At 37.9% G+C, this 144,179-nt stretch overlaps 1 protein-coding gene across 1 annotated transcript; it reads left to right on the plus strand.

Moving 5' to 3' along the window:
• Nucleotides 1-9,148: 9,148 nt before the first annotated feature.
• Nucleotides 9,149-101,133, plus strand: MUSK (muscle associated receptor tyrosine kinase). The gene is made up of 17 exons (XM_059926537.1): nt 9,149-9,329; nt 20,840-20,966; nt 33,160-33,311; nt 37,420-37,547; nt 38,893-39,034; nt 48,914-48,943; nt 57,992-58,021; nt 65,765-65,889; nt 72,341-72,500; nt 82,349-82,355; nt 88,205-88,468; nt 92,418-92,593; nt 93,266-93,289; nt 96,924-97,125; nt 97,636-97,827; nt 98,996-99,144; nt 100,351-101,133. The coding sequence occupies exons 1-17, from the start codon at nt 9,251-9,253 to the stop codon at nt 101,031-101,033; spliced, it is 2,670 nt and encodes an 889-aa protein (XP_059782520.1). The 5' UTR covers nt 9,149-9,250; the 3' UTR covers nt 101,034-101,133.
• Nucleotides 101,134-144,179: the final 43,046 nt, after the last annotated feature.

A 144,179-nucleotide genomic window follows, 5' to 3' on the forward strand; every position in this document is an offset into this window, starting at 1 on the left:
CATGTACTTACCTGCCTCCCAAGTTTATTGGCTAAGTCCCACCAAAAACCTGACTGATCTCATCTGTAGTCATGTATACATCTTGGGTCACCTTCTAAGCCAGCCTGCTTACTATGACTGTTCACACCAATTGGTAAAGAACCCCAGATGACTCACCTCCTTACAGCAGGACATGTCCAATGTGATCTTGGGACAGCATTTGCCATCCCCATCCTTCTTCCAGAGTTACTGTATAACCATGTTTGCTATTTCCCTGATTTCTCAGTTTGTATTCATCAGAGGAGATAAAATCACCACTTACCTTGACTAGTTCAACCTCTACGCTTGTTTGGCCATGAAAACACCCACCTATCATATGAAGCGTATACTGTATCTGCATTGTAGATGCAGTGGTTTGGGGGCTGGGATGGGCGGGAATCATATTTAGAAGCCAGACAGGCCTGTATTAGAATTCTGCCTCCATCATTTACTAGTTATAAAACTTTGGACAGGGCTTCCCTGGTGGCGCAGTGGTTGAGAATCTGCCTGCTAATGCAGGGGACACAGGTTCGAGCCCTGGTCTGGGAAGATCCCACATGCTGTGGAGCAACTAGGCCCATGAGCCACAACTACTGAGCCTGCGCATCTAGAGCCTGTGCTCCACAACAAGAGAGGCTGCGATAGTGAGAGGCCCGCGCACCGCGATGAAGAGTGGCCCCCGCTTGCCGCAACTAGAGAAAGCCCCTCGCACAGAAACGAAGACCCAACACAGCCAAAAATAAATAAGTAAATAAATAAATAAATAATTAAAAAAAAAAAAAACAAAAGAAACTTTGGACACATTTTCAACCTTTCAAAGCTTTAATTTTCTTTTCTGCAAAATAGACATTTATTGTTGAAATCAACAACAAATGACTGGTTTATTTAGGAGAAAGGGAACTTGGGGGAAGGATATTGGGTAGCTTATGGAATCCTGGGGAACACTGAAGAGCCAGGCAGGAACCTAAGGCAGTCAGGTGGCAAGCATTGGGCCACGATCTCAGCAGAGGAACAGCCAGGTCAGGATGACACAGCTCTGCAGCTGAACGCTGGGCACTGGCACCGCCATCGCTAGACACTGGATACTGCTAAGGCACTGCTATGGGCTCATGCTGCCCTTGGCACCACTGCCACTGAACACTTGATGCCACCACCACTGGCATGAATTCTAACTACCTCTTTCTTTGTGACACTTGCTCCAGATTCACAGTCCCGGCAAAGGCAACTGATTGTCTGAGCTTAGGTCACTTACCATACCCAGCTAGCAGGTTCACAAGAGTAAGTGTTCACTTTTCTTAGCTTTTGTAGGGACAGCATAGACTTTCCTCCTACCAAAACTCACACAACCATAGGAGGAATTTCAAATACTGAATTAAAACAAAACAAAACAAAACAACTTCACTATAGAGTATAATGCCTTCCTTGCAAAGATGTTTTTATGACTAGTTCTTGGTCATAAAAGGACACCTGTAGTTGTCATAATTTTTCAATATTTATAATAAAACTTTTATAAAAGCATGAATACTATCATTGTACTTGACTCTTTACATAAATTCTTTTTTAAAAAAGACTTTATATTTTTAAAGCAGTTTTAGGTTTACAACAAAATTGAGAAGGAGGTCCAGAGATTTCCCATACACCCCCTGCCCCACACATGCATACCTGTCTCATTATCAACATCACTCACCAGAATGGTATGTTTTTTAGCAAGGATGCTTACACTGACACATCATGATGATCCGAAGTTCATAGTTTACCTTAGGGTTCAATCTTGGTGTCATACATTATATGGGTTTGGACAGATGTATAATGACATATATCCATCATGATTATATCATACAGAGTATTTTCACTGCCCTAAAATTCCTCTGTGCTCTGCCTACTCATCTTTTCCCTCCTTTCCCTGCCCCTCAAAACCACTGATCTTTTTACCATCTCTATAGCTGTGCCTTTTCTAGAATGTCATATAGTTGGATCATACAATATGTAGCCATTTCAGATTGACTTCTTTCTCTTAGTAATATGCATTTATGTTTCCTCCATGTCTTTTCATGACTTGATAGCTCATTTCTTTTTAGCACTGAATAATATTCCATCATTTGGATGTACCACAGTTTATCCACTCACCTACTGAAGAACAACTTGGTTGCTTCCGAGTTTTGACAATTATGAATAGAGCTGCTATAAACATCTGTGTGCAAATTTTTGTGTGGACATAAGTTTTCAACTCCTTTGGGTAAATACCAGGGAGTGCCATTGCTGGATCAGATGGTAAGAGTATGTTTAGTTTTGTAAGAAACCACAAACTGTCTTCTGAAATGGCTGTACCATTTTGCATTCCCATCAACAATGGATGTGAGTTCCTGTTGCTCCACATCCTCCCGAGCATTTGGTGTTGTCAGTGCTCCAGATTTTGGCCATTCTAATAGGCATGTAGTGGACAATTTTTTTAATTACTTGAAAATCCCACTGGCAGCAGCATTAAGGGGCTGAACAGCCTGTGGCAGAAGATTGAGGCAAGGTTGATGAAACCTGGAGAGTAATGGCAGCTCCAAACATTTCTCTAGCAGCTGGCTGATGAAATTGGCATTCCCAGTAGGCAGGGTGGAGGACTTCTTCCCTCAGTGCTATTTAAGCCAGATGTAGGAACTTCAGAGTCTTTGAACTGTAACCATATTAGAATTTTGCATTGGATTTTCAGACTGATCTCTTGATGCTGCCAGAGGGGTTCGATGAACCAGGAAGAAGTGCTAAATTCAGGGATATGAACAGGTTAGAGGCCTCAGAGAATACTTTTGTTCCATAGTCTAGAAAAGCCAGAGAAGTAGACCCATAGTCTGGAAAAGCCCCTGTAACACACTGTAGTATCGAAGATGTATTTCAAAGGGGCAAATAGTGGTTGATATAGAAGCAGTGTAATCAATCTTTGGGAACAATTAGAGAGGTGGGTGAAGTATGACATAATGATTGAATGATTCAAAAAGAAATTGCTACAACGAATGGGAATACTGGCACGCCTTTCTTATCTGTTATCTCATTTGTGCTCCAGGTGAAGCTGGAATTCCTAAAGAGGCCTCCTGGGGTGTCCTTCCATTTGTTCTCCAGACCAATTTCTCCCCTTTTCTGTGGCTGTGGAAACTGACTTCTTTGAATTCTACTAATGGACTTTCTTGCCCTCTTGTTTCCTGTTGGGTTTGGCTAATGGTGAGAATCTGCAGAAATCAAAGGCACTCTCACGAGCTGGCGGAATCCCTCAACCAAAGGTCTTCGCTCCTATTAGGAAGCTCTCTCTCAACAGAGTCATCTCTGCCTCTAGGTTCCAGTAAATGTTTTTCTGCCCTTTAAACCCTTAGGCCTAGAAATGGCAAAGGGCGACTGTTAGTGGTTTACAGTTTCCACACTAATTCTTGTAGTTTCCCAATACCTTACACCTTTGTACATCTTCCTTTAGTCTGTTTGATTTGGCCATCTATTTTGTTTTGGGACCCAAACAGCATCCTGAGATATATAAGATATACATATACCTGTTGGAAATTCCTGCTAGCATACAATACTCCATTTTCTATATTCACTCAGTTTTTCCAGTTGGAAATCTGTCTTTATGAACAAATCCTTCTGATTCACCTTTCCATACTTGTCCTAAATCTGTCCTTTTCTCTCCATCTACACTGTTACAATCTCATTGCCCCTCGTGTGAATAGCAACAGCTACAGAGCTGGTCTCCACTCTGAGAAATGAGCTTAACTACACATAAGCAAAATGGCCCTGGGTCATGGGCTGTGTTCCCAATATGAACTCCTAAACTGGTTTAAACCTACCCCCATCCCTGAATTCACCCTTTTCATTGCTTGCTCCCATTGTCCATTTCCTACCTTCTTTGTCCTGCCAGTATCATCACTGGTTTATTGACTATCTCTAACTCAATACATCCACTTTGCTTCCTATCATTACACTTCATTCTCTCTTCTGGAATGCTGTTTCCTTGGGTTAATGTATCACTGACAAATACCCTTTCCTTCCCCCATCCCCCAAATAAACCTAACAATTCAACATCTGTTATGTGGAAAGCTGAGAATTGGTAGAGAAAGAAAATTACACCAGGGTATATGAGAATCAGTATGACTCTATACTGAACAATCTCAGCAGTGTGTTCTCTTCTTCTCCAGAGTAACTGTTTTAAATCTTCTCCAACCTCATCTTCTACTTTATAGAGATGATAGAAGTCATCAGATGAGGGCTCAGTAAACTCTTTGCCATTCCTTCCAAAAATTTCCCTACTTATCTCTTCCTCATCATCTTCTACTACAAGATCCTATCCACCTGGTTTCCTTGAGACCGTGAATTGTCTATTATCTCTTTTCTCTCCTGTGTCTTTAACCTCTTTCTTTCTACAGGATCCTTCACAGCACACCTTCAAAGTAAATGAAAAATCAATTCTGTCTTCATCCAACCTCTCCCTCCAGCTGCTTAACTTTCTCTATCCCTTCATAGTCACTCTTCTTGAGAGAATCATATTTCCATACTGTCTCCATTTTCACACCTCTTATTCACTCTTCCATCTCTCTATACCACTCTGATTTCTCACCTCATTCTCCACTGTTTCCTGAGACTGCCCTTTACCAACGTCATTAATTACTTCTATGTTGCTAAATTCAATGGAAACCTTTCCGTTCCTTCTTACTCGACCTCTCGGTAGCATTCAGAACAGTCCTGGAAAGTAGGCTCTCCTTCTGGAAACGCTCCCTTCCCTTCCCTTCCCTTTTGTGACACTCTATCAGTTTTTTTTCTATCTCGCTAGCTGCTCCTTGTCAATCTCTTTCTCTGGCTCTTTATCTTCTACTGAATTTTAAAGGGTGGGATGTTTCATGGCTCAGTTCTAGGGCTTCCTGTCCTTCTACACTCTCCCCTTAGCATAGCTGATTCACTTTTATAGCTTTATTTGTGATCTACATTCCCATGAGTTATTCCTGCTCTTAGAATGAAGTGCTTACTGAAATATACAAGATCCTGAATGACCTCCTCTACCTGCCTCTGTAGGTTTTACCCTCACTTTCTATACTCCAAACACACTGACCCGCTTTCTTTCCATCACATCACATCCTTCATGTTCTGGGTCATTTCCACGTTCTTCTCCCACTACCTGTTATGGTCCACTCCCAGACCTCCCGAGTTTAGTTGTCTGGATTTACTTATCCTGCAGGGTTTAAGCCTCACTAGCGTCTTCTCAGAGACACATTTCTTGAGCCCTCAGACTAGGTCAGGCTCAGTTCTTATATAATTTCACAGTACAATGTATCTCTCCAGATTATAATTTAGTTAATTATTAATGTTATTGTATAATATTCACTCTATCACCAGACATTGTTTCTTGCTCCATTGATCCCTGCTGAATGTTCAGCAAACAGTAGGTAGTTAATATAATTCATTCATTCATTGAATAAACATTTTAAGAGTCCCTCCCAATTTTACAAGGTATATGTTCCCAGAATATTGATGCATCTCTAATTGCCATCCTAATATTTAATCAGACATTAAATCCATTTGTAAAAATAGAACTCCAGAATATCCCTTTGACTTCCCAGGAATTTTCTGGAGAGGGCAATCCATGTGGCATTTCTGAACCACTGTCTGCTGACCGGTGAGGCAGAGAACCAGGTCATTGCCCTTCGTGATAATTAGAAGGGGCTCCTTGCCAAGCCTCAGCAGATGTATGAGAGCAGGGTACAGACCAGCAGCACTAACTGGGGGATGTGCTGACTCCAGCAGGAATGGGGCTGGTCTCATCAGCCGCTGTAGGGTCGAATTCTGGCATCAAGTTCAAGATATAGCTCAGCATGGTGCTACTTGCTCTTGTGGCCAGCTCTTGAGATGAAGAAGCAGAGATACCAGAGGTGGCAGGACAAGCTTCCCTGGTGACTGAGTGCATTTTACGGAAGGGAAGACTGGCCATCAGCCCTATTTACTCTCCACATGCCCAAGAAAGAAGCCAAATAACTGGCTGGCACCCAGTCTCCACTCTCTGTGGCTGAATGAGCCTGCTTTATAAGGAATAGGTTTGCTTGTATTGTAGGATGGAAGGCCATTTTGTATCCAGGTTCCAAGAAACTGCTGCAAGGACCATAATTGGCTGACAACCTCCAGCTGCTACACTTTGGGAGCTGCTGCAGCGTCCATGCCTAAGCCACACTCGCCAGGGTCTTCTCTTAGCCAACAGTTGATTCACTTTATTTATTTATTTATTTATTTATTTATTTATTTATTTCAATTGAAGTATAATTGATTTACAATGTTGTGTTAGTTTCAGATATACAGAAAAGTGATTCAGTTATACATACATATATATATATATTTTTTCAGATTCTTTTTCCTTATAGGTTATTACAAAATATTGAGTATATTTCCCTGTGCTATACAGTAGGTCCTTGTTGTTTATCCATTGTATATATAATAGTTTGCATCTGTTAATCCCAAACTCCTATATTTATTCCTCCCCCACTTCCCCTTTGGTAACCATAAGTTTGTTTTCTGTGTCTGTGGGTCTATTTCTGTTTTGCATGTGAGTTCATTTGTATCATTTTTTAAATGTGGTTTGTTTATACAATGGACTATTACTCAGCCATCAAAGAGAATGAAATAATGCCATTTGCAGCAACATGGATGGACCTAGAGATTATCATACTAAGTGAAGTAAGCCAGACAAAGACAAATATCATAGGATATCGCTTATATGTGGAATCTAAAAAAAAATGATACAAATGAACTTATATGCAAAACAGAAATAGAGTGATTCATTTTAAACCAGCCCTCAGCCACACATTCTGGCTTTCCCTCCACAGAGTTTTGTCTCCCCTTAGCTTCGCACAGTACTGTTGTCACCTTCAGGCTCAGGGTGTGGTGGAATTTGAAGTAGGGGATAATTTCCTGGGGTCACTGGTCTAGAGGGTACAATTCCTGTTGGATTCAAAATGGGCACCATCAGTGCTTGTTCTATACTTTAGGGGAAAGGGAAAGAGGACGGAGAGTGCTCACTCCCAAATCCTCCTCCTGGACATTTGAATAGAGGCCCCTTGAATCACTCACCTTGGACTTCCCTTTATTAACAGCTGGTGGTGATCCTGAGCTTAATTTTAGCTCATAAATCTATAGTCACCCAAATCTCTGGAACCCTGTGCTTTCCCTAGTGCTGCTTATGGGAACCACAGCCACTCTGTTCATCCTGCTGATTCCTAAATTTCACATAAAAAAAAAGTGCTTATCCTGCTAATGTCAAAGTTTCCCACGAAGTATGTAGCATTCGCAGGATATTCTCAGAGCAGAAACCACACCAAATTTATATCTCTTTTATTAAAATTACATCAGGATTATTTTGATTGCAATTTAAGGAATCAAATTCATATTAGCCAAGCAAAAAAAAATAAAAAGGAATTTATTAATTTCAAAAACAAGGAAATCCGATGGATCGTTCTGGCTTTGCACACTATTTCTCGTTAATGAAGCATGAAGCCTCCAGCAACCTTGGCTTTCCTGGTCCTCACAGGTGGTGATCTAAGAAAGAGGAGCTTATTTTGTATTAGGTCCAGTAAAATACCATGGAGACCTTGAGCCGTAAACCAGCTTGAGCCCTAAGCCCATTTCTGAAGCAATCACTATGGCTAGGTAGTAGAGCTATTCTACACAGAAAATATTTGCAAAATATACAATGGACCAATGATATAAATTATTTACATCCAGAGTAGTTTTTAAAACTCCTATAAATTAATAAGAAAAAGAAAAATGACCTAAGAGGAAAATAGACAAAAGCCACAGAAGAGGAAAATGAATAACAAACAGATGAAAAATTCTCATTACCAATAGTAAGAGTGGAATACATGTAAATTAAAACAATGACATACCCTTTTTATTCTACTTAAATGTAAAAATTCAAAGGTAAGTGTCGATGAGAGTATGGGGAAATGGATTCTCTCATACATTGTTGGGGCATGGTTAAATATACCATCATACATCCACGATTTAGAAATCTGTGTAGACAATAGAAATAATGAGGTAGTGCTGTACATTAACATGGAAAAGTCTCCAAGACACATTGTTCCAGTGGGAAAAGGCAATTCGCATAGGAGAACATTTTGGAAGAATCTGCTGCAATTGACAGTCCATGGCTGCTGACCCTGTGGACTCATGAAGCCAAAGAATGAGGGAGACACCAACACAAGCGGAAAAAAGTCTTAAAACCATGTGGTAAGTCCAATGACAGAGAAGCCCAGAGGAGGTAAACCTCATGCAACTTTGGGAAGATGTGGGAGTTTTGGTCAAGGATGGCTCCCAGGAGGAGATGATGATCAAGCTGAGATAGGTATTAACTGGGTGGAGAGGAGGGGGAAGCATTCCAAGATGGGAGAACAGTAGGAACAATTCATGGAGGCAGGAAGGCTGTAAACAGGGAACCAGGTTGCTAAATACTAAACTAGAGGCATGGATTGTAGCAGATGGGGCTAAACAGGTAGGCAGAGTCCAGCGAGGCTTCCTACGTCATATTAGATTTGAATATTTTTTTCTATGTGATGAAGAGCCACCGAAGACTTTTGAGTAGAGCAGGTGATCTGAAAAGAGATTAGAGGACAGTAGGACACAAGGCACAGAGAACAGACAGGAGGTTACCACTGTCATTCCAAGAAGATGAATGTCTGAAAGGGAGGTTGGGATAGGGTGAGACTAGCTGGAATCAAAGGAGGGGAGGAAATCAAGGAATATCGAGTTGGTGCAATCTGTAGGAATTGTTAACGGGATGGATGTGGGAGGGGGAAGTGAGAAATGGGGAGGAGTCATGATTAGATATGCCCAGGGTTCTGGGGTGAGTGCGGGAGGGATGGTGAGCTGACTCAGAAGACCAGGATAACTATACCTCGGGGAATCCAGTGATGGTTGCAAAAGGCATCTGGTATTGTCCTTCTACCACTGTCTTAAAAGGGATTCTAAAGGGATTTTCTTTCCCTTGTTCCTCCAGCCCTACACTTGCATTACTGGCCTAAGTGGATACTCACCAGCTGGCCGTGTCCATCATTACAGCCAAGTCTGAGAATTCCTGATTATACTTAGAGTCAGTGGAGCTGCTGACACAAACAGTCATTAGCAGACGACCCTTTTGGAACAAACTATGCTTTAAAATGTAAACTGGAGGGGCATTTTCCTTGCGTTGTCCAGAAAGAACTTTCTGCTGCCTGAGCCTGGATTAATCATGAGAGAGCTTGTCAACATTCCACTGGTACATATTCTTACTTTGGTTGCCTTCAGCGGGACTGAGAAACTTCCAAAAGGTTGGTTTGAGCAATCTTGTCTTCTCTTGCCTTATCATAGTTCTGAGGTGCATGCGTGTGTTCCGATCATGACTGATTGATATTATGGCACGCTTGGGTTTTACTTGGTGAAGTAGGGGTGCAGTATATGGAGAGGGAGAAAACTGTATAAATAAGCAATTGATTGATGGTCTCCATTCTACTGCTATCCCTCCCCTGCTTAAGTTCTGCAATAAAAAGTTCAGCCATTCAGTGCATGTGGAGGCCTCACTTATAGGGGAAGCATTAGCAGGTAGACTGCAAGTTATCGAGGTCAGTTTGTTTATGTGTATGTCAAACTTCAGGGTGGTCTAAATGGATGATGAAAACCTTTTCACATCAGGTTTGCCAGGAATATAATCAACCGTACTCCCAGACATCCAGAGTGTTTGCTTCTGAACAAAAATCATTTCCATTTTCAGTTTCAGCTTTGCAAAACTCTTAATCAATATTTTAGTTCCTCCCACATTGGAATTAGAGAAAGACGCACACAAGTGCCTATAAGATAAAAGCCTGAAGAACAATGGGTTCTCAATAACTTAGAGGCTGGAGCCATGATTTGGTTTGGCAAGAGACTGTGAAAGGTTTTTTTCAGAGCCTTTGGAATGTACCGGAAATAACACCACCTCAGGGGAAAGGAAAGCAACTTAAGAAACTGACAAACACCTGTTGCAGTAGCAAGAATGTCCACAGTTTCTGGCCAGCGTGTTATGAAACTGAGACTAGGGTATTTCAAATCAGGAAGAAAGATAGGAAAATAGGTGACTTGTGAAGTGACTGGGGGCTTCATTGAAATCTTTTTACAAAGACACGAGAAAGCAGATTGAATGATATTACAGAATTTTCAAATTAAATGTATTACAGTAGAGTAAAAAAAGGTTCTGTGATTTATGACACACTCAAAAGAATTATTTTCCCTTCATATTACTTTACCAAAGAACTGAACAGGCTTGTATTGTATAGATAAGTGAAGGTAATATATTGTATGTAGATGGGAAACATAGCTTAGATTTTGTGGTTCATTAGAATCTCTGGAAGCACAAGGTCAAAATTCACATGCTAACAAGATACAGCTTTCTTCACAAACAGATTTCATAGACTTATGTTGTTTTGTTGCTTTCTTTTTCTATTTTACGTGAGTAGGACGGTATCTTCAAATGTATTTAAATGTCTGATTGTCAACTAATACTTTAAGGTAGCCCCAGATAAAAGAGAATCTAGATCTTTCCAAATAGCTAATAATAGCCAGAAAGACTGAACATTGGCTTCAGATTATTTTAATACTTCCTGATCATACAACGGATGTCCGGAAAGGCAGCACCTGGATGTTTGGACTTATGGATTGTTATAAATTTATTTGTGCTATTCTAAGCCATGAAGTTACATAAAAATGACATGGTTAAATGCTAAAATTTACTGAAATCCAGTCTTACAAGGAGCAGGACAATTGATTTTCTGGTTCAAATTAGAATCTCGTGCACGAAGAAAAACCAAACCCAACCTCCTAATTTATATTCTAGAAAGAGAAGATTTGTAGCTTCCAAACTTTACAGGTGAAGCACACTATGTTTATTTTGAAAACTTCAAAAACGGTGGCATGAATGTAACAAAGCCAAAAGCCCGACTTCTAAATAAAATAGCCAGATTGTTACCCCAACCTTGTTTATTTGTTCATAATTTATTTACTGCTTTAATTAGACTGTAAAATCAAAAAATTAAAACAATATTTTTGCCTAGCCTACTCAAAGAGAGTATTTGAGTATTATTGTAAAATCTAAATTAATATGGGTTTAACACCAGCCTTAGCCAAAACACCAGGCCTGGAAGAGCAAACATTCATTAACTACACTTACCAGTTCTGAGAATAAACATTATCATGAAAACACAATCCTTAAAATTTTAAATGTTGAAGTACATGGAATATATTGGTACAAAAAAACACATTAATATGCGATTATTTTAATACTATTGAAAGTAATGAAATTGTTCTACACAAAATATCTCTAGTTGTTTTCTCTATTCTTGGCAGAAGGCAATAATGGGAAGAGGCTTTTTAGATGGTATACCTTTTTCCTAAGTCCTTTATCGTGAATGAATCAAGGTGTCTGCAGCATAATATATCACAAAATAAACTGACACAATTAAAATACTGCAAGAGTATTCCGTGGGTTCTTTTCCAACCATCAGCATGGGATTTCCTCAATAAAATTAATAACCAACTTTGTAGAATTAATAGTGTATTGTTATAGTTTTAATTTAATTGATATTCCTAATATTCAAAGACAAAGGGAAAAGTCACTATCTTTCTGAATCATTTCAACTAGTAATACTTTCAATCATGAGCTCAGTATCAAACCATAAGGAGGAAAATTTTATAAACTGTCATGTATGAAAATAGTCAACATTTCATTGAACATTCGCCTTAACCACGTTCTTCAATAATATTTAACGCTTTATCAGGGAGTATTAAGTGTATAGTGGGATTTTCTGGAGGAGTATAGGAGTTCATGTAAGCAGCCCTGAATTTGTTAACATGCTACGCACAAAGAACTCCCGTCCAAATTCCAGTTTTAAAATTACCCCATAACTACCATACCTAGAAGTTCTTGAGTCTCAAGTGATTTAACCTGAGGCATATTTTAGTAACTTCTTCTTCTAAATCATATGTCTACAGGGATAGAATTCACAAATTCGACACATGACTAAGTCAGATCAGGCACAGCTGTCATTGAAATCCAGGACACCAAGTCCTGGATGAATGTTTTATACTAACGTATATTGAAAGAGTAACTCATTCCACGTTTGCGGAAACACAGTTGCTTTAAATATTATTGACCTTAAAGAACAGAAAAAGAGCAGAAATGGCAAGATTTCTACCATATTTCGAAAGGTGAAGTAGGCAACTTCTCAGTGAAATAGGACGTGAGATTATTGGGGGAAAGTGACAAGTAAGGGATGACTAGAGGACCTGAAGGAAATGGTTCCATTCTGGAAGATGAGAGAAGTGGATCCGAGAATGTAGAAGGACCATATGTCCTTGCTGAGGACCCGCTGGGGCTGGAGACTGCATGCCCATCATGGTCCTGATCCACTGTTGTTTCACTTTATCCAACAATACTTTATGAACATATGAGCAGTGAAGACAGCTGGTTGGATTAGTTCAAGATTGGTACTTTCCAGGGTCAGTGCAGCTAAAGGACTAGAGAGTAAGGGAGCTGAGATTATATGGCAACATACCATGTCGTCTAGGTCAAATAATGAAGAAAGTGAAACAAGAATATTGCAGGCCTGGAAGAGAATGCTACAATCGAGTTCCTTTTCTAGTCCCCAGTGCCTTTCTGTGTGTCTTTAGGGAAAGCATGTAGTCACTGTAAGCCTCAGTTTTCTCCTAAAATGAAGGACCTACCAGTGCTCAACTTATAACGTTATGTACTATGCTAAGGATTGTCAATGATTGGTGGCATGATCACTTCTGGGGAACGAGCATATTTTAGATGAGTCCCTATGAAATCATCTCTTAATCCCAAAGGAATGCCCCCCAGGAGAGGTCATTTCAGAAATTCTAACAGGCTGACCCAGAATTCCTACCTGCCTGTCCCCAGTGTCATTCCCAAAGGCAAGGACCAAGAGTGTGTTCTGTGACAAAGAATTAATGATACAGTATTAATAAGTGAGATAACAATAATTATTGAGATGATCAATGAACCTTACAAGTTCCAAAAACATCATAAGAAAAAATAACTTATGTTTGATTACATCACCAGCAGAATAAATGTGTCAGTTTCTAAGATATGAACATCCTCTTTCTTTGGGGAATTTGAAAAATTTCCGAAACCAAAGTGTTTTGTCATACTGAAAAAACAATACTGTATTCATGATGTTAGAAAAGCATGAATATGTTCCAAGTCTGAGCCCTAATTTTACTAGAACAGAAAGGAGCAAATACACCTGACTTCTTTGTTTATTCGGTCATTTGGTTATGTCAGTCAGCAGCTGGTCACTCAGAAGTTGGTATGTCAATGGCCATGTGCTAGAGCCCATAAAAGGGTAATATCATATCCTTCTCAGCAGCTAGTATTCAAGTTAAGTTACTCTTTGGGTACAGAAAAGCATTGTGTTTATTTTCATGTATTTGTTGTTCATGTGGTCCTTGGATTGAGGGAAGAAATAGTGTCCTAGTTTAAACAGGCCCTGGCTGAGATGAAAGCTGGATAGTAGAATGAAAGCAAACAGGAGACGGTCTGCTGAGTCAACAAATATCATTAAATACAACTATGTGATTGTGCCAGTAAAAATCTGAAAGCAGATTTGTTTGGATAATTTTGGAATATGGGCAAAGTGGACTTAACTGACTATACTCTGCCTATAGATATTGATATTGATATTGATGTCAATCATGTTTTTTCCCTTTCTGTGAGTAAGTAGTACCACACTGAAGACATGGTATAGCTTACAGTTAAAAGATAGGTACTTTCAATCAAATTTAACTTTGAAGTTCAGTTCTATCACTTCCTGCTTTTGTTTTGTTTAGACAAGTTTTTGAACAATTCGTCGCCTTCATTCCTCATCTGCCAGTGGGAATAATAAAAGTATCTGCTTTTTCGTTTGTTGTGATAAATAAATGAGATCATGAATGAAAAGTATAATGCATGGCTGATAGCAGGTTTTTAATCAGTTTTAGATGCTAAAATTATTAAAAACAGAGTCAAATCTCACATAAAACTGTCATGCCACTGAACATTAAGGGAAGCTGTTCTCAGTAAGAGCTCATGTATTTCTCCATGTCTAAGTTTATCAAGACATTCTAAGATTTACTTCTTTGATCTTAACTGATCTCAACAGAGTTTGTGTTGCCTCGTTGGGAAGATAATATTATGTCTGTTAACTCTGTCACTTCTGCATCTGTATGTTGAATGAGAAGAAACTGATGAATAAAGTTTGGGGTTTTGGGTAAAAATAATTCACGGCCATTAAGAATGATATTGAAAACACAAAATATACAAAAGTGTAAAAGAGAAAATCACCCACACTTCCAGGACTGTTAACATATTGATATATTTTCTTCCATTTTTTTCTACATATCCTAAAAAAAGATATCATAATAAAATTGTTTATGCAATTCTGCTCCCTGCCACTAAAGTATGAGCATATTTTATATTATCAATATCTTCAAACTACCATTTGCAGTGACTGTGTAAATAGTATCCTGTTTAGATAACAGTTGCTAATATATATTGAACATTTGCCTCTCTGAGGAAAAAAGGCCCTGATATGTTACATTTGTTGACTGCTGTAGTATAAATGCTCCAGTCACAGCCAATACCCAGGTACCAACAAACACTGAGTTGGGAGGAGATGTATAGTAGCACACCTACAATTTCTACAGACATTAGATGTAAATAACCGCAAGAACATAGATAATAGTAAAATATAGAAAAATAATTAGAAAGTGATAAATGTTGAGTATTATTACTTTGTTTTTAACATAATTTATCTAATCAAATTTATATAACTTAGTTTTTAATAATGGCTCTATTCCGTTATCTTGTTAAATTTCTGAAAAATTAACACTTGACTCTTGCAAGCCAGTACAAGCCAGCTCCAGCAGACCACAGCTAGAAGACAAAGCTGTGTGCCTAACTCTTCTTCCACTTTCATACAATTAGTACAATTTAGTACAATTAATCTATTTTTGTGCAGTGAAATTCATCTATATGCCTTTCCATTTGGGGATTATTTCCTTGGGATAGACTCCTAGAAGTATTATTGGTAATTTGCAGGTAATACAGAAACCGGGAGAACAGCTGAACAGTTCAGGTTTCTGTCTCTAAATTATAGAATCAAATAACACGGAGTGTTCCATATGGACCATGGACAATGTTAAATGCATTATGTATATTCACTTACTTAATCCTCATGGCAAGCCTATGCGGTGGTTTTATTATCTCCGTCTACAGCTGAAGATGTCAAGGCAACTAGTTAAGTGAGTCAGTGGAGCTGAGAAGGAAGTGATAGAGCAGGGATTTGAACTCAAGTCCTGTGCTAGAGCCTCTTACCGTCTAGTTCCTCAACAGGCAATGAAAGCATTCAATACTATCAGTTAACCTTTGGGCCCATCATTACCTGCAACCTATGACCTTACTATAATATTTTTTGTTTTTTAATCTCTCAATATCTATGTGATTATGCAATTGATTGCTTACTTCATTCATTAGTTGTTTAGAAAAATCTGCTTTTTTTCTTAAGAGATTGACTTTCTCAAACTTTGTTATCAATTACAAATTTGCTTCCACTGCATTGGAAAATTAACATTTCTGTGGCCTGATTTATGTCCTATAATTTTTTTATTACAAAGATAATATATATTAATTTTACATATTTTTAAATATCATATAGTATTTTCCTGTAATACTTTGCTGTAAGGTATGGCAAAGCAAAAATACAAAATTACACATAATGCTCACAACTAGGAGGTAAATGATTATAACATTTTGCTACTCATTCATTTTTCCACTCTCGTGTGTGTGTGTGTGTGTGTGTGTGTGTGTGTAATTTTCTTTAAAAATTTAGTAGCCTATTACTTCATTGTTATATCTTCTGGAAATATTAATTTTAGTTTGGGCTTTGTTTGAGTCTATATTTTTAAATAATTAAGCTTCATGATTGTTGTATCTTCCTGATGGATTCTTCCTTTTATCATTAAGAAGTATTTCTCTTCATTCTTTAAAGGCTTACTTATCACCTTATATTCCATTTTTTCTTAGTACTTAGTAGTACTTAGTACTACTTTATTGCTTTATCACTTTGTTTTGAGTAGTGTTTACTTCATATGTATTTTCCATTCTCTTTATATCCAATGTTTCTGTTTTAATTTATTTAGGCATGTCTTTTGTGTTTTTTAATCCTGTATGATAGTGTCTGTCTTTCCATAGATCAGTTTATACCATGGGTGTTTATTGTGATTTCTGATATATTTGGCCATATTTCTTCCACATTAATTTGTGTCTTCTGTTAACTATACCTTTTCTTGGCTTATTTATCCTCCTTTTCTGCTTCTTCATCATTTTTTTTTTAATTGATACAGTTCTAGTCTCTTTTTCTTCTGCTGGTCTGGAGGTTTTGGTTTTTAATCTATTATTTTAGTGGTAAGCATTAATGAAATTTTAACAATATGTCTCTAACCATATATTTTCTCCCCATGTTTACAGTTATTCAGTGTTTCTGTCATCTTCCTGCTTACAGTAAAGAACTTAGAATGTTTTAACAATCTGCTGAACTTCTTCCCTAAACTTTCATCTTATAATTGTTTGTCTAGAATTCTAGTTCCACTGTTTTTTTAAACACAAAAATTATTGAGTTTAAAAAATATATATTCCACAGTGTCTAAAATTGCAATTATATTTTACCACCATCTATGCTAACTACAGTTTCTCTTCACTGGCCCCTTTCTTTTGGGTACAAGTTATTTCTTATGGAGTTTATATACTTTTAGTAACTGTTTCAGAGAAGGTCTCAGTGGTAAATACTCTCAGTATTTGTCTGTGTACTTACTTTGTCTTCATTTTTTTAAAACATGATTATCTTGGGGCTTCCCTGGTGGCGCAGTGGTTGAGAATCTGCCTGCCGATGCAGGGGACACGGGTTCGAGCCCTGGTCTGGGAAGATCCCACATGCCGCGGAGCAACTGGGCCCGTGAGCCACAACTACTGAGCCTGCGCGTCTGGAGCCTGTGCTCCGCAACAAGAGAGGCCGCGATAGTGAGAGGCCCGCGCACCGCGATGAAGAGTGGCCCCCACTCGCCGCAACTGGAGAAAGCCCTCGCACAGAAACGAAGACCCAACACAGCCAAAAATAAATAATAAATAAAAATAAATAAATAATTAAAAAAAAAGACACTTAAAAACATGATTATCTAAGCTGGCTATAGATATCCAGACTAACAGTTATTTTTTTCTCAGCCTTTTAAAAATACTGGTCCATTGCTTTTGGTATCAATTGTTGCCAAATAATATCAGGTTAGCCTAATTGGCATTCTTCTTAAGGTGATTGATCTTTTCTTTCTAGTAAGGTTTAAGATTTTCTTTATCTTAAATTTTCTAAAGTTTTAATCCAGTGTATCTAAGGATGAATTTATTTTTCTTTATCTGGCTTGATGCTTAGTGGAAACTTTCAATGTGAATACTTCTGCTTTTTTTTCACTTTTGAAAAATGAACAGTGATTTATCCCTTTACATATTACTTCTATGCCATTTCTTCTATTTTATTTTTTTTGGAACTTCTGTTAGAAGTTTATTAGTGCCTGTCTGTCTTTATGTCTCGTAACTATTCTTTTTTTTTTTTTTTTAATAATGTGAGTTGTTTTTTCTTTTAAATTATTATTTATTTATTTATTTATTTTTGGCTGTGTTGGGTCTTCGTTTCTGTGCGAGGGCTTTCTCCAGTTGCGGCAAGCGGGGGCCACTCTTCATCGCAGTGTGCGGGCCTCTCACTATCGTGGCCTCTCTTGTTGTGGAGCACAGGCTCCAGACGCGCAGGCTCAGTAGTTGTGCCTCACGGGCCTAGTTGCTCCGCAGCATGTGGGATCTTCCCAGACCAGGGCTCGAACCCATGTCCCCTGCATTGGCAGGCAGATTCTCAACCACTGCGCCACCAAGGAAGCCCTTCACTATTCTTTAATACTTTTAATTTCTTTATTTCTTTGTACAGCATTCTGTATATTTTTATGGTCATTTTAGTGCAAAGTTGGGAAAAGGGGGGCCTTGCTGCCTAGATATAAAATATAAAAGACATCATTTCACCTAAAAATTCTGCCCTCTTCTTTCACCTACTCTCTCTCAACCTTTTAAAAAACTTGTGCCTTTTATAAAGGCCTCAGTAATAGAGTTTGGTTCATTTAAACAATACATTAGTCAGTGTGCTAGCCCTCCAGATAGAGAGAGGTCTGAGACATGGTCCCTGACCCAAAGCTTAAGGTTTTTATAACTGAGTGTGGGACAAAGACATAAACAAATCATTCTAATAGCATCTGTGTGGCAAGCGCTATGAGTGACATATATAGGATGACCCAAGGTTAAAGAAAAGGGCATTTGGTTCTAAGGTTAAAGAAAAGGGCATTTGGTTCTATCTAGCAAGTCAGGGAGATTGGGAGGAGATGATGCTTAAACTGGACCTTAAGAAAATAATAACACTTACGAAAGAGATATGGGCTAAGTGGACACTCCCAACCACCATTTCCCTTACTCTCAGCCAATAAGTTTGCCTCTGAGTTTACTGAAAAAACAAGTTTAATTTAGATACTGGATGCATTTTTTAATGGCCAATGTGCCAGTTTTTTCTTCTTGTTTTATGGGGCTGTCACCCCCTACCCTACATCTAAAATATTGCTCACACTACTTACTTGGCTTTCCTAGGCACCTTGCATTTTAACTAAAATGACCATATAATTTACTGTCCAAACTCAGGTATTTTTGGAGTATGGGGGTACTATTAACAATTATGCCAGGATAGCAGGCATAACTGATTATTATAGCTGATCATTTTATGTATCTATCCTACCTTATCATCTAGATTGTGGACTCTTACCAGGCAGAGATGTGCTTTACACATCTTTTTGCTTCTAGTCAACCCAGTGCCTGCTCCATGAAAAATCATAAATAAATCTTTGATAAATAATAATAACAAAGCGGTGATGATGATAATTATTTTATATCAGATTATGCAATGGGGTAGATTTTCAGACTCACCCAAATACAGGTGCCGGCACTTTCTCACACCATCAAACCCTTGAGGTGACCAGGACCTCACCCCTTTGTTTTGGTGGGATTCACAGATTTGTAAATTGAAGTGGGGTGCATCCCTTTACCAACACATTCTCATCCTTCTTAACTTCTCTTTCCTCCCCAATTCTTCTAAGCCAGGTGACCCTCATTTCATGGAGGTGGGAGGAGAGAGGGACCATGTTAATAGCCTCTTTTCCTTTTGTCTTTCTTTTTGTAACACACATACACACAAACACACATCAAGCAAAAACAAACAAAACCCCCAGCTTTATTGAGATATAATTTACATACCAGTCTCTTTGGGTAAAGTATACAGTTCACAGAGCTGTGCATTCATCATCATAATCGATTTTAGAACATTCTCATTACACCTATTTGAAATCCTGCATTCCGTAGCCATAGATTACTCCCTAATCCCTCCATCCTCTTCCCAATTCCTAGACACTCATGTATTTTCTGTCTCTACAGATAATGACTATTCTGGATATTTTATATAAATGAAATTGTACAGTATGTCATTCTTGTGACTGGCTTCTTTCACTTAGTTTATTGTTTCCAAGTTTCATCCATGTTGTAGCATGTATCAATACTTTGTTTCTTCTTATTGTCAAATAATATTTCGTTGAATGGATATACCACATTTTGTTTATCCATTAATCTGTTGGCAGACACTTGGGTTGCTCCACCTTTTGGCTACTATGAGTAATGTTGCTTTGAACGTGGGTGTACAAATATCTATCTGAGTCTCTGCTTTCAGTTCTTTTGGGCATATATCCAGAAGTGGAATTGCTGGATCATATGTTAATTCTATGCTTATTTGAGGAACCACGATCCTGTTTTCCACAGTGACTGTGCCATTTTACATTCCCACCAACAATGCACAAAGGTTCTAATTTTTCCACATCCTTGCCAGTATTTGTTGTTATATTTCTTTTTTATTATAACCATTCTAGTGTGTGTAAACTAGTATCTTACTGAGGTTTTGATTTGCATTTCCTTAATAGCTAATGATGTTGAGCATCTTTTTACATGCTTGCTGTCCATCTGTATACAGTCTTTGGAGACAGGTCAGTTCAGATCCTTTGCTCATTTGTTGTTTGGGTTGTCTTTTTAGTATTGAGTCTTTTTCTAATCTACTCATAATGCACATGTGAATTCTTTATAAGTCTGATGAATCTTCACCTTCAAAGCCTCTCATTTACAGGAGTCCCCTTCTAAGACCTCCAGTGGTTTCTAGCAATGTGTTCATATAAACATATGTTTTAACAAAATTTGGGAAAAATTGTTTTTAAACAGGAATTGTTAAGATTGCTTTCTCTTTTCACTTTGACTTCCCTTCAGTGACACTTCCCTTCAAGCTGATTGGTGTTAGGGAGGCAACAGACATTTTATATTAATAATTTTATGTATTTTTTCTTAAAAAGAACACCTAAATTATATAACTTTGGACTTCACAAAACCTGGATCTGCCTCTACCCATATATAATAAATCTAAGTCCGACTCTCCTGAGAGCCTTCTCTTTTGATTCTCAAATGCCTACTTTAGAAGTAGCAACAAAATCCTCTGCACAAAATTTTTCCTTCCTTTTGGAAAATTTCTACTATGGGGAAATGTCATTCTCATTCAGGTATGTGGTGGCCTCTGATTACTTACAGAAGAGTTAGTAAACAGTATTGTAGAATGCTCTCGTTTGATTTCTCCTCTCCTTTCAGCCCCTGTCATCACCACTCCTCTTGAGACAGTGGATGCCTTAGTTGAAGAAGTGGCTACTTTCATGTGTGCAGTGGAATCCTATCCTCAGCCTGAAATTTCCTGGACCAGAAATAAAATTCTCATTAAGTAAGTATTCTGCCTTTTTCCAGCAAGAATGCCCAAGGCTGCCTTGTGATTTATCTTTGTCATAAATGTAATCACAGCTCTGGCAGTACTAAAGTTCACCTTCTAGACTATGTAAAATGCAAATTTCCTCATTTTATAAATGTAAGATCTGAACTTCAGTGAGGTTAAGAGAATTGCCCACCATAAAGTGATTTAACTGATATGGGGAAGTCAGGGTTATTTCATGGATCCCAGGTTAGGACCTAGAAGAAGTTTCACAGTAATTAGGAAACACCATGATATCCTAATTCTGGGGGTACATGTTCCAGGACACTCTGGGGAGTTAATAGGGAGCAGCCTCATTTCCTATACTTCTAATATCCCGATCAAGTGATGCATGTGGTCTAGGAATCTGACCTCTAGGTGACCATGACTTTTTCTTTTGAAAGTCAGAAAGGACTCTTGATGTATATAGTGAGGTAGCCTCTCAAACAGATAAACTGTCTACTTGGCACATAAAGGTTAGGCTATCCTTTCCCCAGTACAGTAGCTATTGATCAAAAATACTCTAAAAATCTGTAACAAAGGGAACCACTGGCTTTCTAGCAGGCCACATAGCTTGCATTAGGACTAGAGCATTTAACTCTTCCACACACTGGAACTTGAACTCCACATCCATGAACTTGGATGGGGAAAAATTACATCTTTGTTTTCACTAAGCTCCAATTGAAACTTATCATTTCCTTCTATTATATATGTTGTAATGTGGGAAACTACCCTGGGCTGCAGAAGCCTTCAGGTACTCTACCAGGCAAGCTATCCCAGAAGTCCTGGAATAGGAAGGCTCACAGAACAAATTAAGGTGCTTGAAATACAGTTTATTAAATCAATTTAAAATACATAGATAGAGAAAGGAATGCAAACTACCAGAGGGTTTCTATAGGTGTGCTCTCTGTTCACGATGTTTGTGTTTGGCTGAAGGCTTCCCTAAGCCCTGTGGCTGACAGGGTCTTGGTGCTCTGGCCTGCTGTGCTGAGTTCAGGATATTGGACCACCAGAGACCTCCAGGCCCCATGTAATATCAATCGGCAAGAGGTCTCCCAGAGATCTCTGTCTCAATGCTAAGACCCAGCTCCACCCAACGGCCAGCAAACTCCAGTCTGGATACCCCATGCCAAACAACTAGCAAGACAGGAACACAAGCACACCCATCAGCAGGGAGGGTGCCTAATATCACACTAAGTTAATGACACCCCAAAACACACCATCAGACGCAGCCCTGCCCACCAGAAAGACAAGATCGAGCCCCACCCACCAGAACACAGGTACCAGTCCCCTCCACCAGGAAGCCTACACAAGCCACTGAACCAACCTTAACGACTGGGGGCAGACACCAAAAACAACGGGAGCTACGAACCTGCAGGCTGTGAAAAGGAAACCCCAAACACAGTAAGTTAAGCAAAATGAGAAGACAGAGAAATATGCAGCAGATGAAGGAGCAAGGTAAAAACCCACCAGACCAAACAAATGAAGAGGAAATAGGCAGTCTACCTGAAAAAGAATTCAGAGTAATAACACTAAAGATGATCCAAAATCTTGGAAATAGAATGGAGAAAATACAAGAAACGTTTAACAGGGACCTAGAAGAACTAAAGAGCAAATAAACAGTGATGAACAACACAATAAATGAAATTAAAAATTCTCTAGAAGGAATCAATAGCAGAATAACTGAAGCAGAAGAACAGATAAGTGACCTGGAAGATAAAATAGTGGAAGTAACTACTGCAGAGCAAAATAAAGAAAAAAAGAATAAAAAGAACTGAGGACAGTCACAGAGACCTCTGGGACAACATTAAATGCTCCAACATTCAAATGATAGGGTCCCAGAAGAAGAAGAGAAAAAGAAAGGGTCTGAGAAAATATTTGAAGAAACTGTAGTTGAAAACTTCCCTAACATGGGAAAGGAAATAGTCAATCAAGTCCAGGAAGCACAGAGAGTCCCATACAGGATAAATCCAAGGAGAAACACGCCAAGACACATATTAATCAAACTATCAAAAAGTAAATACAAATAAAAAATATTAAAAGCAGCAAGGGAAAAGCAACAAATAACATAAAGGGAATACACATAACGTTAACAGCTGACCTTTCAGCAGAAACTCTGCAAGCCAGAAGGGAGTGGCAGGACATATTTAAAGTGATGAAAGGGCAAAACCTACAACCAAGATTACTCTAACCATCAAGGATCTCATTCAGATTTGACGGAGAAATTAAAACTTTTACAGACAAGTAAAAGCTAAGAGAATTCAGGACCAGCAAACCAGCTTTACAACACATGCTAAAGGAACTTCTCTAGGCAGGAAACACAAGAGAAGGAAAAGACCTAGAAAAACAAACCCAAAACAGTTAAGAAAATGGTAATAGGAACACATATATTGATAATTACCTTAAATGTAAATGGATTAAATGCTCCAACCAAAAGACAAAGACTGGTTGAATGGATACAAAAACAAGACCTGTTATATGCTGTCTACAAGAGACCCACTTCAGACCTAGGGGCACATACAGGCTGAAAGTGAGGGGATGGAAAAAGATATTCCATGCAAATGCCAATCAAAAGAAAGCTGGAGTAGCAATTCTCATATCACACAATATAGACTTTAAGGGCTTCCCTGGTGGTGCAGTGGTTGGGAATCTGCCTGCCAGTGCAGGGGACACGGGTTCGAGCCCTGGTCTGGGAGGATCCCGCATGCCGCGGAGCAGCTGGGCCCGTGAGCCACAACTGCTGAGCCTGCGTGTCTGGAGCCTGTGCTCCGCAACGGGAGAGGCCGCGATGGTGAGAGGCCCGTGCACTGCGATGAAGAGTGGCCCCCGCTTGCCGCAACTGGAGAAAGCCCTTGCACAGAAACGAAGACCCAACACAGCCATAAATAAATAAATAAATAAATAAATAAACAAACCCAAAGTTTAAAAAAAAAAAAAAAGACAGAACTTTCTACCTAAAATTTGCTTTAAAAAAACAAAAAATAGACTTTAAAATAAAGACTTTTACAAGAGACAAAGAAGGACACTACAGAACGATCAAGGCATCAATCCAAGAAGAAGATATAACAATTGCAAACATTTATGCACCCAACATAGGAGCACCTCAATACATAAGGCAAATGCTAACAGCCATAAAAGGGGAAATCAACAGTAACACAATCATCGTAGGGGACTTTAACACTCCACTTTCACCAATGGACAGATCATCCAAAATGAAAATGAATAAGGAAACACAAGCATTAAATGACACATTAAATAAGATGGACTTAATTGATTTTTATAGGACATTCCATCCAAAAACAACAGAATACACTTTCTTCTCACGTGTTCATGGAACATTCTCCAGGATAGACCATATCTTGGGTCACAAATCAAGCCTTGGTAAATTTAAGAAAATTGAAATCATATCAAGTATCTTTTCCGAAGACAATGCTGTGAGACTAGATATCATTCACAGGAAAAAAACTGTAAAAAATACAAACACATGGAGGCTAAACAATACACTACTAAATAACCAAGAGATCACTGAAGAAATCAAAGAGGAAATAAAGAAATACCTAGAAACAAATGACAATGAAAACACGACGATCCAAAACCTATGGGATGCAGCAAAAGCAGTGCTAAGAGGGAAGTTTATAGCAATAAAATCCTCCCTCAAGAAACTAGAAACATCTCAAATAAACAACCTCACCTTACACCTAAAGCAATTAGAGAAAGAAGAACAAAAAAACCCCTAAGTTAGCAGAAGGAAAGAAATCATAAAGATGAGATCAGAAACACATGAAAAAGAAATGAAAGAACCAATAGCAAAGATCAATAAAACTAAAAGCTGGTTCTTTGAGAAGATAAACAAAACTGATAAATCACTAGCCAGATTCATCAAGAAAAAAAAGGGAGAAGACTCAAATCAACAGAATTAGAAATGAAAAAGGAGAAGTAACAACTGACACTGCAGAAATACAAAGGATCATGAGAGATTACTACAAGCAACTATATGCCAATAAAATGGAAAACCTAGAAGAAATGGACAAATTCTTAGCAAAGCACAACCTTCCAATACTGAACTAGGAAGAAATAGAAAATATAAACAGACCAATCACAAGCACTGAAATTGAAACTGTGATTAAAAATCTTCCAACACACAAAAGCCCAGGACCAGATGGCTTCAGAGGCGAATTCTATCAAACATTTAGAGAAGAGCTAACACCTATCCTTCTCAAACTCTTCCAAAATATAGCAGAGGGAGGAACACTCCCAAACTCATTCTACAAGGCCACCATCACCCTATTACCAAAACCAGACAAAGCTGTCACAAAAAAAGAAAACTACAGGCCAATATCACTGATGAACATAGATGCAAAAATCCTCAACAAAATACTAGCAAACAGAATCCAACAGCACATTAAAAGGATCATACACATGATCAAGTGGGGTTTATCCCAGGAATGCAAGGATTCTTCAATATACACAAATCAATCAATGTGATACACCATATTAACAAACTGAAGGATAAAAACCATATGATCATCTCAATAGATGCAGAAGAAGCTTTTGACAAAACTCAACACCTATTTATGACAAAAAACTCTCCAGAACGTAGGCATAGAGGGAACTTACCTCAACCTAATAAAGGCCATATATGACAAGCCCACAGCCAACATCATTCTCAGTGGTGAAAAACTGAAACCATTTCCTCTAAGATCAGGAACAAGACAAGGTTGCCCACTCTCACCTCTATTATTCAACATAGTTTTGGAAGTTTTAGCCACAGCAATCAGAAGAAAAAGAAATAAAAGGAATCCACATCGGAAAAGAAGTAGAGCTGTCACTGTTTACAGATGACATGATACTATACATAGAGAATCCTAAAGATGCTACCAGAAAACTGCTAGAGCTAATCAATGAATTTGGTAAAGTAGCAGTATACAAAATTAATGCACAGAAATCTCTTGCTTTCCTATACACTAATGATGAAAATTATGAAAGAGAAATTAAAGAAACACTCCCATTTACCATTGCAGCAAAAAGAATAAAATACCTAGGAATAAACCTACCTAAGGAGACAAAAGACCTGTATGCAGAAAATTATAAAACACCGATGAAAGAAATTAAAGATGATACAAACAGATGGAGAGATATACCATGTTCTTGGATTGGAGGAATCAGCATTGTGAAAATGACTATGCTACCCAAAGCAATCTACAGATCCAATGCAATCTCTGTCAAACTACCAATGGCATTTTTCACAGAACTAGAACAAAAAATTTCACAATTTGTATGGAAACACAAAAGACCCCGAATAGCCAAAGCAATCTTGACAAAGAAAAATGGAGCTGGAGGAATCAGGCTCCCTGACTTCAGACTATACTACAGAGCTACAGTAATCAAGACAGTATGGTACTGGCACAAAAAGAGAAATATAGATCAATGGAACAGGATAGAAAGCCCAGAGATAAACCCACGCACATATGGTCACCTTATCTTTGATAAAGGAGGCAAGAATATACAGTGGAGAAAAGACAGCCTCTTCAATAAGTGGTGCTGGGGAAACTGGACAGCTACATGTAAAAGAATGAAATTAGAACACTCCCTAACACCATGCACAAAAATAAACTCAAAATGGATTGAAGACCTAAATGTAAGTCCAGACACTGTAAAACTCTTAGAGGAAAACATAGGAAGAACACTTTTTGACATAAATCACAGCAAGAACATTTTTACCCACCTCCTAGAGAAATGGAAATAAAAACAAAAATAAACAAATGGAACCTAATGAAACTTGAAAGATTTTGCACAGCAAAGGAAACCATAAACAAGATGAAAAGACAACCTTCAGAATGGTAGAAAATATTTGCAAATGAAGCAACTAACAAAGGATTAATCTCCAAAATATACAAGCAGCTCATGCAGTTCAGTATCAATAAAACAAACAACCCAATCCAAAAATGGGCAGAAGACCTAAATAGACATTTCTCCAAAGAAGATACACAGCTTGCCAACAAACACATGAAAGGATGCTCAACATCACTAATCATTAGAGAAATGCAAATCAAAACTACAATGAGGTATCACCTCACACCAGAATGGCCATCATCAAAAAATCTACAAACAATAAATGCTGGAGAGGGTGTGGAGAAAAGGGAACCTTCTTGCACTGTTGGTGGGAATGTAAATTGATACAGACACTATGGAGAACAGTATGGAGGTTCCTTAAAAAACTAAAAATAGAACTACCATATGACCCAGCAATACCACTTCTGGGCATATACCCTGAGAAAACCATAATTCAAAAAGAGTCATGTACCAATGTTCATTGCAGCACTATTTATAATAGCTAGGACATGGAAGCAACCTAAGTGTCCATGGACAGATGAATGGATAAAGAAGATGTGGCACATATATACAATGGAATATTACTCAGCCATAAAAAGAAATGAAATTGAGTTATTTGTACTGAGGTGGATGGACCTAGTGTCTGTCATACAGAGTGAAGTAAGTCAGAAAGAGAAAAACAAATACCATGTGCTAACACATATATATGGAATCTAAAAAAAAAAAGAAAAGAAAAATGGTTCTGATGAACCTAGGGAAAGGACAGGAATAAAGACACAGATGTAGAGAATGGACTTGAGGACACGGGGAGGGGGGAGGGTAAGCTGGGACGAAGTGAGAGAGTAGCATTGACATATATACACCACCAAATGTAAAATAGGTAGCTAGTGGGAAGCAACTGTATCACACGGGGAGATCAGCTCGCTGCTTTGTGTCCACCTAGAGGGGTGGGATAGGGAGGGTGGGACGGAGATGCAAGAGGGAGGGGATATGGGGATATATGTATACATATAGCTGATTCACTTTGTTATACAGCAGAAACTAAGAAAACATTGGAAAGCAATTATACTCCAATAAAGATGTTAAAAAAAATAAAATACATAGATAGAAACAAGGGGAAAGAAATAGGGCAAGTTAATATACTTAGGAATCTTGGTTTACTTAATGTTTATATGTCTAGTCACTCTTGCCTGTGCCTCAGATGTCCCCACTGTGGTGTTCTTACAAGAAACAGAGTTGAGGTTGAGCAAGGGCCCACAGGTGGAGGGTTCCTGAAGCCAATGATATATATTTGCCCTGTTGGAGGGATGCAGGGATAAATATACCTGGCCGGAGCTTGCCAATTAGCCTGCTCAACAGCCATGGATTTTAACTGTGTTTTCTGGATACAGCTCATGGGACCATAATGGGGCCATACTGCATATCACCAGTGGGTGGTTGTTTTCAAGGTGACAAACTTGTCAGTCTAGAGGTGGCAGAATTATGAACTTGTCTTTCCATCTCTTCCTGCCATAAATAATGCTCTTCTTTGTTCTATCATATTTTTAATTTATTCCATCTATCTTTAGTAGGTTGCAATTTTATTTACTACCTATATTCAACACAATTTATCAATTCTGCCTATATTTCATAAGTCAGTAGCTTACTTTTTATCTCTACTTACAAGTCATTTTACCAATATCGCATAAGTTATTAGCTTTACAATTTATAGGCGTAACACTTTTTATGAGTTTTATCCATCTTATGTCTTTGTCTTCTATAATAAAATTGACTATTCCTAAACAATACAGGAAAACCTCATTTAATATACATCATGAATAACAGTGGTAATAAAGTACCTGTGACACTATTACAGTAGAAGTTATAAATAGTTTTATATTACATTACAACATGATGTAATATATTATTGTTGCTTATATACTGAGATATTATTTATATTCTTCTCTACTTTGAAATTATAATAGTTGTTAGATAGCATTCAGTATTCAAAAGTCAATAGTCAAAGACTACTCTCCCCATCATCATCTTTTTTTTTTTTTTTTTTTAATTTTTATTTATTTATTCATTTATTTATTTATGGCTATGTTGGGTCTTCGTTTCTGTGCGAAGGCTTTCTCTAGTTGCGGCAAGTGGGGGCCACTCTTCATCGCGGTGCGCGGGCCTCTCGCTATCACAGCCTCTCTTGTTGCGGAGCACAGGCTCCAGACGCGCAGGCTCAGTAGTTGTGGCTCACGGGCCCAGTTGCTCCGCGGCATGTGGGATCTTCCCAGACCAGGGCTCGAACCCGTGTCCCCTGCATTGGCAGGCAGATTCTCAACCACTGCGCCATCAGGAAAGCCCCATCATCATCTTTTAACTTGTCCAAGAAGGAAGTTTGTTGCCTACATTGTCAAATAGCTTTGAAAAATATTGCCCTATAATCCTCTCATGTGTTTATCTCCCAGTATTATAAGTAGATGAAGAAATGGACAACCAATGAGTTTTTTTCAAATCATGCAAAGAAAATCAACATTATAAGTCTGGTTCAGGAAACCATAAATATTCTAACTTGGCTTATAATACTATGAATAAAATTACTTTTAATAAATTTAAATCTTCCCTTTATTGTATGGCAAAAATATGTTATAAATAAATAAGAAATAAATGGAGCAACAGGTTCAGATAGTTGTTAGTCAAAGGATATGTGAAATAGGAGGAAATTATGTTTTGAAAATACAACTGAGTGCTTCTTGAGGAATAATGAATAACTTCACACAGGAGATACTTGACAAGCACTACCTCAGCTAGGTGATAAAGGTCAGTATCAATAGTGAGAAATTATATTGATAGTAGTACCCTTGTTATGATGTGATGAAATGGCACTCTACCTTTGTGATCTTCCTCCCAAAAGCTATAAACCCAATTTAATCATGATAAAAGCATATGACAAATTCCAATAGAGGAGCATCCTACAAAATATTTGACCAGTACTCTTCAAAACTGCCAAGTCATCAAAAGCAAGGAAAGTCATAGAAAATGTCAAAGCTAGAAGGAGCCTAAGGAAATGAGACAAATAAATTAAATGTAGTATCCTGGAAGAGATTATGCAACAGAAAAAGACATTAGGTAAAACCAAAACAAATCTGAATAAACTATGACTTTAGTTAATAATGTATCAATGGTGATTCATTACCTGTAACAAATGTACCATACTTATCTAAGATGTGGGAAACTGGATGTAGGGGGTATGTGTGAATTCTCTATACTACCTTTCCAATTTTTCTATAAATCTAAAACAGTTCTGAAAAATTTCTCTTTGACATAAATCATAGCAATATGTTTTTGAATCTGTCTCCTAAGGCAAAAGAAATAAAAGCAAAAATAAACAAATAGGACCTAATTAAACTTGAAAGCTTTTGCACAGCAAGGGAAAACACCAACGAAACAAAAAGACAACTTACAGAATGGGAGAAAATATTTGCGAATGATATGACCAGTAAGGGGTTAATATCTAAAATATATAAACAGCTCATACAACTCAGTATCAAAAAAACACAAACAACCCAATCAAAAAATGGGTAAAAGGCCTGAATAGACATCCTTCCAAAGAAGACATACAGATGACCAACAGGCACATAAAAAGATGCTCAACATCACTAATTATTAGAGGAAAACAACAATAAGATATCACCTTACACCAGTCGGCTATCATCAAAAAGTCTACAAATAACAAATATTGGAGAGGATGTGCAGAAAATGAAACCCTTGTACACTACTGGTGGGAATGTAAGTGGTGTGGCCTCTATGTAAAACAGTACGGAGGCTCCTCAAAAAGCTAAAAATAGAAGTATTATATGATCCAGCAATTCCACTCTGGGGTATATATCCAGAAAAAATGACAACACTAATTTGAAAAGATATATGCATCCCAAATTCATAGCAGTACTATTTACAATAGCCAAGATATGGAAGCAACCCATGTGTCCATAACAGATGAATGGGTAAAGAAGATGTGGTATATATTTAGAATGGAATCTTAGCCATAAAAAAGAATGAAATTCTGCCATTTGCAGCAGCATGTATGGACTTAGAGAATATTATGCTTAGTGAAATAAGTCAGATGGGGAACAACAAATACTGTATGATACCACCTACATATGGAATCTAAAAATTAATACAAACGAATGTATATGCAAAACAGAAACAGATTCACATAGAAAACAAACTAGTGGTTACCAAAGGGGAGAGGGATGGGGGAGGGGCAAATTAGGCTTATGGGATTAAGAGATACATACTACTATGTAGAAAATAGATGAGCAACAAGAATATATTGTATAGCACAGGGAATCATAGCCATTATCTTGTAATAACTTTTAAGGGAGTATAATCTGTAAAAATACTGAATCACTATGCTATGTACACCTGAAACTAATATAATATTGTAAATCAAGTATACTTCAATAAAAAAGAAGAACAATTTATATTTTGAAAGTTATAAATACTTGTGTCCCTCACAATCCAAAAGCAATTTATGTACTTGAATTAAGCAGCAGTGATACAACAGATTATAAATCTTGGAAGTTTATATTTCACAGAGTGGCTGGACTCTTGGTCCACAAGCACATCTGTAAGATATTCCAATATTCATATTTTCCATGAAACCTTATACATAGCAAAAAACAAAAACAAAGCAAAAATTACATGAGAGTGAATATCATGGCTATCCTCAGTTATTTTGTGATTTAATGAACTACCCAATGATTATATTATCCTTAGTCACATTAGACCAAAAATTACTACATCCCTTTTTTCCTCTTTAAGATCAGTGTGTGATGGGAGCCACCCATTGAATTAGAAAAATCAAAAATCCATTCCCTTTACAGTTTTTGTTTTCATGTCGTGTTAGTTTTTTCCATTTCTACTGTAACAAATTACCGCACACTTCGTGGCTTGAAACAACACAAATTTATTGCGCACTTCGTGGCTTGAAACAACACAAATTTATTATCTCTCAGTTTCAGAGTTCAGAAGTCTGAAATAGGGCTCTTTGGGCGAAAATCCAGGTGTTGGCGGGGCTGCATGCTTTCTGGAGGCTCCAGAGGAAAGTCTGATTTCTTGCCTTCCCTAGCTTCTCGGAGCTGCCTGTGCTCCTTGGCCCCTTCCTGCATTTTGAAAGCCAGCAGCTGTGTCACCCCATACTCGGCCTCCACCGTCACATCTCATCCTCTGATCCTCCTGCTTTCCTCTTCCATCTTTTAAGGACCCTAATGATTACACTGGGTCCCTCTGGATAATCCAGGATACTCTATTTTAAGATCCTTGACATCTGCAAAATCCCTTTTGCCATGTAAGGTAACATATTCATCACAGGTTCTGGGGATTCAGACATGGATCTTTGCTGGGGGTGGGATGCCTTACTCTGCCTCATATACAGATTTAGCATAAAGAATATTTGGTCATAAAACTCACTTTTAGGTTGACGCTTCCTCTCAGATTTCTTTCTTTTGTCCTAATTCCCTTCTCAACATTCACGTTGCATGTCATTTAGTGAGATAATATATGTAAAACCTGTATTTTTACAGTTTGAACCTTTTTTGCTTCCTTATGTATCCCGAGGAACTAGAACTGTGCCTGGCACTTGTTAGGCTCTCAACAAACATTTGATTAATGAATGAACAAATAGTTAAGTGGTAGTTACTTCTATAAATATTTAACTCTTTCTCTTTTTTTCCATTTTTTAAAACTGAGGTATAGTTGATTTACAATGTATTAGTTTCAGGTGTACACCAAAGAGATTCGGTTCATATATACATACGCACACACACACACACATACACACACACGCTCTTTTTCTGATTCTTTTCCCTTATAGGTTATTATAAGATATTGAATATATTTCCCTGTGCTATACAGCAGGTCCTTGCTGTTTATCTGTTTTATATACAGTAGTGAGTATCTGTTTATCCCTTTCTGCTAGTCACACTTATGTGTGTGTGTGTGTGTGCTTTCATTATCTAGCTGCTACTTCCCAGTAAATATGGGACAGAACTCATATCTTGGGTAATGATATACTTTCCTAAATAAATTTTATGTTTGGGCTCATCAATAGACATCACCTTTTGAAGTTATTTTTGCAGGACTCAGCACTGCTTTGATTATTGGAGCCTAGGAAAGATTAGAATATAATGTTAGCTTTCAATTCCCAAATAAGCTTATTCTATTATTCAGAACTCAATCGAATTTCCTCTTACCTTTAGTCTACTTCCTCCATTGGTAAGTCATCTGTTTGATCATTTAATCATAGCCAAAAAAATCACAGATGGGGCCCTAACCTGCCATAATCCTCTGCAACCTACAGGCTCTTTGACACCCGGTACAGTATTCGGGAGAACGGTCAGCTCCTCACCATCCTGAGCGTGGAAGATAGCGATGACGGCATTTACTGCTGCATAGCCAACAATGGCGTGGGAGGAGCTGCCGAGAGTTGTGGAGCTCTGCAAGTGAAGATGAGTGAGTAGGAAAGAGAATCATCCATTGATTTCAAAGCTGACTTGGTACATTTTGAAGCAGGCAGTAAATAGAGCCTCCCGCATACCTGTATGTTCAGGCAGCCAGATAAGTTCAAGCTCAAATCACAACCTTGAGACAGTTCCACACCTCTTATTCCTGCCATCAACCACCATCCTACAGGCAAGCCTCATTGTTCTCTACCGTCTCCCACTTTCATGCCTTTATATGTCTCTTTATTTGCGCCACCCTAACATCTTTCACCAGGAACTTCCCTTTAGAATCTTTACCCCATACCTTCAAAACAGTTTCATTACAACCAAACACCCTTTTAATCTAAAACCTCTTTGCAGACACTTCTTCTACCCTTTTGCCTTGTTTCAAACTTGATTTTCTTGAGCGACTTTTCAAACTTGAGTGACTTTTCTGCTGAAAGGGAGGCTATTTCTTCCCCACTTCATGTCAACAAGGCTAGCATGTACTGATGTTTCATTGTGGCTTTTAAGCCATATTTTGTATTCCTGTGCAAAATCTTTCCTCTCATGAGGGCTTTTGCCATTTTGACATTCTCTCTAACTCTATTCATCAAGTCAGCTACTCACTTCTAGGTCCTCTCCCATATTTCTCAAAGATTTTGATTCCAGATTTATTAAATTTCTATCCATTCCTACTCCTGCCATTATCCTAAGGGATTTCAACAGCCATGATTCAGAGCCACTGTTCACTTCATCCTATAGCTCCTTGACCTTCACAAGTCCAGTGATGTTTGCCTTAACTCTGTATCAGTCTACCCAATCTATGACCTTGTCACCCCCAGGAAATGGACTGTATTTCAAATCTTAAACCCCAGTAGGTCACATCCTGAACATGGACATTTCTATTTCCAGCTCTGTCCGATGAGGAAAGTAGTTTCCCACACTCATGATTTGCCTCCAAACAGAAGGCATAAACTCCATCTGTCTCTTTCTCAGCTAAGAACAGAGTCTAGCTCTCTCACACCCTTCCTCCCACTCCATACCGTCACCATCATGGTCATGTTCTCCTGCCCTTAACTCCATTGGGGGGGGTCTCTGTTCCATCGACCCCCAATGAGCACTTCATTCAATTCTCTCTTCACTTAGTTCTCTCTCCTACCTAGCGTGGCATCATCACGCAGCCCTTACCAGCATCCTCAAATCTCATGACCCCCTGTGCTATAGCACCTACCGCTTGCAAACTCTCAACCTTGTAATGAAGTAACCTTTATTTTCTCCTCTCTGACGTCACACTACTGATGGGAAAAATCACAGAAACATGCATATTGGCACCATACAAAGCACGGTGGAATCCAGTTCCACCCGGAATGTTTATTATGAGTTTTTGTTGTTGATTTTATCACTATTTCTTACATCTTTTATCTTTCTGTTTTACTGTTATTGTTTTGCTGGAGGAAGTTGTTTGCTTATTCTTTTCAGTGTGAGCACGTGAGATGTATTTTCTGAATGTTTGTGTGGCTGAAAGTCTTTATTTTGCACTCCAATTTTTTCTCCTCATATTTCCTGCATATCTGTCTTGATATTCTACTTTCTAGGAGATTTATTTGGCTTTTCCTTCTATATCATGAACTTGGTCTTCAGTATGACCATTCTGCTATTCTGACCTTATATTCTGTACTTTGATCTTAAAAACCCGTATTTTTAATTTCTAGGTACTATTTTTTCCCTGACTGCTCCTTTTTTTCATAGCCAACTGTATGTGTATGATGCAATATTCACTCATCTAAGGATACTATTAATGCATTTTTTTAAAAGCATTTTCTTCTTTCACCTGCTTTATTTCTGTTTTCTTCAGGCTAAGTTTTGATTTTATTTTGATTCTCTTTCTTCATGTTCATGGTTATTCTCACATGTCTGTTAATCTTTTATGTTTGATCACACCTATAAATGCTGTCCGAGATTAATTATAATAGGTATGTAGTGGGGCTAGTGGGACATCGTGGGAAAGCTGATCTGGGGGTTCTGAGGGTAAATAGGTTGGGATGTACCCACAAGCAGGCTTTCTTTCAGCATGTGGGGCAGTAAGAACACCAAGTAAGGAAGTTGGGATGTTCTCTTTTGCTGAAGAATGAAGGTGTGATTCCAAAGACAGAGTACATTTAAGTACTTCACTACTTTGTGGTACTACTTTTCCTTTGAATACTGCTCATACTTTTCTGGCACTAAATGTTCTTGATTTTGGTTCTATCCTAAATCTTCTTTTTTTCTTCTCTCCTCTTCTTTTCTCCACTCTCTCCTTAGGAAAGCTCACCCATTCAGGTGGGTATACACTGGTGTGGCCATCCCAACTGTTAAAATTTTGGAATGCTTCCACACTGCTTGCTAAAGAGCTGTTTCATGAGACCCTCAAGGTCCCCACCCCCATCGCTACTCCAACTACCCTCAGATCTCCTTCGGGAGTTCCCTCCCCCAGATTCCTTATGGTCCAACAACTAAGGGTTCAGTCTTGGCATAGCAGGACACTTCCAGCATCCCACTTCAAGAAGATGACCAGTTCTGATTAGTCAGTGCTATGGCTCCACCTGAATCATGCTCCCTTAGGGTGGGGAATCCATGACTCCATGTCAATACTCAGTTCATTCCTAGTTTTCTTTATATTCAATTGCCCGCAAAGGTTCTCCTGACCTCTCACCAACAGATGACAAAGACATCTATTTCACTGAGAAGACAGGAGTTATTTGCTTTAAGCAAAGGTTTTCTGCCTAAGACATTATCTGTGACAAACTCAGGTTTGCCATAGGGATCAGTTCAGGGGGCCCAATGGAAGGAACGAATAATACTCTCTTTGACTATATCACAGGTGTATCAACTCCTAAGCTAAGCTTTTGCCAATAGCTGTATGACAACTCAACTCACAATTGAGGTGCCTAGTCATTATCTAAATGTAGGTATTCACTGTCATTGATGAGAATGAGCATTGTATGCTTTAGATCGCAAAGTGACAACGTTGATATTTTCCTATAACATGTTTAAAGCCTGTCGTGTATCTTTGCCACACTGCAGGATCATATCACCTCTAAATGGCAATAAATGGCTAGATTAAAAATCAATAGACCATGCAGTCTTTGCAAATATCACTTATAACCACCACCAAACCATGTCCCTCCAACACACACACACACACACACACACACACACACACACAATTGAAGTAGAAGGGCAAAAATCCTTATTTCCTGCTCTTCTATGTCGAAGTAACAAATTGATTATGGCACATGACCTGAAAGAAATAAAATGCATCTATTTCTCAGTAGTCTCTCCTGCAAAGACAGTCTTCTGTTTTGTATCTGTAACATAAGATTCCTTAGGAAATAAATGTAGTTTTCATTATTTTATGAATGTTTCAAATAGTAAAATAATTGGCATCCTGAACTTGTCAATACTTCTATGCATTAGATTTAATAATGTCTTCCTCTGAAAGCTCAATATTGGAGAATAAAAATTAACTGACATAAACTATTTCTTCTGAAAAAATTAATTTAGGAGTGTTTCACAGAACAGTATACACAAGTTGGCTTTGCAGAGTAGAGTTACTCTGAATTGTATTACAGAATTTCTCTGATTACAAATATAGTAACATTTGATTTATTTTCTAGAGGATAAATGTATCTAATTTTTAATCATCAAACTTAATAGTCAAATTAAGATGGAAACCAAAGGGAAAGTAGGTCATAACTCAGAATTATACAAATAAAACTTGTATCAAAACTTTACTTTCATATGTTTTCATGTCTGTTGCTATGAATTATGTAATGTTGAATTGTTATGGTATCAGTTTATTTTAATCAACTTTTTATTAACTATTTTTAAAGTGAAGAATACTATGATAATTTTAAACTCCTAATATGTTTTATGAACTGATTTTTCAAATAAGATAAAACAGAGATAACCTAAATTTTCAAAAATGATTTCTGTTTGATAGCCACTAAAAACATGTCTTAGCATTTGGCGAATTCTGTATTATAATAAGCCTAAGAATATTTTTAATGTATATTTATAATTAAACATAAACTGAGAAACTCTAAGTTTAATAAAGCCATATTGCTTTTTAATTTTTAACCTTCATTTCCCTTTAGAACCTAAAATAACTCGCCCTCCCATAAACGTAAAAATAATAGAAGGATTAAAGGCAGTTCTACCATGTACTACAATGGGCAATCCCAAACCATCAGTGTCATGGATCAAGGGGGACAGTGCTCTCAGGGTAAGTGATTGTTATGTTAAAACATGTATATACAACACATTTTCAAATACAACAATCCTTTGCAAACTCAGTCGCACACTTATAAACTTAGGATAAACTTTTTTCCACGTACAACATTTAACCAAACTTTAATATTTCTGTTCCCATATATGCAAATTGTAAGGCATTCCAGTTGGGGCTGAGTAGGGGAAAAAAGAGATAGGAACCAGTAGCGTTAAGGATGATAAAGGAGGCAAAGCAGAGCAAAGCTATAGTCTTTTTGTTGGTTGGTATTTGAATCATTTATTTTTCAACATTGAATCTTTGAGACTCAAGAGATTTAAAAAATGGAACTAAGCTCCAAGCTTTAGACCTGACAAATAGTTTCTGGGAGGAGAGAGAGAAATAAGGTTTGGAAGAAAAGGAATGAGAACATTCTGGAGTGAAGTTAGAGCATCAAGACTCAAGACTGGTGAACAAACCACCTTGACAACAACCTTAATCACATAGTCAAACTTGAAATGCATTATTCACATGCTTATTTTGTACTGCTTTGTATCTTATACCTACATTTATTGATAAATTACTATACTGCATCACCATCGTCTCTTTCCATCCTTGTATAAGCTACTAACTGTGAACTCAGTAAGGTCAAAGACATTATGTTTTTCATATTACTGTACTCAGAGTATTCCATGGGGAATACATAGGTGTTGATATATGTCAATTAATTGAAATAAAACATAATATCAATTAGCTTTGTTTTATTTAAAATAAAACAAATAATTTTCATTTTTTTATGGTAATCTATATAATTCTCTGGCTTTCCTTTTGTTATAAATATTTTCTACAATAAAAGCAGGGGTGGCTCTATATATACTACTGAATTTAGAGTCCCCAGAGAGAAGATAGATGTAACATTTTAACGATAAAGACCAATTTTTGTATTATCTGTAGAATTTTCCAACTTTTCAAAGGACATATATTCCCCTAAGGATACCATATAGGCAGTAAGCATGGCTGTTAAAAGCAATGCCTTTAATCAAACAGACCTGGATGTGACTTTTTTACATATCAAATAAACTCCTAAAATAAGGCTTGTTGATGTAGGACATCCGATAAGCCTTGGGGTCCTCATATAATGAAAGAAAATAAAAATAACTATATCTTATGGCATTGTTATTAAAATTAATTTTGGTAATCTTATACTATCTCATTTATTATTGTATGTTACCCATAATAAATGCCAAATAAATGTTAAAATAATATTTTTGATAAGATTGATAGTGATGACTAGATGAAATATAGCAAATGTGTCCTTGACAGACCCATGGCCATTTTTAAGTCATGTCCCTATCCCTGGCAGGAAAACTCCCGCACTGCGGTTCTTGAATCCGGGAGTTTAAGGATTCATAATGTGCAAAAGGAAGATGCCGGAAATTATCGATGTGTGGCAAAAAACAGCCTCGGGACGGCATATTCCAAGTTGGCGAAGCTGGAAGTTGAGGGTAAGGAGCTGCATTCCTTCCCATTACAGTGCTAGCAGAGGGCCTCACGCTCTACTGTGAAGGCTGTATTTCAGCCTGCAAAACAGAGAGGCAGTAGGTAGTTCATTTCCCTCATTTATTCCAGATATTAGACCATGAGGTCAACACTCAAAAAATTGAGAAGAGAAAAAAAAAGTTCCTTTGTATAACAGGTCATATTCCATCTATAGCCCATCAATTAACCAAAACCGACTAAAGTCGCTATAATACTAAAACAATAGGATACCATTTTAGAACGTCTTCTTGGATTGGACAATTCTCCCTTGTTTATAAATTTGAAGATATTCATTTTATCTTTTTTCAGCATAAAAGACGTGTCTTAAAAATGTATCAAAAAGAAAAGAAAAAAAGTAACCTCTTTCCAATTGTATTGCCACAAAGGGTTGAGAACAATATAATACTGGCTCAAAATGTATAACCCCAAATGGTCCTACTTCTATGAGTTACATTGTCAAAATATTTTCCGTTTTTTAAAGTGTTCCTTTAAAGGCAATTAATCCAACAACTGGTTGTGAAATATCTTCACTGAGAAATCAGAATCCAGATTGAGCTAGGGATTCTATCCATTTGGTCCTCAGCTCCTTCTTGACCTAAAATTATAACATATTTTGCTTAAAAATAGAAACTACCAGCATGCCTATACGAGGTGAGTAAACTGAGTGCAAAACTCTTCCCAGCTCCTCCTGTTACAGGCCTTAGAATTAACCTCTCTGGCTCTCAGTTTTCTTATCTGCAAAGTGGGGTTTGTTGTGAGTATTCAATGAGATAAGTTACTGGTAGTATTTAGCAGAGTGTCTGACCCTTTGTAAAACTCAGCAAATGTTGACTATAAGAATTATCATTTCCTTTTCTGCTTTTCTGTTATCTGATTGATAAAGTGATTATCACACACTGGCACAAATTATAGTTCAGCTGGGGAAGACTTCACAGTTTCCCCATAGCTTACTTTGATATCACCATTCTCTTAGGCCAAAATCGACCCTTTCCTACATTTCTTCCTTCTCAATCATACAGTTTTCTATTAGCTCCTTTAAGATTATCTTTATTTCCTAGCTAGACCTTCTTCTCACAGCTTTAATGATCTCATTTCAATTAACTGTTCATGGAAAGGAATAAGGTTGGAGGGAATAGTGGTTGTCAGATGTAAAAAGAATATATTTTTAGTACAGCTGCTAGAATTTAATATTTTTTAAATTATCAATGCTATTTAAAGCTCAGAATGCAACAACCACCTGATGTAACTTATTGAGTGAAAATTAACTAAACATACAAACACACTCAGTCCCACTTTCAGACACAATGAATGTCTGCCTAGATCCAGTGTTTCCTTGAACTATATGTGGAGGGATACAGAACCAATGTTATCCATTTGTGTACAATATCATAAATATTTTCCTCTTCAAGGTATGAAATACGAGCCCACTGAATTATAACATCAAATACTGATTGTTTAGGTTACTGTCTTCAAAGATATTGAAACCATTTACTTTAGCTTTGGCCTAGAGAAAATTATCACAGATCTCATTAGTTGGAGTTCAATTACACAGTTTGGTCTTGCCTTGCCATTTAGTTTTGTATCATGCCTATCAGTAAAACTGAACACTCTCCTTTCTTCCAAACACTGAAACGATCATGTTCATTGTGTTAATAATTAATATATGCTAGAGATTTTATTAAACTTGCTAGTACTGAGAGCTCATAATATCATTTAAAGTTACTCTACCAGTAGGTAAGATGCTCATTTTAGCACGCATGTCTATTCCTACTCCATTCTAATCCTTATTAGTCAATATACACGAAAATATGTGACATGCTTAGCACAGCTGCTGGTATATAATATGCATTTAGTAAATGGTATCAACTATAATTATTGCTATTAGAACATAAATTTTTCAGCATATCTGCTTTGGTTATTGAAGCTCTGAAAAATTGGCTTCCACCTAAAGAAATAGTTGAGGCATGTCCACAGGACATAATGCAAACATGACCTATTTTAAAGGAAGGGCCAATTCAACCAACAACTCAGAGCAGCTGAAAAAGCAACTAAGAAGTCACTGGAAGAATCCCAATGTGCCTTCAAATGCCTGCTGTCTTGGCAATGGTGAGGGCTAAAGATGAAGCTGGCCATGGTCAGTTAGGACAGATGAGCATTTGCTATGTATTATATCGGTAACTCTGCAGATTAGTTTGAGCAAATCAGAATAAAAGCCCTGTAAGTGCTATTTGATGTGGGGCTACACTGAGGGCAAATAGGTATGTCAGGGAAAGGTACGGTTTGTCTGCCACTGTGAGCTTCTAATGAGGTTAAGCATGCCAGGTTATGGATTTAGTACAGTGTGTTTGCTAAATCTTAGCAGCCATAACAAACATGAAAGAAACACCCTTGGACACAGAAGTAAAGATAACTCTCTTTCTAGATTGCCATCCTCAGGCCGCCGGGTCTCTGGAATGGCAATGTAAAGATATTCTACCCTGCCGCCTTGCCTTAAAAGATTCAAACAGTGGCATGCAAAATTACTGATGGAACCATCTAACTCAACCATGACCAAACATGGATGTTTTTCGAAAAGGATGAGCAATGGGATGGCTAACATTTTAAAATCCTAAATGCTTTACATGTATTATTTTATTTTAATTTTCACTAACAGTCACTGAGGAAGGGCCTATAATTGTACCATTTTAGGAAACGGAGGAACACAGAAGATAACTAATTCACTCAAGGCTGCACAGATAGAGGCACTTAAGAAATGGGGTAACACTGAATACTGTCTGTTCTATTAAAAAACGAGAGAATCATGTGTGACATTGTCAAGAGTAGTGTCAGAATGGGGATGGGGAAGAAGCCAGAATTCTGTGAATGAAGGAGAACAGGAACTGAAAGAAAGAGAGACAGTGTATGTGGACAATTTTTTCCGATAAATTTGGCAGAGAAAAGAGATGAGTCAAAAAAGTTAGCAGTAGTTGGAGGCATCTTTGGCACATAGGAAGTGTGGTTTTGCACGATTTCTCTTTTTAAAAGATTGAAATGTTTAAGAAAAAACATGGACAGTGTTAAAATATTAATGAGAAGGAACCCAGAGAGAAGGAAAATTTGAATATACAGGAGAAAGGTGGAATATTCAAGGGACTGTGGTGCTTGGGAAGGCAAAAGAGATGTATTCAGCAATAAACTTTATATAGGGGGTGACCGCATGTCCCAGTTTGCCCAGGACAGTTCTGGTTTACACCTGTTGTCCTGGAATAATTATTAATAGAGTCCTTCTTTTACTTTCAAAAATATCCCAGCTTCAGTGGTCAATTATATGATTACTTAGACAGGAAGAAGAAACTTCCTTCCTTGTAATAGGAAGAAGGAGAAAAGAGGTGTATGCCAGTATAAATGAGTTCATAAGTTGGGCAGATGGAATTTGAGAAAGCTCTGTTCTGATGGGCTCTATTTCCTCCAGGAAGTAGGAAGTAAGGTTATCTTCTGAAAATATGTCTGTAAAGGGGGGCAGAGGGGTGAAGAGAGTGGAAAGGTTTTAAAATAGCTGTGGGGAATGGGGGAGATGACTCACAGGGAAACTAGGCTTGCTGGGTAACATTCAGATTTTAGCAGAGAAGAGTACTATGAATACAGAGTGGCATCAATTTGCTTCATTGCAGGTTTTCCCACAGGGTTGCTCAGCAGTACAGGTATAAGTTGGAATAAGTAGAAAGCCAAATCCAAAGGCAAGATATAAGCATTGGAGTTTTGCCAGGAAAGAAAAGAGGGCAAAGGATTTGTGAATATTGTAAGAGAATGCTTGAAATGATGACTCATGGAATCTTTATGTACTAAATACACAAACCTGGGATTAAACACTTAGAACTCCAGCAACACGGCCAACAAGATAATATGAAAATCTTCCTACTACAAACAGCCAGAAATGCCGGGTTAGTTGTATAACTCATAAGGAAAAAAATGTAAATATTCAGAAGTCAGGAATGAATAGAAATTGGAAAAGCAGAGTAGTAAGATCATGAGCTGGTTGGGAATTGTCCTCCACGTAATGAGACAAGTGCCCATTTCTATAATGTAGAAGATTGGTTTTAAGACTCTTAAAGGGAAAAAGTCAAGGTCTTGGGTCCCTGTGAAGTGGAAGTTAGCGCTGATACCCTGTATAAAGCTGAGAACCACTGAAGTGAAAAGATAGGCCAGAAAAATTCTACCCGTTGGCATAGAAAGACAACACAGAGGCTTGTCTTTCTCTTCATAAGAAGAAAAAACAAGTGTTCTTATGAATGAATAGCCAACACTCAGGACTGTATCTCAATTAGATTTGGTTTTGAATTCATGCTACCAGCACAGCCAGTCTGGGAACCCCCAGTTGGAGAAATTAACATAAAATTTAGTCCCAGGTCTTCCAAAAAAGACATAGAGATGGCCAACAGGCGCATGAAAAGATGCTCAATATTGCTAATTAATAGAGAAATGCAAATCAAAACCAAAATGAGGTATCACTTCATACTGGTCAGAATGTCTATTATCAGAAAGTCTACAAATAATAAATTAGAGAGGGTGTGGAGAAAAGGGAACCCACCTACACTGTTGGTGGGAATGTAAATTGATACAGCCACTATGGAAGACAGTATGAAGGTTCCTTAAAAAACTAAAAATAGGGCTTCCCTGGTGGCGCAGTGGTTGAGAATCTGCCTGCTAGTGCAGGGGACACGGGTTCGAGCCCTGGTCTGGGAGGATCCCACATGCCGCGGAGCAACTGGGCCCGTGAGCCACAACTACTGAGCCTGCGCGTCTGGAGCCTGTGCTCCGCAACAAGAGAGGCCACGATAGTGAGAGGCCCGCGCACCGCGATGAAGGGTGGCCCCCGCTCGCCGCAACTAGAGAAAGCCCTCACACAGAAATGAAGACCCAACACAGCCAAAAGTAAATAAATAAATACATTAATTAATTAAAAAAAAAAAAAAAACTAAAAATAGAGCTACCATATGATCTAGCAATCCCATTCCTGGGCATATATCCAGAAAAAATGAAAACTCTAATTCAAAAAGACACATGCACCCCAATGCAGCACTATTTACAATAGCCAAGACATGGAAACAACCCAAGTGCCCATAAACAAATGACTGGCTTAAGAAGATGTGGTATATATAAAACGGAACATTACCTGGCTATAAAAAAAGTGAAATATTGTCATTTGCAGCAACATGCATGGGCCTAGATGATATCGTACTTAGTGAAGTAAATCATTCAGAAAAAGACAAATATGTGGAAAGACATGTGGAATCTAAAAAATAATACAAATCAGTCTACATACACAACAGAAACAGATTCACAGACACAGAAAATGAACTTCTGGTTACCAAAAAGGAGAGGGAGAGAGGGAGGGACAAATTAGGAATATGGGATTAACAGATACAAAAAAATACATAAAATAGATAAGCAACAAGGATTCACTGTATAGCACAGGGAATTATATTCAATATCTTGTAATAACCTGTAATGAAATATAATCTGAAAAAAAACTGAATCACTTTGCTGTACACCTGAAACTAATACAATATTGTAAATAAACCATACTTTAAAAGAAAAATTTTTTAAATTAGTCCCTGGTCAAAAATTTAACAACAAAAAAGCTGAAAAAAGAAACACCTTACACAGGTTACATAGGGTTTTCATAGGTAAAGCCACACTGAGGATGAGTTCACAATACAAAATTATTGCATCCACAGGAAACAACCTGCCTTGAGTGAGAATTAGCTGACACAATATACAAAGTGATTTAAACCCCAGGAAATTCGATTAACAACACAATATAATAGATACTCTAAAATAAATATGTTTAAACTAAAGACACAAAAGGAGGAACAACAAAAAAGTAAAATACATTAGGAAGAAGAAAGGCAGTTCCGATAAAGAATTAAATATAATTTTAACAAATGAAAAATATAATGGTTAAAATTAAAATTCAGTTGTTGAATAATGGTATATTAGAGATAAAGAGATAATTCACACATTAGAAGTCAGCTCTTCAGAATTAAGAATTCAGTGCAGAGAGATGGGAAAGATGAAATTGAATTTAAGAAATAATTAAGGATAAAAAAAGAAATAATTAAGGATGTAAATTATAGAAAGAGAGAATAGAGAAATGTAAAAGAAGCTATACTCAAAAGCATGATGCCTGAGAACTTGCCAAAATTGATGAAAACTTAAATCTTCAAGTATGAGATGTACACCAAGTCCCAACAGTAAAAATAAAGAGCAGATATAGAAATACTTGCACACCCAGACACAGTATAATGAACCAAATACATAATGAACCAAACACAAAAAGGTGATGTTAATTATTAAAGAAAAGACAGATTACTTACAAAGAACATCAATTAGAATAACAACAATAGACAGGGTGTGGGAAACCAGCACTTACAATTATTCTTATAATTTGGTGTAGCCTAGTGGATATGTTTTTGGTTTTTTGTTTTTAATAACCATCAAACTTTAAAATGTGCATAGATTTGTCTCAATAATTTAACTTCTAAAAATTTATCTAAGGGAATTATTTACAGAAGTATATACTCAAGATTATCACAAAGTTGTTTATAATAGTAAATTTTTTTTAATAATTTAAATTTGCATCAATAGGAGACTGACATAATATGTGATGAAATTCCGTGTGACCATTAAAAAGGATGAGATTGATCTATATGTATTAATTTCTAAGACTTTCCACCATATATGTGACTTGGGTCTGTTTCCTGTCTCTGAATCTCATTTTCCTCATCTCTAAAACAGGGGTAAAAATAGGACCTACCTCTTAGGTTTTTGCAATGATTACATGAATTAATACTGGCACACAGTAAGCACGATATAATTATTTGCTGTTTTTATTAGTAGTAATTTAATTAATACTTACATAGTGCTTAACATGTACAAGGCACTATCCTATTTCTTTAGAAATATTAACCCATTAGAAATATTAATGTGTTCATAAGTGAAAAAGTAAGTTAAAGAACAGTATGTTATATATTATACACTGGAGTATAAATGCCAAATTGTTAATAGTCATCATCTCTGCATATAGAATTACATGTGGGGGTTGGTAACCTTCCATCATATACTTTATATAGCTTTATACTTTCTGAACTTTTATAAAGAGACCTTTATAATGAGGAGGAATTAATGCTTGTATTTATGCTTTGGAAAAAATGACTTCTTCTAAATATTATACTATTTTAATCAAGTGACATCAACCTTTCTGTTCATTGGTTTTACATATTATTTTTGTAGTTCTGTTGCTCCATTCTGCTCTAGAACAAACTCAGGGATGGGAAGAGTTTTGTCAAAGGCAATCTATCCCTATGTTGATTAGATATACACAACTCTTGCCTATTGGCTGAAGAACGTTCAGGGTGGGATCATGATAAACAGAACACGGAAGCTGCCATTTCCTTAGGGAGGGAATTAACCCATAAAGACAGTAAGTTGAGGAAGTAAGGGAGCCACTTAGATGGAGTGGGAAGTGAAAAGGTTCAGAGAGTGGCAGCTACTGGTGAATTCTCTTCTCGTTTGACTCTTCTTTCTTGATTATGGGCAGAAACCTGGAATTTATGATTCTGTAGTGGCTTGGAGGATCCAAACTAAAATTCCATATGGGTTCTGATTTCTCAGTGACTATTTTCTACACTTGGTTAGGTGTTATTGACTCATAAAGTAACATAACAGTAAGTTCACATAGAAAAGTGAAGCACTTCTGGGTGAGAACTATATAGCTATACTGATTTGCCATTGGCAGGGAAATCTCTGGTTTCCCAAATTCCATAGTCACCTGGAATGCAGAAAAGAGCTGTCAATCTCACAACTGTGGAGGCTCTCCCTCTGGAAATGTTAACCCCTGTCTCAGGTACCTCTGTGACAGTGGGCTTTAGGATAGGCCTCATGGCAGGATAAATGAGGGCCAGAGAAATCTGTATGTCATCTTTCATAGAAAATTTCATTTTCTAAATGTTCATTTTTAAATATTTTACCATATTTGGAGTGAATCTCACAGTCATTGGTTTCTTACAACAAGCATTGGCTAATATTTTGTTTCTTTATTATGCATTTTAATATATCTGAAATTGAGATTTGTCTTACCCAGCTTCTGCCCTCTAGCTAAGATGGTTCCTTAGCTGTCTCCAGATATGAGAATGAATATACAATTATAAAACAAAGATAAATCAATCATATTGGCTCAGAAAGATTTCCTTATATTTAACTAGAAATGTTCCTTCTGTTTGAGATCATTTCTTTTAATTAGTTCCTCACAGAGGTAAAAACATCATTTTCAGCAGCATAATTCTATGTAGTCTCCCCTCCCCACTCTGGTCCTGAACAATGATACTTGCTGCATTAGTTTTGTTTGGTTGAAAAGAGACAAAGTGACTTCTCAGGGACCTATGGAAGGAATTCTCTTCTACGTCAAGGGACAGCGTTGTCTCTTTCTCCAATCTACTTCATGTTCTACCTTAGGCATGTATGCATCCAAAGAATGATCCCTACTGTTTCTCCTATGTGTCTTTAACTGAAACAGTTTTCTCCTGAGTACTCCGAAGTACTCAGTACTCCAGAGTACTCAGTGGCAGGGCGATACCACCATGGAGTGTGATGATCTGAGTGGTAGAGCTGAAGTTTTCAAGGAGAGGCTGCCATCAGGGGAGGCTTTGAATGACCTCTGAAGTACCAGATTCTTATTTTACTTTTCCAATTTTGACGAGAGGGATATTCTCCCTTAAAAAATGTTTCATAAACACTACACCACAGAAATTAAACACTTCTAATACGATAATGTAATTATTCTTTTTATAGCCAGAAAGAACATTGTTCTGAGTTTTTTAATCGTTGGAAAGGATCCATTAAAAAAAACTACAAATATCTAATTTTCTTATATTTCCCTTATATTCTTACATATTTCCCTTATACTTCCCTTATATCCTTTGCCTTAATTATTAATGAAATGATTTATTTATTTGGAGCTGAGGGTGGATCTTATACATTCTGTGAATATCACATTCAGAGGAATCCTGCTTTGTGTATAGAAACTGGTTGAGTGTAGAATCCTTGAGACCCAAATTAAAATAGATGGATGTTGGAATGGATTGGGCTCCCTGCTAATTGCATTTTCTATTATTGCCTTGTTTCCTCTTGGAGCTTTAAGCCATTAAGGAAAAGATTAGGCAGAAGAGAGGCTAGAACCAAGGGTTCTCAGTCAGCGATCACCAGTGGGAAGAGGTGGCTTGGCATCAGTATAAAGCTGCAAATGAGAGCCCTAGAAGCAGACCAAGAGGAGAACAGAACCCTTCTACATAGAGGGTTATAGTAGGCTCCTCTAATGTTTAAACAACTCCTTATTTGCAGGGGGCCTCAAAAATAGACCCATGCCTCCACACTTGGGAGAGGCATTTTGGGGAGTGAGGAGGAGGGAAGGTGAGCCATTTGGCAAACTTAATCGGCTCCAGAGCAAGAGTTTCCCAACACTGAACAGGGCACTTTATTGCTGTCAGTCCCTTTCTCTGCAATCTGAAAAGCTTCACCATGTATCCTTAGGGATGACCTGGTCTATTGGAGGCTTTTGTTGCTGTTGTTGAAGATTTTTGGCAAACATATGCAGTATATAAGATAAGTAGAATTCTAAAAGACCAAAACAAATACACACATAGGATGTCCCAGAGGCAAATGGCAAGAGATCTCACTCTAAGAGATCAGGACTGTTTTCAAAAATGTTAGACTTCTGGCTGTCTTCCTTCCTAGAGATCAGACTTCCTTACTGCATCTAGAAATGTTTACATACATTTGATTTGCTTTTTCCTTTGTTTATGCTGCAGCTCTTAATATGACAAATGCCACAGAGAGAGGTATTTAAACCCCCAACGTGTGCTGTGCTCTCAGTGATTGCAGACTTAATAAAATTTGCAGTGGCCCTGTTCCCGGCATCAATTCTACCTGTTTGATGCCACTAACAGCTTTGATTTGCTGTCATGAGTACACTGTGTATTTAAAAACCAAAGAAAAGAAACAGGCATAAACCTTTGATAACCCGGGGGGCTATCATGGGGAAAATTAAATCTGCATGATTCATAGGGTGCATGCTCTAAAAGAAGGGTTTGACCCATTGATTTCAACTTTAGGGGAGATTATGCTGCATTCTCATCTAGAAAGTTCTGTAGTGCTTTTGAGAAACAATGGTAAAGTGGTCCTTTAGTTGAAGAGTTGTCAGTAAAGTTCTCTAAGGACAAAAAAAAGTTATATAATGATTATGCACTGAACATATAATACTTCAAGGTGAAGAACAGTTAGGCCCTCTTTAATAGCTTTTAAGAAAAGAAAATGTGCTTCAAAGATTTGTCTTCAATTATTTAAGATAATCAAATTGATATGATGTTGACATTATATCGTTTGAAATGAAAAGTTATTGGGACCTAAAATATGCACCCTCTAATTGGAGTAAGCTTTTATTTTCATTGTTTAGGTATTAAAATGAGATGTACAAGTTCAAACATACATTCACCAAAAAAAGGAAAAATTCTTTCTCTTTAATGCATTAATTCATCCAACAAAGATTCCTTGAGCAATACACCAGGTGCTGTATGAGACAGAGAAGACCATGTCATCACGGCTTAATTTCAAAATGTAGCTGTTTTGAATCATGCAAAGGTATCACAGAAAGCTATCAGGACTCTATGGCAATATGGAATTCAAATAGTACATTCACCTGTTTCCTTCAGAGATCAAATATGTGACTTTCAAATTTTAATTAGCATATTTATTTCCACCAATGATAAACTATACAAGGCATGATTTTTGGAAGGAACTTAATGTACTGGCTAATAACATGGCTTCTAGATTTTTGAGAAAACTGCCTGGGCTCCAGAGACTAGAGTCAACTGCTTAAGTTCAAACCGTGGCTCCACCACTTACTACTTATGTTAACTTCAGGTGGGTTACTTCGTTTCTTAGTGCCTCAGTTTCCCTACCTGTAAAATAAGGTGAATAATACTTTCTATCTCATAAGTTGTAAAAGGATAAACCTCAATACCATGTTTAAAGCTCTTAGAAGAGTGCTTGGAACAGAGAAATCACTCAAATAATAGTTATCAATGTTAGTTCTAGGACTAAAGTAACTTCGATACAACGAAAGCAACGACTTAAGCAACTGGAAAGACGTTTACAGCTCTTTACTCCACGTGTCATCTTTATCCTTGAGGTAGAAGCAATAAAGTTCAATGAAAAAACTAAATTTTTATTTAGAATAGAGTTGATGTTTTATTAACTTTGGTTCTATCAGAAGAGTAACCATCGACTTTAAAATCTGAAATGAGCCCTAGAAGTTATAGCTCAATCCCTTAGTCTTCAGATAAGGAAACTTGAGACCAGGAAAATGATTACTTTGCCTAAGTTATCCAAGAGCTTGGATGTCTTAACCCCTAGACCAGGACATCTTTCATTCCCCCATTCTTGAGTCTTTTCTTTTTCTATGTTTATGTTACATAGATCAGTACTCTGCCACTTACTAGTTACGTGAGGTTGGATAATTTACTTAATCTCTGCAAGTCTATTTCCCCTTTGTGAAATGGGGGCAATATGACTTGGAACATAGAGTTCTTAAAAGGGGCTGAGATAGCATATATACGGTGTCTACATGGTAGCTCTTCGATAAATACTGGCTGTTGTTGGTATTGTTGTCTGTTTTTTACATTGTTATGAAGCTCGATGACTTCTATCCAGAGAATATTGCTGGTTAGGCTTCTCAAATTTCATAAATAGAATGTCAGCATTACCAACTGCTCCTCTTGCTTCCAAAGAACATAAATCTACCCTCAATCAGCAATGCTTCGTCCCTGCATTCTTGGTACTTGTTAGAGATTATAACTTTGGTTTGGCCCCATTGTGACAAGTGATATAAGGATGCTTATCTAAGGAGCTGTATGAAGATGTGCCTTTACCGGCAAACTAGAAATGGGCTGTTTAGAATCAAACTGTCCCCCCCAAAAAAGTATAAAAACAGGAAAGTCGAGGCAACCTTAGTGCATACCCCAAGCTTACATCATATTTTATTCACTACAGAAATAGCTGTTTGCCAAAAATCTTGTTGAAAATATTGATCATTCCATCACTCACTGCTCTGCAAAACATCTTAAGTGAGAAATTGCTTTAAAAATTTAGTGCCTGGGAAGAAAACAATGGTCTCTCTTGAGACCATTTTGCTCTCCTTCCTGTAGTGAGAACTGCGTACTTTATTTTCTTTTACTTAATTTTTTGCCCTAGCTTGCATGTATCTCAGAATTCAGTTTGAAGCTTAGTCATAGTATCCATTACACTAAACCAACAAGAGGTCTCCTTTTCTTAAAACTAATATGTTGTTATTTCATTTAATTTACTGTCACATCATGGATTATACTCACTTCAAAATTCTCTATGAAAAGAGATGGAAATAACAAAGCTGATAGACGAATGGAACTCTTCCTCCAAGGTAGTGGTTTCCAAGCATCAGTGCACATCAGATCTTATTTAAAGGCATAGCTCTAGGTTGCATTCCCCAGGGATTCAGATCTGATGCGTCTCTGTTAAGGCCTTTTAACAATCTCCCAAATGATCCTTACATAGGTAGTCTATGAACTACACTTTGAGAAACATTGATTTAAGGATTTCTACCTGGAATGTCTTTATTCCAGATGAAGCTTAAAAATTTAAGAAGAAACTTAGCTTATTCACCATTAGTATTAGGATAGCTTCAAATTTATTCATTTGTTGAGTGCCTACTATATTCCAAGTAGTGAGGTAAGTCCAAGGTTACAGAGATATATAAGACATGGTTCATTTCTTGAAAAGTTTTCAAATTTAGTGAGGAAGGTGAACATGCAAACAAGTAATTACAGTAATTAAAGTTCAATATATTTGCAATGATAGAAGTTTGGGCAGGATACATGCACAGGACAGGGGAGACAGTGAAAGGTCAGGGAAAGCTTCAGAGAGGTGAGGTCCCACAGGGCTTTGATGGATGAATGGCAGCTCATGGTACAGATCATATCTCAGTGAGGGAGGGGAAAAGGCAGATTTATCATGCTAGCACAGGCACACTGACCCCTAACCAGGGAGTCAAAGATGGACTAAAGAGTTTGGGATAGTATCTATTGCAGGTGCCATGAAGACCAGAAGGAGCTGCAATTTGACTCACAAGCTATTTGAGTTTATAGTCTATGCTATCTTTCTTGGGCATAATTTTAAAATGGGTGTATATCTACCATCTCATCAGCATGGGACCCTACAGTTTGGAGGCCTATCTATGGTCCTATTGGAACATCCAGAATCCCATCTCAAAGGCTACAGAAATGTTCCCAAGCCAAGCCACTTTAGACAACCAGGATATTACAGTGTCACTTAAGATTAAGGTTGTAACTCCTGTTTCTTTTCCCAGCTAAAATTTCTGGTCAGCTAAAAAATAAATAAATAATTTGAAAATGCTGGTTGTTATTAAACTTCAGCTTCTTTGACTACTGTCAGAGCTCAAGTATCTTCCTTTTCACGCGATTAGGTCAAAATGTCATTTAAAAGTAAACGAAGATTTTGATAAATATACTGTAGTTATATACAGTGTTAACATCGGAGGAAACTGAGTGAAGTGTACCTGGGAACTTTTGTATGCTTCCTTTACAGCTCTTCTGTAAATCTAAAATTATTCCCAAATAAAAACCTTTTGAAAGGGTAAACTAATAACGACTTCCGTCCTCATCATCAAGCTGTTTAGCATCTCCTCCCATTAAAACCAGAAGATAATTTTTTTAAGAATGAAAAAAGTGAATCAGAACCGAAATTCAACTTTTGTCTTACAGTTAAACTTGTAATGTATTTTCAGAACCATTTTAACAAAAATATTCCTAATAGTTGCTGTAGCTACATCGAGGACTGAAGTCAAAACAAGTTAACTTTGTGTGGCTTTTGTCTGATTTCCTTGGTAAACATGTCTTACTCACAGTCATTATTCACCATCCATATTTACAAGCTAGGAAAATGTTATTATCTCAAAGGCCACAGAAATGTTCCCAACCCAAGCCACTTTAGAGAATTGAGATGTCACAGAGGCAGGCCAGCCTGACTTGGAGGAGAGAGTCACAGTTTGTGAGGGTACCATGTATGTTTTTCTAAAGGAACTTGCGCTCCCATCCCTTCAGAGATGGAGCCACAGTGGATAAACCTCTTTATGCATTGCTCTGCTTCAAAGGGGACAGAAATGTAAACAGTGGCAGCACACCAGGATCGGGTTTCTTTGCTTTAGCCACCAAGAAGTCAGGAAAGGAAAACCAGGTATTTACTTAGGTTTATCATTACTATTGTCAGGTTTTCTTTTAATGATTGGAAAACAAAAGAAGAATCTGTTCAGAAACAAAGTACCACAGAGCCTCACTGTGATTTCTTTTCAACCACTCCTGAGCCATTTTTTTAAGTATAAAATTAAAAATTAAAATGACCTTTTTTGTTCTTTGTGGTGGTTGTCTACTAACAGGAATCTCTGACTCAATAATTCTTAAAATACAATGCTATATGAGACACATGTAGCCTATTTAAGAATGGAGTCAAATCATCTAAAATTGATTAGCATCTATGTTTTAATAATAGGGCCTGAAGAATGGATTTCTCTTTCTAGAGTGATTCTTCTCGGATAATTGAGGAATGGATTTAAGCACAGGCTTTTAACACCTACAGAAAGGCTATTCAACATGATCAATATCTGGGATGCAGCCAGCTAAGGCAGACTGAAATTTAAAAACAAGATAAAATAAAATAACCTTCTACCTCTGAAGTCAGTTGGAAGAACAGCTTTCATCAGTCAGGGAGATACCAGAGAGATAGAAATAGCAAGCAAGCAAGCAAGAAAGAGCTAGAAGACATGGCTTCAAAATTAGCCTTCAGTACCTTCTAGCTGTGTCTTAGTTGCTGTATTAACTGCTTTGTACAAATCATTTCACTTCATCTTCTTCATAATTCTATGAGTTGGGAGTCAATACCTACATTTTCTGCGTGAAGAGGCTGAAGTTCAAAGAAGTTGAGCAATACCACAGATCAAACAGCTAATAAGCAGTAGAGTGAGGACTCAAACCCAGATCCACTTGCCTGGTTTGTTTTAAGGGTATTATATATAACTGTAAGGAAACAATTCTAGTAATATGATTTTGATTTCCCAATTTCTGAGTATGTCCTTAGAAAAAGCCCTAGAATGGTATTCTTAGAGTACCAGAGATTTCCTTAAGATATTGCCTAAGAAGAAAATTATAAATGATGCCATCCTACAAAGAGCAAAGAATGTGCTATTTCAGCCTCCATTGAGACTTCAACTCTAGATAGCCAAATTCCTATTATCTTCTTGGCTTTCCTCACTTTTACAGTCAAAAGAATGGAAACCATCTCACAGGTCTGCCTGTTCTCTCTTCTGGTTTCATTTCTTTCTTTCTACAAGATCTACATGACCTGTATTGTTTTACTAAATATATTCCTTTTATTTCTGCCAGCCAGAGAACCTTGATGGCTTTCCCTCCTTCCATATAACAATACATTTCTCCTCCAAACTTCTTCTCCCATCAACTAATACGGTGAACTGAGTAGGAAAAACTTAATTGACCTTAGAATCAAATCATATTTACTCACTCTCACACACACACACACATATTCAAATTGGGGAGATAGACCTTAATAAAAGCAAATATAGAAATGAGTATTGGGTATTCAGGACTTTCAGTGGAACCAATGACCTGTTTTATTATATGAATGCAAATAAAAACTTATGCAAATTTAGATTCATAGAGGTAGAGTATTTAGAAAGAGTCTTGCTATTCCTTGAATTTGTGAGACTCTAGGTATATGTTAGTTTTAGTTCCTGGTACCACAAGATAAGAGGATAAATTATGAAAAGAGGGAAAGATAAGAGGTGGTTCAAAAGTGAGCAGTCAGGATGGTAAACTGGGGCTAGCAAGCTTGGAAAAATGAAAATATTTGATGGATTTTTTTTTTTTTTTCATTTTTGTCCAGTGGCTAGAAGTAGGAACTAGGTCTTGGCGGGGGGGTGATTATAAGGAGACTGATTTTAGTTTGATTTAGAATATATGTGTATACATTTTAAAAACATAGTTGTTTAAAATGGGTTGATATGATAATGCTGAGTTCCTCATAAACCAAAGTATTCAAGAAAATGATGGATATCCTCTTTAACTTGGATGTTGATTTTATCTCAGATTATTCCAATATGAGAAGTCTCAGATTCTCTGTTCTAAATGTCCTACTGAACAATCCCAAGAAAGCAGAGATGGAAAATGAATCACTATCCAACTCTTTTTTAAAGAATTTCCTTTTTCTACAAGAGACTGTGCTGGACTTTAGGGGAAAAAAGATGGCAAAAGCAAAGTATGCTATGCTATTCCCTCCTCTACCCCCTACTCCCCACCCCCCAAAGATTACAAATCACATTGGAAGACAAGACTGATGCAGTACACATAAGGCAATTAAACGAAAATTTAACAATTAAGTGGGAATAAAGACCATGAAACAGAATATGTAAAAATTGATGAGGTAAAGCAATCAGTTTAGAAGACAAGAGGGATCGTGGTAGGCTAGGCAAGCAGGATACACGGAAAAACTAGGACTACAGTTTGGCCTTGAAATAACAATCTCATACACTGAATGCGTGTACTCAACCTTAAATAGTTTGCAGGTATTCTTGCATATTTGTCTCTAATTTAAAGTAACCTCAATTGTATGTGCATGTGTGTGAATGTGTATATTAACACATAAGCATATGTAAATATGTATATATAAAGATGCATATTTGCATTTGTGTGTAGAAAAAAATTTTGAGAGTCTATTATATGAAAGTATAATTTCTGGTGGAACTTCCAGACCTCCTCCTAGGAAAATGGCAAATCTTAGACATTCTTTCATCTTCCGAGTTGGTTCTACATATCTGCAGTGGAGGAAATGGGTGCATTAGTTCAAAACTGCTTCCAATTCCAAACAAATCAAGTAAAATGAACAATAATAACAATAGTAACAACACGGTGAAAGATGGCAAAGGAAAATCAGCATTGCCCTCAGAGTCTACTTTAAAATACAGCCCAGTAAAAGATCACTGGTGTAAAATTAAAAGGAGACTGAGGATTTACCTGTACTTGCTCTAGAATCCTAGTGAGAGTAGTGTAAGAGATGAGTAAATAAAGTTCTCAAAACTTACTAAGACCCTTCAACTTTAGTGGAACAAAATTTTGGAGGTATAGCAGCCAGGTAATAAAGACACTTAATATTCCCAGAGAAGTCCCTTGCCCATCTCAGGCACTCATAAATAGTTATTTGGCTGGTGAAAAAAAAGAAAAAAGGTTTTTTTCTAAGCTTAGAAATAAGCACAATTGTGCTGACGAACTAGAAAGACATGCCCAGCCCAAAGGCATTCAAATATAATTTTTCAGGTCCAATCTGGTCCAACTATGGACCTTTATTTATTTCTTCTGATTAAGGTCTGTGTGGCAAACAGGGAATCTCTGCAGTTTTCAAGTGTCCAGATGACCAGTTTTTAGCATGGGAAAAAACTCATTTTTAGCCAACATGACCTTGATACTTAAAAAAATAAAATAAGAATGTGCCACGGACTTGATTGGTGGAGGTAGGGAAAGTTCAGAGTAAAATCTAACTGGGAAATTATATGTTCACTTAAATTTAAGAGTATTGGGTATTAAGTACCAAAATGAGGCCTTCTCACTGTGATGCTAGGTTAGAACAGAAGATTTGGTGTCTGAAAGTTGGAGTGGCATTTCTGGCTCTGCATCTGCAGCAAATCTGTGAGTCTCAGATTCCTTGTCTGGAAAATGGGCTGAATAATATCAATCATGTACAACCACAGAGATATGGTGAGGGTTAAGTGAGATAATGTACAATGTGTGTGAAAGTCTCCATAATCTGTAAAGAATTATACCAATGTATTCTTATCATTAAAAGTAGTTAACAATAGCATTGCCATTTTATACTAAAAACAAATATTGTACTTGGCTTATCACTAATTCAAAGAAAGGTCTATTCTAACTATACTCCAATAAAATTAAAATATTTTTTAAAAAACAAAGAAAGGTCTAAATTGACATGAAAAAATAAATCTTCATGATAGAAAAATAGAGCTTCATGTGGGCTCTACATCTGATATGGTTGTATTAAACATTTTGGAACAATTAATTTGGTGGTTGTCTCTTTTCTAGGATTTTTAAAATTCTAAAAATTCTCAATTCTGTATACCCAATTTAGATATTTTTATATTTTTCTTTGTAGCTTGCTTTACTGTTTTTTTCCTGAAAGAGAATGACTTGCTCCTCTCTGCTCTCTGAGCAGCCTCTGGGAATTGATACAGAGGAGAGAATCTCTGTTGGTTGTAGGCTCTGTTCTGCAGACACCCCCTAATCCTCTGTTTACCACAACATGAGTCTATTACCATAGAAATGATAGCTGAGATCCCAGATTCAACATCACTGACTTCACAGCAGGGCCTCGTAAGCGGAGAAGCCCCGCTGACAAGGAGAAGCACAATCACTACTACTATTATCAGAAGAGTAGACAGTCTGTGGCCTTGAAAGAAAGGGTAATTGTCAACATCGCAATAAAAATGCATGAATGAGCTGTGTTGTTGGGATATGCTGTAGCTCATTTTCTGTGTAACACTGCCTGACTAAAAGTAATGATTTGAAATTTTATGTCATTTAATAGTTTGCTTTTAAAAGGTCAGCAGTTTCACTTGATTGCATTTGTCTCTCATTGAGATAAGAAACAAGCAGATTCTAATTCATCTTTACAGTGCTGTTTCTGTGCTCAAAGATTTCCCTTTTCATGATGTGTTGTTTTTCTTTGTGTTTGTTTGTTTGTCTTGTTTCTATTAATAGAAGAGAGTGAACCTGAGCAAGATACTAAAGGTATTTTTTTTGCTTTCTGCACTGCTTCTTTTTAAATGTATGGTTCGATTCCATTGTTTATTTCTCTGACCTTGTAAACAACTCTGAGTGCCATGATTTTGTAAGGAAATAACAAACGATGTACGGGGACTATTAATTCAGCATTTAACAGTGTTATTAGATGGGCTGCCTTATTACATAATATAGTTATTGAGCATTTACTTTTATTAAGAAAAGTTTGAATCAACAGAAATGTTTAAACTTTGTACCCCAAACTCTGAAAATGCAAACAAAATGAAATGACGTAAATCAGCATGAGAATATAAATTTCACATAGATTGGAATAGAAAGATCCTCTGACCAAAAGCCTTGGGGGGACAGGAGGTGAGGGTGTCGCAATCTTTGGAGACTTGTAAAAATGTCAAGGTGCCAGCTTAGGTTTTTACTATCATTACTTGAAGTGGACAAGTATTATGCAACTGCTCCAAACCAAACCAAATCAATCAAACTGTTCTAATCTAACTTTTGTATATTTTGGACAAAATTCACAAGTTCTCATATAATACAGTTTGGCTCTAGGAATAAACCCTAGGGTGGTATTCTTTGAAACAGCACCTCCTTATCTTAGTATTTCAAATAAGGTATCCGAGATGTCTTCCTATTTCTAAATATCAGGCTGCTTATAACTAAATTTAGATAAAATTATTTCACCTGCTCCTGTGTGGTTTTGGGGGGGTTTGTTTATTTGTTTTTTAGTTTTTGTTTTTGCTTGTTTTCAATTTACTCCTGTTAGTGCTGGTTTGAATCAAGTAGCCTCCAAGACCTCTTTAAGAGAAGCTAGAAAATTAGAAAGAAGGAAAAGAACGAAAGAAAACATTCATGCAAACTTATTGTGTCCTTTGAAATAATTGCTCAGAAATAGAATTTATAAGGGACTTCAGTATTCTTCTGGTCCTACTCGCTTACCAAGAAAAGAGAGGCAATTCATCTCAAGCCAAACTGCTTATTAATTTCAGGATTTAACTTGGGCCCCCCACCTGTTAGGCTTTCCATTACCCCACCAGGGAAATTTCAGAGTGTATAATGGCCCTACTTCCTTATTACAAATTCAGATTACCCCTTAAAATGACAACCAATAATAAACTTTATCATATATCTGAAAGTGCTTTGAAAAATGGAACGAGATAGATGGGGCGGTGTGGGGGGGGGGAAGGAGGGAGGGAAGGAAGGAAAAGAAAAGAAACAGAGAGAGAAAGGAAATGAGAATACAATACGGTTATATTATACAGAACTTTGGAATCACTGGCTGCTTAAGCCCAATTTTGGATACAGGATTCTCAACCTGCAGTTAGTATTGTAAACTTACCCCAGAGAAAGTAAAGCCCAAAACTCAGGACTAGATACCATGAGAGAAAACCCAGGGATAAATAGATTGCCCGTGTCTATTTTACATGTTGCAGATGAACAATAACGTGCTTGCCCATAGGAAAGCAAGTCAGAAACAGCTCACAGTGAATTGAAGAATGATGGATAAAACTATTTGTAGAAAGAAGAGTTGGATAATTTTTTTCTTTAAAAATCCACATCAAAACAATTGTAAACATTTTCCAAATTACTCAGTAATGTCATGCCCCTTCTATTAAACAGCTTGTTTATGCAACAAAAACACTTTTATATTGTCTTTCATGCAAATAAAAGGTAAAATAGGGATATTCAAGGGACATTTATTTGAAATGAAACCTATCACATTACTTTTAAAATGGATGACTTAGAACGAATTTTCAGTTTGTGGCTACCGCTAAAACAATGGGAGTTTATTATTGAACTATGTTTAAGTTTATTATTACAAGTATACTGTTATCCATGGGGCAGTCTGGCATTTATTTTTAATGGCAACTGGCTTTATTGTTTTTAATGTTTGATAAATGTGGTGAAATTTCCTTCTCCATCCCTTCACCTTTTATGCTTGGAACTGGTAACAAATACTGATGGGTATAAAAATATTAGCTTTATTGCTGATAAAGCTGGATTGAAAAATAAAGCTTCCTCTCCCTTCACCCAAGAATTAGAGTCAAGTGATCTACTGATTCCTCCCCACACCTCCACCTTTCACCTGGAGTCGTAGGATGGAGAAGTCCTGACCTGGAGAACGTACCTACTGCATATTACCCCATACCCTTCTTGTTTGCTGGGTAGCTGGCAGAAAGATGGCCCAGAGAGGATTGAGATACTCATCATATATACAAGCACTTTTCCCCAATCTCACCAATCAGAGGAGTCACTCATTCACTCATTCAACAAATATCTATTGAGTGCCTACCATGTACCATGCAGGGCTCTGGATCGATTGATCAATGAACCGACCAATGATCTGTCTATCTATCAATCAGCTTGTGTTAATGAACAAAGCAAGCTTTGCCCTTCTGATGCTTACATTCCAGGAGAAGAGACAGCCAACAAACAAACAAACAAATCAATACTTATGACATGGTGTGAGGGGGATGTGTCGAGAAAGCATTATGAGAAGACATCTGAGTCAAAACCCAAAAGACATTTGTAACCTTCTTTGAGGGAAGGAAACCGGCAGGAAAGGTGTAAGCTATCTTTCAATACTGAAAAAAGAGTCAAGTTTCTATTTTATCTTTTGGCAAGAATGTGGGAGGGCAGGAGAGACCAGCTTCCCTTTATTTCCTGGCCTTTTTTTTTCTCTTAACCCATCAGACTTAACAATGAAACCCATGATCAGCCAAGGGTATATCTGCCCCCTTGGAGCAGGAGACCAGCAGGTTGTCAGCACGACCCTACATTCATGAAGCCACCTGCAATGCCAATGGTGCTCCTTTCTGTACCCTCCTGTGCCCCACTGGACCTCCCAGAAGGTTCTGATATGGGACAGAGCAGCACATTAATTAACTCCAAGGCTACGTTGACCTCTAGAACAATGATGGACTCTGTTTTAGTTACCATCGCACATAATTCTTAACTGTGTTGTGCAATGTGGATCATCAGAGGTTTTGCAATGAGCCCAAATGATATTCCAAATAATGTAACGCCAGCCAAAAGAAGAGAAAAAGCCATAAATTACAAAATAAATAAATAAATAAACAAACCCTCCCTTATTATTAAATTCCAGGAAGAACTGAAAGTCCCCAAATGAAAATTCTTGCCTTTGTAAATTAAAGCAGAAAAAAACAATCTAGATTTCATAGTTTCTTATGCTTCTCATCTTCAGCCAGAAGGCTCTCATTCAGGTTTAAGGGCACACTGACTATTGTCATCTTCAGCAGCTGCTGTCTACACTTTTCCAGCATTCATGGAATTGAATTAAACCCACTCTCAATCTTTCAAGGATCCTGCTTTTTTTCCCAGATTCTCGAAGGCAGTGGGACCCATAAAATGATCATTGCAGTAGACTCAAATTCAAAAAATTCTGGACACACAAGTATAGCCCCAACTCCTACAAGAGTTATTTCAGCCAAATGATGAATGTGGACTCAATTATGTTGTGCAATCTAGGTCTCCATTATTGTTGCCAGAAAACATCAGAAGGAAAAGAATCCCTGGGTGTACCCTCGCTCGGATGCCAGTCGCTCTGTGTTAGTTGTCAAGGGTCCACAACCTGTGAACTTAGACTAAGTTGGGAGAAATCTCCTATCAGGTGTTCAGATGGGGTACCATGTTTGTCGCTCTGGAAGAAATGTACACTGCCTCCTAGCTGGCTTGTCTTCTTGAGAAATTTAGACTTTCCAATGGGGACAGCCTCTGTCTTCTAGTCTTGATTGACACTTCCTTCGGACCCATCCAGCATTTTGCAACTTTTTAATTTTCCATTTCACCTTGGAGCCTTGTTTTTCTGGAACTCCAACAGAGGTGCAGCCTTCACCCCTATTTTAAGAAGGCAGTTTTATCTCTCACCGCCAGGCTCTCAGAACTGGCTCCAAAATTTGTGGACCAGGTGCAAATGACAGTGAGGGCCCCTAGTTCAAAAATCACTTATAATTTCAAGACACAGGCAGCAGAAAAATAAACGAAGTATGGGGCCCTCTAAGCATGGTGCCCTGGGGAACTACACAGGTCACTCGCTCTTGGAGCTGACCCTGCTGACCACCATAATGACTGCTATTCCTCTTGCTATGGAGTTTTTCAGGTTATAACTATTGCCTGCTAGGGAAAATTTTCCCTGAGTCCCACATTTTGTTTCGATTTGGAATCATCCCCCACAGAGCTCTGATCTAAAACTGTTGTGGTTATTTCTGAACTCTTAGGACTGACATCTCTGACAAATGTTTTTCCTCAGAACCTTACCCTTCTTCAGGTTTTAGGTTTTCTAGTACCTTATTCTATTTCAATGGCAAAAGAGGAACGTGTCCCATTGCATGTTTCTCTGGAGCTGTAGAGTAGGCTCTACTGCAATTTTTAAACTTTTTAATGTTAAAACTTTTCAATCTTACAAAAAAGTAGGTACAGTAATATATTAATAGTAAACTCCCATGTTCCCATCACCCAACAGCAACAATGATCAATAGTCTACCATTTTTGTTTTATCTAACCCAGTACCATTTTATTGCTGCTGGTTTATTTTAAAGCAAATCCCAGACATGAATTCAATCAGTCCATGTGTACTTTAAGGCTTTTTAACGCAGTCACATTACCATTTTCATTACCCCATCCATCCCCAGTTAGCACTAATTTCTTAATACCATTTACTACCAGGACAGTGCAATTTTTATTTGATTGTCTCAAAAAACTTCTTTTTACATCTGATTTGTTGCATAAGAATCCAAATGAGAATTCACACATTACATTTAGAGCTATGCCTCTTAAGTCTTTCTCAATCTATAATAGTTCCCTCTTTTTCTTTTTTCCCCCCAATGTTATTTATTTGGTGAGGAAACAAAATAACTTGCCCTGTTCAATTGTCTATATTTGGGATACGATTGAATTGTATCCTTATAATGTTGTTTAACATGTTCCTCAATCCTCTATTCTTTTGTATATTGGTAATTAGACCCCAGGACTTACTTCAAATCAGGCTCAATTTTGTGTTTATTTGGGGCAGGGGGGAAAATTCAGCTTCCTTTTAAACATTAAATCCACTTTTTTTTTTTTTTTTTCACACTTTTGCCTTGAAGTTGGCACCTTCCTTCCTTTTTCTTTCTCCTGGCTTTAGGGTCCAACATGTGTATTTCTAGCATGCTCTTCTAGATTCCACCTCTTAGAGTCCTCAATATCAAAAGATAGAAAGGTGAGTTCAGTGATGTTGAGCATTCTTTCATGTGTTTGTTGGCAATCTGTATATCTTTAGAGAAATGTATATTTAGGTCAGAAATGCAAATGAAAACCACAATGAGGTATCACCTCATACTAGTCAGGATGGCCATCATCAAAAAATCTACAAACAATAAATGCTGGAGAGAGTGTGGAGAAAAGGGAACCCTCTTGCACTGTTGGTGGGAATGTAAATTAATACAGCCACTATAGAGAACAGTATGGAGGTTCCTTAAAAAACTAAAAATAGAACTACCATATGGCCCAGCAATACCACTACTGGGCATATACCCTGAGAAAACCATAATTCAAAAAGAGTCATGTACCACAATGGTCATTGCAGCACTATTTACAATAGCCAGGACATGGAAGCACCCTAAGTGTCCATCGACAGATGAATGGATAAAAGAAGATGTGGCACATATATACAATGGAATATTACTCAGCCATAAAAGGAAACGAAATTGAGCTATTTGTAGTGAGGTGGATGGACCCAGAGTCTGTCATACAGAGTGAAGTAAGTCAGGAAGAGAAAAACAAATACCGTATGCTAACACATATATATGGAATCTAAAAAAACAAATGATTCTGATGAACCTAGGGGCAGGACAGGAATAAAGACACAGATGTAGAAAATGGACTTGAGGACAGGGGGAGGGGAAAGGGTAAGCTGGGACGAAGTGAGAGAGTAGCATCGACATATATACACCACCAAATGTAAAATAGATAGCTAGTGGGAAGCAGCCGCATAGCACAGGGAGATCAGCTTGGTGCTCTGTGACCACCTAGAGGGGTGGGAGAGGGAGGGTGGGAGGGAGTCTTAAGAGGGAGGGGATATGGGGATATATGTATACGTATAGCTGATTCACTTTGTTATACAGCAGAAACTAACACAACAGTGTAAAGCAATTATACTCCAATAAAGATGTTTAAAAAAAAGAAGATGATCAATAGATCATGGGCGTTCGATTCTTGTGGTTAAGGACAAAATTTATATTTTCCTCAAATTTATTATGTTCTAAAATATGATCAGAAAATACAAGGTCCAATTACCATCTCTCTCTAAAAAAAAAGAAAGGTGAGTTCATCTGAACCTGCAAATCTGGAATTAGAACTTGCAAAAAGCAAACAACTGTCAAACAAATCATATCCTCCTATATCTCCTTGAATTATGTAACCCTTTTAAAAAGGTATTCAGAAATCAGACTAACTTCTAATACAGCTGAATTTGATCTAGCCTTGGCCTGTACATCTCCTGTCTACTATATACTATCTCTTCTGTACTTTCCTTTCGAATACAGACTCCACAAATTTCACAGTTTTAGAAGAACTAAGCATCAAAGCCTGGTGTTAATTGGAATTTCATAGTCTAATATTATGTTCTGTGTTTAAGTCCCAGAAAACAAAAGGCGAGAGCAAAAAAAAAAAAAAATCATGTTTGCAGTGAATGGGCAATTAAAAGGATTCCATAATGGTCTAAAGAACACTGGATTTGAAGTCAGAGGACTTGAACTCAGGTTTCTCACCCATCAGTTTTATTACTTTGGGGAAGAAACTTAAATTACCTGGGATTTGGTTTCTACATCTATTTAATAAGAGGAGAAATCTAGTTGATCTCTGAAGTCTCTTCCAAGATTAGTGATTCTGTGATTCTAAGTACCCTTCAATTTATTGTACATTCTAAACCTCATCTCCACTCTTCAATTAAAGGTAAAATTTCTTTTCACACCAGAAGAACTTCCTCTTATCTAGTTAGTGGGGATTCAGCCTCAGAAAAGAATATAAATTACCCATTCTCCTGCCCACTTTTGTCTAAAATATTCCTTTTCTTTTTGACCCTGTATGCTCATCTCACTCTCTGAAAAGTTGGACAGATTTTGTCTGTCTTCCCACTATGATACAGTTGAAGATGTAAAGCATTAATTAATTAGTTCATTAATTCAATTAAATATTATTACTTTGGTAAGCACTCTCCTAGGTACTGAACAAAGCAGGCAAGGGTTTTGGTTGCTGAGGACTCACGGTCTACTGAGGGGAGACAGACAATAGACAAAAAAATAAATAACTTCAGATAGGGGTAAGGTCTATAAAGACAATGAAACAGGATGATGAAAAAGCGAATGGGGGGAAGGTTAGACTTTACGTTGGGTGGTCAAGGAGGCCCTTTCTGAGAAAGTGTCACTTAAACAGAGACTTAGATGATACAAGGAAACCACCACATGAAGATCTATGGGATGAGTGCTCTAGGCTGAAGGATGGCATGGGCATCTCTTAAGTTGGGAACAAGCTTGGTGTATTCTGGAGCGGTGAGAAGCATAGGGTCATAGCATAAATGGCTTAGAAGCCAGGGCATAGCATTTGATATTATCCTTAAGACAGAGGGAACATGGAGGATCCTTCACAGGAGAACATGATCTGATTTGCATTTCTTAAAGACCACTCCAGCTTGACTATTCCCTGTAGGAGAGTCACTCACCACTTCTGTTTTCCTAACAGTTTTTGCCAGAATCCTGCGGCCTCCTGAATCCCACAATGTCACCTTTGGCTCCTTTGTGACCCTGCGCTGTATAGCAACAGGCATCCCTGTCCCCACCATCACCTGGATTGAAAATGGAAACGCTGTGAGTGCCAACTACATGGAAACTTGTCTGGGGAAGACACACTGGTGGTGAATTTCAGGGCAGACCACTTATTTATAGAGTTACCTTGACCTCTGTCATTGGTCCCACCTGCATCTCCATTTTTCAAAGCCTTCCAATATTTTCATCCTAGAAGTCACTGCCTTAGAGACTGAACTCCATAGGTTTACTTCTTTCCTTGTATCATGGGGATAGTAGAAAGTCAAATTCATTCTTTATGCTTTTGTGTAAAAGGAAAGTGGTATTAATTCCTTCCCACACAAAACTCATCAGTTTAAGAATTAGTTCACTGTTGGAGCCTACTTTGATGAAAAGTAATCCAGAATAATTCTGTTAGTGCAACAGAATTTTCTTTTCATTTCTAATACTGGTAATAATAACTAATATATAGTATGTGGTTGCTATGACCAGGCCCTGTTCTAAGCACTTTACATAAAAACATTCATTTATTCATCCTACAAATATTATTGAGCATCTCCTGGGCATCAGGCATTATTCTAGACATTGTGGATACAGGCATAACCAAAACAGGTAAAGTTTCCTGCCCTCAAGTTGCTTACATTGTGATGGGGAAAAACAAACAATAAAATAAGCAGATGGGAGAATCTATAGTCTATGTGCATAGTGTCAAATGCCATGGAGAAAAATAAAGCAGGAAAATGAGAAAATACAATCTCAGGGGAAAGATTCCATTTTCAATAAAGTGGTCAGAGAAGCCTTATTAAGATGGAGATACTTGAGCAAAAATCTGAAAGAGCTGAAGGAGGAGGCTATGTAGATAATGGGGGGTGATAACCAAGCAAAGTCACTGAGATAAAGGTGCACCTGGTATGTCAGAGGAACAGCCAGTAGGTCAGTGTGGCTAGAGGTGAGTGAGCAAAGAGGAAAGAGGTAAGGGGTGTGCATAGGGGTTGTAGGTCCTATAGGCTTATATAGGTCAATTGATACAATTTGGCTTTATTTGAGTGAGACAGGATGCCATTGTAGGTCTGTTTCTGTCGTCTGTTTTCCTGCTGACTCTTTCATTGTGTTTTGTTTCCTTGTTTGCCTAGTTATCTTTGACTACCTGCTGTTCATTGTTTTGAGAAAAAAAAAAATGTCAGAGATTAATTTGAGGTCTAGATAAAGGTTCTTTCCTCCAGAGAATTTTTGTTTGTTTCTGCTAGGGACCAGGGGCTACTACTAATCTTAGACTGCCTTAAACTTGTTATAGTAAAGTAACTTGTAGTCTTGTTCTTCTTTAGCTCTCGAATTAAATTTTAGGTGCCATTTAAAATTCACATCTTATTTGGCAGTATGTTTTGTGGCTTTTCCGCGAAGCTGTAGGAGTTGTCTTAAGCCTCTCAAAGTAGTGTAAAGAGATGCCCTAAGAAAACTGGGGAACTGACAATATGATTTTATTAATTTGTCTTAAACTCTGTGAAAACAGTTAATACAGAAAATGGAAAGACATAGGCTTTTAAAAAATTCAGTGTTTTCAAAAGGCTCCTATGAGTTTAGAACTGGAACATATATGATTATTCTCTGTTGGAGTTGAGGAGTAATAAAAAAAAGCCAATGGTTAGAGTTAGTTTTGGTCTTATTGAGACTCCAACTTCATCTTTCAAGATGTGATTCACAAAAAAACAGAAAGCAAACTGGATTCTTCGCCAGAGATTCTAAAACAGGAATGACATAAACGAATGGTAACTTTCTTCCAGGAAGAAAGCAAAAGGCCATCTGCAGTTCTCACGGTCAGAGAAAGTGTTACTCTTACAGCCAAGTCTTGTTCTTGGTGCTACTATCCAAGTCCAAATAGAAATCGAGATGACTGCCCCGTGCTGATGCAAATCACAGGAACTGGAGGAAACTGCAGGCGTTTAATGTTGGACGAGTAGCCAACCAGAAAAGTCTATTGAGGAGAACAGGGAAGGGCCAAAGCCCTGGTATCATTCTGGGTGGGCGGGATTAAGACAAATGCAGAGTTGGGAGCTATTTGACACAGAATAAAACAGAATTTCACCTGTGGCTTTTCACTAATTATAAGCCAGTGAACTAACTTCATAACACACTACCAAGTACAACGAATACTTTAAAAGATATGAATGCTCCTTTTCTCCTCCTCCATGAACATGCCAATAAACTAAAACCCTGAATGATTACAGCCAAAGAACAAGAGAAAAGCAAGCAACTTACCCCAAAGCCATCAAGAATTCTTTTGCTTTTATCCTATGGAAATATCATTCATTTTTCATGAAAATTTGTAGTCTTAGATGAACTCAGAGTGAGCAGTAATATCACTTTTGTTTTACAACGTTGGAAATAATAGTTTGGTGTGGCTACAGCAGAGTTTACTTTTCTAAAAGAAAATATCCTTATATTTTGATAACCAGATTTATTTAAAGTTATACCCATCTCTCTATTTATTATTTTGGCATTCAAATAAAAAATGTAGAAAATTTGCACATCTCTCTTGCTTTGTCCAATCAATATAGTTCCTAAAATATGTTAAAAGTTGAATCATTTTAACTTATTAGAAGAATTTTATAAAATAAATAGCCAAATCATCTGTGTTGAAGATTGTGGTTTTTGAATTCCCTTAAAGGGAGGCTCACCTATATATTATACGTATTTTAAAAAATTTATATGTTTATTTATTTTTGGCTGCGTTGGGTCTTTGTTGCTGCACGCGGGCTTTCTCTAGTTGCGGCGAGCAGGGGCTACTCTTCGTTGTGGTGCACGGGCTGCTCATTGCGGTGGCTTCTCTTGTTGCGGAGCACGGGCTCTAGGTGCGTGGGCTCCAGTAGTTGTGGCACGAGGGCTCAGTAGTTGTGGCTCGTGGGCTCTAGAGCGCAGGATCAGTAGTTGTGGTGCACGGGCTTAGTTGCTCCACGGCACGTGGGATCTTCCCAGACCAGGGCTCGAACCCATGTCCCCTGCATTGGCAGGCAGACTCCCAACCACGGCACCACCAGGGATGTCCCTATACATATTTTTAAGAGGCAGTTTTTTGGTTTAAAGGACACGAGCTTTGGAAACATCTTCTCTCACTAACTGGGTAAACCAAGATAATTACATATATCAAGTGGAATATATTAAGTTGAATATTTCAGCAGCCAGATCGAAAGAGGTCAATATTCATAGCTATGTTGATCAAAAACAGCATGGGAAATTTTCTCAATTGTTCCTTTTTCTATGATGCATAGACAGACACTATTACAACTCCCTAAACATGGACCGTATTGGGCCACATCCTAAAGGTCCCTGAGACAATCCTAGCCAGCTGGGACTATTTGCAAGACAAGGTCATAGAAGCCAGAATACCATTCAGAGGTTTCTCTATGTTGAGGTCAAATCATGATGAAGTTGTGGGATCATCCATAACTCGGGATAGATTCTCTCCAAACAGCATTATTAATATATTAACGATATGTAAAATATATTCCACCTATATTGCCTCGCTCAGAAGGCTTTTACTTACGATAAATCAGGTGTGAACTAATATGCCTATTTAATAGAGTTCCTGTTCGATGGCCTCATTTGAGGTCACTGTCCCAACACCACACACAGAGCAGAGAGCTGTTTATCCAGCTCCTTCAGGTCAGTATGCCTGGGTGACTTGGAGAAATACCATATTTACTCTAATACCAGATAGAGTCACCTCAATTAAGTCCTCAGCTTCGCCTCAGCATACCTTGGTCAAAGCGCCCAGGAATAATCTGAACTCATCATTTTGAGCTTTTAAACCTGAAGAGCAAAACGATCAAAACGCGGGGCAAAGGGCTGTTTTGAATTTTAGGTCATCAAAAATACTAAACTGTTGGTCAGGCTGCTCCATGAAGAAAGAAAAACAAATTCAAACGATGACTAACAAGGCCTGCTGTGCGTGAGTCACAAACTGAATCAAGCCAGGCCTCTGGAAACAGGAGGAAAAGCTCATAGGAATCACATAATAATCAGGCAATGAGCCTCAGAACTTGCTGGTCTACTCGCTGAACTATGTCAGCACCTGGATGACGTCCAGGAGAAGAGAGGTCAGGCGGTTTAAAACTCACTTCTCTTTCCTCCCAAGAATGTTTTCAGTGACCTTGAGGAGTGACTTTCTTAGGTGTGAACATGAAAATCGTGGGAGTTTAGTCAGCATTTGGGGGATTACTCGTTTCTGAGTTGTCTCCCAGGCACTGACGGTACAGACCCGCTTCTTGAAAGAGGGAACGAACTTTGCAAAGGAGGAAGGTAATTGTTCTACGGATTTCACATATATAAACTGGAAAGGGATTATATTTATAAACAAAATATCCTGAGAGCATAAGGCATACTGACTGACAGAGGTTTGAGGTCTTTAGCTTTTTTCTCATTGTTGCTTTGTATTAAAATTCAGGGAGAGTCCAAAATTGTATTTCACCAAAAAGCACCTACTATATAGCACAGGGAACTCTAATCAATATTCTGTAAGAATCTATATGGGAAAAGAATCTGAAAAAGAATGAATATATGTATAACTGAATCACTTTGCTATACACCTGAAACTAAAAGAACATTGTAAATCAACTATACTCCAATAAATTTTTTTAAAATTATATTTCAAATTGTTCAATCCTTTCCATCTAACTTGGACACTCAAATCCATAAGAACTTGCACCTCTGATAAATATGATAATGATGAATTCGGTTTGAATTCCCAACTGCATGTATGTCTCTTAAAGATACTTTTCTCTCTGCCTTGTCAATTTCTCAGAGTCCAGGCTGCTTATCTGGGGAAAGTGCCACAATACTTGATCTGACCTGGGATGTTTCCCCAGTTAAGGTAAATTGATGCTCACATAAACCAGTGTTTCTCATAAGGAGACTAATAGCGCAGGTAAAGAATAAAACGACGAAGAAGCTAATTGAACAAACTTTCACTGCTTAGTTGCTACAGAGTGCTGGGTTCCGGGGCCAGCCAGCCTCCTAGCAGCAGAAGGATGGAAAGTTGGTCTCACCTCAGGGCTTCCCTCCCCCTTGCTGGTCTAACTGTGAAATCTTCCCTCATGTGAAACAGTAAAATAACTGGCTCCAAGTTTTTCATTCTCTACTAGACAGAAAGATCTCTTTCAAGACCACCATGGTACTCATCCCTACTCCTCCAAGATAAGGTCAAGGTAAACCATCAGCTAATTCCTTGATTGTCATTCCATTCACACGTCCCTCAAACCAGCATTTTCCCCTCATATAAGCAATGATAATTAAACAATAATTATTGAAAAGACGGTAGAGTGCTTAAGAAAACAGTGAAGAAAGAATCACCAGTTTAAGAAATGCCACCACTTTAACAATGACATTTAAGTCAGATATTTGTTTTGTTCATGGTTGATTTGAGGTTGTTATTACTGTTCTTGTTTTCTAATAACTCTATTCTGTTTTCTAGGACTAGGGAAGGCACTAAAGCATAATGATTAAAAGCACAGGCTTTGGGGTCAGACAAGCTAGGGTGTAAATTGGATCTCTGCAACGCAACAGAATGTGCTAGGCAGCTGTCTTTCTCACAGAGTTGAATGCTGACAGCTAATAAGCATTTACATAAATTAACCTGTCAATTATGTGCTAATATGGCATTGATAGCCTGGCTCTTTCAGGACATTTGATTTTCTGATTTAAGTAATGAGGCAGAAACAGAATTGGCTTTACAACCATTTTTTCCTCATAACCATTCACCATTTGATGTGCATTTATGGGGAACTGAACAGGAATTATGAAAATAAGCCCGAAACTCTATAACCTCTCATAATTGACTCAATCTTCAAGACAGAGAGACATATCTTGGAGGATCCACACAGTATATCCTTTCCTACCTTGCATTAGTTATCTATTGTTGTATCACAGACATCCCAAAGCCTAATGGCTTAAAACAATAACCATTTATTAATGCTCACAAGTCTGTGGGTCAACTGGATGGTTTTGCTGATTTGGGCTAGGATTGCCTGCTCTTGCTGATCTAGCTCCTGTGATTGGCAGGTTGATTGGTCTGGGAGCTGGGAGCTGATTGGTCTAGAATGGCCTTACTCGTATATCTGGATGATATTATTGGCTCCTAGATGGATCAGTGAGGATACCTGGGCTATATGTGCCTCATCCTGCAGCAGGCTAGCTTTGGCTTGTTCACAGGACGTCTAAGAGCAACAAGAAAGCAAGCCACAATGTGCAAGAACTTTGCAAGTCTCTGTGTCTTTCTAAAACATGTCACAAGCCAATCAAGATTCAAAGCATGGAGAAAGATGCCATCTCTTGAAGGAAGAGCAACAAAGTCACATTGCAAGGTCATGGGCATATGGAGAGAAAAGTTGTTGGCAATTTTTGCAATCTACCACATGCCTTTTGATCATAATCCTTATCATTTTTCTTTCCAGGCAACTGATACAGCATATTAGAAATCCTTGACCTAATTCTATCTTCTTTTTCCCCCTGACTCCACCAGGTTTCTTCTGGGTCCATTCAAGAAAGTGTGAAAGACCGAGTAATTGACTCAAGACTGCAGCTGTTTATCACCAAGCCAGGACTCTACACATGCATAGCTACTAATAAGCATGGAGACAAATTCAGTACTGCAAAGGCTGCAGCCACCATCAGTATAGCAGGTAGGATGGATTTTCACAATTGCATTGCTCCAGGAGAGGAGAGAGTTGGCACTATTCCACAATATCTTTCACTGGGGAAAATCTTTTTTTTTTTTAATCTCTTACTCCAGTCCCATTTGGGATATTTCTTCCTCCATAGGGACACTCCAGAGGTTGACCTAGATAATTGATTTTGGCTGATTTGTTGCTTCAAAAACTAGATTCTCAAATACCTGCCCAAGTGATGGGTAACAGCTTCCAGGAGTTCATTTCTTTTTCTTTCATTTTCTTTTCTTCCCTTTCTTCTTCTTTTATTCTTCCCTTCCTCCCTCCTTCCTTCCTTCCCACCTTTCATCCTTCGTTCCTTTCTTCCTCCCTCCCTCCCTCCCTCCCGTTCTTTTTCATTCCTTTCCCTCCCCTCTTTTTTCCCTTCCTCTTCTTTGTTTCTTGGGATTAATCAAACTTTCCAAGGCTCTAAAGAGGAAGTTGGCAGATATTTAACATGGTTGTGCCAGTTTCTGCATGGCTACATTTTGAGGGCATTTTTACTTATGAATATGTGATCTACCTTATGGTCTTTCCCCTTCCTGTTTCATGCAAGTGATAGCAGGACCTACAGGTATTTTCAAGGAAAAGGGCTGACACATGGATTTCTAGGATACTTGTGTTGAGTTATAAAGGTTTATTTTTAAAACTTAAATGTCCCAAAGGCTTCTGAGAACATTTGTGGAATTCCTGGAGATGGAAATAATCCCTGTATCAGGAAATGCCAGGCATGATAATATTCATAGCATGTCTACTGTCCAAGGGTCAGCAGAGAGATGCTTGGCCTCACATGTAAGGCAAGCACTGGTAGAACCTGTGCCCAGGGCCAGCTCCCTGGAGCCTATTTCTTATTACAGTGCCACTTCTTAGATCTTCCCTGATGGGGAAATTTCCAGTAATGTTTGTGATTTTTTAGCATGAGGGGAATAAAGACACAGAGAAATACAAAGGGAGCATTGGACAAGGCTGGCCCTCTGAGGCATGCCCATGAAGGAAAGAGATTTCAAAACCAAGGATCTCTTCCGCCTTCTCTTCCAAGGATATATCTGCCTACAGTATCTTGAGACATCATATCAGTTATTTTAGAATTTCCACTGATGGGAAGTCATTTTCCCAGAGAAGGGTGAGATTCTTAAAAGTAAATTCAACTCAATTTAACAAATAATAATAAAATGATTACTATTCACATAGCACTTTGTTGTTTACGAAGCACTCTTACATGCATTTATTAAATACACTGGGCTCAGTCCATTGCGTTAGGTAAAGGATGCAAACTTATTTAACGAATGGGATCATTAGCAATGGAGTCCCAGTTTTCCAGGGACTCTCAATCTAAAAAGGAAGTCCATCGGTCACAGACATTATGGCGCAGACTATGTTCTATGCAGAAGCACAAAGTACAACAGCAGACACAAGAGAGAGTTTAAGGGAATCCTTGGGAAAGAGGTACCATTTGAGATAGAGATGACAAGGTCGAAATGAGTTCAGAAAATAGCAAGTCATGATGGAGACTGAGAGTGAGGTGGAGGATGGGAAGAAAGGTTTGAAATGTGAGCTCTAGCTGGGTTATGAAGAGCCTGAGTAGGTTGACTGTATTCTTCAATCAATGGGAAGTCATTTAATTTTTTTAGAGAAGGCAAGTGATATGATCAGATATATTCTTTATCAAATCGACAGGTGTCGGGTGTCAAAAGATGGGGAGGCATGGCATGCAGTTAGGAGGCTATTCCAGGAGTCTGGAAAAGTCATGAAGGTCTGAACAACAACAGCAACAATTGGTAAAGAGAGAACAGGGGAGATGTGTGAAACCTATCAGGAGAGAAACGATAAGATCTGAAAGTGTTTGAATGCGGTAGAAGGAGTTCAGATGTGTCTGAGATTTTGAGGAAAGTGTCTAGGACAAATAATAACAGATAAAAGAACATGAGAAGGTTCAAGAGATAATAAAACAATTAAATTTTGATGCTTTTTTAATTACTTGGAATGATTCTCACTATCTTATGTTTTATTTGATATTTGATCAAGACCCAGTGTTAAACACATAAATATATATTTATATAACCTATATCTATATATTTACAACGTGTGTGTATGTGTGTTTGTGTGTGCAGAGAGAAGGAGAAACATTTATGTATGAATTCTCAAATCCAAGAAAATAGACTGATCTAATCTAGCTTAGATTAGAATCACCTCCACTGGTTAGAAAAGAAAAATTAATGTTGCTAATCTGAAGAGAGTCTCATTTCAGGTAATTATTCAGTCATTCAAAGATCAATTCCCTGCCACGTTTCTTCCTCCCCTTTCTCCTTGTATCTCTTCCCTACATGGAAAGAGAGAAGGAGTCTTGGATTTATGCGGTGGTGTCCTCTGGACCCGCCCTGGTATTTGGTAAAGTCTACAGCTAGAGAACTAGTGATCTCATCTCTTGGCTTGGTTGGGACCCAGAGGACCTCCCTGTCTGGCTCAGCCCCACTGAGGCTCTTCCTGTAGCAGCACAACCCTCTACATCTCAGTCAAATCCTTCATCGAGCCCCTCTCTAGAGTCTACTCTGCAACGTCTGCACGTAGGTCACCCTGGCTCTCCTTACAATACCAGATATACTAAAAATCCAAGTCAGCTCCTTCCTTAACCCTCATGCAGCCTGAAGCAACTTCTGGATCACTTTCATTTTACACAAAATCCAAAAAAGATTCACACCTACCAACTCAGTTCTGCTGTCTACCCAACCATGTCATGCTACCATTTTTACACTAATATGGCCATCCTATGTCAGGGTAAGAGGTCCCTAAAAGGTTCTCTGCTTTTAGAGTCCCAAATAAGAAGTAGGAAAAACTCCCTCTGTTTTGGCTTTTTCCTTAATTTATCAATATACCTCTCTTCTAGGATTTTGGTCCAGAGAAAGGAATCTATAAAATGTGTATCTGAATTCTTAATTCCCCTACCTTCCACCTTTCTGCAACATACCAATCTGAAGGGACTGGTCAGGGACTCCCCCTTTAGTGCGGTAACCTTCAGAGCCCACCCATCATAAGTACAAAGACAGGTGTGAAGGCAGTCCTATGATCAATAAAAAGAAGAACCTGATAAAATGGGTTTATCTCCCCCCCTCACAAAGACAGATCCATCACATGACATGATCTCCAAGATGCTGAAAGGACTATAGAGCATAATTACCACCATAGTGTAAACGGCAACATCACCCCTTTCATCCCAGTCCTAGTCCAAATGAGAACCTGATCCAACACCGTTAATAAACAGAATATACCAAGAGAGGAAGCTGTAATCCTAAAGAAAATGATGGTATCTTCTGGTGGTAAAAAAAAGCCTTAAAGTGTGGACAGGCAGCATAGAAGGGCAATGTCCCAGAATGCAGGGAGAAGTCATTAATGTTGAGAATAGACCAGAGTGAGAATGAAGGCAAGTAGCAATGGCAACCTGGGGGAAAATAGCAGGAGAATTTGCATGGGGAAAGGGATGGTGGGAGCAATGCGTGAGTTGGCACATAGCAGCAGAGAGGGCTGGAAACTTGCCGCAGCAGAGGTGAATGCAGATAGGGAGCAGTGACCCCAGTAGGGGCAATGGTCATGTAGACTGAAACCAGTAATGACATGACTTTAGCCAATGGGCCTGTAGGTACTGTATTTGAATAATAAATGTGAATCCATCTGTACATAGAAAATAAAGTTACTAAAATGAGTAGAGGGACTCCCTCACGTAACTAATTCATAAAAAGCTGCAAGGCCCTTTTGTTCATCCCCTGATCTGTTTTTCCTGTTGGATCCCATTTACTATGAGACTTGAAGCTCCCCTACTTTTCCTAAAATTTCCTCAGGCAGATTTAATGAGGGTGTCTCATGAGTGCATTGAAATAAGACCTCTGAACCCCATGAGACACCTGCCATTTTTCTTCCTCTCCTTAACCCGTTCTTTTCAGTCAAAGCTGCTAGATGCCTCATAAAAGTCTCCCTGCCATCACTGAGGAAACTGTTGTACTTCCCAACTCTGGGGTGCTCCCTGAACCAATATTCCAGGGAAGTGAGGCCACTCTGGTGAAAAAGGGATTCATGGAACCACTTTAATTCAGAATCATTTCAAAGCACAGTCTTATGCTTTCCAGATCTCTCAGAGCTTGGTTGTGACATTCGCTCTCTCCACTTCTGCTTTTGGCATCTCTCTCCATTGGCCTCTGATGGGGCTGGCCAGAGGTCCAGAGCCTGGTGCCTCCCCTGGACATTTTGGCAATGCTTCCTTACCCCAAATTCTCCTTTCTCTCATTTCAGCCATCCCCATCCTCCCCTAGTGTTCTGTAGTCAACAGTCCCCTTTGTCACATTCTCTGTGTTTCACTTTGAAGATTTCACTCCATCTGTTTATTTACTCATCCCAGCAGGAAAACTAGAAATAGAAAAATCTGGTCTAGTGCTTAGGATCATGTGTAATGATATTTCTAGTGTTTGAAAGACAACAACAAAAAAAATAAAGATCAGCCTTCATTTTCCCAAAACTCTTCCATGTGTATGCCCAGATTCATATGTATTATTTGAGAAATGTGATATACGTCTTTCTGACTCATTTACATTTGCTGTTAGTCATCAAAAGGAGCCAGAAAAACTTTTGGAACCTCTCCCTATGAACCAGGAAGTTCCATTTCCCCTCCAGTCACAACCTCAAAAGGCTCAAGTTGCAATTTAAACTCAGCAGGATGCTGGGTTATTGGCAAGATGCCTTCTCTTTGTCATCAGCCCTGTGACAGAGACTGGCAAGATACCTCATGATCTCTGTAATGAGCATAGTCCTGGAAGAGCCAAAGGCCATCAAAATAGACACAGGTATTAAATCTACCAAACATTTAAAGAAGAATTAACACCAATCTTTATTACCCTGATACCAATGCCAGATAAGGGCACTACAAGAAAACTAAAGGCCAATTTCCCTGATGAACATAAATGCAAAAATTCTCAACAAAATTCTAGCAAACCAAATTCAACAGCACATTAAAAGAATCACACACCATGATCAAGTGGGATTTATCTCTGAGATGCAAGGATGGTTCAACATACACAAATCAATTAGTGTCATACACCACATTAATAGAATGAAGGATAAAAATTACATGATCCTCTCAATAGATGCATAAAAAGCATTTGACAAAATTCAACATACATTCATAATAAAAACTCTCAGCAAATTGGATATAAGGAACATACCTCACAATAAGGGCCACATATGACAAACCCACCGCCAACATCATACTCAATGGCAAAAGGCTAAACACATTTCCTCTAAGATCAGGCACATGACAAGAGTGCCCATTCTCACCATTTCTATTCAACACAGTACTGGAAGTCCTAGCCTAAGCAATCGGGCAATAAAAAGAAGTAAAAGGTATCCAAATTGGAAAGGAAGAAGTAAAATTCTCCTTGTTTGCAGATGATACAATCTTATATATAGAAAATCCTAAAGACTCCACTAAAATCTGTTAGAACTAATCAAAGAATTAAGTTTCACATACAAAATCAACATACAGAAATCAGTTTTTTTTAAATACACTAACAACAAAACATCTGAAAAAGAAGAAAACTATCCCATTTACAATAGCACCAAAAACAACAAAATACTTAGGAATAGGTTTAACCTAGGAAGAGAAAGATCTGTATGCTGAAAATTACAAGACATTGATAAGAGAAATTGAAGACACAGATAAATGGAAGATATTCTGTGTTCATGGATCAGAAGAATTAATATTGTTAAAATGTCCACAGCACCCAAAGCTATCTGTGGATTTCATATACTCCTATTAAAATTCTATGGCATTTTTCACAGAAATAGAACAAACAATTCAAAAATTTGTATGGAATCACAAAAAAGTCCCAATAGCCAAGCAACCCTGAGAAAGAAGAACAAAGCTGGAGGCCTCACACGTCCTGATTTCAAGCTATATTACAAAGCTATAGTAATCAAATCAGTATGGGACTGGCATAAAAACAGATGCCTAGACAAATGGAACTGAATCAAGAGCCCAGAAATAAACCCACACATATATGGTCAGTTAATTTATGACAAGGGAGCCAAGAATATACAACGGGGAAAAGATAGTCTTTTTCATAAATGGTTTTGGGAAAACTGGATAACCACATGCAAAAGAATGAAACTGGACCTCTATCTTACAACACTCACAAAAATTAACCTGAAATGAATTAAAGACGTAAACACATGACCTGAAACCATAAAACTCCTAGAAGAAAAAATAGACAGTAAGTTCCTTGACATCAGTCTTGGTGATGATTTTTTTGGATATGATACCAAAAGCATAAGCAACAAAAGTAAAAATAAACAAGTGGGACTACGTCAAACTAAAAAGCTTCTGTACAGCAAAGGAAACCATCAACAAAACTAAAAAGCAACTTATAGAATGGGAGAAAATATTTGCTAATTATATATAAGGCGTTAATATCCAAAAATATATAAAGAACACATACAACAGCAAAAAAACCCAAACAATCTAATTTAAAAATGGACAAAGTATATGAATAGACATTTTTCCAAAGAGGACATACAGATGGCAAACAGGTACATGAAAAGGTGTTCAACATCACTATTCATCAGGGAAGTGCAAATCAAAACCACAATGAAATATCACTTCATACCTATTAAGATGGTTATCATCAAAAAAATAAGAGTTAGCAAGTATTGGCGAGAAAGGAACCCTGACCCACTGTTGGTGGAATTGTAAATTGGTTCAGCCACTATGGAAAACAGTATGGAGCTTCTGCAAAAAATTAAAAATAGAACTACCATATGATCCAGCAAACCCACTTCTGGGTATATATCCAAAGGAAATGAAAAGAGGAGATCAAAGAGGTATCTGCACTTTCATGTTCATTGCAGCATTATTCACAGTAGCCAAGATACGGAACAACTTAAGTGTCTGTCAACAGAAAAATAGATAAAGAAGATGTGGTATATACATATAATAGAATATTTTTCAGCCATGATAAAGAAAGAGATTTGGTCATTTGTGACAACATGGATGAAACTTGAGGGCATTGTGCTAAGTGAAATAAGTCAGAGAAAGACAAATACTGTATGATATCACTTATATGTGGAATCTGAAAAAGTCTGACTCATAGAAACAGAGTACAGTAGTGGATACCAGGGGCAGTGGGGTGGGGGAAAAGGGGAGACATTGATCAAATGGTACAAACTTCCAGTTATAAGATGAATAAGTTCTGGAAATCTAATGTACATCATTGGTGATTACAGTTAATACTGTATTATATACTTGAAAGTTGCTAAGAGAGTTGCATTATGTAACTGTAGCAAATCAACACCTTGTCTACCTTAAACTTACACAATGTTGAATGTCACTTGTATCTTAATAAAGCTGGGAAAAATAGACACAGGGATCCAGTAGAGGAAAATCCGTGTTTGTATTTTCCATTCTCAGTGGCATTAATAGGTCCTTCATGAAATACTGAGGTCCAGAGTTCTTTTCTGCTTATTCAGTCTGAGGGTACAGGAATGAGTCTGTGGTCACATCCCTCCTCTAACATAAGCCACTCCTCATTCTACCAACACCCCCACTGTCTGCAATGCCCCTTCTCTGGATTGACCTCAGAGTCTGGGGATTCTGGTCACTAAATTTAAAGCTCAAATGAAAATATGTAGCATAACCAAAGCTGGGCAGTAGGGAGAAATCCGATATGTTAGTATTGGAGTTCCCCACCCTCCCAAAATGGACCATGTGTTTTTATTTTTTTAATTTTTATTGAAATATCATTGATTTACACTGTTGTATTAGCTTCTGGTGTATAGCAAAGTGATTCAGTTATATATATTCTTTTTCATATTCTTTTCCATTATAGGTTATTACAAGATATTGAGTATTGTTCCCTGTGCTATACAGTAGGTCCTTGTTGGTCATCTATTTTATATATAGTAGTGTGTATATTTTAATCCCAAACTCTTAAATTATCCCTCCCCCCCCTTTCCCCTTTGGTAACCATAAGTTTGTTTTCTATGTCTGTGAGTCTATTTCTGTTTTGTAAGTAAGTTCATTGGCATCATAGTTTAGATTCCACCTATAAGTGATACATATATTTGTCTTTGTCTGATTTACTTCACTTAGTATGATAATCTCTAGGTCCATCCATGTTGCTGCAAAATGGCATTATTTCATTTTTTCTTATGGCTGAGTAATATTCCATTGTGTATATATACCACATCTTCTTTATTCATTCATCTCATATTTTTATTTTCTATATTTTGAGTTGATGTTTCACATTATTACAGAAAAAATTAGAGCTTTGGACTCTTATTTTGTAATCGATATAGCTGATTGAACGTACTACCATGTTTCACACTCTCTCTCATGTCTCATCGTCACACTCCCGTGTCCCCCGCAATGTTCCCCCCCAGTTGTGAGACGTGGGGTGATGTAGCAGGAGCACACGAATCCCTCTATCACCCAGTGTTTCAGCCACGATAGGTAGCAGTGTTCTTACCAACCAAACAGGCCCTGTCCCTTGGCATTTCATGGTGGCTTCATCTGGTTTCCAATGGATTAAAGGTGTTTGTTTTTGTTTATAATAAAAAGGAAAGGCATAAATGACTAACAGCCAGTAGCCACACTAAATTGCTACCAGCTGTTCTGCAGCTAGGCTCAAGAGGTAAGCATTCTTTTTACAATCAGGCAGCTTTTTTATATTAGATTGGCTGTATGTTTTAGAAGAGAGACAACATTTTATTGGCTTTTCCAGATAATGGAAAAGATACTACAAATATTGATGACTGTTGGAAGTTTTTGAAAATTTTTAAAAATCTAGTTTTGAGATAAAAGCACTTGTTTATAATCGGAGGCTGTTGGACCCCTTCCCTGCTCCCCACTCTCCCCGCCCCACAAAAAAGAAAATGTGACTGGAGAAATTTCTGTACGAAACACATGGAAGCCTAGTGAATCATCCTTTGATTCTCTTAATATTCTTGAAAAGACTGAGCACCCTTAAATGACCTTGATTTTTTTTTTCCTCATTTGTCCTTGAAATAGAAGCCTATCTAAGCTTAGTATCTCTTCCCAAGTTCTATGGCTGGATTCTCTTTGGCTCTGGTTGATCTCCATGGTATTGAATCCTCTCTTTCACATCTTAAATTGAGGGCTCTTTCATATACATAACCTTGGCCTTTTCATATTTCAACAGGTTTCCCTGCTCAGCTGCTGTTAGATTCTGCCTTTACCCCTTCCAAATTCTATACCTTTTTCTCTGTAAGAATTTCCTCCTGTTTCTTCCATCTGTTCTCTCCAGAAAATGTGGGGCCCCTTGTTAAAAAATTATTAAGTGTTTCAAGATGGTAACAGCAGAATATTAAATTAAGCATGGGGCCCTTCTGAGTGTGGGACGCTGTGTGACCACGTGAAGCCAGTGGGTCTGTGAGAATCACAGCTCCACCACCCTCTTCCTGTTCAACCTCTCTCCTCTTCCTGTTCAACCTCCACTTCTTGCTTTCTTGATGCAAAGTCCTTGGGTGGCCAACAGAGGGAAATTCTGACCTATGATACTGCCTGGGCTAATGCAGCCACGGTTGACTCAGCTTGGAAAGAAGAATTCAGTTCCTGGAGACATTTAATATTTTCTTACTCTCCTTCTCCAAATCTGTCTGTTAATGCAGTATCTGGCCTCCTAGCAGAAGCAGGGAACTTGTCAGAAACTTAGAGATTAGAAGAATGAAAATTATCTGTTACAAACCTTGAGATGAAAATGTACTAACTTTTGTTTCTTTTCCCCTTTAATTTGATTTCCTGTGGAAACTTCCTTTCCTGTTACTAGAATGGAGGTAAGATATTGTTGTTATACCAATGTTTTGTTTCGCTTTGTTTGACATGCCATTTATTGAGTATCTATTATTCGTTGAGTACTGTAATCTTTCAGAAAACTTTCTAATTTCTAATCCTTTTCATACTCTCACAAAATGATGATGAAGATGAAGAGAGGCAACATCTGTTGAATACTTACTATGTATCAGGCACTGTGCTAAGAGCTTTACATGCATTTTAAAAATTTATCCTCAGGACATGAAATAGGTGCTAGTATTATCCCTATTGTACAGAAAAGAAACTAAGAGAGTTACTTTGAACTGGAGAGTACACATGACTTACACAGTATATGATAGGCTTGGAAAAGAGACACAGAACTGACTCCCAAAGCCTCCCTCATAGCTTTATCCTGCAGATAAGAAAGTAACACCATGTAATATAACACTGTGACACTTACAGCATCTTATCTGCATAAAATTGCCTTTCATAAAAACTCTATGATGTGTAAAATTTCATCTAATTTTACAAATGATGAAACTGAGATTTAGAATGGTTCATTACTAACAATAATAGCAGTTAAGTTTTGCAGGGCATTTTTGAGTACCACTGTTCTCATATTAATGTTTCAGCAACTTTATGGGGCAAAAACTATCATCCCTCTTTCTTTATATGAGGAACCTGAGGCACAAGAGTTGTCCAGACCACATAGAATACTGCAAAGCCTCAATCTGAGCTCAGACAGACAGACTCGAGAACACAGATTCATACCTACGATGCTAATCCAGGTAGCACAGCAACTGAGCAGGACCTGCAACTCAAGCCATTGATTCTAATTCCATGGAATGAAATAATTCATTGCATAAGAAAATTTAGTTTGCTCTCAATCTTTTTCCCAATTCATATAGCTTTGATGCATTTGTTTACCTAATAAATAGGTATTGAGAAAGAGTCCTGACCTGAAGGATTCTACAGAGAAGCTGAATATCTACTGAAGGGATATACAACACAAACACGGGAAAAGGTAAATTAAAATGCAGGCCAACCACAGAAGAGATGCCATCTTTCATTCATACACCTCTTTCATTCAGCACACCTGTCTTCTCTGGGCATCTTTAAAACACTCACTCTATTCCTGGCACTATATTGGAAAGTGGTAAAACAAAACAAATTGTACATATTCCCTGCACGCAAGGAATTTACATTTTACTAGGGGACCGACACACACACACACACACACACACACACACATTAGTTACAAGGCAACATAATAATGGAATCGTGCACAAATTCCAAGGGCTCAAGAACAGAAATAAATCATTCACATGCAACTAAATGCAAATGAAAAGAATTTTAACTGATTATAGTCAAATAAATGCTAACTAATGAAAATTCCATACCATTTTTCACTTGTGATAACACAAGCACTTTTGGTTTTCTGCAAAGGGCTAGATAGCAAGTATGTGGCTTTGTGGGCCATACGGTCTCTGTTGCAACTGCTCAGCTCTGCTGTTGCAGCACAAAAGGAGCCATAGACAATTTGTAAATGGATGAACTTGGCTCTGTTCCAATAAAATTTTACTTCTGGCCACTGAAATTTGAATTTCATATAATTTTCACTTCTTCTTTTGATTTTTTTCAACCATCTAAAAATGTAAACACCATCCTTAGCTCACAGGTGGTATAAAAATAGGCAGTAGGCCAATTTGACTTGTGGGTTCTATTTGCCGATCCCTGTCATAGAGAATGAATCATATACAAAGACACTAGGCATGAAAGGATAAAAAGAATTCCAGTTTGCTTTGGAAGTTTAGAGTGGCGTAGGGCCCTGGCCATCACATTTGTTGGGAAAGTACAATGGGAGCCTGGCAGTTGCTGTATAAGAAAGAAGATGTGTCGCTATCAGAGGAGAGGTCTCGTTCTCAAGTGTGCCAGCCCTAGGGAGGGCAGGAAAAGAAGGTGTGGAGTTTCCGCTGGGGGAGTGGGGTTGTCCCAACCAACCATGCCATGGCTGGTCATCTGGATGTGCCCTTGGACAACGTATTATATTATGTGTTCAAAGGGAAGAGACGTTGCCCTCATAGAAACTGGAAGATCACATTTTAAAACAGTGGACCCCTGAACAATTCAGGGGTTAGGGGCACCAACCAGCATGCCCTATAACTTTAGAGTTGGCTGTCTGTCTATGTGGTTTCTCCATATCCATGTTCTGCATCCTTGGATTCAACCAACTACGGATGGGATCGTGTAGGACTGTAGTATTTATTGAAAATAAACTGTGCATAAGTGGACCCATACAATTCAAATCCATGTTGTTCAAGGGTCAACTGTATTCCACTGAACGTCATTCATACATACATTTAATGTATGTATGAACACATTCATACATACATTAAAGCAGAGAGAAAATAAAAGCAAAAGGTGTAGTGAGAATCCTTTAAATATTCCATCTGACCAAGGAGAGCTGTCTGCTATAAAATAAGTTAGAAGGGGGACTTGGGGTCAAATATCAGTTGTTGCCTCCAAAAAGAGAAACTGTTCAGAAAGAGAGGTCAGCCAGGTTCAGTCTGTCAGGAGACAAGAGAGGGACTGGCTGCATGTGCAAGATTAACCAGAATTTTTGGAGGTAGTCCAGCGGATCATTCCAAAACAACCAGCATTCTGCGAACACATCCCTGTGACCTCTGCCCCACTGTTCACAGGAGCAACAGGACCAGCTGCCTCTGCTGTTACTCCATCCACAGTCCCAAGATCTGCATGTGGAGAAATACGACTTCAGCTGGACAGAAAGGGCACCCATCACTTGCACAAGACAAAAGACACCAATGGAAATTTTTTGCATTCATCTTGTTCCCTGGGTTTTGCCGTGACCTCCTTAAAAGAAATTTTTTAAGTGATAGGCTTAGAAGGATGAGGGAAAAAATGGCCCCATTGGCCTCCATATCTTGCCTCTGAAATTTGATCACTGCATAAAATTTGAGGTTTCTAAGTCAGCAGAACAGGGGAGGAAATTGTTCCAACTCTGACTGAAACTGTGACTGGGCAGTCTCTTTATGTATGTATGTGTGTGTGTGTATATATATATATATAGTAAAAGGGAAATTAAAATACAGGCCACCCGCAGAAGACATGCCATCTTTCATTCGCACACTGTTCAGCACATGTGTCCTCCCTATGTATTTTTAAACCACTCACTCTATTCCTGTATATATATATTTGGTCCTATATATCCCTTACCTTGTGGGGCTAATCCAAGCAAAGATGTACTACCAAAGCTAAGTCTTTAATGCTCCCAGAACATCACAGAGACATAGAAAATTAATAAGAACCATATACTTTGTATCTGTATGGTTTTTCCCAGCATGCAAAGGCTTTTCACAGGCTAGTTATCTTCAAGCTGGTAGGAAGACAAATCAAAATTGAAACCAAGATCTTCTCATTTCTATTCAAAACGTATTCTGCTTTTTCTTTTTTCTTTTTTTTTCTTTTGCATTATATAGCTAATGTTCAAAAATCAGTGAGGACTCCATACTATTAATTCACATTGAGGTCGTTCTAAAGATTTTTCCAGGGCTTTTTAAAAGAGAAGCAGCAGAAATTCAGAAAAAAAGAATTGGTTCTTAATTAATTATTAATAATCCTTATCTCTGAGGCTATTTTCATTTTTTCTTTTGTGTAAGTTTTCTTAGTTTCCAGTGTTTTCTTTTAAATGTTTTTTGCTTATGTAATTAAAGAAAAAAATCATGAATTTTTTAAATTAAAAATATTCATGGAAAAATAAAGAAGTGTCATGCAGTAGTTAACACATGACCGTGCAACATGGATGAATAATTCTCAGCTCAGAGACACTAGGAGAAATATTCAACTTTTACATGATATAGTTTTTTATAAATTTATTTATTTATTATTTATATTTGGCTGTGTTGGGTCTTCGTTGCTGCACGGGCTTTCTCTAGTTGCGGCGAGCGGGGGCTACTCTTTGTTGCGGTGCACGAGCTTCTCATTGCAGTGGCTTCTCTCGTTGCAGAGCATGGGCTCTGGGCATATGGGCTTCAGTAGTTGTGGCACACAGGCTCAGTAGTTGTGGCTCACGGGTTCTAGAGCACAGGCTCAGTAGTTGTGGTGCACGGGCTTAGTTGCTCCACGGCATGTGGGATCTTCCCGGACCAGGGCTTGAACCCGTGTCCCCTGCACTGGCAGGTGGATTCTTAACCACTGCGCCACCAGGGAAGTCCCTATAGTTTTCTTCTAAGTGAAAAGAGTCACACCTGCTCTTATCCATCCTCTCTTTTTATGGAAGGATTATCAATATGTGTGACCATTTTGTAAGCCAGTTTGGGGTATTTCTAATTGTTAGGTATTATTATTCAGTTTCTTAAAGCACAGTATCCTTGCTTCTCTAGAACTTTCTTAGTGTCAGCATACCCTGAGTTCCCTCAGAGGTTGAGTCATGAGCTATTTCTCTGGGTGTTTTCTCAACCCAATAGGGCCCAAGTTTTCATGGGAGTTTTGCATTTTCTTATTCAAGGCCTTCATTTAAAAAATCCCCAATGAATTACAGGTAATGCAATAAAATTCATGTTGACTAATTAGTAGAATGCTAGTATGAATTAGAGAATGATTCTATGTTACAAAACATCATTTTAAAATATAGTATTTCACAGAAGTTCATTGTTTTACCTGAATGAGTTGTATCTCATTTAATAGATTTGCTTCAAAGACCAGTCAATGATGTTTCTAATCAACTTTTCAAATTCAAATGGGGTCTGTTAGCAACTTAATCCCCACAAATTCCAATTTGTTTAATTTTCTTTCCTTGAAATCCTTTATATAAAGATAATGAAATGCTAAATTCCAACAGATGTACAAATCTAAATGAGAGTGCAACTTGAATTTGCTGTCATTGTTAATGAGATATCTGATGGAAGGCATAAGGATATATTGAGACCATTACAGTGCCTGCACATAATAAGTGCTCAATAAATATCTGTCAGGTGAGTATACGAGTTATTATAATTCCCAGCATTGCATTAAGGAAGCAGTGGATATGTGGAGGGACTACCAGCTGCGTTTTCCATTTTTCTTATTGTCCTCTTCAATTGTTATAGCAGACAAGCTTTTAATCTTATTACTATGCTAACACTTATATTACCAATGAACACACAATAACCTGGGTTCAGGATAATTACTTACATCACTTTACAGATTAGGACATTGTCAGAGACCAGATGACTCTCCCCAAGACATGTGGTGAGAAAATAGCAAAAGTGAAGATGCTACTTAGCTCCTCTGAGAGCCATAGCCAATGCTTTCTCCTCCCTGTGTGGCTTTCTTCTTATTCTTTAATGGAATGCTGGGAAGATGTGTGAGTGAGAGGATCTGATTTTGGAAGATGTGCCACAAAATTCAAATCCTTAACTATCATAACGTTTAAATAAACTATGTTCATCAAGCTGCAAGCTCTTTGGATCAGAGCAATTACTACGTTCAGTCACTTGTTAATCATGATGATGAATATATTTTTTAGATGTATTTATTTGCTATGTGTGCTTATATGTAACAAATGTGGAGTCAAATTTTATTTATGATGGAAACAATAAAAATTCTCCCATCCATTCTGGCCTTGAGTGTTTCCAAAGCTTTCCACATCCATTATCACATTTGATCCTCTTCATAGCCCTCTGGAGTAGCTAGAGGTAATATAATTGCTGCTGGTAATGAAGACAATATTCAGATGGAACGTTTCAACCAATTTCCTGGTGCAATCTTCTATTTCTGTGATGCAGATGTGGAAATGGAAAACAAACAAAAAGGCAGATGGAATGCTAAAAAATAGCATGTGATCAGAAATGTTGTTCACTGCTTCTTTCAGTAAACCACAGAAAGATAACAAAGGCTACTGCGCCCAGTACAGAGGGGAGGTGTGTAATGCTGTCCTGGCAAAAGATGCTCTTGTTTTCTTCAACAACTCCTACGCAGACCCTGAGGAGGCCCAAGAACTACTGGTCCACACTGCCTGGAATGAACTGAAAGCAGTGAGCCCATTCTGCCGGCCGGCTGCTGAAGCTTTACTGTGTAACCACATCTTCCAAGAATGTAACCCTGGGGTGGCACCTACTCCTACACCCATTTGCAGGTAAAATTTACGAAATAAATAAATGGGGAAATTCTGTTTGTCTGTCTGCCAACAGGAAAAGTTTTCAAAAGAGGAAGTTGTTATGTGTAAGAGTAAAGGCAAAAGCTGGCTTTTGTCCAAAATATAAGGTAATTAATTGGACAAAATTCCTACCATGTGAATCACTGGTGAAACCCTATTATACAAGGGCTCTAAGTTAGAAAATGTCATAAAAGGTATAATATTCTATTATATTTGTATATTTCTATTATATTTGTTATTGTCATTGTTCACATTATCATATTCATAAACATCCCTGCTTTCTAGGAAGTAAAAAACAAAATCCCAAACTAATATGGACCTCATTAGTAAGCCAAGATAGAGAAAATAAAGACTACATATCAAGTATTTCAGCATTATTTGCCAATAAATATGAGATCTTGGTGAGCATGTCAGAATATTAAAATACATTCCACCCAATATTCTAATTTAAGTACTGACACTCTTGTGTCATGGGGGGTGGAAGGAGTAGAAACAGTTATAAAACAGATATTTCTTTAAAACCCCCTACTCTTTAAACACTGAAATTTATAAACCGACTTTCAATAGAATTATCTTTGCCTTTATTTACTTCTTGTGTAGAAAAGACAGGAATCAATGTAGCTTTTGAGCTAAATGGAACAAAGTTCAAATACTGTTTTGTACTGCTTTCTAGATGCACTGACATATGACCTCAGCTAAACTTCAGTTTCCTCGTCTGCAATAGAGCTGAGAGGATTAAAGGATAAATTGTACCCAGGGTATATATTAGAAACTGGATGGATACTGTTTGCTTTTCAAGAAAACACATGAAGACTACCAACACAGCGCATTTCCAACTGTTTTGATAAAACCAGGAACTATTTAAATATTGAAATAGTTTTAAGGCATTCTATTTAGTATAAAAGGACTACAGAGGTCATTAAAATAGAGTGCTCCATTCTTCAACTTACTGCAGATTTTGAGGGTTTGGAGACATTTTAAGACTAATATAGGGACTTCCCTGGCAGTCCAGTGGTTAAGACTTCGCCTTCCAACGCAGGGGGTGCGGGTTCGATCCCTGGTCAGGGAGCTAAGATCCCACATGCCTCGTGGCCAAAAAACCAGAACATAAAACACAAGCAACATTGTAACAAATTCAATAAAAACTTTAAAAATGGTCCACATCAAAAAAAATTTTTTTTAAATTACTTAAGACTAATATAATTTGTTGTTTCTTCACTTAAGATTATATTTTCATCAGACATGACATCTAAGTATCTTTTGAGGAACAATGAGCATTAAAATTGAATTGTATCTTCATATGCTAGCACAAAATAAATTTATTGAGTAATTTCCCAACATTTATGCCCTAGATCAGTTTACATGCATAGGCCACAGATGTTCTTTCTCAAGATTGAAAATAATTTAACTTTTTTGTTTTTTTAGAAAAAAATCCCATTCACTGAGATTTCAAATTTATTAGAATAGCATAGTTAATTAACTCTTAAATCTGTGAGCCATTTGTAGTGTACTTAAATTTTTTTCTTAATTCCACCTGTTATTTAAACAAGTATTTTTTAAAATTAATTAATTTATTTATTTATTTTTGGCTGTGTTGGGTCTTTGTTGCTGTGCGCAGGCTTTCTCTAGTTGTGGCGAGCGGGGGCTACTCTTCGTTGTGGTGCGCAGGCTTCTCATTGCGGTGGCTTCTCTTGTTGTGGAGCATGGGCTCTAGGCACAAAGGCTTCAGTAGTTGTGGCATGCGGGCTCAGTAGTTGTGGCGCACGGGCTTAGTTGCTCCGCAGCATGTGGGATCTTGCTCGACCAGGGCTCGAACCTGTGTCCCCTGCATTGGCAGACAGATTCTTAACCACTGCGCCACCAGGGAAGTCCCTGAGTATTTTTTTTAATCTGAAAATTGTTTCTACTTTTTTAATCCTTGTAAACAATTTATTCACATTGGGGTTGAAAAATATAGTCTAGAAATTTTCACATTTTTATACTTCATTAAGGTTTTCTTTTTTCTTATGTATAATCAATAATTGTTTAAAAAATTAGACATTTAAAAAGACTTGGGAGTAGATTTCATTATTTTCTTTCCTATAAGTAATATAAAAAGAATGGATAATATGACTTCATCATCAGACTTATGTCCTTTTTATTTTAAGAATGTTTTCTTATAGTATATCTCTGAATATTTTTCTATTTTTTTATGTGCTCTAGTTTCTTGCTGGGAAACATTGTTATTTGTACTTTGAATTTCTTGCTTGCTTCTCCCTCTCAGTTATCTCCTTACTCACTATTTTCATCTTTCTTTCTGCATTCAGTTAGAACTTCTAAAGTTTTCCCCTATTATTTGTTCAATATCTTGCCGTGCCATTTCTTTCTCAATGAAGATTTCACTTGTTTCCGTGAAACAAAGTTGTTTTCACTTCTTTGTGGTCTTTATTTTCTTCAGTCACTACCATGTTTAACTTAACCTAGTTTTCACTCTATTTTGCATTTCATCTTGATTTTTTTTTTCCCCGTGAAAAACTCTTCTGTAGAGGCCATGCTTCAGTGCATGTCAATGAAAACAAAACAATTTTTTAAATTCTCTAACGTGTCTTTCCATGTATAATAAAAAACAATTTTCCCAGGTATTTGCTTTCTCCACATAATGTGGGCTAAAAAGTTCTTTCATATGTCCCATATTGCTTTTGCACAGTTTAACTGTAACATCTGAATGCAGAAAGATTTGCTTATATGACCCAAGGATGGGACCAGGCATAAGAAGAAGCAAGCCAAACAATGTTTCTCCAGTTCTTCAGCGTCTCAGAAGCCTGAAAGCCCCATTGTTCCCTCTTCCTTTGCAGACATTTTAAGAATCTACATTCCACTGTTGTACTCATGACTCCCATTATATCCCATCACATTAGTATGCACAGCCCTTTCATTCTGCACATGCTCAGTTGGTCCATATTGGCAAGTGGTTGCCTGGGAAAGCAGGAGTGTAGGCATGAGTAGTAAAAATATATATACATGTATATATAACTACACATACACACGAATGTACACACTCACACAAAATTTCCTCCTCTTTTATACTTCATATATTTAATGAATGATATTACTATTATTATCCTTAATTTCTTTAATTATCTTTAATTTCCTCTTATTATGAATCCCAAATATCTTAATTTGGAACTAACTTGATTTTTCCTATGTAGTCTATCCTATATCCTGTAAGATAAGCTTGAACAAATATTAATCCACAAAATTCTAATTAGTCCAACTAGTCTACCTAATCTTTCTTCAGCCTTTTCACTCAGTACAACATAGAGATGAACATTGCAGCTTCGTATTCACACAGACCTTACTCTAGCTTTCTCAGATGAAAGCACACACAGCAATGGGATAGGACTCAGCTTCTCCAAGGGTAGGGCTGGGTAAGGACTCCCAAGCCCTCCTATAACCTTTCAGGAAGGTGATGCTATTCTGTTTTAGGGAACAAAGCACACAGAGACACAGACTGTGTTCCTCAGGCCCTGCCCATTAGCCCCGAGATTACAGAAAAACCTCCCAGGTTGGAAACTGTTTGACAATGATCTTTTAAAGCTCTGCGTACCTTGTTTCTGTACCTTTGTAGTTACTTTAATATGAAGTTAAGAGAAAACATATCTGGGATTCCTAATCCATTACCTTTTGAACTTGAAAGTTCTTTTCCCCAGTAGCATTAGTGATGTTTTAAAAACAAAACAAGACAGCATTTCATCACAAGGGATAATATACTATATATTTCATAACTTCTCACATTATTTACAATAAAAAGATCTTTACAAAAACACTTTTGCAAGAACAAACAGTGTACTATGATGATGTTTTGAAAATATGGGATTTAGGATCCGCCACCAATTTGGCTTCAACGTGCTATGATTCATCAAATTTTGTTCTCCCTAAATTATTTTAGAGAATACTGCCTGGCAGTAAAGGAGCTCTTCTGTGCACAAGAATGGCTAGCGGTGGAAGAAGAGACCCCCAGGGGACTCCACAGATCTGGGATACATCTGCTCTCCATGCCGGACTGCAACAAACTCCCCAGCATGCACTGGGACCCCATGGCCTGTACCAGACTGCCATATTTAGGTAACAGAGTTCTCTCGAGACTTTGGAGGTTCAGAGAAATTTACTATTTTGAGGAAACTGAGGTGTGAATTTAAATCTCCTAACATTCCTAGGCATTTCCAATTTTTTTTTGAGTTCTGCCTTCCTTCCATACCTCATAACAGAATCCTATTGCTATCCTAATTGCACCGGTTAGCATAAGGATTTATTCCATTTGTTCTAAAAGAAATTAAAGAGCACTTTTCGCTGCTGCTTGAGATCTTACCTTACTTCATAAGCAGATCTTATGAGAGCTCATAACATTTTATGGAATGTGCAGAGAAATGGCCAAGAAACAGTTCATATTTTGTCAGAGGAGTGGAATAAAGGCATAAAGTCCTCTTTCTTAGCCAAGGAAGCAGATTTTTCAGCAGGCAAAAATAAGCCATATGTTTGCAAATGCTGATCTCATAAAACAAAGCTGAATGGCTGCATGTTGCTTTAATGAACTTCGTTTGTAAGGAACTATGTGGTGAGCCCTAACAGCTGTTTTAATTTCAAAGATGCAATCCTTTCGCATTCGAATGCGAAGAATGTTTTCCCATTTTATATTAAAAAGCTGAAAGAGAACTTGCATTTCTTAGCACTCTCTCACAGAACACAGGAGTTATCTGGATGCTCACTTAAAACAAATTTTTATCCTTTCCCCTTCAGATTATAAAAAAGAAAACCTAACAAGTAAGTAATTTTGTTTGTGCCCTTGAAACGTTATGTGTATGTAACTGGATTCATGCATGCGTATTTACACCCATATTTCATGATGTCCAGAACAGGATGTACGGTCCCTCTCAAAGTCTTTTCACTATACTCACCCAGGGTAGAATATGAAGGAAGATCATTGGAGATCCCAGTTTATAGCTACTAATTAGGCCATGGAGAGCACCATATTTAGTGAATGATACAAATCCCATCTCCTACCTCAAGGTTACTAAGTTGCTTTATCCCTTCTATGGCTATAAAATAAGCCAATTTAAAATATCACCTTTTGATTTTGCATTCATGATTTTTGTATCATCCAATAGTATAAAGTTTACAGGGTCAAATCAAATGGTTTTAAAAGGGTCATCTCAAAATCTCTAGGAAAGAATTCAAGAAGGTTGCTTGAAAAGGGGTGTCCTAGAAACTAACGTGTATCAGATGGTACGTTAAGCCTACCAGAATGCAGAAATCTTCAGAATGAAATTAGAAATTTTTTTCATGTCGACTAACTTCCTTTGATTTTCATGTTCAAGGCTCAAATCATATTCATTTCTTGGGCTAGATATTCCAGGCCTAATTGTTTCTGCACTTGGCTAAATGCCAGGACTTGATTTTACCAGCTTACTTAAACGACTAAGACTTAAAATATTGAAAGAAAGAATGCTACTGGTCACAACTGAATCACTCAGAGCTAGGAAACAAGAACAGCTTTGGAAAACCCTAAAAATCTATTATTCTGGAAACCTGTCAAATTGTCATTCCCAACTTGAAAGAATGAAAAAGAAATGTTTCAATTCTTTGTCACAGAAGCAACCAAAGTTAACTTTGATTGGACTTTTAATTGATGACTGTGATGTTTGTTATCCTTTGATTGTTTACTCATTCATCCAGTCAAGCGTTCATTGAGAGTTTACTGTATGAAAGGTGCTGACCTTCAATCCTAGATTAGACAGAAATAAGACACACAAAAGCATCCAGATTTCTGCCTTCTACACTGATTATAAGGACTTGTGAGCAGCATAGATTAGCTAAATCATTTTATGAAATCTTTGTTATATGTAAGAAAATGAACTCCAGATGTCATAAACTGATCGTTTCATCTGACCATATGGTGAGGAATGTCTAAAAATATGTTCCCCTAGTTAAATACAATTATCAAAGAAATTGGCTTTAGCTCTTCAGGTAGGTCAGTCATTGAATAGAGAAGTCATCCTTATTAGGTAGACTGTCTCATATTCTGTGGGAGTGTGTAAAGCCCTCAAATATTTCTTGGAGAGTCTCTTGAATTCTGAGTAAACTCTAAAGGATATTACCAGTTCCCTTTGAAGGGTGATGGAAGATTTTTTTTAATCATTAGTTTATCTTTTGGATATTTCCTTCTTGCTTCCCTTCTCCCTGTCTTTTAATGATTGCTCCTACTTTCATATTAGCATTAAGTTTAGCTCTCCATTTTAAGCCCCCCTCCCCACTCATCTTGGATTGATTTTTTAAATCTTCGAATGACTCAGTTCACAGAAAGTCAGAGCAGCTTTCAAACCATCACAGCGGAGCCTGGGAAGTCTGTTACATCCACCACTGCTGTGATGCTTGATGAGAAATGCTGTCATTGGTCCTGCACGAATGTTTTACTGCTGTGCTAATATTCTTCTAGTTACAGGTGCCTGCTTGAGTCACAGGGGTGACCAAACTTGGTCTCCACAGGCTTCAAAACCACTTGCTTAGCCACTGGTGCTCAGGGCATAATCACTGCTTCCATGCCTAGACTAAGAAGTCATACGTAGGCATCCCTTATAATCTCTGCTTTTACAAGTGTCCTATTTCAAATGGCTTCAGGCATCCACTGCAATGAAAGTTTTCCTTTGACTCTGTGATGTGTTATAATAATATAGTTCCTTCTAAGAAATCATTTTTTTTACTATATTGCAGTCAATTTCTAATATTTCATTTAGGATCTTTTAAATCTATGCTCTATAATCTGCACTTTTCTTTTGTGCTAACACTGTCAGGTTGTGATATTACTATTATAATAACTTGCTAAAACAATCTGAAAGATTTTTCTCTTACTGGAATATATTATAAAACTGTGAAAATTGTATCTCTTCCAAGACTGAAAGACTGTAACCATAATTCTATAATGACTTAAATTTCCTGGTTATGGCTAGTTTCAGATTTTCTAATTCTTCAAATTTGGTAATTAATGTGCTCCTACCATTTTCCTTAAGATTTTAAAAATGTAACTCCATAGTTATATATTATTTCATTTTTATTGACCTTTGAGTCTATTGTTAAAATGACTTTATCATTCCTAATTTTGTATGTTTGTGCCTTTCTTTTCATTTTAAAATTAAAATGTCACTGATTAGACTACTTTGTAAATATAAGACAAACTATTGACCTATTTTTAAATTCTATCATTTGTGTTATGTGTATTCTAACTTATTAATTTCTGCTTGTACATGGCTGTCACTATATCACCTGTTTTCCTTTGTTTTCTGTAGATTTTGTTTCTTTTCCAAAGTTTTAAATATCTAGTTCATTCACTTCATTCTTTTTATCTAATGGAAGAAGATAATGCTATGAGTTTATCACTGAACACATCTTTGGCCAAATCTCATCAACACTGTTAGGAAGTTATTTTGTCATCTGTAACTATGGCTACTTTCTACTCTTTGACTGAAAGGTTATTAAAATGTTTCTTTTTTTAATGCCTTATTGGATTTTATTTAATCTATTATTAATTGCATTTTGGTCAAAGAATAGATCTGCATAATTTCTTCCTTTGAAGTTTACTGAGATTCATCTTTGTGACCTGACAGAAAAGACCGTGTCTGTCAGTATCCCACAAATATTTGAAAATAAGGTTTATTCTGTCTTTTTAGGGTACAAAGTTCATTCTTCACTATTAAGACATTCTTGTTGATTATATTATTAAAATATTCTGTATCCATGTTTTTGTCTTTACTCAGTCAACTAAAAGGATTTAAAATATAATTCATAATGTTGTTTTAATAGATACACAATGGACGTTACACCCTACAGAGGGACATTAGTATGACATCTTTTGGTTTCCAGCGGTAATACAGATTTTAACTTATTTGTATATTGCATTGACCTTTTTAATAGGAAGTTGACAGGAGTTCAATTGTTAGATGAACTAACTTTCTCATTTCTGTCCTACTATTTCCATTTTCCATGTTCTTCCATTTAATTCTGTTTGTAAATCAACAATACATATGTATAAAACCTCAGCTTTAGACAATCCTGACTTCAATTTCATAAAAATATTTTATTTAATAACTTAACAATATCCATGATTGTTGTCAGGTCATAAAAACTATGATGAGTGTAAAGACACTAGCCCAGGATTTGCATTTGTCTTGGAAAAAGTATTTCCTTTCTCTGAGTCTCATCTTTAAAATTCTATGATTCTGTAAGCTGGATTTACTTACAACTAGACTTCACTGGATTCTTACAATTGCGCTGTACAGATATATAACCAGGGAGAACCTGATACATTAAAACATAGTCTTAAATTTAGTTTCCTGATTGCCTGAATACAAGAGTTGCTGCTTAAAAGTTTAAGAATGAGTGAAAATCTGTTGTTGACTTACAGCATTCCCACCAATGATGTCCTCAAAGCCGAGTGTGGACATTCCAAATGTGCCTTCCTCCTCCTCATCCTCCTTCTCTGTCTCACCTACATACTCCATGACTGTAATAATCTCCATCATGTCCAGCTTTGCCATATTCGTGCTTCTTACCATAACCACTCTTTATTGCTGCCGAAGACGAAAACAATGGAAAAATAAGAAAAGGTGAGATTCTAGTTTAAGTGAATAACATGTAGTATCATTTTTAAAACCTTTACGTATTTGGTATTGAAGCTGGAGATGGGAGGAGGGGTATATATAACACTGCCACTTCCTTTCTGACAGCCGTTGCCTTGCTTTAACGGTAAGCAGCCCCACCACGATCTTTAAAAATGTCAATGACTTGTTGCATAGGATCACATGTCCTAAGGTTAGTTTTTCACAGCAGATAGAATCTAAACCACAATTTGGAAGAATATGGCCTTTCCTGCTCCCTATCAGCCCCCTCAGCCCCACTGCCACTACCAGATTGGATAGTGACAAAATTTCTGAAAAAAAGAATGTACCTTTAGGCTCCAAACCAAATTCTTCGTTGCTCTAAAATGGAAGGATCTTTGGTGAACTTAGTATAATTTGTTTCCTCCTAAACACCATGTCTCTTTAGAACCTAAGTCTGAGTGCAAAGCTCTCACCTGGTCCTCAGCTCATTATTGATCTTACCTGTCTTACCTGCAGAGAATCAGCGGCTGTAACCCTCACTACTCTTCCTTCTGAGCTCTTGCTAGACAGACTTCATCCCAACCCCATGTACCAGAGGATGCCACTTCTTTTGAATCCCAAATTGCTCAGCCTGGAGTATCCCAGGAATAACATTGAATATGTGAGAGATATCGGAGAGGGAGCATTTGGAAGGGTCTTTCAAGCAAGGTAAAGTTGCCCACATTAAAAAAAAAAAACCTACCAACTGAAATACATTGTGTCTGAAAAGTTACCAGACATTAACTTGATTCTATGTAATATGTATAATAGTTATTATCAAATTAGTTCCTTCTTCACATCATTCGCCTTATTTTTATTGAGTACTGTACTTTGAATCTTGATACTTTTCCCCCTCTGCTAGAAAATAGGGTTGTGTATATGGAGAGAATCTTTATAAAGTGTTCCGATGATAAGAAATTAGCAAAGTTTAATCATATTTTCTTTTCAGAAGAGAATTTCGTTGTACATTTTAAATAATCATTTCTCACATTGCTTTTAGTAAATATTTCTAAAATCTCTTCCATTTTCAATTGCTATAGTCTCCACTTCACTTAATGTTTACTTCGAAATAGTGTTTCAGTTTAAGAACTCAAAGCCTGACATGTATGGATATTAAATAGATGTTCACAGAATGGCAAGACAGAAAAAGGAAAAAAAATTATGCAAAAATGTCAGCCAACAATGAGCTCAAAAAAACGAGTGTGTATTAGGGCCAGTGCTAGCCCAGTTAATGTCTTTGTGTGAGTTGGAATAAAATACCCTCTCTGCACGGATGTAGCTCCACAGACACACAGCTGGGCCACAGAGTGTGGACTTGGTTTTAATCACCAATTGTTACTTTGGCCTCTTGTTCTTGGGCAGGATACAACCTTACTTCTACTCATAGTGGCCCTGGTATGGAGGTTACATGATTAATGAAAATCTCACACAAATACTTATTGGGAACCAAAAACTATGCAAGGCACCCTTTTAGGCTCTTTGGGGATATAAAGATGAATAAGTCATGGTCCCTGCCTTCTAGGAATTTATATTCTGGCCAGAGATTAAGGGGTTAGGATGGTAATGATAATCCCATTGGACTTGGGCACTTTTGGTTTTCTGTTATTAATAAATAATGCATTTCTCAAACAGTCTATGTTGAAAATAACCCCAGTGATTTTTATTCATTGGAGTCAAGGAGTTTTAAGTGTGACCTGCCATTGGCATCTTACCTTGGTTCTGTGGCTCTGGGAAAGGCTGCATGAGTGTGGGATGTGTATAAGCCTGGGTAGTTATCATGTGACTATGTGTAATCTTCCTGATCTTTGATTTCTTGCTAAATAAACTTATCTCTCAGGGCTCCAGGCTTACTTCCCTATGAACCTTTCACAATGGTGGCAGTGAAGATGCTCAAAGAAGAAGCCTCAGCAGATATGCAAGCAGACTTTCAGAGGGAGGCAGCCCTCATGGCAGAATTTGACAATCCTAACATTGTGAAACTCTTAGGTATGAAAATATAAGTGAAGAAATGTATTGCATCAGAAAACAGAGGCTTGCCAAGTTTCTTCTCCTTCATACTTCACTTACATCTTTTCTTTCATTCCTTGATCAGAGAGATGCCTCTGTTCCTCCCCATAGAATATATTCTGCACTAGGGAGTAGACTATTTCATTACATCGCCTAAATTCAAAACACTGAAGTTTTAAAAAAACTTCTCAGAGAAATATTTTCTCACTTCATTAATTCTTTTACCAATTTTGTATTTAATTTTTTAATTTTTAATTGAATTTATATAGTACATATAAATATACAGATTGCTAAAGTCCCTGGAATTAAAAACTAACAGCAAAATAAACAAGCCAAGATAATAGTATTCTCGTTTCTCTTCCTTTTTGAACAGACTTCTAACTTTTGCCTGAAAAAAAAATAGAGCTAATGATCTATTTTTATGCTGATATGAAATTGTGACCATCTGATCTAATATTTCAAGTTGTCCATTTCCCTCTCAAATACAGCAAGATTTTTAAATTAACAAATGTCTTCCTGGCACTAAATCTAAGACTCTTTATGTTAACATTTTGTTTCTTTCTGGAATGAACATTGTAAATTTACCTAAATGTTTTACTGCAGTAACCTGAATTCTTCATCTAAGATCTTGGATTGTTTTTGTGCTCCTTTCCAAATTTCATACAACAGCTTCCTTATCATCCTTCTTCAGAAAGGAAGCAGAAAAACAGAGCAACTGCATTACATACTCAAAGCAAACATCCATTCATAAATTCATTCACCCAATATTTATGGAGTACTTGCTCGCCAGACACACGGTAGGTGTGTGGAATTTAAAGAAGACTTAAGATATAATCTCTAGTTTAAAGGGCTAAAATGTTGGGAAGAAACCTCAGCTAAATGGATGATTATAACAGGCAGGTAGATAGGATGCAGGATTAAGGATAAAGAATGACGGAAGTTAAACCTGATCCTGGAAAGGTCAGGAGCTGAAGCACCCCATGAGGAGTGATAAATCAGTTGAATCTTAAAAGATAAATAGGAGATGTTTACACAAAGAAAGGGGGTCAGAGTTCTACTATGATGCCCTCAACAGAAAACCAAGGCACCACATTTTCTGATCTGGTCATTTGCTTTCGGACAATTTTTTCCAGCGTGTCACTTTGGAAGCGCAACCTCTAACAGGAGGCCTTGTTTTGGTTCTAGGCGTGTGTGCGGTGGGGAAGCCGCTGTGTCTGCTCTTTGAATACATGGCCTACGGGGACCTCAATGAGTTCCTCCGCAGCATGTCTCCTCACCCCGGACGCAGCCTCAGTCCCAGCGACCTGACCCGCGGGGCGCAGGCCTCCAGCCCCTGCCCGCCGCCCCTTTCCTGTGCCGAGCAGCTGTGCATCGCCAGGCAGGTGGCCGCCGGCATGGCCTACCTCTCCGAACGCAAGTTTGTCCACCGGGATTTGGCCACCAGGAACTGCCTTGTGGGTGAGAACATGGTGGTGAAAATCGCCGACTTTGGCCTCTCTAGAAACATCTACTCAGCTGACTACTACAAAGCCAACGAAAACGACGCCATCCCCATCCGTTGGATGCCCCCGGAGTCCATCTTCTACAACCGCTATACCACGGAGTCTGATGTGTGGGCCTACGGGGTGGTCCTGTGGGAGATCTTCTCCTACGGCCTGCAGCCCTACTACGGGATGGCCCACGAGGAGGTCATCTACTACGTGCGAGACGGCAACGTCCTCTCCTGCCCAGAGAACTGCCCCCTGGAACTGTACAATCTGATGCGTCTGTGTTGGAGCGAGCTGCCTGCAGACAGGCCCAGTTTCACCAGCATCCACCGAATCCTGGAACGCATGTGCGAGCGGGCAGAGGGGAGTGTGGGTGTCTGAGATCGAAGATGGGCAGGTAGAACTCTACAGTCTCCTCTCGGACTCTAGGAGCCAGGGGAGTCCAACACCAGAGGCCCAAGGAGACCCAGATAGGAAATAATAGTAGCAGGCATGGGTACCATGCTGTTTGTTTCTCAAAAAAAAAAAAAAAAAAAAAAAAGACGGGGCAGAACTCCTGGGGTGGGTGGAAAGTGGGTGATGGGAAAGGCAGGGGGGGAAAAATGTCAGATAATTGGCGAGAACTACTCTTCCTCATGGGGAAAGTTTGTATTACATACTGTACAGGAAAGAATGTCATCCTGTTCCGTTCCTGAATTAGCTGGCAGCAGAGTAAGACTCTGCTGTATTAAATTTTGATACGAAATGCAGTTGAGAGCTCCATTTTTAATAGAGTTCATTCCCGTCCATTAGGAAAGTAGCATATCTTCCTGTAAGAAGTTTAGCTCAAGCACAGAAAACTACAAAGAAGGAAAAACCATTTATCGTCTCCTCACCCAAAGACGGGTGTTGGTTTTTTATTCAATATCTTTCTTGAGTTTAACGCACACTTTTATATTTGTTTGTATTCTGCAGAGTTGCGGCTTACTTTATTGATAGAAGGTTTCCAAGGAATAAAATGATAAATCAGCAAGGCTATATTCTTATTGTGATAAGAAATAAGTTCCCTTTTTCTGTCTTTGTATTTCTTCTTTAGAAGTTTTTCCTTTGTGTGCACTTGTCATGAATTTAATCTGCTTATTTTATTCCTACATTTTCTTTTCTGCAAAGAATCTTTTGTGGCTAATTAATTTACCTTTTTCTTTGGAAGTTTTCTTGGTACTTTTTCTTTGCTCTTCTCTTTGTTTCTTCCTTTTTTCAGAACTCAGTTCTTTTTTGGTTATTTAGCTATTTTTTCTTTTTATTTCATCCATACAACAAACACCCTGGCAGAAATAATAACTTTCTAAATAACATTGTGGACTATTATGTATATACCTTTTGCAAAGTATTACCATTTTCTTCTGCACTTGCTTTTGAAGCCACACATTTTAAAGTGGTCATTCATTAATTTTATTGCCACAGTCTATTAAATCTCTTTATAAAGCATAGTTTATAATATGGGATTTTACAAGGTGCTCTTGTGGCTCTGAGTTATTTCAAACCTGATGTTTGTGAATTCTGACATTTTTTTCCTTCTAGAAACCAATTTGATAGGCAGTAGAATTAATGTAGGGCTGCTTATCAACTTTCTGCATGACTATTCACCTATCTTGTTACATCTTATGATTCTTACAAAGAAAAAAAAAACCTTCTGGAAGTCAGATTCTTGGTGCACAAGATTTCTCAGTGGTGCCCACACAATATAGCTTTATCTGAGGCCAACATGGATGATATGAGTCTCTCCTGATATAGTATGAACCCAAATTCTCCCAAAAAGCAAATAAATAGGGAAGAGAAAATAGCAGTCTACCCTATATCAGCTTACTTTCATTCAACCTAATTGGTAGTTAGGGCAATGGAGAAATGGTCTGAATTCTTGAAAGTAGATTTTCAACTGCTTCTGGAAGGCTCCACCTAAAATCTCCAAATGCACCTGCATGCAAAAACTTTTTCATCTTTGCTGGAAAACCTGCCATTTTCTTGTTCATAGTCATTCCAGGCAACCAAGACAAAAACACAGACTTGTCCCTCTCCTTCACCCATGAAAACTCTATCAGTTTACTTTCTAAAATTCTCCTGGACACACCACCTCCCCTTCAGTCTGGCTGCCCATTACTCACACTCTATCACTGCCTGTTGTCTCATCTTTCTACCATTTCATGGCAGAGAAGATTCCATGGGCTACGACAATACGTGCTTACTAACAATTCTGATTTACAAATAAGGAAGCCAGAAGTTAGCACTGAGACCTTGAGAGAGGTGCCTTAGGTTAAAGTCATGATGGTAAGTCCAAAGTTAAGACAGTCATCCAAAGGGCTAGATGAGGAATAAGGTTGCAGCATGAGTCAAGCAGCCAAGCGGCCAGCAAAGCAGAAAACTTGGAGAGGGCCACCATCAAGTCTGGAAGTTTCCCGTAGTTATCCATGGCATGACACATGTGTGTGTCATATATGCTCTGCAAACGTCAAAGATGTCTTCAGTTTTCCTCAGCTGACAGAGTTTTATTATAAAAGAAAGACATGGAAGTCCGGCCAATCAGAAAAACTACTCCATAGAGAAGCAGGGTCATGAGAGTTAGAGTTACTTGGAGGACCTGCCATGGGCTAGTGCTGCTGGGAACGTGTTGCCCCTCAGAACGGTTTCCATTGCCCTGTTCTACTGTCTGCCGCTTTGAGCTGCGCTCTGCTTCCCTCCCCATTGCTGGATAACTGCCCTTACTTTCCTGTCTCTTCCACGTGCCTTCCACAGCCTCATAGATTCTCTGTGTGTCTTTTAGGCTCTGCTATTTAAGATTTCAAAGCAAAAAAGTCAGAGAGACATAGGTAAATACAGTGAGTGAATGAGTACGTGAGCAAGCAAGGAACTGTTATATAGACCATCCAATTTTACTAAATATTTAAAGGAACTGAAAACTAAAATAACAACTAGAAATCCCATTATAGTAACAATAGTAATAAGAGTAATACCATCAGCTAAAAATACTGTAATGAAAATGAAGGATATTTTTCATGGACTCATCAGTAGAATGGACATAGCTGAGAAAAGAATCAGGGAGCTTGAAGATACGTCAGTGGAAATGCCCACAACTGAAACGTAACAAGAAAAAAAAAGAGCCCTGAATATCCAACAACTGTGGGACAATTTCAAAAGGTGTAACATGCACAATTGGAATACCAGAAGGAAAAGAATAAGACTAGAACAAAAGAAATATTTGAAGTAATATTTGCAAAGAATATTTCAAAATTAATGACAAACACAAAACCACAAATGCAGGAAGTTCATGCAGAACAAACAACAAAATTTCTGTACCTAGGCATATCATATTAAACTGAAGAATACTGAAGACAAAGATAAAAATTTGAAAGTAGCCTGAAGGGGGCCAGGAGGGAATGAGACAACGTACAAGTATGAGAAGTACATCGAACTTCTCTATAAAGCACACAAGTGAGAGAGTTGTATATTTTTAAATTGAAGTAAATATATTAACTTAAAACATACAATATCCCTGTGATGTCAGTACTATCATTATGCCCATTTTTTAGGTGAGGAAACAGGCACAGAGAGATTGTGTAACTGGCCTTAAGCACACAGAGCAGCAGAGCCTAGGTTGTGACCAAAAGATGCTGAACTCTCAGTCATCATGCTGAGGTGCTTCCGATGATTACAGAGGGAACAACTGAATCACAATGACTCTGTGGAGGTGAGTTATAATTTGCATGTAGTTTCAAAGCATACACCATACCCCTTATACTCCTGATTTCCTATCCCAGTCTTTTCATTGAATAGCAAAGAAGTATATTTTAGCATTGTCAATTTAATCAAAAAATCCAATTGATGGCATGTGTATTTTTTTTGTTAGCTCTAAATGCATTTTCAAGTTTTGTCAAGATCACTGTCTTATATCCTTAGTGATCATCCCAAGGTTCTGTATCTCAGGGACATGGGCCCAGTATTTACCAGTACTGTTTTCCTTTTTAAATACAGATTTTTTTTTTTCCCATTGTAAAATCATTGTATAAATTCAAAAAGATCAGGAGAGAGACTCACAGGGTCATTGTTACCAAGTGTCAGGACAGGCACCAGTGAAGCACCCACAAGTGATGTTAAATGGTTGAATATCAAACAAGACAAGAGTTCCAGGGCACCAAAAGAACACATTCCTTGGTATCATGATAGAGCAGAAAAGGAGCACTCCTTCCACTTTGCAGGATATTATAAACCTGTTCTATATCATTAACTATTCTAAAAGTTCAGTTTAATTTCTAAATAATATTCCATTTTATGGATATACCATAATTTAATTTCTTATTTTTAAAATATTTGAGTTTTTTAAGTGAAACATTTGAGTTTTTTCCAGTTTTCACTATTACAAACAATACTCTATTGGTCATCCTCATTTGCACAAGCCCATAATTATCTCCTATGGAAATTCTGAAAAAGGGAATATCCAAGCCAAATGGCATGAGCAAAATTAAGGCTTTTGTTTGTGTTGTCATATTCTCTAGAAACACTGTTCCCATCTCTGTGTTGTACAATGGATCTCATAGCCCTAAACATTTGCTGTCATACATAGAGAATTAATTCTCTATTTTTTAGAAGGCTTTTTTCTACTTGGTTATAGAAAAAGATGATCTCATTTTGATTTTATTTTTAAATTACTAGTGAGGTTGAATTTTTCTTGCTCCCAGGTCATTTATAGTTCTCATTTGGGGAATTATCTATAACTCAATTTTCTATTGCATAGTTCATTTTCTAATTGATTTGTAAGTCATTTTATTTAGTAAATAGTAAACCTTTGTCATACATTGCACAAAAGAGAAAATACATACATACTTTTATTTTAAAATAGCATTTGCTTTATTATTGCAAAAGCAATATTTGTTTATTTTTTTTGAAAAGAAAAAATAATAAACAACAATATACAAATAATAAAGAAAATGCAAAAACACCAACCAGTGGTGACTAACATTAACTCGTGATAAATATGTTCCAGTCTTTTTCATGTAGGTAGGTAGGTAAATAGGTAGATGAGAGATAGAGCTATAGAGAGATAGACAGATAGATAATCCTTTAAAATGAAAACAAGATCATACTGTTTTATTGTTTAAAGCTTTGTTTTTATCACTGAGTATATCAAACATCTTCAATATCAACAAGTATTCATGTGCAGCATCACTTTTGATGACTGAATAATATTCTATTATATGAACTTACAATTTACTTAACTATTATTCCATTGTTGGACATTTGGTTTATTTCTATTTTTTTGTTATAAAATACTGTATTTTGATAATCCTGTTGCTAAATTTTGTGAGCATCTATCTCGAGTGATTTCTTAATGTATAATTCCTAGAAATATCGATAGAATTTCTAGATCAAAGGGTATATATACTTTTAATGCTTTTAATACATTGACAAATTACTTCCTGAATTATTCTGTCAATATATAATCTTCTAGCTAGATGAGAGCCTTTTTCTTTCAACCTCACCAATACTGAGCATGAGCATTTTAATAATTGCCAACATAACAGTTTAAGTTTTTATTTTGTAGCTTATGCTTACATTTCTTTAAATAAGATAAGGCTGAACACTTTTTCAATGTTTTGAGGACAGTTGATTTACTCTGTGATTTGCCTCCTATTGTTATTTTTCTATTGGGTATATCTCTTTCTTATTGCTTTATAAAAATGCTTCATATATTGAGTTAAAGTTTGTCATACATGTTTCAACCACTTTTGTAACGCTAAAAATGTATACTTCTATTTGTCTTTTACTATCAGATTTTATTAATCAGGAAAGAATGTTGAATTTTCAGTCTACTGAGATGATTATGGCTTTTTCCTTAATCTGTCAACATGTAGAAATGTAAGAATTGATTTCCTAATGTTGAAATGTTGTTATGTTCTGAGAATAAATGCTCTTTGGGGGTCACATCAGTCTTTTAATTTACTACCAAATCTGTTTTATTACCATTTATTTGCAACAATATTTATAAATTCATGAAATTAAAAGTTTATCATTTTCTTCTCTGTTAGAGTTTGGTATCAGTATTATGATAGTTTCCAAAACTTAGGAGTTTCTTCCTTTGGATCTTGGTTAGTTTTTTAAAAATAACTGTTACTTATTAATAAAAGCAATACATAGACATGATCTTTTAAGCACTCCTAAGAAATGTACAAATGAAAAATAAAAAGTCCCCTCTTCCAAATCATCTCTAGTTCCAGCCTAAATACAAACCACTTTACCCGTTTCTAGTTTCAGTTCTGCTGGCAAAGACCAATGCAATTCTACAAATATACTTAATCTCTTTCTGAATTGATCAATTAAAAAAGGTGTGTAATATCTCCCTTCATGAAAGATGGGCAGGTTAGAGCACTTTTACTCAAACCCCTCTTGATTTTGAGTTATTTTAGTTAACTTCTTATTATCAATCATGTTATTTATCCTTATAACTTTAAAAAATACACTTAAACATCAGTGTATTAAAAATACACTTAAACATCAGTCTCCCAAGGCAACAGACATGAAAGCAAAAATAAACAAATGGGACCTAATCGAACTTACAAGCTTTTGTACAGCAAAGGAAACCATAAACAAAACAAAAAGACAACCTACAGATGGGGAGAAAATGTGACTGACAAGGGCTTAATTTCCAAAATATACAAACAGTTCATACAACTCCATAACAAAAAAACCAAACAACCCAATCAAAAAATGGGCAGAAGACCTAAATAGACATTTTTCCAAAGAAGACATACAGATGGCCAACAGGCACATGAAAAGATGTTCAACATCGATAATTATTAGAGAAATGCAAATCAAAACTACAATGAGGTACCACCTCACACTGGTCAGAACGACAATCATTAAAAAGTCTACAATTAACAAATGTTAGAGAGGGTGTGGAGAAAAGGGAACCCTCCTACACTGTTAGTGGGAATGTAAATGGTACAGCCACTATGGAAAACAGTATGGAGGTTCCTTAAAAAAACTAGAGTTGCCATATGATCTAGCAATCCCACTCCTGGTCGTATATCCTGAGAAAACTATAATTTGGAAAGATACATGCACCCCAATGTTCATTGCAGCACTATTTACAATAGCAAGACATGGAAAAAACCTAAATGTCCATCAACAGATGGGTGGATAAAGAAGATGTGGTATATACATATATATTTATATATATATATATTTATATATTTATATATATATATATAAATATATATATAATGGAATACTATTCGGCCATAAAAAAGAATGAAATAATGCCATCTGTAGCAACATGGATGGACCTAGAGATTATCGTACTAAGTGAAGTAAGTCAGACAGAGACAGACAAATACCATATGATATCACCTATATGTTGAATCTAAAATATGACACAAATGAACATATCTACAAAACAGAATCAGACTCATAGACATAGAGAACAGACCTGTTGTTGCCAAGGAGGAGGGAGGTGGGGGAGGGATGGACTGGGAGTTTGGGATTAGCAGATGCAAACTAATATATAGAGAATGGGTAAAAAACAAGGTCCTCCTGTATAGCACAGGGAACTATATTCAATATCCTATGATAAACCATACGAATACGAGAAAGAATGTGTATATATATATATATATATATATATATATATATATATATATATATATATATGTAAAACTGAATCACTTTGCCGTACAGTAGAAATTAACACAACATTGTAAATCAACTATACTTCAATAAAATAAACATTTAAAAAATACACTTAAACAAAGGCTACCCATTGATTCTGGACTATGTTAGATACAATTAAAGCTCACACACTTCCTTCTATCACTTTTTCCATTCCCCTCTATGTTCTATCACCTGTTTCTATGCTGTACAGCTTTTTCTATACTGTCCAGCTGTTTCTATGCTGTCAGGATCGATAATGTTTGCATTTTTTTTCTGCAACAAATTAAGATTTGAGTGTTGACTCTAGGTTGATTCTAAGCTTGAAAAAAAAAAGAAACAATGCCTACAACAGTGTGATTATGTAATACTCATGCATTGCCACACCAATAGTGGTGTTTAATTATTTTAATTTGATAATCTATTTTAATATCCATTAATTCTTTTTATTTCCTCTATTTTATGGATGAAGTATCATTTAAAATATCACAGAATTTTATGTTCTCTTCTGTTCTTTACATTCTTTGTTTTCTTCCTCTTTCTTCTGCCTCCTTCTCATGCTTTTGTTTTCCACACATGTCTGGTGATGGTTGATTTAACATACATCATTGCAAATGAAGAGTTGCTTTGATTCATATAGGTGGCAGGAGTGTAGTTCCTCTGCAATTTTGTTGGAATGTTTATGCAGTACGGCCTCTCTTTAACGGGATGGTTCCCCGTGGGCTCTGCATATGTGCTTTGTGGGGAGGACTTAGGCAGGCTGAGTTAGAAATCCCACAGTTGCCAAAGTGATCAAAAGACTCTACTCTGAGGATATAACGCTTTGGCATATTTCACTCCTGGAGAGAGCTTTTATTCCTTCGCCCCTTCCATCCCCTGCGAGAGTCTAAGCTTCTCCCCCTATTCTCCTCTTCCTCCCTACCTAGATTCAACACACACAACAAGTACCCTTCCCAGGGAAATCTTCCAGTCTATTCAGAGAGCATTTCGTGGGGCTCCAGCTGGTGGGAAAGCCTCTCAGTCCACCTATTCTATATATAAGCCTCGCGTTGCTCACCCTGATTGACAACCCAGAGCCCATCCCTGCCCTCTGCATCTGCTGACTCACAGCCTGGAGTCTTTATTCATGCGAGATCACTTCCCATCTCCCCTGAGAGCTGGCTCCTGTGTGTTGCAGGCTGTAGTTTACTGTTTCCTGTGTTATTCATGAATAAGAACATTAGATACCTTCTGCTTTCCAAATATTTGTCAACATGATGGCACTTAGATTGGTTTCGACATGTATGTAGATTTATTCTTATTCACATACATTTACTGTCACATCAATGAAATCTTGGGAGGAAAGGAAAGGAAGAGGTTCAGTCGGCCCACCATTTTGATCGAGAAGCCTCTCTGGAATAGTTGGTAGTGTAGGAATTACCTGCTCACTCCTGCTCAATCTTCTTTGTTGACTCTTTCTTTCCTCCCTCCTAGCCTCTTAAGATTGGAACATGCCACAGATCAATCCTTGGGCTTCATCTCTCTTTTATGTATGGTCTCCCTTAGTGATTGCATCCAGCCATCTCAATCATGGCTGTAAATACCAGCTAGATGCCAACATTTTTATCTTTAGCTCAAACCTCTCTCCCCAGTTTCATGCTCGTATTTCTAAGAACCTATTATAGATGAGAGCTTCAAATTCTCCCCCCCAGAGCCAGGCTCTCTGCTCTATTTCTATGCTTGATCTACATTCAAAGATGAAAAGTGTTTCACAGCTTGGTATTGCCTCTCATGTCAGGGAGGAGTCTTAGAGCCTCTCCAAAATGAGAGCACACTTGGTGTCCGGGTGCTGCACTTTTTCTCAAGAGCACAGATTGTGTCCATTTTAATAGCTGCCAATACCCTCTCCCATTTCTATTACAGCTGGCAGAGATTCACCAGTTTCTTGCATGGAGCTGTTACCCATTCCTGTTTTACAACACTAATAACGCATGTTTCCTTTTAAACATGGTCTACGTGCCACTTTAGGAGAATTGGGGAGGGGAGAACTTGATGCTGTGCTCGTTTCACCACTTTAACCAAAATCTTCCTTATTGTGGGGAGCATTTACCCTGTCCTTGTGGATTCAAATCGTCACAGAACATGTATTTCAGGTCACCATTCTTTTACTTGTTTTAGATCTACTTAAGTAGCACAGACACCAAGATATATGCACGTATAGACCTTTACTTGGGTCCTGATCACCATGGAAACAATGGCACCACTCACTCAGTGGCTTTTGGTCCTGTGAGTCATCACATCATCATGATGTAGTGGGAAATTACAACAGCAGGGAAGACTCATAGGCGTGAGGGTCTGATTTTTAAAAAAGTCTTTGCCACTCAGCCACAAAAAAAGAGTGAATGCCATTTGCACCAACATGGATGGTCCTAGAGATTATCATATTTAGTGAAGTAAGTCAGACAGAGAAAGACAAATACATGATGTTGCTTATATGTGGAATCTAAAAAAAAAAAAAAAATGATACAAATGAACTTATTTACAAAACAGAAATAGACCCACATAGAAAACAAATTTATGGTTACCAAAGGGGAAAGGTGGGGAGGGATAAATTAGGAGTTTGAGATTAACATATACACACTACTATATATAAAATAGATAGCAAACAAGGACCCACTGTATAGCACAGGAAGCTATACTCAATATTTTGTAATAATCTACAAGAGAAAAGAATCTGAATATGTATATATATATGTGTGTGTGTGTGTGTGTGTGTAACTGAATCATGTTACTATACACCTGAAAGTAACACAACGTTGTAAATCAACTATACTTCAATAAAAAATAATTTAACAAATAATAAGATTAAAAATTATAAAAAGTTTAAAAAAAGTTTTTAAAGTCTTTGCCAGTGCATTTCTTACGAAGATATATGTGTGTCTAGATGTTCACCTTGCCTTCTAAAAGATTATGTCATCTGAGTACAAAGCAAAATAAAAGTGGAAAAGTAATTACGACTTCTCAACCTTTACACGTCTTCCTTACTGGATCCCTCTTAATTGAAAACTTCTAAGAGATCCAAAAGGGATACTTATAAGCTTCGTCATCATACCTGTAGTTATGCAAGTAGCTGTCATTCCTCTCCTTTCAAACCACAGCCTCTGGAAAGTAAATGCCACATTTAGAATTGTGCCCCTAAGAAGAGAAGCCACCTGTACTATCTAAAGTTATGTCAGAGAGATGCTAACCACGAAACACCCCAGACTGAGATATACACACTGTCATTTTCTGGGTGTGCTCTTAACTATTTAGAGCTGTGATTAAAATTAGAAGTGCTGGCATGACACTGCTGTCTGAACTTCTTTTTTAGCCATGTTAGCACCATAGTGGTTTGCATGATGCTCTTTCTTATTTCAATTGATGCTTTACTCAAGGAAGGACTAAACATATGATTTACTGTCAACATCACTTTTGCTATCTTGGTTTTTAAATTATTGGGATGTATTATATTTAAGGATCTTAGGGAAGTCTATCAAGTATCATGTATTCATTCATTATATCTTCACTCATTTAAGTCTGCTTTCTCAGGAGAGAATAATGATCCTAGGATCCCTGTCCACATCACTCTGCTTGGGTCACTTTGCTTATGATAACCTGAAAAAACAACCACTGATTTCAGCCTATCCCCCAAACTATTCTCAGCAGCGACAGGCGATGAGGGATAAAATCACTGAGGAAGAGAGACAGGTCTACAGAGGGGTGACACTGAGTGAGCAAAAACCACAGGTAAATTCGATGTCTAAGAAGGTAAAAAAGACCAGGAAATGCCTGAGGAGTCATAATTTTTAAGTTTTAATAATAAGCGTCTAATTTTAGGGAAAGCTTCTTTATCTCAGTTTCTATGGCTGACAAATCCAGTTTCCAATTATGAGATCAGTTTTGCAAAGCTTGATGAAATCAGTTTTGAATTTTCAAACACAAGATAATTTTGGAAGGAAGCATGCCTCTACTCATCCAAGTTTTATAAAAATTTGAAGAAAATTCAAATTTTCTTCTCAAAGACCTCTTTTCTTATTGCAGTACATGTGAATTTGTCTAGCACTTGCCCAGAATTTATCATGACTAGGTAAATCATTATATCTACAGCACGATCAAAATGATGACTTCAAGATACCACAGCTCTGAAGGAAAAACCATTAATCCTTTAACACGAATCTTTTACACTTAGATTCTCCACTTTAGAAATCTACACTTAGATTTTTTTCCCTTAAGCTTGCCTTGTATTATTATTTAGTAGCCTGCCAGTTTTCCATTAACAATAAACTTCGAACATAATTTTATATTTTAAATATGAACAATTACTTTAAGGGCTGTATATACATGTTGCCTAATTGTATCTAGACAGACAGCAGATAAAGCAGTGAAACACATGGACTCAGGCACTGACTCACATCCCAGCAATTGACTTAATCCCTCTATGCCTCAATTTTCCTCATTTATAAAATAAGAATAATAAGACCTAGTTCATAGGACGATGGAAGAATTAAATGGGTTAATATATGGACAATACTTAGGAAAGTGTCTGATACACAGCAAATACTACCAAGAGTTTTGCTAATATAACTGTGTCTAATTTTTACTATTATATAGGTAGCTGCCATGAACCATAGCTAAATCTATAGCTGCCATGAACTATAGGTAACTCATTGCACATATCTTTTTACTATTTCCTAAGAATACAATAGAACTGAAGTAATTGGGTCAGACTCAATACACATTTTTAGAATGTTAAGGTATGTTGTGAAATTACCTTCCAGAAATCCTGCAACAATTTATACAACCAACAGCAACATATGAAAGTAACCATTTCTTATACTGGCTACCTTAGAATGTCATCAAATTTTAATATTTATCCATTTTCATAAGAGAGACCTTTTATCTCCTAACTTTAATATGATTTTTTTTTTTTAATTCCTGGAGACATCGTGGATTTTTTTCACATATTTTTATCAACTTTCTTTTGGTCATTTTGTAAATTGTCAAGGACATGTTACTGTTTCTTTCCTAATGATTGTCCTTCATCTGTTTAGTTCTAGTTTTTTGGAATCCTTATTAGAATGCATGACCCAGAACTGCCCTTTATATTCATTATCTTTACTCTCGTATTAACTTCATATCATTTTCCTCTGGGATAGGATAAATGTCTCAATCTGATTTTCTAATTCATTATATCTCTTATCTAGGAATCCAATCTGCTTTTAACTGTTTCCATTGCATTATTTGTTATTTTTATTGAATGATTTTTAATAATAATGTATTCACGTGAGTCAGACTCTAGAGGTTATAAAAACCTATACAGCAGACTTCTGCTTCCGGAAAGATGGAGGAGATGTACTTTTCCCTATCCCGCCCACTAAATACAACTAAAAACCTTGAACATCACATATGAAATAAACATAAGACTATGAAAACGTAAGTCTTATGAAACATAAGACTATGAAAGGTGGAGAGAAGTAGGCAGATTGGCTCAGAAGAAGGAATGACACAGTGGTGAGTTCCCTAGATTTTCCTGTGGCCTCAAATATCTCAGATTTTGAGCTGAAGAAGCTGGAAACCCAGAAACACCAATGGACATACACCCCTAAATGCTCTAACTAAAGCCTGTTCTCTTTAGCCAGGAAAAAGGACAGCCTATTAAGACAGAAAACTTCCAAACAATAATTGCTCTATTCCAGCCAAACACCACAGAAAAATCAGAGTTCATTCCCATCCAGGTCAGCAAAGGTTGAATGGGGGCCTAGACTTCCACCCTCACCCATCCATAATGAGGGGCTCAAACCCTGCAGGAGTGGCCTCAGAAAAGTCTGAGTGAAGTCAGGAGCTAAGACTTTCATCCCCGCTGGGTTCTAAATATGTGTAGAGGAAGCATTTAAGGTAAGTATATTATGAATAGGGAGGCTAGAAGGATGGAAAAGGAAGCAAAGTTTCCATACTTTGTTTAAACTGGTAGAATGTCAACACCAATCGACTATGATGGGTTACATACAAACACATAATGGAATATCTGGAGCAAGAGCTAACAAAACTGTACAAACAGATATACTTTACAACACTACTGGTAAATCAAAATGCAATTCTAAAAAATGTTCAAGTAACCCACAGGAAGTGAGGAAAAAGAAAACAGAAAGAAAAAAAATGGAGAGAACAAACAGAAAGCAACAAATAAAATGGCAGACTTAAGCCCTAGCATATTAATAATTATATTCAGTGAAATTATTGTGGGATCTTCAGTGTTTGGATGGGCTCCCTGTTCAAGATGGGAGACGGAGCACATGTGCTTGCCTCACCATGTGGGGTCTCAGTGGACTATAGATTTTGATACATTTCTGGAAGAGGGAAAGCAGATGCAGTCATGCTGACAGAAAACAGAACACAGGAAACAAAAGAAGGATGCAGTAGAAGTAGAAACCATTCTTCTTGACTAAACCCTTGAGACTGTTTCCCTAGATCTACTAACTAAAATATTATCACCTGGCAAAAGGGGGAATTCAGGCCCTATGTATGGTGATCATTCTGTTGGCAGTGCCTGGGCCCTATCATTAAGTGTTTTGGCCACCACACCTAATAACAAATCTTCAGTCATTCCTTCCTCCAACCCATCCATTAATTTTTTATTATTTATTCGACCAAGAGTTACTGATTAGCTACTAAATGCTAGGCACTGTTGTAGGTGCTGGGGAAACAGGAGTGAACACAATGCACACGATCTTGGATGTGGTAGCTTCCGTCCTAGTGGAAAACAAACAATACACATGAAAACAAAGATAAAAGAAGATCATTTTAAACAGCAGTGAGTTCTATGAAGGCAGAGACTTTGCACAAAGTAGTCTATTTCCTTCCACCTGCTCACTACAAATAAATGTATTAACGATTGAACTGCTACAGCATTCCAAGGGCTGTCTATACAACACCTACCCCAAGTGATGGGGCCCTCATCGCCATCAGCAAGTGATGCAACTCTAGATTCCCATTCTTAGAGTGTGCTTCCTGGTACCACTCCTAGGTCACTGTTTTAGGTCAGGTTCCCTAAGGGTCACGCCGAAGATGAGGATTCCTATGCCAGTGATTTACTGAGGAAGTGTTCTCAGGGGAAAATCCTTAGGGAGGGAGGGAAACAGAATTGGGCAGCAAAGAAGCTGGGCAAAGGGGTAGTTTCAGCTGAAGTGTGACTCAGCTTGGCCTCACTGGGAGCTCTGGAGCATGAATCATACCCCAGAGGTTGTCCTACCCAGTGGCAAAGGCAACTGTACTATTTATTATGCCTGTGCTTTGGTCAGCCTTGGCCTAGAATCTGCCCCAGGGCAGGCAGGGGAGTGGTCGCAGGTAACCTGTCAGGCATCACCACTTGAGAAACATGCTCCGGTCATTGGAGGGGAGTCCTCTAGAGAAACGTGTTGGTGTAACAGCTGAGGCATGGGTTTCAGAGCCTAGGAAGGGAAATTTGTGTGGAGTTTTAAAGCCTCTGCTACACCACTGTGGTCTTCTGCCATTCTGAGAATTCTGCTACATGAAGTTCTTTTCCATGTGCTTCCCAGACAGTCTTCTCTCATGGACCATTAATCCAGATTCACCTACTTCTACCTTGCAAAACAATCCTCAGAGTTTCTGACTTATAAATGACACCCTTCCCTGGCTTGCATTGCTAATACAGTGCATAAATCCTCTCACTGGACTTTTTTTGATTGACTCTGTTGAAATTTGGAAGAGGAGAAAGCACTAAAAAATGATACAAATGAACTTATATACAAAACAGAAATAGACCCACAGACATAGAAAACAAACCTATGATTACCAAATGGGAAAGGGGAGGGGGGATAAATAAGGAGTTTGGGATTAACATAAACACACTACTACATATAAAATAGATAACCAACAAAGACCTACTGTATAGCACAGGGAACTCTATTCAACATTTTGTAATAACCTATAAGGGAAAAGAATCTGAAAGAGAAGAGATATATACATATGTATAACTGAATCACTTTGTTGTACACCTGAAACAAACACAACATTGTAAATCAACTATGCTTCAATTTAAAAAAAAAAAAGATTAAATGGTGGGCTGAAATCACTGTCTTGAATCCAAAGTCTGAGTTTCTTGACTTCCTGAACGTTCAGTTTGGAAATATTCTTATCAGGTTTATTTTTATGGATGTAACCTTGTTAAGGAATCATGACACATTATAGCCTTTTATGTTGAACACCTCCTTGCATACTGCTAGTAGATATGACATAAATCCTGGTAACACAATCAGTCTTTTAGGTTGGTCCAGGATCCAGCCTTCCTCTCTTGTTGAAGCAGCAGCTGAACTTCAGGGGAAAGAAGGAACACTCCAAATTCAACCTTAGCTGGCTACCAAATGAATGAGATGGAAACTACCTACCCCATACTAACAGCACATATTTAGCCCATTAGTTGGTCTTCTTCCCTACGAGAAAGCTTCCACTGATTACTAGTCTTGGGAGATGTGCATTCTCCCAGGCTTTTGGAGTCCTCAAAGTGTCACAAATGCAGAGAAGAAACAGGGAAAGAGGAAGGAGAAGCAAGGAGACAATCTTCTGCCCTCTTTACTATTTACAAACCATCGTATGTTCCTGATTTCTGTCCTGGATGCAATCTGGGTTCTCAGCATTTTAAGAAGAAATGGAGAAATTTTTCTGTAGCTATGATAAAAAAATATTTCTGGAGGTCTATGATGCTATGTGCTGGAAATGCAAAAGGGGAAGTATACCAGTTCAAGTTCAGTAAACCATAACTCTTTCTGTTGTCAAGGATTTCACAGCTTTGCTCACACTTGGGAAAGTTCTCAGAGCAGATTTGACAATATTTCACAAATACCACAAAAGAACTTGCTCAGCAAGGAACATTCCAAGCTTGGCACTAAACAATGTAATCTATCAAACGGCACCAGCAAGTCTCACTTGATATGAATAATCCACAGGACAGACCGGTACCAACCTTAGACCTGGGCAAGAGGGGGCCCTGACTTTAGGCCCACAATTAAGAGGGTCTCACTCTGGCCCTTCTCTGGCCATAACCCTCCTCATAGGGTAAGGGGTCCAATTTGCCAAGGAGACATGCCTCCCTAGAGCCTATATTCCTCCTTTTAAACCATGTTCCAGGTATCAGAGACCCTAGAATTTTAGCACTGGCACAACCCTTTTTCTCAGTCCCTCTACTCCAGACTGAATAGTTCCAGTGTGCACACCAAGGGGCAGGTGTTCTGAGAATATTGAACACAAATGTGTGTACGAGGTCCTTCATGTGTTGGGCAAACCCCAGGGTGGGAAAAGAAAAGGAGGAGGATGGTCTAGGGCCCAGCTCTTCCCACACCATCACATTCCAGCAGAGAACTCTGAAGAGTCGTAGAATTCGAATTTTGTGTGTGTGTTTACATGTGTATAATAGTGTTAATATATAATACTAAAATTAGTATTATTAGTATATTATATATATATATATATTCCAATCATCATAGAGTCAGTCCAGGAACTCTGTGCCTACAGCCCAATGTTCTTAGTTGCTTTAAGCAACCATTCACCCTGGGGCTCCTGTCATCTCACCAGGACACCTACAGAGCGGGTCTCCACCACCACCAGAAACCAGAGACTTTGGCCCCCTTCTCAGCCTTGGAGAATCTCCTCCCTTCTCTTGCTGCTTTCTTATACCTAATCTCTCCAATTGTTTTAGGCTTACCCAAATGCCAAGAAGAAAGGCTGTGCTCAAGCAACTCAGGCTTTAGGCACTGCAAAAACACCTGGGGCAAAGGAAACACAGGCCTTAAAACTAGGTACAAATTCCAGAGGGAAAAGCCATCTCAACTATCTCTAAGTTTTCCAGCAGTAAAAAGAAAATACAAAGTAATACCTCAACAAACAGTCACGTAGGATATTTGAATTGTTATGTATCTTCCATCATTTTAAATAACACTATAAAAAATCTTTTGTATATGTGCCTGTATTCTTGGCATGGATTTCAAATAGCAGAAACACAAGATATCATTCGAGGGGCCCTACTTAGTTAAACAAATAGAGAATGAGGTCCTTAATTTCATGGTTCAAGGGGAAAGGAGAACCTTGTCGTCGTTTAACAGAGTTTGCTTTTCCAAGAAGATACCTTAACATACCTGTAGGCAAGATGAACTACTTTTCTGAAAGCCAGTGGTTTCCTGGAGGAAACTCAACTCCTTATGCCTGACATTCAAAGTTAGGAGAACTTATCAGGATGGACTATGATGGTCTGACCAAGTTCTGCCATCAAAAAAGAATAGCAGACTTCCCTGGTGGCTCAGTGGTTAAGAATCTGCCTGCCAATCCAGGGGACACGGGTTCAAGCCCTGGTCCGGGAAGATCCCACATGCCACAGAGCAACTAAGTCCGTGCACCACAACTACTGAGCCTGTACTCTAGAGCCTCTGAGCCACAACTACTGAGCCTGTGTGCCTAGAGTCCATGCTCTGCAATGAGAGAAGCCACTGGATTAAGCCCATGCACCACATTGAAGAGTAGCTCTGCCTCCCGCTCCCCGCAACTAGAGAAAGCCCACGCACAGCAACGAAGACCCAGCACAGTCAAAAATAAATAAATAGATAAATAAATGAATAAATTTATTTACTAAAAAAAGAAAGAAAGAAAGAATAGCAAAGCCCTCCTAGGACACCCACCAGGAGGGAAGGGAAGTTTGGGATGGTACTGGACCTCCTCACAGGCTTATGAAATTTGGTAGGGGAGGCTGGTTCTATACAGCATGAGGCTGAAGAGGGAAGCAGTTCTGCACCAGTGACTCACACAAAGGTTTGCTAATCCAAACTCTTGCCCATGCACAGAGATGGGTTTGGACTAGCAGAGACACCCCTGCCCCAGTGGGCAAGCAGGACAGATCTCCAGCAGCAGCAACTGCAGCAGAACTGATTCATCCTTCTGGGCCCCGTCTCCTCTGGAGTGTTAAGGCAGAGCTGGTCACTTTTGCCTGTTGTCCTTGACCATTGAGGATGTAGGAGGAGAGAACTCCAGAGGAAGAATTTAGGGTTGTCTGAATTAATAATTGGAAAAATAAGAAATGGGAATATATTTGTATCCCAAGCTGGAGAAATAGGTCATGAAAAACACACACTATCAGAATCACAGATTTATTCACACCACAGTGCAAAGAAAATATAGAAAATGTAGATTCTTTGTTGCTTCCTTGAGTATTCCCACCTGCTGCATAGAGGGGAAACCGACGGTTTAGTTTACCATAGTAAACTTGGTCCAATAACATTATTTAGATAGTCCTTTAGGAATGTAGGCACCTCATATGAAATTCTTTAGCTCTTGAAACCAAGCAGGGGGACTTTCCTGGTGGTCCAGTGGTAAAGAATCCGCCTTACATTGCAGGAGACATGGGTTCAATCCCTGGTCAGGGAACTAAGATCCCACGTGCCATGGGGCCACTAAGCCCACGTGCTGCAACTACTGAGCTCGCGCACCTCAAGGAGACATCCTGCGTGCCGCAAACTATAGAGCCCACGTGCTCTGGAACCCACGCGCCACAACTACAGAGCCACGCACAACAAGAGAAAACACACATGCCACAACCAGAGAGAAACCCGCCTTCTGCAACGAAAGATCCCACATGCCTCAACAAAGATCCTGCATGCCACAACTAAGACCTGACACAGCCTAAAATAAATAAGTAATAAATAAACCTTAAAAAAAAAAAAAGAAAGAAAGAAAGAAACCAAGCAAGACCCTGTGGAGCTACTGGGCATGGAAGCCTTTCTGTGTCCCCCATTTCTTGTTCGTAGGGATGAGGGTTCAGCTTCTATGACCCTCCCTGAGTTCTAAAGGGCAGGTTCTCATCAGTTGCTAATCAGGGAAGAGAGCGGCTGCAGAAACAAGGGAGGAACAGTCAAGAGACAATAGTGCAGCCTTGGGACAGGGTTCTGGTTCTGCCTCAATGAATACACATAACAATATCTTTGAGCTTCTCTGCAGAACTAAAACCCCAACAAATGGAAGATGTTTACTACTTGATGAAGCATTCCTCATTCCAGAGAGAAGGTCACAGTTTGATAACCTCGAGAACCACAGAAGCTCATCAGGAGACCATCTGAGGCCAGATTAAAGGAATGCAGGCCTTGCACACACCCTGATCCTTATCAGCAAACCTGCCCTTGAACCATTGCTCTAAAACTCCTCACCAAATCCCCCCGGGTTGGGACACACAATTTTGAGGGCATTAGCCCACTGTGTCCCCCTTTGTCTGGCAAAGCAATAAAGCTGTTCTTTTCTACTTCACCCAAAATTCTGTCTCTAAGATTCGATTCAGCACCAGTGCACAGAGGCCGATGCCATCACTCTCAGATGAGTTTACCCATCCTCCGTCCCTCTTCAGGATAGTATTGGAGCAAATGGCAAAGGGATTTCCTGACCTCATGAAAGCAAGAAAAAGGGGGTCCAGGATTGCATGCAGTGCCCCTGGATACTTGCTTGTCCCCACAAAAGAAAGCCTGTCTGTGTGTCTCCTGCACTGGTGACCACTGAGTTATGCACAACTGGTTACATACTAGTGTATACAACCAGAGACCATGGTCCAAGCCATTTGAGACCCCCCCCCCCCAAAGACTACCTCATACCCATTGTAGACCAAAAAAAAAAGTTCAATTGAAATAAAATAGTTTAATTGGAAATAGTACAAATGAACAAATGGTGCTGGGAGAAATTTACGGTACAAGAGTGTCCTCAGAGTATTACAGTGACAACGCTCATGGAAGACCTAACTGGTTTAATATATGTTCTTTTCTTCCGTCAGTAGGACTAGTTCATTGAAATTAACAGATTCCAAAACACAGATTCCAAAACAAGCCTAAACATGTTCTGCTTATGTTCTAGGAATTATATGCCTTTCATGATTCTATGGTCAAACAAAATTCCAGCCAGCAATAAGTTTTCCAGTGTTTTGGAAAAAGGGCATGCTATTTTGCATGTGTTTAGAACAATTGACAGTGACATTGTGTGTGTGTATATATATATATATATAGTCAAGATTTTCTTTTCCTTTTTTCAAGCCAGGGCAAAGTGAGAAGCCTCCCACCAAAACTTCAAGGCAAAGGGATGAAAGGATTGCTCACCCTCCCTAAATCTTAAACCTCCAAGATGGGCACAACTAAACCAGAGCTTTGTGCTGTTGGACAGCCCCTGGATGCAGACCAGCCCTGCAGGATGGGCAATCTGCCTGAAGCACTTGTGAGCCTGGAATCTCTTTAGCAGAACGCTTGGCTTGAGAACAGTTTATCTCCAGGAAATGTCTTTGGTGGGGGCAGGTGGGGAGTGGGGGGAGGACTGAAGGGTCTACTTTACTTGAGATTTTTTTTTTCAGCAGAGAGATTTCAGAACAATCCTCATTCATGTCTAAGTGGGTCTTTCCCAGCTAGATTAAAGAAGCTTCTAAGGGCTGTAGAACAGTTTTAAGGGAAAGACTCTTCAGTTAAAGTTAAACCCGCAATTGCTAGGGGCCATTTGCTCCTGCAATAGCTAGCACCAAAAGGAAACTAAGAGTGTAGTTTATGAGTATGTGCCTTCTGAAAAGAAATCTTTAAATTTAATATCCGTTGTTGTTGTAAGGAGAAATTGAACAATAAGGTGCTGTAAGTGACAGGAAATGGACAATGTTAATACAGTCAGCCCTCCGTATCTGTGGGTTTCACATCCGCAGATACATAGGGCTGACCGGACTGGCCATTTTACATACGGTACTTGAGCATCCTCGGATTTTGGTATCCGTGGGGGTCCTGGAACCAATCCCCTGTGGATAATGAGGGATGACCGTATAAATCGATTTACTTAAATTCCTCCACTTGAAAATTTAATGTTTGGCAATCTTAATTTGGGAAGGATTTATTGTGGGATTTTCAAGGTTTCCATGACCTTCCAGTTCAAGACAGAAGAGGAAACACATGGGTTTGTCTCACCATCCCGGGCCTGGGTGGACTACAGATTTGATCAATGTCTGGAAGATGGAAAGCAGATGGGGTCATGCTGACCAATAACAGAGCACAGGAAACAAGATAAAGAGGCAGTGAAGGCAGAAACCACTCTTCTCTGCTAAAACTTTGAGAGGCTTCTGGTGAGGCAGAGGCAGGTGTAGAGAGTAGAAGGGGGAAAGAAAACTAGAAATCTCTCCTCTCAGCCATTCACTCCTTTCCCAGGCCCCTGACCAAGCAGAGTGATGGGTGGCAGCAGCATTTAATCCCCAACAAAAGCTAGAGGCTCTTCTCTAAAATATCCATATCTAAATATGGATAGAATCAAGGTTGTTAGTGTGGGTACTGGCACCTAAGAGTAAAATGATCCTTATTTTGGTATTGCCTGCTTGCTCATCACTTTTATTCCCTAAATTAAAGCCTGCCAAGTATACCAAGCCCTCCCATTCAGGGGAGAGGTCAATTGGAGGAAAGATCGATAGGAAAAGCTCACATCTGTGGCTGATGTTAATAAACTCAGTCCTCCACAAAAGGGAACTGAGATCCAGACATCAGCAAACATCTAAGACAAACCACAGGATCCGTGAGAGAGACCAAGAGGAGAAAATTGCCAAAAAATAATATTGACCCTTGAGGAAAAAGCAATTTTTCACAGAACTAAGAAAATCTAAGAAAAAAAATATTCTAATTCGTTTTCTCCAAAAAGTTTGAGAAGATAGTGAGATAGTGTATCCACAACTACAAGAACAGGTTGCTATAGAAAAGGAGAGAAAAAACAATGTGTTTTTAAAAAACATTTTAGCTAAGAGAAAAGTTAACAGAAGAATATATAGTTGACTGATTTCATTAATGATCCCATTTCTTCAGCCCTCACTTTATCCACATCGTTTGCTACTTAACATCACGGGTAAATTCCCTATTTGTCTCTGGGTTTGTCCAGGTGAATTCCTTTAACCAAGGATGTTAGCAAGTGACACAGGAAGAATCCAGAAACATGTGTTCCCTTTCTTCCACTTCTGCCATTGCCATAGAAATGCCTAAGCTAGGATTCTGGATGTGTGTGAGAGATGCATGGAGCAGGGCTTCAGCTGGCAGCCTGCCTACTCTTGGTCACGCTATCGAGCCCAACAGACATCAGAAGAATTGCCCATTCAAGTATCAGCTAACACTCCCCCTCAGGAAGGCTTTCCCTGACCCCTCCACCTAACGAATCCCTCCTTGGCAATTGTCTCATTACTGTTATACTGCCCACATAGCACCCATCATTACTAAATGACCTTGTTTCTATCTCTGTGTTCATGCTGACTGTTTGTTCTCTCTACCTGAATGAAAATACCACCCTATCAAGGACCCTGTCCATCTTCCTCACTAATGTTTCTCTAGCATCTACAACAATGTCTTGCATTTAGCAGGTCATCAGTAAGGATTTCTTAAATAAATGAATTTTAAAATGAATGAATGGGTTGGCAGAAGGAAAAAAAAGAAGATGGGTTATTAGCAGTGATAGTCAAAATATTTACCAACTGATATGGCCCATATTAGACAAATTAGAAAGGTCACCATCCATAAGAGGCCTGGAGGTCACCGTCTTACCAAATGAGTAACACTTTACTTAGTTGATCTAGGGAAGATCGAGAGGATCCCTGAAGTACAGTATTCCAACCCTCCCCCGCCTCCACATTCCGTGGTTTCACTTTCCTTGGTTTCAATTACCCCCCAAGTCAACCACGGTCTGAAAATATTAAATGGAAAATTCCAGAAATAAACAATTCATGACTTTTAAATTTTGAGACGTTACGAGTGATGAAATCTCACACCGCTCTGCTCTGTCCGCCCAGGACATGATTCATCCCTTTGTCCAGCGAATCTCGCCTCTTAGCTGTCTTGGTTATCAGATCAACTGTCTTGGCGGAGCTTGTGTTCAAGTAACCCTTATTTTACTTAACAATGGCCCCAAAGCATAAAAGTAATGATGCTGGCGATTCAAATATGCCAAAGAGAAGCTGGAAAGTACTTCCATTAAGTAAAAAGACAGAAGTTCTCAACTTGATAAGGAAAGAAAAAAATCGTATGCTGAAGTTGCTAAAATCTACAGTAAGAACAAATCTTCCATCTGTGAAACTGCAGAGCAGAAAAACAAAGTTTGTGCTCCTTTTGCTGTCGCACCTCAAACTGCAAAAGTTATGGCCACGGTGCATGATAAGTGTTTAGTTAAGATGGAAAGGCATTAAATGTGTACAATAGGATATTTTGAGAGAGAGAGACCGCATTCACATAACTTTTATTACAGTATATTGTTATAATTGTTCTATTTTATTATTAGTTATTGTTGTTAATCTCCTACTGTGCCTAATTTATAAATTAAACTTTATCATAGGTGTGTTTGTATAGGAAAAAAACATAGCATATACAGGGTTTGGTACTATCCACTGTTTTAAGCATCCACTGTGGGTCAGGGAACATATCCCCTTGTGGATAAGGGGGAGCTAATGTATTTCAATATCTTAACAACTGGGTTGGCTCCTGGTACACACAGTTTGAAGACGACTCTGGTGATTAGGAAGGCCATGAAATGAGACAGTAACAAAGTCCCATAAACTGGACAAATACATCATGTGACTCATTTTTACGTCGTCAGTAGTATCATCTTGGTGCCCCCAAATCTTACATTGCTACTGTTGGATCTCATATCAGTGGCTACATAAAAAGAAGATTGCTAAGCTTGAACATCAAGCTCTCAGGCATCGCTCTTGCTTTATGGGATTGAAGTCATTTAAGGAAAAGAATGAGATCACTTACACTTCTTAAAAACTGTTTCCCACTTCACCCACTCACATTTCTCTGAAGTCAGTGAGCCACTACTTCTGCTTGGCAACAAAGAGCTGCCCTCTCTTATTTCCCAACGTTTTTCTTCTTTGCCAAGATAATCTTTCCCAGACGGGCATTCAGGAGGAATAGAAGTCTCCAGAAATGGGAGGGAGGGGGGGAATCCCACAGAAAAGGCCCTGGCAGTGCTTAGTTAAATGAATTCCACATTTGGATAGGAACCAGCAGCTGACACACATATGAGAAGCTTAGGAGAGAATGTGTACTGAATAGCTCACCAAAAACAAAAAACAAAAATTTAATTTTTCAGGTCATGGAGAAGAAGTCTCATTGAAAGAATACATCAATTAATTTTCCACACAAAATATCTGTTAAATGCAAATGGCAAGTTAACTACTAACCAAAATAATCCACATTATAAAACTTCACTTGCTTGGTTGAAAAAAGAAGAAAGCCTGTGCGAGCCAATTTTTAAAGAGAGGGATGGTTTATTTCTCTAAATGCTCTTTTACTGAACAGACAAGGATAACTACTAACAGCCTCCTGGAAAACCTATCAGGAATGAATGAGAAACATTTTTAATGACTTCAAATTGTTATATCCAGTTGCTTCCAGCATGCATAAAAATAGATTATTATCACCATATTAAGTACCCTGTCTTGTTTCTTAGAAATATCTTTCCCCATACATGTGAACATTTAAAACATCAGCCCACACAATGATACGATGATTAAAACCATAAATAGGTTGGACATTAACTAATGAACGTTTCCATTTTTAGAAAACCAGCAGCATTATCGGAGAAAGGGATAAAAGAGCTGCAAGTACAGAGCTTTTAACCCTACCTCCTGCTGCCAAGGGGCTGTTAAATATTTGTAAACAGAAAGCAACCATAGAAGAAAAGCTTTCTGATTAATGGGGGCAAGTCTTTCAGGAAACACCCAACTTGAAAGATACTCTTTTCCCTGCCAAAAGCCAGAGAAGTCACTAAACCCTCTCCCACCACAGCTTCAGGAATTTTTTAGATGGCGCTTTTTTTTTTTTCAGAACCATTAACATTATGGAACAGACAGAATTCCAGCATCCCTACATTTCATGGATAGCAAAAAGAACTCACAAAGAGCCAAAGTAATGGGAAAAGTTGATGAAATCATGTAGTCACAGTGGAAATTTCCTTAAAGAGTAAACTTTGGTCTGTTACAAAGTTTGGTCTGTGAAATCATTTTGTCTTATCTGAAATCAAGAGGTAACTAACATAGTATGTCCCATGTGATATGGTGTCCAGGGAAGACCAGCCAAGTAGTGACTACACAAGGCTCAGGGTTTAACCAATAACCTAATGACAAGAATTGGTAACTAACAATACGGACATATCATAGATATGCATATGGAGAGAAAGGGACATGGGGAGTAGGCTGTGATGACGATGGTTATTAAACAGAAGTGTTATACTTTATTTCATAGTTCGGGATGACTCACTGTTTTATAAAATCCCAGGCTGAGTCACTTCATTATTATAAGCCAAGAAAGATGAAATGAGAGACTCAGCTGGCTTGCATCCTTACTAGCCTGGGGCAGAGCCTGGCAGCCCCAAACCAGAACCATGCCTGAACAGGCTCCATTTCCCTTTCAAGTAGACCCCACATCAAAACTGGTATAAAATCTCTGTTCTAACACTTCCCCTAATTACAGAGGGGGCCAGTAATTTATTTTGAGGATCAATGTGTAATAGAAAAAAAAAATGTCATAAAAATCACTTATCTCCATGTTGAAGTAGTAGTTTTAGGCACTTTACCTAGTGATAAAATGTCAGATATAGCTAATTGCTAAGCCACTTGGAACAAAGCTTGCAACCTGGGTCAGACAGCTGGGAGAAGATAGACAGAATGGCAACACGTAAATATTGAGTAAAAGCTGAAGACAGACTGAAGTCAAAAATGAAGAGCTCAGAACACCCAGTGGTCATAGAGGGAAGCCTAAACACCATGGTCAGAGAGGCACATTCAAGATGGAGGCCATAGAGGATACTACTCACCCATAAAAAGGAATGAAATAATGCCATCTGCAGCAACATGGATGGACCTACAAATTATCATACTAAGTGAAGTAAGCCAGACAGAAAAAGACAAATATCATATGATATCACTTATATGTAGAATCTAAAAAAAAAATGAAACGAACTTCTTTACAAACCAGAAACATACTCACAGACATAGAAAACAAATTTTTGGTTACCAAAGGTGAAAGGGGGTGGGGAAGGATAAATTAGGAGTTTGGGATTAGCAGATACAAACTACTATATATAAAATAGATAAACAACAAGGTCCTACTGTATAGCACAGGGAACCATATTCAATATCATGTAATAACCTATAATGGAAAAGAATCTGAAAGAGAATATATATATGTGTGTGTGTGTAAATATATATATATGTAACTGAATCACTTTACTGTACACCAGAAACTAACACAACATTTTAAATTAACTATACTTCAATTAAAAAAAAAAAAAAAAAAGAAGATTAAGGCCATGGCCATAGAATTTGGAGGAGTATATGCTAGGTGCAGAAGCCATGCATAGTATATCTGAGAGCCAAGCTCCATAGAAAGAACAAACATCAATTACAGACAAGTACAGATAAAAGAGACAGATGCACAGAGTGGGGAGACATGAGACTCAGGAGCTGAGATCTTAACACGTCTCTAATCCTTGTTCTCGTACTGTTTTAAGGCCCAACTGCAACACTGCCCTTGAATCGCCTGTGATACTTCTGTATTCTTATAATAAACTCCCTGACCCCTTTTCTTTAAGTCAACTCCAGTTGCTTCCTGTTACTTGCAACCAAAGAATTTTAATTGACATAGCACATGCTCGTTATAAAGATCTTGAAGCATATTGCCAAGTCGCTCTCCAGAAAGTTCATCGGGATTCATTTACCTGACAACAGGGTCTGTTTTTCTCCACTCTCACTAACTCTGGATATTGCCATTCTTTCAAATCTTTACAAATTCTCTTTTATATTCTAATGGCTGGCATTTGCAGAAATAGCTTTTGCATGCCATGGCTTTGCCACAGAAATACAGAAGGAATGGATATCAGGGAGAGAGTTTGGACTCAGAAAACAGGCACTCCTATTGACATAAATGTGTGTTATCTTCCAATGGGAAAATGATGAGATCATCTGTGGCTAAATATGGGATAGTAAGATCATGCTAAGCAAGGGAATCTTGCAATGAATGGACAGAAGGGTGTATGAATGTGTTCTGTGTCATAGTCTAAGAGGAATAGAGCACAGTAGACACCTCTTGGGTCTCAAGGATTTCCTCTTCTTATGATCTCACTGATGTCCAGAGCTTATCCATCAAAAGGATGCCTAATCCACCATACTACTGATATATTAATGATAACTTTACACAAAAAGACAAGATGAAGTGTAAGAATTAGAAAGGAAGGAACACTATCATTTTACTAGCTATAAGACTGACTACTCTGATAGCCTATGAACAACTGAAAATTATGAGAACTTATGAAAGAGTTCAGAAAATAGTGAACAATAAACATGTGCAAATCAATATATTCTGGATAAAACTGATTAAAATAAACAATACAGATTATGTCACTCTCCATCACACAAAAAATTTAAATATCTGGGAACTGGCATGAAAAAAAATCTGTTAGATCTATATACAGAATAACAAGCACAAAAAAAGAAACAATTCTCTTTATATAAATAAAGACTGCTTAAGTAGAGAGACATATGTTTTGAGATGGGACTATTTAGTATTATAAGATGTAGGTTATCTCCTGAAGTCAATTAAAATTCAAAGATCTATTTAGAACTTGACAAAAATATTCATCTGGAAGAAAAGCCCATGAGGTTTATAAAACGTTGGTTTAATAGGGGGCACTTATCCAAACACATATTAAAGATTACCATAAAGCTACAGTAATCAAAGAAGGCTGGTACTGGCAGTAGAATAAACAGAAAAAAATTCAGTTAAAAAAAAAAAGAACAGACTCAAAAAAAGCCATGCATATATACATATATATATATATGCCATGCATATGATAAAGGTTAGATTACAAACCAGTGGGAAGAGAATGAATTATTAATAAATTATATTTGAGATAAATACAGTTAGAGCCATTATGTATTTGTTACACTGGGTTGTAAAAACCCAGTATCTTCTCTAGCTAGTTTAAGCAGAAATGGGTTCAGTGCATAGTACTAAATGGCTTACAGAATCATTAAGAGGACTGAAAAAAAAAAAAAAGAAAAAAAAAAAAAAAAAGGCTGCAGGCTGTATTTCCAGGAATGACTCCTAAAGTCACATGGCAGGTCTAGGCAAAGACAGTTGGTGCTGAATGGCTAAGTTGCTTCTACTATTGCCAGCTCTGAAACCATATTACCTCTGCTAGTTTCTGTATCAGTAAAATGGATGTCATATACCTTACCTTTCTCCCCACTCAATTCACTTGCAAAGTCAAGTCTCACACAAGTACATCCCATTCACAAAACCTAAGTCACATCAGAAACACTAGCTACTCAGATGTGTGGGACTTTTAGCTTTCCCGCATGTGCAGTGCAAGAGATGCGTCAGAGGAGGAATAGATGGTGAGCAGACCAATTCACACAGACCAAAATAACCCTCAGATAATTTACATATAAAGAACCAAGTTAGAGAGTAGAGCAAAATACAGATATATTTAAATATGCTGTATCTTGTAATGTGATATATAATAGAAATTGGAAAAATCCTAAAGTTATCAGTATGAAATAGTTTAAGTTAACTATGGTACATGTGTGGACTGTCATGCATCTATTAAAAGGATTATTTTCTTCACAGAAATTTTGCTTTACTAATAATAATTATTTCAGAGAAAACTGTAAAGAAATATAAATACTTAAGTGTATTCAGGTACCTTCTTAAAAACCTTCAACTATTACTAATCACAGATTAATCACAGATTATTATCACTCTGGTTTCCCTTACTTTTTTTTTTTTACATCTTTATTGGAGTATAATTGCTTTACAATATTGTGTTAGTTTCTGCTGTATAACAGAGTGAATCAGCTATATGCATACATATATCCCCATATCCCCTCCCTCTTGCGTCTCCCTCCCACCCTCCCTATCTCACCCCTCTAGATGGTCACATCTAGAGCTGATCTGCCTGTGCTATGCGGCTGCTTCCCACTAGCTATCTATTTTACATTTGGTAGTGTATATATGTCCATGCCACTCTCTCACTTCATCCCAGCTTACCCTTCCCCCTCCCCATGTCCTCAAGTCCATTCTCTACGTCTGCGTCTTTATTCCTGTCCTGCCACTAGGTTCATCAGAACCATTTTGAGGATAATTAATGATATGAAAAGATGTTCACAGTGGATCACTGAATTTTAAAGTCAGATAAAACAGTGTGAGAAGTATAATCCTATTTTGTGAATTATTCCTGTAAATTGTGTTATATTCATTAATAGATATATTACATGTAATATACATATTTAATTTATGCTCTAGGACAACACAAACACACACACATATTTATCTGGGGAAACAGAATGAGAGTGAGGAGAAAAAAGGTTATACACCAAAATGATAACATTGACTATCTCAGGACAGTGGGATTGTGGGTTAATTTTATTTCTTTTTTCTTGCTTATAATTTTTAAATGGATACATAATAACATAGTATCTCCTCTATTATGAAAGAAGGTTGCTTTTTTATAAAGAAAGGGAGAATAAATCAATATAATTTAGAGTAAAGATTTTAAAAATCCTAAGTAAAATATTAGCTAAGAAATATTTTTAATAAAAGTTAACATTTACTGGGAACTTACTATTTGACAGACACTATTCTTAGTGCTTTAAATGTATTGATATATTTACTCTTTATAACAACTAAAAAGGTAGATACTGTTATTTTACACTGAGGGAACCTAACACAGAAAAAAGGTTAAGCAAGTTGCCTGAGGTCACACAACTTATAAGTGGTTGAGCTGGGCAAGGCAAACCGGTTATAGAACCCTGCCCTCAATTCTAGCATTAAATAGTGTTATCAACATTAACATTGTTAGCTAACATTTACTGGGCCCCAACATACAATTCATTTCAGCTATTTAAGGTGTACAATTCAATGGCTTTTCGTATATTCACAGACGTGTGCATCCTTCACCACAATTAACGATGGAACATTTTCATCACCCCAAAAATAAAATCCACACCATTTAGTTGTCGCCAGCCACCTCCACCAATCACCCTAAACAAATTATATGTTTGATGCCTAATCTACTGTATCCTTGCAACAGCCCTGTATGGTTGGGACTAATACCCACCTCCCCATACAGGTAAGGAAACTGAGGTACAGAGTGGTTAAGAAACTTGCCCAGGGCTTCCCTGGTGGCGCAGTGGTTGAGAATCTGCCTGCCAATGCAGGGGACACGGGTTCGAGCCCTGGTCTGGGAAGATCCCACATGCCGCGGAGCAACTAGGGCCGTGCACCACAACTACTGAGCCTGCGCGTCTGGAGCCTGTGCTCCGCAACAAGAGAGGCCGCGACAGTGAGAGGCCCGCGCACCGCGATGAAGAGTGGCCCCCGCTCGCCGCAACTAGAGAAAGTCCTCGTACAGAAACGAAGACCCAACACAGCCAAAAATAAATAAATAAATTTATTAAAAAAAAAAAAAAAAAGAAACTTGCCCAAGTTTACGCAACCAGCCAGCAGTGGAACTGGGACTTAAATTTAGGCAGTCTGCCTTAAGAACACGTCTCTTAACTATGATGTTATGCCACCACCACTATATTACATTCCAAAAGTTAAAATTTATGAACAAGTAGGAATTATTCCAATAATATAAGAATGGTTTGACTTGAATAAACCTAGTAATAAAATATATCAATAATTGCAATTTTAAAAATCATACGCCAAAAAGCATTTGATAACATTCAATGTCTATTTCTAGGAAAAAACAAAACAAAAAGATTTTAAAAACCCTAAACAAGAATAGAAGAATGCTTATACACCATCTCAAATAGAGATAATACCTCATAGTGACACAATAAAGCCATCCGTAAGTAATAAAGAATAAAACACGTCCATTATCAGTACCCTAACGAATTTATTCTAGAAGTTTCATCCAATGCAATAAGTCAGTAAAAAAAAAAAAAGTGACGTTTCTCTTGAAAAAGAAAATGCAAAAAATTATTTCTAGAGAATAGACTATATAAATAGAAAAATACTAGAAAATCAACTTCTAAGTCATTTTTGGTAATACAACATTCCAGTAATCTAAGAAACTGAATAGAAGACTGTGAAAAATAAAACGAGATAAACGTGCGTGGGACTGGCCCATGGGAGTCAGCTCAGAGCTCAAATCTGTCTTTCAGGCTGTATGGTCCCCGTAAACTGGAAATCATTAAGTCCTGCTTCACCTCGCAAGAATGCATCCCAGTTAAGATTCTTTACATTCTTTTCCCTTGCCTATTTTGCCTGGAAAAATACTTGAAACCACTATGTTAGATGTGCTGTTTATTTTTGTGTGTCAGTATTTTAACTGGAAGAGGAGAGGATTTTTCATGGCTCTTTAGGTTACAGTGATTTGACATTTTATTAGTTACAGGATTTATCACCCACATGGAAAAAGGAAGAACTTTTGCAAAGGAAGAGTGGAAAAGTTAAGGGCCAACATTGCATATTCCCTTCTTCCCTGACCTACTAGTCAAAACCTCCAGGTGCGTAGGGTAAAAAGAAAGGACCTCTCCTTTGATGTCTGTGTAACTCAGGAAATTACAGAGTGACAACGTCCTGGAACATCTCACAGACTGTTGGTGTCACCAGGGATCCAGGCTGAAGGGACTCCATGGCTTTGCCTATCCTGGAGCCCAAACATATCTGTTCAACTAGAGGCTGTCAGGACTTCCAAGAGCTTTGACCTAACAAACTTACCCAATATTTTTTTGATAAACTGTCATTTATGTATCTTTGCTCTCTCTCCTCCCTCCCACAAAGGCTTCTGTGGGTAAGTTGTCAATATATTAATTTATCTTCAGAAGTAGATCAATAGCTGAGGTGCACAGGATGAAAACTGAATTGGAGTCCAAACCCTGGTCTGAGTCTCAGATTTTCCATTTAAATATCGTGGGTAATCTTAGCTGAGCCACTTAACCCCACATTCACCTAAAATTATCCTCATCGATGTTACCAATAACTTGCTGGTTTCTAAGCCCAATAGATCCTTTTATTTAAAAATCTCACGTAATCTCTCTATGGCTTTAGACTCTGCAGATCACCTTTCCTCCCTGGGTTTCATCATACCACCTTGCTGGTTTTCTTCCTATCCGTCAGATGATTCTTCTTATTCTTTAGCTCACTCCTTGCATCGAGGATCTGACTTCAGCACTCAGTCATTTGGGTTGAAAACCCTTTCTCTGGGTAGCCTCATCCAAATCCACCGATTCAAGTCCCAGACCTTTATCCTGAGACCCAGAACTGTAGACTGGACATCTCCACCGGAACAAACCATGGAGACTTGAACACAACAGGCCCCAGGCTGAACTAAACATCTACCCCCATGCCTCCTACACTGTCCAAATCAGAAAATGAGTTCCTCAGGTGAGGATGGTCCTGCTGGTCTGTGGATGACCCTCTGAGTAGCAAGGTTTGAGAAGCAAGGCCTCTTTATATAATCCCAACAACTAGATCATCACGTCTTGTAACTTCCACCTTGTTGATATCCTTTTCCTCCTCATCATCCCCACCCCCACTGCCTTAATTCAAGATCTTATGACATCTCCTTCAATAGTCTCCATAACACCTTTCTGGACCAGGCTAATTTTTCCTACATACTTCTGCCATAAGGACCTTTATCAAAGACAAACCTGAGACTCTTCAAAGGCTCTCCGTGGCTCTATAATTATTTAAGCTCCCTTATTTTGTACACAAGGCCCTTCATGGTCTGCCCTCATCCTATCTCTAGAATTTCATCTGCAATCACCTTCCCACATTCCCTGCACCTCAATTAATTACTTCTATTTTCCCAAACATCATGCTGGTCCACTATACTTGTCTCCCTTCCTTCTGTTGCAATGTCATTCCAAAACCCTAAGCTTACTCTTCTCTCATCCTCCTGGGATCAGTTCATTTGCCCCTTTCACAAGAAGTCTTCCCTTATCCTCAGTGTGATAGGTTGCATTTGTGCTCACAATGCTTCACCATTTTCTGCATTTACATTTTTGCCATGGCCTCATCATGCACAAAGTATACTTCCCCACACTTTAACTTTGAGGTCAGCTTTGTGCCTTCCTTTGGCCAATAACACAGAAGCAGAGATGATAATGTGCCAGTTCCATGTCCCTTTAAACAAACTTCTGACATCGCTGTGAGAAGAACATGTCTGAGTCTGTCCCAGTAGAAGCAAGAGAAACTCATGGAGCAGAACTTCTCCAGTGAGCTGACCTGAGTTCAGCTTTGATCAGCTGACCCTCAGAGGACCCACAGAATGTGAGATAAATGCTCACTGTTACATGGAACTGAGATTTTGTGATCACTTGTTTGGCAGTATGTTCTAGCAACAGATTAACCAAGAAGCCAATGTGGTTTGTCTCTTCTTTGTCCTCCCATAGCATCCTTGCATGCTTCTGTCCAGTTTCTCGCCGAGACAAATAAGAAAGCAAAACTGGCCCAGCTGCCAGTATTACCACTAAGCACATCACAAACTTCAGCCAGAGGAGAAAAAACTCCTCTGTGCATTCTGATTAAGTTGTTTTTTGTTTTGTTTTGTTTTAAAGGCAAGAACAGGGCTTCCCTGGTGGTGCAGTGGTTGGGAGTCCGCCTGCCGGTGCAGGGGACGCGGGTTCGAGCCCTGGTCTGGGAGGATCCCACATGCCGCGGAGCAACGAGGCCCGTGAGCCACAATTACTGAGCCTGCACGTCTGGAGCCTGTGCTCCGCGGCAAGCGAGGCCGCGGTGGTGAGAGGCCCGCACACCGTGATGAAGAGTGGCCCCCGCTTGCCGCAACTGGAGAAAGCCCTCGCACAGAAACGAAGACCCAGCACAGCCAAAAATAAATAAGTAAATACATAAATTTATTTAAAAAAACAAACAAACGCAAGAACACCCTGCTTAGCACTGCTCCTCCAAATACAGGAAGCCTTGAGCCCTTTCCTTTAGGTTCACTCTCTAATCAAAACAATTTTACCCTTGACTTTTACAAGACTGATGCCTACACATGTATGTAAACCTTTATTTATAGATGACAATCAAGTGAAGAAACATGTTTTTCTGCCATGAAAAAGCTAACTTAACCTCGGTTATTTGGGGAGCCCAGCTCTCTTGACGTGTGGAGTAACCCGAAAAACTTCACAAGTAAAAATACTTTTATTTTCCAAGTGCTCTTGTCTGAGCTTTTCTTTGCCACAAGGTAAGGTGTTGGGCATTGGGCTCCACTGGGCTCAGTATTCCAAAAGCCTGTATCTTGCAAGGGTCATGGTAGCTTGGAGATTTGTCAGTGAGGGAAGAAATCTGAAAGGCACTGTCTTGGGGAGATGCTAAATCAAAAAGACCAGCCCCTGGTCCAAACTCATCACCAAACCCAAATGAATAGGCGGGCAGAGAACCCCAGAATGAGTTTGGAGACTAGACCTTGGGTACCCAATTCTTACACTCATGAAAAGGTATTGCTGTACTGCTTTAGGGAGCAGTGCAGCCTCAGGCACAGGTGAGAGTCATGCTGGCATGGACAACCTCTAATGTCAAGCTTTTCACGTGCTGGTGCAAAAATTTTGTATTTAATTCTTTTGCGTTGTATATACAAACAAGTCTATGATACTTGTGTGGCGATATTTAAGATGGTGATTATGAATATAATTTAGCTGTATGGGGCATGCTTCTTATAGAATGTTAAATGAAAAACCAGAAAACAAAATGGCTTGCAAAAAAAAAAAAAAAAAAGGCTTGCACACCATTACTATAATACATATTCCTAGAAAACAGACTGGAAGAAAATACATGCCCAAAATAGTTGTTAGGTAAGTGAAATGAAGAGTCAGTCTCAAAGTGTTTCTATTTTTCAAAACAGTCAATGTAAAAACATAACTCACATAAAACAGCATATACAAGTAAACGCCGAAAATTTAAAAAGAAAGGTTTCTCAGTGAGCGTTGAACCAGAACAAAGCAGTATGAAAAACCCCCTGGCGTCTCCCCATAGAGATACTCACGTCAAGACTCCACTCCTCTCATTCCAGTCGGTGTGGTCCCATCTCCAAACTGGGTTGGAGATAAATGACTCACTCTTTGGCTCTCGATTTCTAGACTCCACACAGACTACCATCCTTCCAACACATTACAATTACTTTGATTATACGCCAGTTACAGATTCAGGCCTGGTTTTCTTGATTACACATGGGACATACCTGGATGTTTAGCCGAAGGTCTTGAAATATCTCATCAGCAAAAGTGCTCTGCTTTTTTATTGAGTGCTTATACACAGAAACTAGAAGCTTCATTTTTATTTCGTTTTCAGAGGATGAATTTTCAGACGTCATCTCCAAAGCCAAGGCTTCCTCTGTTTGGTAGCTCCATGAGCTATCTGCAGCCTGTTCCTGCTTTTAACAAGGGTGAGTGAAAGCAGCTGGTCCCAATCCCGCGTAACCCTTCACAGGCTTGATGTTAAAATGGTCCATCAGCTTTTTAGTCAAATGAATTCACCTGCTCTGTTTGGCTTTACCACTGAGGTTTTGTTTGCCGGGAGGGAAGTGAATTTTTTTCTGAATACCTGTGACTATCTCCCCACTGGTATTAAATCGAAGATATCGAAGAGGAATACTCAATATTGGTGCAAATATCCCCAGCATCGCCTGTACTGTAAAGCAGAGTGTAGGGTGGCATGGGGAAAGGAAGCAAACAAAGATATCTTTCTCTACCAATGTAGATTTCTTTTAGAGGATATCGCACATAGGCATGATGTTATACAATAAATACAATCTTTGTGCTAATAGGAATCTGTTTCAAATAACAGATTAGAAGTAATCTATTTATGGAACAACCAGATTGTAATAACAAAGAAATTAGCATGAGATTCCTGTAGGAATAACAAAATAGCAAGAGTGCTTTTTAGAAAAGATTCACTTTGGGGACTAATAAAAGGGAATATAAAGCTTTACAAAACAATGGGATAGGAATATGCCTCTTGCCTCGCAGAGCTGACAGAACTGTTTGAACAAGAACACTTGGAGCAGAATATAGGAAAGAGAGGATTGGGACTGGATTTGCCAGGAACAGTTTGGAGATGGGCCAAACTGATAAGCTGGGGAGTCAACAGTCAGGTTCTTCTTATGATACAGGCAGAGAAGTCAGAGTCAGAGGTTCATGTGCCGAGGCTTAGAGAACCATTTCTGGAAAGAGCCAGAATTCTGAACTCAAGTTAGGTATAAGCAGCAATGGGGATATGGCAGCAAGAACGGAAGCTGTGACTATTATGAATCTTGGACACAAGGGGACTTGGTTCCTGGATGATGTCACCTTCAAGGCAGCATGCTCAAAACAGCCAAACATAATAATTTTTTAAAATGTCAATCTTAAACACACAACTCAAAACAAACAAAAAGAAATAAATTGTACCCAATTCAAAACCCGTGTCTTTTCTCTTATTATGGAGATCAACTTCATATCTTGAAGTCTGAGGTCTTCTCCCCTCTTCATCTCCCATCTCCAGTTAGGGTTTTCTGGCCCCTTTCACTCTTTCCAGGAGATAGTGAGGCAGAGAAAAATGCTCCTCAGAGAGAAGTAGAAGGGGAATAGCCAAGTGAGACAAGAGCTTTCTCCTGGGTAAGGTGGGACACTAAAATGATTTACATAGACTAATAATTTTTGACTATGTCTCCCTGCCCCTCTTTTCAAAATTACACCCCAACACTCACATATACACACACAGACAAGAAAATTCTTCTCTTAAGTGGGGATTCCAGAAGCTCTTTTTATTTACAACCTAGCTTTCCCTCTGTCTTCTACTGGGGACATTGGAAATCACCCTTGTCATATGCTTCTGGATATCTTCCAGGTGGACAACCACAGCCCCCTCCACTCTCCTTACTGAACTTGATGCTGGCAGATGGGCAAACTCCTGACAGGCAAACACAGTCACCTCAATATTTAATGGAATGTCACTCCAGGAGTTCTGTCTCAGATTTTTGGCACCAAAGTTTTGTCTCTGGTAACAGTCCTCCTAGTTGCAGGCTACCACTAGATGTCTCTCTTCTCCTCAATCTACACCAAGGTGTGTGTCCACTGCACCTCAGGGTCTGTGACCAAAAGGGGGAAAGAATATCTGTGTGGGCAGAGCCTGTCAGTGAATAATTAGAAATGCAATTCAGAGTCAGAACTTGGCTACCTTGGAAAGGTCCACTGGCACCTCTCTTTCAGGTACTCTGTCTTTAAAGAGTGGAGTTGCATCTGCACACTCCATCCCAGCATTAAGTTATCTTCATTAAGAAATCCTGTGCCTTCAAAGCTTTAATTGTTGACTTCTTTTCCTCCTCAACTCTATTCTTCTTAATAGTACGACTTAGAGGGTCTTCAGAGTAGCAGTGAAGTTCAATAATTCCTGATTGGAAATTGACACTGCATGAATTCTAGAATCTCCATCCATTAACCATACCCAGAGAAAAGCTTGTTCTCAGACTCCTCCAGTCAGTAGCCAATCAGATTGAGCCATACTGGGGAGGCCAAAAAAATGACATGTACAGTCGCTGAAAGGGCTCAGATCAAGCTTACCCTTCACTGATAAAAAATATATTCATCAAAGTTCCCTGCAATAAAGAGGATCATTAGCTTAGTGCCTAAGCTCATCCTCTTGGAGACATAGAGTTGGCAAAACCAGGAAAAACTTAAAAAAAAATCACAATGTGTATTTTCAGAGCAATTTAATAGACTGTAGGGACGCATAGAACTAACATAGGGTGCTATGGGAAAAGGAGAAATCAGAGAACAAGAATGAGTTCCTGTAGGGGAAAAAAGATGATTTATCAAATTAAAAAATAAATAATAGAGGCCAGAAATAGCAGAATGGACACTAGACTGCTGAAAACAAATTAGAACAAGCACACCAAGAATTCACTCATCTATTCAATAAATGTTATTTAAGCACCTCCTCTGCTCTCTGTTCCGGCTCACATCCAGACACTGGGTATACAAGAAGCAAACAAACCCCTGCTCCTATGGAGCTTCCATTCTAGTGGGAATTATTACAGAATTTAGAACAAAAACAGACATTATGTAAATGATAAGAGGAATGCTCACTAATATGAATAATAGAGGAAGATGGTCCAACATCTATATCATTAGGTCTTTCAGGAGACTAGAGAGCACAGGAAAGAAATAATAGAAGAAATTTTCTCTGAGTTGATAGAGGTTTACATCAGAAAATCTCACTGAATCCTGAGGAGAAATGGTAAAGAAGCATTCAATATCAAATTTAAAAACACTTAAGTTAAAAAGCATTATTAGAGATAACAAAAACCACTACATAATGATAGATTTAATTCACTAGGAAGATCTTTTTAAACATAAACACTCCTAATAAAATAGCCTCAAAATACATAAAGAAGAAATGGATAGAACCCCCAAGGAAAAAGTGACAAATGCACTATCAAAGTAGACCTCCATAGAGCTTTCTTGATTATTGACAGGAAAAGCAGAAAACAGCAAAATATCAAAGACATTAAAACATAATGAATATGCTTGATCTAAAGAAAACATTAAATTTTGCATTTAACCATTAGAGAACATTATTTCTTCTCAAGCCTACAAGAGACATTTAGAAAAAAGATAGATACTAAGATAGAGATTCCTGATTTCTGAATTCCAAAATAAACATTAAATCCTACACTATAATAATGTTCCAGATTGGCATCATTTATCACTCCTGTAACAATCAATGCTAGAGACAGCTGAGCAATGTTTAAAACTTTCTTAAGGAAAAAGATTATTACTCAAGAACTGTAAACTTGGCCAAAAAATGTTCACGTGAGAGGGAAAATGAAACATGTTTTAACACATACAAGCAGTCGCAAAGTACGCCTCCTGGAAGAAAAAAATCATTCATGGGAGCAAAAAGAAAAATGATTCAGCATAAAAAGGTATAGAAAGAGGAAGACATAGTACAAAAAAAACTAATGAGCTATATAACCAGCAAAGTACAATTTTCAAGGGACTTGTTGGCATATGTCAGCAAAGATCCTTCAAAGAGAAACTGCATTATGAAAAAGAGGATCTGAAAATAAATATGCAGGTTTTTTTTAGTATATAAGGAATTTTGGAGAAAAGGGTAGGAAGTAAAACTGATAAATTTCTGAACTTGAAAAAGAGAAATACACATATCCTTTTCATTGATAGAAGTTAAAATGTTTTGAAAAATATTTTGAAATGTATAACTTCAAAGAGATTAAAAAAGTAATTTAAAGATGGCAAATTAGAAAAAGAAAAAGAAGGATATACAAAAGCATAGTAAAGAAAAATAAAGAGAATCAACTAAATAACTCTATTATACAAAACCTCATGGAATGAATAGTAGAGCAAAACCAAGCTTTTTGCTGTTTATAAACTGTATGCCCAAAACAAAATAACACAGAGCTGGAAAATGAATAAAGAAAAAAACAGCAGGCTTGGAAACACTTAACATTTGGAGAATCTAAATTCAAACAAATAAACAAAAAATACTGTTATCAAGTTGATCAAAAAAAAATAAAAAGCCCAACAATGTCCATCTAAGCCATAAGCATTAAATTTGGCCAAATTCACAATCATAATGGGACACTATGGCAAACCATCTTAATGTGATACCTAATGTAAAAGAGAATAGTTTATGATATATTAAATGAAATATACCAGTCACAAATTTTATTAGAAAGAAAATATAGATCTGTGTATCTAGCAAAGAACTCACATGCTTTTCAAGTTACTTTGGGATTTGACACATTAATTCTAAATTGTAAATAGAACAAATGTGTAAGAATACTTACAAAAATATTGACACAAAGGAATAGGATAAGTAAGTTTCCATGTCATATTAAAACATTTAACACTGTAATAATTAAAATATTAAATTATTAGACTAAAAGAGTTGAGATCAACAGGCTTTTTCTTTCTCATCCTCTTTCTCCATATGCACATATATTTATAAAGCATATATATATATATATATATACACACACACAAATATGTACAACTCCACAACTGATGTTAGAAAAATTGACTTTCTTTTTGGGAAAAATAAAGGTATATCTTCACTTCTTACCATATACTTAAAAATTGCAGTAAGATTGTTAATATTTAACCACTAAAAATAATAGAAGCACAAAATAAATGACACAAAAAATGATCAGATATATTTATAAAATGGGGGGAGGACAAAGCATTTCTAATCTTGTCACAAAATGCAGAAACCATAAATGAAAATAATATGGAATTTGTTAAGGGAAAAATGAATGTAGCCAAAGACATTACATTCAAAGGTAGGAAAAACATTCACCATATATAAGAAAGACAATGGGTTAGTGTAACAACTTCCAAATTAAAATGACCAATAACTCATAAAAAAATAGAAAAAGGGTATGCAAAGAAAAATAAGAAACTTATGAAAAAAAGGTCAATCTCACCAGTAAACAAAGAAATTAAAATTAAAGTGAGAAACGGTTAAACACATGCCAATTTGGTTAAGAATCAAGAGACTGCTTAGGACCATTATTAGTGAAGGCATGGGGAATGGGCTCTCTAATGACTGGAAATTTTCAAGGACATCCAGTAAGCAGAATCAAAAATTGAATGCACATATTCAATTGTTGTATCAGCAATTTCACTTCTAGAAATTTATCTTAGGGAAGTAATTAGACAAGCGTGCAAAGATACAAAAGATTCCAGCATTTTTTATGAAAGAAAAATTATAAAAACTTAAATGTTCACCAAGCATTATTTTAATTACAGTTCATGCACACAATGGAATATTATGCAGCAATTTAAAAGTTGAGATACATGTGTATGCATATGCATGAATGTTGTCCAAAATAAGGGAGAAAAACAGATTATGAGGCAATAGGTATGCCATGATCCAATTTTTGCCTGATGAGATTAAAATTTATAGTTACATCTTGGAGGTGCAAAAATGTAACTTTATTTCTTTATAACTGAATTCGATCTTCTGAGGCCCTATTTCCATTCAGTGGTAGGAAAAATAAATCAATCTCACTTATGCAGAGTAACTTTGAAAATTACTTGAAAATTTAGTTTATTGAAGCTTAACTCAGTTTCCTCTGGAAAACTTTTCTCCGTACTCCATTTTCTTTATTTTATCTTGGAAACTTCTTGCCTGAGGCATCTACGTATGGGGGGTGGGTGGGGAAGCTCATGGATATGGCGTTGGAAAAAGGAAGTGGGTCTATCTCTGAAACTTGCATTGATTCCAGGCTTATCCTACCTGGTGTCTGAGGATTAGACAGTGGCTTCTGCCCAGATGTTAAGTAACAAGTCCTGCCTTGCTCTTCTGTGTGTTTGCAGCGTGCCCTGCTGCTGTCTGTGGTTCTGACGTACCTCCTCCAACCCAGACCCTTCCCACCCACCAGGTCTCTCAGCAATTTGTGCAATACAACATGGTTTTTTGAGGGGATGATAGTGCTAAGTGGTTATTTTTTAGGAGATAAAATCATGACTCTCATACAAAAATAAAATAATACATGGCAAAGATTTTACTAAGCTCATTAATTAACGAGGGGACCAATAAGATGTTACAATTCAGTAAAAAGGATTATTGAAAGTATAGGATCTGGAATTCTTCCCATTAGTATTAAGCTGGAGCAGAGCAACTGCCACCAGGAGGCTCCAAACTATAAAAGGGAGGGGATAGTTTTGGCCCATGTAGCAAACCCCAGGAAATCTCAGAAGGCTCACTGCAATTTAATCATTTCATTGACCTTTAAATAATGTGATACTGCATTTAATGCAATTAAATTAAATTAAATGGACTTCACTGATTGCATTGCCGTTGGGATTTACGATATTTGGTTGAGCAGTGTCTTATCTCTCTTCAATCTGAACTTACTCAACATAAGTAATGCAAACATCTGACTACCTCATTTCCTCTACTGTAGTGCTTTTCTGAGCATTTACATATGAAGCATCACTTGATTGTAAATTAGTTTCCTTTCACATGTTTTCCATTATATTAGAGAATTAAGAATATTGACTTTTTAAAAAATTATGAATTAGGTAGATTGTATTACCTAAGAATCTCATTTCAGGATAATAATAATTTTTTTTTAAATATATTTATTTTTGGCTGCGTTGGGTTTTGTTGCTGCGCACGGGCTTTCCCTAGTTGTGGCGAGCGGAGGCTACTCTTCGTTGCGGTGCACGGGCTTCTCATTGCAGTGGCTTCTCTTGTTGCAGTTGCAGAGCATGGGCTCTAGGCGTGCGGGCTTCAGTAGTTGTGGCACGCGGGCTCAGTAGTTGTGGCTCACGGGCTCTAGAGCGCAGGCTCAGTAGTTGTGGGGCACGGGCTTAGTTGCTCCGCGGCATGTGGGATCTTCCCGGACCAGGGCTCCAACCCGTGTCCCCTGCATTGGCAGGCGGATTCTTAACCACTGTGCCACCAGGGAAGTCCCAATAATTTTTTAAACAAAAAATTGTTAACAAAGGTAGGCACTGGCTCTGATAAAGTTGATAGCCACTGCATTGCACCACTCTGCTTCTTCTAGGGACCTGTGCTCTGGTCATCAAGGAGAGAAAATATCTCCAGTAGAGACAGTGACATTGGGCTTTACTTAGGTTTGCCTTCGTCATAATGGTGAGTCCTGGAACTCTTCCTATTTAATGGCCTGGGTGGGGCCAATGCCTCATTAGTATAGGTGATACTTGTAGTCTATCATGCGGTTTCTGCTCAATATACTTGTATAAATGAATGCAGTGAAAAATTAGTATACTTCTATTTCCCATAGCACTTCCAAAACTAAAATATGCTCAATTTATCCATATAT

Source organism: Balaenoptera ricei, chromosome 6, assembly GCF_028023285.1.
Source record: "Balaenoptera ricei isolate mBalRic1 chromosome 6, mBalRic1.hap2, whole genome shotgun sequence".
Classification (NCBI taxonomy): Eukaryota; Metazoa; Chordata; class Mammalia; order Artiodactyla; family Balaenopteridae; genus Balaenoptera; species Balaenoptera ricei.

Coding starts and splice junctions, on each gene's coding strand:
- MUSK (XM_059926537.1), top strand. CDS start 9,251: ATGAGAGAGCTTGTCAACATTCCACTGGTACATATTCTTACTTTGGTT. Junction 37,548..38,892: donor AGGGGGACAGTGCTCTCAGG/GTAAGTGATTGT, acceptor TATCCCTGGCAG/GAAAACTCCCGCACTGCGGT. Junction 97,126..97,635: donor CAATGGAAAAATAAGAAAAG/GTGAGATTCTAG, acceptor TCTTACCTGCAG/AGAATCAGCGGCTGTAACCC.